At 37.1% G+C, this 144179-nt stretch overlaps 1 protein-coding gene and 1 pseudogene across 5 annotated transcripts; both read left to right on the top strand.

Annotated features, from left to right (window-relative positions):
- The first annotated feature begins 50837 nt into the window (after nucleotides 1-50837).
- On the top strand, nucleotides 50838-116797 carry LOC149208352 (putative LRR receptor-like serine/threonine-protein kinase At3g47570). 5 transcript variants are annotated; one of them, XM_089396026.1, is made up of 4 exons: nucleotides 50841-51608; nucleotides 113653-113729; nucleotides 113991-115786; nucleotides 116056-116189. In XM_089396026.1, the coding sequence occupies exons 1-3, from the start codon at nucleotides 51071-51073 to the stop codon at nucleotides 114009-114011; spliced, it is 636 nt and encodes a 211-aa protein (XP_089252152.1). In that variant the 5' UTR covers nucleotides 50841-51070; the 3' UTR covers nucleotides 114012-115786; nucleotides 116056-116189. The 5 variants fall into 5 exon arrangements, with proteins under 5 accessions (XP_089252148.1, XP_089252152.1, XP_089252151.1 ...); XM_089396025.1 differs by having other exon boundaries at nucleotides 50845-51608; nucleotides 113838-115786; nucleotides 116056-116797; XM_089396021.1 differs by lacking the exons at nucleotides 50841-51608; nucleotides 116056-116189 and adding exons at nucleotides 111767-112729; nucleotides 112829-113290 and having other exon boundaries at nucleotides 113838-114437.
- Nucleotides 116798-118472: 1675 nt separating this feature from the next.
- On the top strand, nucleotides 118473-119784 carry LOC149208351 (heat shock cognate 70 kDa protein pseudogene; annotated as a pseudogene).
- The last annotated feature ends 24395 nt before the right edge of the window (nucleotides 119785-144179 follow it).

The following is a 144179-nucleotide window of genomic DNA, read 5'->3' as shown; positions in this document are numbered from 1 at the left end:
CCATGAGTTTTAATCCGGAAGCCAAGATATTTAAGTCCAGCCTCCAATTGTAAACATTGATAGGGGAATTTATGAGAGGCTGTCTGCATATCCTGAATTGAGAAAGCAGAGAAAGTAATAACGGATTTCATCCTATTGGGCTCCATAACTGTAGCAGCTAAAAAAAGTAACACGATATCATGGAAAGCAGTGAAGTCTTGGATGCTCCCATTTAGAATAATAATCACAACATCCACAAAAATGAGGTGGGTAATAGTATAGTGATTAGTGATCTTTAGACCAAGTATTCGCCCCTCCCTTCTGGCCTGGTGAATGAGTTGGCTGAGCCCTTTCATAACATGGAGAAATAAGAGAGGGGACAGAGGGCATCCCTGCCTCAACCCACACTCTGCATGAAAGAAATAGGAGGCAGAGCCATTTATGAGAACACTGAAAGAAGCAGTTGTAATAAAGCTCATGGTCCAGGTGATAAATGATAATGGAAAGCCTAAGTGAGTGAGGATCATTCTAATGTATAGCCAGCTAACCTTGTCGAAAGCCTTATATAAGTCAATCTTGAGAATGGTCCCTTTGAGCTTCTTCATCTTGAGAGAGTGGAGGACCTCTTGAGCAGTGCCAACTACTTCATGTATTTGTCAATTGTGCAGGAAATCAAATTGCTTAGGAAGAATATGATTAGACATAATGGGATTAAGACGGTTGGCGATAATCTTAGCAATGATTTTGTAGAGGCAGTTGCAAAGAGAGATGGGCCTGAAGTCATCAAATGAGTTGGGACGAATCCACCTTGGGAATAAGGGCAATAAAATTGGAGTTGATAGCCCCACACATACGACCAGTAAGTCTACATTCCTCTACCACATTGAGCAGATCCTGTCCAATGATATCAAAAAAGGAAATATAGAATTCAATTGTCCACCCATCCGGCCCAGGGTTCTTATATTTTTTAAAACATTTAATAGTTCCCTCTAATTCGCCCATGGAAACAGGTTTGACAAGATCCTCAAAGTCTTCTTGATCAACATAACGAGGGAATAACCCTGTTATGCAAACAATTTCAGCTAAGGATGCCCCAGGGGGGGCCTTGAACAACTTCCGGAAGTGAAAAGAGGTGGCAAATTGTCCATCTCCAGTGGGAATTTTCCAGATAGTGTTCTTGGCCCTCTGTCCTTTGGAAAAATTGTGGAAAATTTTAGTATTATCATCTCCAGCCTTTAACCATATGGCCCTACTCCTGAGTCGCCAAGTTTCCTCACGGTATTTTAGAATCTTGGCTATGTGTGACTCTTGTTGGGCCATGGAAAAGGTATGTTTTATCCTCATCTTAGCTTAATTAATCATTCATTTTATCTTCATTTTAGAAAATAATTTAGAAGAAATGATTGTAGAAGTTGGATAAAATCAATCATTAACGAATTGGGTAATTTTGGGCATTAAAGCTAACTTTCGCTATTTTTATATGTAGGAATATGAATTTAATGATTGTTGTTCAAATGAAGGAATGACAGTGACCAAGAAAAGGAAAAGGAAAAATGTCTCGCTCATGAAGGCTAGCAGAAGACCAGGAGAATCGAGTTTATTTTGTAATGAAATCAGATTGTCGGTTGCGAAATCCTCAGGATCTCCTGATCCTGAGGATTCACTCCTATCTGTTTATCTCTCATTAATTATATAAAGCTGATGGGCAACGTAGAATGCAACTAAGTTAAGCTAGTGAGGAATTGAGAGATTGTAACTATTCACTTTTGACACAGAGTATTCTCACTATAGTGATGTTGTATCTTTATTGAGTTTAATGAGAAAGACCGTGTTTGACTTGTAATCCAATTCTGAGTATCTTTCAGCAGTGACTTCTAGAGACTCTAGGCCCGGTGGATAGGAGATTTACTGCTTTAATTATGCCATACTTATTTTTGTTTACTCCCGCAATTTTTTATTCCTGTTATTTCATGAAATTAGAATTATTCTGATTGTTGTAAGTATTGATTGTTACGATTTACCTTTGCCATTCAAACTAGAATCTAGATCTTGCTATGTTTACAATTGTTTGTTAATATTTGATGAATTTATCAGATTAGTTTAAGTATTTGATTGTTGTTCATTCTAAAGTAGTGTTATTAGAGATCCTGAGTTTACAGTTGATTGCTTTCAGTTAAAAGTTTGAATAGTTGCTTGATGTTCATTTGCTATAGATTTCTTTCTTACTGAATGAATTATTGTTGATACTAGTCAATCTGCTAAGAGTGATTCTTTTTACTTGCATTCAGATTCAGTTTTCTGCACAATAGATTAAGATAGATTTGCAAATGCTTTAAGGTTTGCCTTTAGATTTGTTTTGGATTGAACTTCGAGAATTAGATATTAATCATTGCAATGATTCTAAATAATTTCATTATGAATTAGCCTCTAAATTCACTTGCATAGAAAATGTTGAACACTCTTGAAATAAATAGACTTACCCTGGTTTGCTAACTAATGTAGGTATTAAGGTTGCTTTTAATAGTCATCTTAGTGCACCAACATTTTGGCGTCATTGCCAGGGAGAGTGTTTCAAAGTGATTTCTTTTTATTTTTCTTGCTGTAAAAGAATTGGGTTTTAAAAACGGAGGTAAGAACCTGTGTAACCAACAAGTAAAGTGCTTGCTCATCAGCCCTCTTTTCAGCAAATGCATAGAGGTTAAATAGGAGTAGGGGTTTTTTATGAATGACTAGGAATAAAAAGATAGAAAAAGATCAGAACCCCCCACCCAAATCCACAAAACCAAATGGATCGGTGAACCTTGGAAGATCAACTTTTATAGACGAAATCGTAAGAAAAGAAGAATCTCAGGCATAAGTAGGACCCCGAACTATATCTGGAAAAAACCTATTGTGATCCCTCAGGCAGCAGGCTCACCATCTATAGCCTACGTTGAGATTCATAGCCAAACTAGAGGATCTAAATAGAGCTTTCAGGTTACCGAAAATTTACATTCTGATCCTTCATAAGAGGGAAAATCATGCAATTTAAGAGAAGGAGAGGGAGAAACTAGTGGAGCTGCTAAGGCAGAGCCACAGTTGTCTGAGCTAGGATCTCCTCTGATCCCAGATCTGAGCAGTGTTGTAAAACCACCTTGGATTGAGAATACTCCACTTACTCAGATAGCACGCCCTGAAGTCCCTGAAGGATATTGGCACATTTTCGACCAAATGGTGAATCAACAACCTCAAGGTCATACCTCGATGTTGGAATATCCCATAGTCGATCCAGTAGCCAATGCCCCGATGAAAGCTATTCCCTTGCAAAACCTCCCAACCTTTCATGGGATGACCAATGAGGATCCAAATGCCTTCTTATTCGAGTTTGACATCCTATGTAGAGGATACGATTACACCATTGATCCTCAAAAATTGAAGTTGTTCCCTTCTACTCTAAAAGGAGGAGCTTTGCGGTGGTTCATCGGTTTAGGTGGACGAACTATTAACTCTTGGGATGACATGAAAACTTATTTTCTCACAAAATATTAGGACTATTGTAGGACTAAGGAATTAAAAGATGAAATCTTTAAAATGTCTGCGAAGGATAATGAAACTCTAGAGGAATATGTTGAATGGTTTCACTACAATTTGTAGAGGTCCCCTCACTCCACATTTCCAAAAGAAGTCCTGAAAGCCATCTTAATTAAAGGAATGAAAGAAGAATGGATAGTGTTATCACAAAATCAACCCCTGATAGGCTGCTGATCAGGAAGACTTTGAGTAAGTATTTCAAACCAAACTTTTGGCTGAGGCTTAGCCTCCTCAACCTGAGAGGGCTCTCTCACTAGGTTAAAGATTTTACTTTGAAGATTAGATGGCTAACTCTATGGAAAATTCGAACAATAATGTATAAATGGTTGAAATACCAATTAACAAACTTCCATTGGGCTATGGAGTCAAAGTGTGTTTCAGTACAACAGTAAGATCAATTTCACATGGAAGTCAGGGCATAGAGGGTTTTAACATAAAAGCAAAACAAAGATATAATGTAAAGAACACAGCCTACAAACACATGAAGGAAGTTAGAGCACCATCAATGAATTCTAAGTAACATGTGTCTATACCACTGCAAGTAAGTATATGAAGGAAGCCATGAGGAAAATCAAACATTAAAACCCTTTCTGAATCCTGAGTAGTGAAACCAACTCTTTGTATTAATCCTGAAAACATACAGTCACATACAATAACACAATGTGCTTGTTTCTTTGAAAATTTCCAACCCCCTCTAATTTCATCTCTTGCTTCATATATAGCTTTTACAATAAGGATTCCATGATCCTTCATCAACAGAATTTGAATTTTCTTGATCTGACACCTACTCATACCTAAAACAAACTATTAATTACAACTAGTTGTTAACTAACAGTCCTAGAGACCTAATACAACTAGGAGTGTAACTCTTTATTATGACTAAACCACCTTAACTAAACATTGAATGCATTCTTTGACAGCTGCAACCTCATGAGGTCGAATTTGATGAAGCCTCCCACGTTTTCACCTTACTGATGATGATAAACCCTAGAAATTAGGGAACATGTTTCCCTGTTTTTAGGTTTAGGATCTTTGAAAATTAGCACGTGGGACAAAGCCTTTATCTTATCATCCATGACATATTTTACAAAACTGAAGGAGGTTTTTGTAGTACATGCTGTCTAGAACAAAAATGTCTCTTGGTTTTTAAAAACACTTCTCCAGCTGTCCAAAATCTGTCCTTGAAAAACATGTGTAAAACAAGAAAAATTTGTTCTCTGAAATTAGGGTTTCAAAGAAAGCTTAGTATCTCCCAACTGATAACACTTATGCAGAAAGTGATATAGGTTATTGTAGCTAGAGAGTTGATAAAGAGAAACCGCCTTCAGAATTCCAAAATACCTTTTCTTGTGACCAGAAACTGATCTTGAAAAAGACTGCTAAAACCAGAAGACAAAGCTTGACTTTCAGCAGTTTCATAGTGCAAGTTTAACCATAAATTTCTCCCACCTCATAGCGAATTTGAAGAAACTGAAAGAGGTTTTTGTAGTTCAGTATGTTAGGAAGGAAAGACTCTTTTAGTTTTCAAAATTGAGTTCTCAGCTGCTCAGGAACCCTTCTGGAAGTTGACTAGTAAAAGCAGAAAACAGAGTCTTTTATGCTAAAACAGGCTTTTTCAGTGGTTTCGTAGCACGCTACGAAAACTCCTAGTTCAGTGATTTCGTAGCACAAAACAAGATTTTTACACTGTCTACGCTATGAAAACGTGGATTCATAGCTAATTTCAAAATTTATTCAAAATGATGTGAGATATGGCTTCTAAACACATGGTGAGGCTTCTAGGACATGGAATGAGGCTGTCAAACTTTATTTGGAAAAGAGAATGACACTATTGAGATGAGATGACTCAAAACCTATTATAAGACTATGACTAGAAACAAGGAAAACTTTCCAAATTTTAGAAACAAAAATTTTAGGGTGATAACAGTGGCTCCACTAGGGATAGTGTGCCCTTGTGGTACACTAAGAACCTGTAGCTCCAGTGTCGCTATCCATCCTCTAGAATAAAACTCTGAACTTCTGCCCAATCTGCTCCTCAAGCCTTTAATGATTTCTGTAAGAGGAATTCAAATTGCACCTACTGAAATAGATGCTCAGTCAACCTACCCTGAGCTTATTTGCACATTCCTACCTACCCTATCAGCTGCAATCTCCACTTGTAGCTCAAGGAACATGAAACTTCCATTGAAGCCAGTCATCGATCTGATCTGACACTTGAATATTTTGACTGTGCTTGAAGCAAAAATAAACCAGATACTGAAATAACCAAAGCAGCATGAGGTGTAACTGTTCTTCAAGATGAAAATATAACTGGAAGCCTGAACAGTAAATATTTTCCATGTAGTCAGCTATAGGGTCAAAAAACACATGGTGAGTTTGATGTTTCTTGTGATATTCTATAGCTTTGGAAAACTCACCAATACTTTGATCATCTGCATAAGGCTTCAGCTGTGTGCTCTCAAACTGCTCCTCAAATTGATTTTCAAAAATAATGTATTCTTCGTCAATCTCAAAAGAGAAAGGAATCAACACCCTCTCTTTGTATTCTGCCATAGAAAGCTTTTGAAAAGTATGATCATGATCATGAAGACTATACGATTGAATTTGACCTTGTAAACCTTCAATGTCTTTCTCAATGTTCTTAGCAACTTCATCCAAAAATTTCATCTTATCTTCTGTCTTGCACTCAAATGATTTTAGATAAGAAGACAAGGACAAAGAAAAATTTTCATCTATTTCTTCATTAATATGATCATCATTCCATTGTTTGAAACCTTGAATTGAAGGAGAGTTTGCCACCAAATCTGATCTATCTATCCATTCCTCCAAAAACATAAGCCAAAAGTCTGCAAATGACTTAATAGATTTGGCAGGAAAGCTTTCAATCCACTGTTTACATTTTCCTTGAAATGAATCATAGAACAACATAATGCAAACATCCTCATGTTTGACTCTAAGAAGCTCGGTAAAATCACAGAAATTTGATATATGCTTCAAAGTTAAACTCAAATCTTCTCCATTGAATTTTGGACCATTCCTTAGAAAATATGTATCCTTGGGAAAATGATTTGGGAAACCATGAATTCCTGAAAAATTTATGCATGCATACCTTGAAATAAGAATGGTAGCATCTGAGTTCTTCATAACTCCAGTGGAATCACCATGAATCTATGAATTGTGAATTCTTCAACAATGGAGTCACCAAGGTAGTTTTGCAACCTCAAAAAGATTTCTGAGCTCCTGCTACCTTCAGAAGTTCAGCTTCTTGATTTCGAGAATGATTAATCTTCAGACTCCCGGCAGACACACCAAAATGTTATCACAAAATCAACCCCTGATAGGCTGCTGATCAGGAAGACTTTGAGTAACTATTTCAAACCAAACTTTTGGCTGAGGCTTAGCCTCCTCAACTTGAGAGGGCTCTCTCACTAGGTTAAAGATTTTACTTTGAAGATTAGATGGCTAACTCTATGGAAAATTCGAACAACAATGTATAAATGGTTGAAATACCAATTAACAAACTTCCATTGGGCTATGGAGTCAAAGTGTGTTTCAGTACAACAGTAAGATCAATTTCACATGGAAGTCAGGGCATAGAGGGTTTTAACATAAAAGCAAAACAGAGATATAATGTAAAGAACACAGCCTACAAACACATGAAGGAAGTTAGAGCACCATCAATGAATTTTAATTAACATGTGTCTATACCACTGCAAGTAAGTATATGAAGGAAGCCATGAGGAAAATCAAACATTAAAACCCTTTCTGAATCCTGAGTAGTGAAACCAACTTTTTGTATTAATCCTGAAAACATACAGTCATATACAATAACACAATGTGCTTGTTTCTTTGAAAATTGCCAACCCCCTCTAATTTCATCTCTTGCTTCATATATAGCTTTTACAATAAGGATTCCATGATCCTTCATCAAGAGAATTTGAATTTGCTTGATCTGACACCTACTCATACCTAAAACAAACTATTAATTACAACTAGCTGTTAACTAACAGTCCTAGAGACCTAATACAACTAGGAGTGTAACTCCTTATTATGACTAAACCACCTTAACTAAACATTGAATGCATTCTTTGATAGCTGAAACCTCATGAGGTCGAATTTGATGAAGCCTCCCACGTTGTCACCTTACTGCTGATGATAAACCCTAGAAATTAGGGAACATGTTTCCCTGTTTTTAGGTTTAGGATCTTTGAAAATTAGCACGTGGGACAGAGCCTTTATCTTCTCATCCATGACATATTTTATGAAACCAAAGGAGTTTTTTGTAGTACATGTTTTCTAGAACAAAAATCTCTCTTGGTTTTTAAAAACACTTCTCCAGCTGTCCAGAATCTGTCCTTGAAAAACATGTGTAAAACAGGAAAAATATGTTCTCTGAAATTAGGGTTTCAAATAAAGCTTAGTATCTCCCAACTGATAACACTTATGAAGAAAGTGAGATAGGTTATTGTAGCTAGAGAGTTGATGAAGAGAAACCTCCTTCAGAATTCCAAAATACCTTTTCCTATGACCAGAAACTGATCTTGAAAAAGACTACTAAAACCAGAAGACAAAGCTTGACTTTCAGCAGTTTCGTAGCGCAAGTTTAACCATAAATTTCTCCCACCTCATAGCGAATTTGAAGAAACTGAAAGAGATTTTTGTATTTCAGTATGTTAGGAAGGAAAGCCTCTTTTATTTTTCAAAATTGAGTTCTCAGCTGCTCAGGAACCCTTTTGGAAGTTGACTAGTAAAAGAAGAAAACAGAGTCTTTTATGCTGAAACAGGCTTTTTCAGTGGTTTCGTAGCGTGCTACGAAAACTCCTAGTTCTATGATTTCGTAATGAAAAATAGGATTTTTACACTGTCTACGCTACGAAAACGTGGAATCGTAGCCAATTTCAAAATTTCTTCAAAATGATGTGAGATATGGCTTCTAAACACATGGTGAGGCTTCTAGGACATGGAATGAGGCTGTCAAACTTTATTTGGAAAAGAGAATGACACTATTGAGATGAGATGACTCAAAACCTATTATAAGACTATGACTAGAAACAAGGCAAACTTTCCAAAGTTTAGAAACAAAAATTTTAGGGTGATAACAGATAGAAACTTTAAATTTGATGGGGAAGCGAGACATTCCTCAACAGGATTACAATGAAATTGTTCGCTTGTGTATCAGGTGTTCGCGAGGTAGCACATGCACCGGGTCAGGAAGCCAAGATCCTATGATTAGAGGAAGCAAACCACCTAGTGGAGGCATAATAAGAATGGAAATCGGTAACCTCCTAGAGGACTTCAAGACATACATCATAGGCACCCTTACAACACAGTTGGACGTCCTGCAGGCCAAACAGAAACAAGCCTTAGCAGAACAGAATTTGGTCGTTTTTTGCCCACGCTGCCGAAAGAAGCACAATCAATGGGAGTGTCCATTGGACATGGTCCAGACATGCGCTATCTGCACCAAGGACCATGCCACCGAGAAGTGTCCATCACTTCCAGGGATGAAAGAATTTTTAAAGAAGTATAACAAGAGATAGAACCAGTATACTTAATGAACCAACATCGACAATGGCAAGGCCAATCCACAGGTATGTCACAAGACCCATCTCAGTTCTTTCCTTCTTCGTCATTTAATCAGTAGCATAATTCTGGAATAGCGTGGCAAGGTCAATCACCTTTCTCAACTTGGAAGTACCAACCATTTCCTATGTCATCTTTGCCAACTTAGTCCTTTCCAGGTAATGTTTGGCCGAATTCTCCTTTTACTCCTTTTTGGAAAAATAATCCATACCCATCCCAGTGGCTTGCCTCTACTTCACAAAATTCGAACTGGTCTCCGAATTGGCAGCGACCTCTAGGGATAACCAATATGGCTATGGGGATAGTTCCTCAACCTCAACCTACATTATCAGCCCCATATCCATTACAGCAAAATCCTCAGCCCCTTCTACATCCCCAACTACCAGCTCAACCAAATCCAAACCCCAATAACAAACCGGTTCAGCTGGTGCAAATTGTTGAAAACTTAGACCTTGAGACCAAACAAAAAGAATGAAATTAACTTAGGCTAAGGTCAGGACGCATTATCACTCCTGAGGAAGACAGAGAGAAGCCACCAAATGAGTTAGAAACACCACCTGTAAATATACCATCGACTGTGACTGACACATAAATAAAATAGGGAGAAGACACAGCTGAGCAGAAAGATCCTGAAAAACTTGTAATTACTTCTCCCCCGTTCCCTGAAAGATTAACAATACCTAAACCAATTGTTTATCCAGACTTTGATCCCTTAGGGGAACTCAAAAATATTTGCATTAAAATCCCTCTCCTCCAGGCCATTCAAGATATTCCTATTTATGCTAAAACGATTAAAGAACTATGTGTAAAAAATCCTGTGAGGAAAATAAAATCTTCACCAACTATCCATATAATAAGAACCTTGTTTGATTTACTTTTGGGCAGGGAAACACCGATAAAATATGAAGATCCAGGGAATCCCATAGTTACAGTCCAAATATATGGCCACTCCTCTCTGAACACACTGGCTGACTTAGACACATCCATTAACATCTTAACCGCGGAAACTTGTGAGACACTTGGTATCACAGCTCTGGAACCAACCACCACCCTGCTAGAACTCGTTGATCATTCGGTGGTAAAACCAGAGGGAACTTTACAGGACATTACGGTTTCCATTGATTCATGGGAGTACCCAGTGGTTTTTCTAGTTATAACCCCAAAAAGTCAATTAGATGGGCACCCTTTAATTTTGGGTCGACCTTGGTTGGAAACAGTCGATGCTTACATAGGTTTTCATGAGGGCAGCATGACCATTGCTAAGGGAGACGCTGTAAAGAATCTTGTTTTATATCCTCCTGCCAAACCAAGTCCTCCCATTGTGAAAGTACATAAACAACCACCCACATACCTAGAAGAAACTATTCGTTCACCACTTACAGCAGCAGAGGCGCTTGAGTTCAAGAATCAGACTGATGACGATGTAATCAATACTTTTATTAATCATCTAGTCACTATGACTAATGTTAAATGTCAAATGTTAAAAGAAATTCTTGACAATGAAGCCTTGGAAGACCCTTTGAAAGATACCGATGATCAGCATATCCCGACAACTACCGTCCATAACAACAAGCCTGTTGAAATTGAACGAGGCAAGATTTTAAACATCAATGATAGTCTGGAGAGTGACCAACAACTAAAGCTCATTCAAGTTCTGCAAAAATATAAGGGGGATTTTGCTTGGGACTATCCATACATGAAGGGCATAGACCCACAATTATGTACACATCATATCTACACCGAAAAGGATGCTCGTCCTATCTGGCAACCTCAACGGAGATTAAATTTGCATCTCAAAGATATTGTAAAAGAAGAACTACAGAAGTTGTTGGACGTGAATTTTATTTATCCCATTTCGGATAGTAAGTGGGTCTCTCCATTGGTAGTTGTTCCCAAGAAAAATGGGAAGTGGTGCATCTATGTGGATTATCGGGAATTGAACAAAGCCACGCAGAAAGATCACTTCCCTCTTCCATTTATTGATCAAGTCCTTGATACACTAGCAGGAAAACAATTCTTTTCCTTTCTGGATGGCTTCAGTGGCTATAATCAGATCCGAATCACCCTTGAAGACCAAGACAAAACCACCTTTACCTGCCCATGGGGCACGTTTTCTTACAGAGTGTTACTATTTGGTTTATGCAATGCCCCAGCTACATTTCAGAGGGCCATACTCAGTATTTTTGCTGATCTGATAAATGAAGGACTTGAAGTTTACATGGATGAATTTACCCCGTATGGGGATGACTTTGACCAAGCGGTACAGACATTAGAAAAGGTGTTGGAATGATGTATCTCCACCAGCCTGTGTTTAAGTAACGTCAAGTGTCACATGATGATGACATAAAGCATATTTCTAGGACACTACATTTCTGCGGCTGGGATACAGGTAGATCCAGCGAAGATATAGGTAATTCTCCTACTACCTGCACCCTGTACTTAGACGAAGGTACGTAGCTTCCTTGGATATGCAGGTTACTATCGCAGGTTTATATAAAAAAAATCACAAATTGATGCGCCTTTGTATGCTTTAATGGGAAATGTTGAATTTAAATGGTCTAATAAATGTGACACTTCTTTTACAGATTTGAAGAAATTGGTTTCGACGACACCAGTATTGCGTGGACCCAACTGGGAACTACCCTTTCATATCTCTACGAACACATCAGATGCGGCAATAGGCACTGTCCTCGGCCAAGAGGAGGACAAAAAGCCTTATGTTATTTATTATATCAGCAAAAATCTTACTGTTGCTCAACTTAATTATACAGTAACAGAAAAGGATTTTTTAGCTGTCATTTATGCCATAAACAAATTTAGACATTATGTAACTGGCTATCAAGTTTTTATGTATACTGATCATTCCACCATTAGATACTTAGCTAAAAAACCAATTAAAAATGGTCGAGTGACTCGTTGGTTGTTACTTTTGCAGGAGTTTGATATCACCATTAAAGACCGTCCAGGGAAAGAAAACCCAGTCGTGGATTTTCTGTCTCGGGTTCCAAATATAAATGATTCACTGGTAGTGGATGACCAGTTTCCAGACGAACATTTGTTTGCCATAGCAGTTAAAATGCCATGGTATGCAGATGTATCAAACTATCTAGCGGTAGGAAAGTTTCCCAGACACTTGACAACAAGGGAAAGGAAACAAATTGTCCAGCACAATGCCCAATTTTCTTGGATTGGTGGATACCTTTTTCATACAGGATCTGATATGTGCATACACAGATGCATTCGTGAAGATGAAATTTGCGACATCCTGAAGGCCTTCCATGATGAGCCTTGCAGAGGACACTTCGTAGATTGCAGAACTGGGCATAAGATACTATAGATGGGCTATTATTGGCCCACCATTTTAAAGACGCTAAGAAATATGTCTAGGCTTGTGATAGCTACCAAAGGATGGGTCGTCCTAGTCAATCTGACGAAATTCCGCTGCAGCCCCAATTGGTAATAGAAGCTTTCGAACTATGGGCATTGGATTTTGTTGGCCCATTTCATTCACCATCAAACCAAATGGCCTACATACTGGTTGCTAAAGACTATGTAACAAAGTGGGTAGAAACAGTTGTTGAGTGTGGAGCCTGATTATCTTCTTTATTAAGAGGTATCACCGCATTGGACCCCAGTTCGTAATGTGGTGGCAATGCTGCCCATAATATTTGCGCTGCAAGGGGGGTCCAGGGGTGCGGGGGATTGGGGGCAGTGCCCCCGAAGCTAAAAATAGATGTAAAATTGCCTTGTAAATGTTGTAATTTCGTAGTCAATCTGGGTCGTTCATTAGGCGAAGATCTGATGGTAGAAGTTATGTTTAATTTAGGGTTTTTTGTCTAAGAAGGCAACCCCTCGCTATATATGAGGGAATTGTATTGCATCTATGTAGATCTCTATTCTGAGTGAGAAAGAGAGAGGATATTGTGTGAGAGCGAAGAGGGAATTATAGCGGATCTGCTGTAGGTTGTATCTCTTCAGTTTGCTGGATAATATAAAAGGAAGGACTGGTTGTTTCCCATGGACGTAGCCCAAATTGGGGGAATCACGTATATCTGTGTCTCTCTTGTTTTATGTGTTTTCTGTGTTTATATTTCTGCAATATAATTTATGTGTTCCATTTCTCTGTAATATATAATTTTCTAACAATAGTAGATTTGCCAAGAGCTAGAGAAGAAGTCGTAATTAATTTCCTTTTCGGTTTATTTGTGCGGTATGGTTCACCTAGGGAAGTGATAACAGATGGAGGGGGGGATTTTTAGGACATAAGATTACAACCACTCTACGGAACCACCACATCACACATAGATTCACTTCCCCATATCACCCACAGGCGAACGGGTAGGTTGAAAGCAATAATAAGGTCATCGAAACAATTTTGACCAAGACAATTTCGACACATCGGTGGGACTGGGCTGCTAGACTACCAGAGGCCTTGTGGGTCTATCGCACAACTTGGCGAAATACTATTGGATATTCTCCGTACCAACTTTTATTTGGAAAAGAACCCATCTTTCCTATTGAATTTGAAATAAAGACTATCAGAATAGCCCAGGAAGTGGGATTGGATCTGATGGAGGCCCAAACTAAATTACTTCAATAAATAAATGAATTGGATGAAGCTCGACTACTTTCTATACAATGCACCGCAATTATTCAGCAGCAAAGGGCTAAGTGGCACGACAACCTTATTAAAAAGAAGATGTTTCAGAAAGGAGATTGGGTGCTCCTCTATGATTCCATATTTCAAGACTTTCTGGGTAAGTTACACACAAGGTGGCTTGGCCCATATGAAATTCAAGAGGTGCACAACAATGGCACTCTCACTCTGACCACAATTGATGAGTTTGGCCATTCTTTCTAGGTGAATGGACATCGGGTATGTCTTTATCATAAACCACTCACCAAAGAGTCTTTTTTCCAACAAGTACGTGATGATCCCACTATGCAAATTTTAGCTGCAAGGAGTGATGACCCGACAGCTTTACTTTCATGAAAATTTATCTCTCTTCAGCTGTAAATAATGTATATATTTTTCGTACGGTTGGTTGTAATTTATTTTAGGCATCACTGTGTAAATACGGGGATTTCTCTTGTTTTTTTTGTTTGTTTAATAATTGTTGTTCAATCAATTGAACAACCGCGATTTCTTTTTCTTGTGTTTAATAATTGTTGTTCAATCAATTGAACATCTATTGTTCAGTCAATTGAACATTGTTGTTCAATCAATTGAACAGTTGCAATTTCGTTTTAGTGTGTTTGTTGTTCAATCAATTGAATAGTTGTTGTTCAGTCAATTGAACAACTCCGATTTCTTTTTTGCATGTTTTTTGTTCAATCAATTGAACAAATATTGTTCAGTCAATTGAACAACTGTTGTTCAGTAGATTGAACAGCTCCGATTTCTTTTTTGAGTATTTGTTGTTCAATCAATTGAATAGTTGTTGTTCAGACAATTGAACAGCTTGTTGAAAATTGGCAACAAGAAATTGCTAAAAATAGAACTGCTAAAAATAGCAGTTTGGGCATCAGTGCTAGATTGGGCAACAGGGAATGAAAAATGGAAGTGCTAAAAATAGAAGTTCTATTTTTAGCAGTGCAGTGTGGATTCCTAATTTAGTCAGTCCCTAGACTAAAAATAGGAAGTAAAATTCGAATTTGGTCTTACCAGCAGTTTGAATATTAATTAATTAATTCAGTTTGAGTTAATTAGTTAAGGAAAATCAAACTTGAAGTCTATGTGAGCACATGCAACAGTTTATCTATTAATTGATGAATTTATCCATCAGTTAAAGAGATAAGGATGAGTTGTAATATTGAGTTGTAATTAGTTGGCTCAGTTAACTGAGTCAAGTCCAGTTAGATTAATTTAACAGTTTGTTAAATTAATGAGAGTTCAGTTAGTTAATGCTTACATGCATGTAACTACTGTATTTCAGATAACTGAAGATTCACTCATGGATAACTCATGCATGTCAGTTCAGACAGAGACCCAGTTGAGATCAGAGAAGGGACAGTGTACTATCAATTGGATGGATTTTTTCCTATAAAGGAAAATCATCCAAGCAGAAGGATTAAGGTTCCTTGAGGATTGTGCAGTTTTACAGGGTGTGAGATCAGTGTGAGAGATCAATGTTACACTTGGTAACAGGAGGATCACCCAGGAAAAACTGTGCAAGGAAATAGGAGGCTTGGAGGGCAGAGGAGAAGGCTTAGGAGAAGTCTTGATTGCCTATGAGCATCCAGGAGGATTGCACTGAGAGTTGGATAGCTGTGAGAGCTAAGGCTTTGTGTAATCCTGATGTATTTCCACCTTCATCTGTGAGGATTGTACTGAGAGCTGGCTAGCTGTGTGAGAGCTAAGGCTTTGTATAAATCCTATGTATGATAATACAAAGATGGGGTTTTAGGCTGGTGCTTTCCCTGGGTAAATTCTTCTGTGTTATGTGTGATTAATTCCTTCTTATCAGTTATATGTGTTCATGCTTGATGTTGCTCATGGTTGATTAGCTTCCGCAAAGTTTATGGTAGATGTAGATCTAGTATTATGCTTTAGTACATTGCATATATCAGTTTGATCTACAGGTGAAATTTCTACATGATATCAGTGAGCTAGCTGATTTGTAGAGAAAATTCTACACAACTATTGTCTGGCAGATTGAACAACTTTGATTTCTTTTTTGTGTGTTTGTTGTTCAATCAATTGAACAACTCCTATTTCTTTTTGTGTGTTTGTTGTTCAACCAATTGAATAGCTGATGTTCAATCAATTGAACAGCTGTTGTTCAATCAATTGAACAATGACTGTTCAGTCAATTGAACAACTACAATTTATTTTTTTGTGTGTTTTGTTGTTTATTCAATTGAACAAATTCGATTTCTTGTTTTGTGTGTTTTGTTGTTCAATCAATTGAACAACTACTGTTCAGTCAATTGAACAACTCTGATTTCTTTTTTGAGTGTTTGTTGTTCAATCAATTGAACAGTTGTTGTTCAAACAATTGAACAATTTTTGTTCAGTCAATTGAACAACTTTGATTTATTTTTTGTGTGTTTGATGTTCAATCCATTGAACAACTGTTGTTCAGTCAATTGAACAGCTGTTGTTCGGTAGAACGAACAACTACGATTTCTTTTTCTTAAGACCAATAATTGTTGTTCCATCGTTGTTCATTTTTAATCAAACTTCCATTTTTCTATCCCATGTTTTCTTATCAAAACTATCTTTTTGGATTTGGAATATGTACCCAAGATAAAGGAAAAATAGTAATATTAGTACCATTATGACTTGTAAAACCTTTGATGGTTATCTTTATTCTGAAACTGACCTGGTTCATCTATATAATAGCTGGTTGAATATTTTCTCTTTGGACATATCATAAAATGATTCACTATCTAAATACCATGCTGGTTGTTGGGATGGGGTCCCCTGGGTCAGTTTTGGGGCAAAAGCCCAAGTTTTGATATAAAAAGATGTAAAGTCTCCACAAGTTGTGGTCGTGGAGCACGTAGAGAGTTAAGAGTCAAAAAGGGTTTTTACCCTCTTTTATGTAAACTTGAGTCGATTTTTGAGATCTACCCATGGTTCGCGGACAATGGAATTGTATAAATAGGTCTGTCTTAGAGAGTCTAAGGCAAGGAAAAGGAGGAAGTAGTCTATGTGTATGACGAAAGAAGTTTAGCGCAGAAGTATAAGTCTTAGAGGAGGAAGAGGCTCCACAAATGAGTGAGCAGAGGCCTAGAGTAGTGTCCGCAGCTGAGTGCATGGACCCCTGCAGCTAAGTGCACAGGGAAGTATTGAGTCTGTAAACTTACACTGAAGATCAATAAAGGAGATTGTTACGGAAATCCCTGTGTTTTATCTCTTTACTTTTGTTATGTATGATTGCGATATATACTATGATGAATGATGCCTTTATGAAATAACAATGTATTGACACACGATTTTACTTGATATGTAGTTTTATCTAAACACAATTAAGGTTAATTATTTACGCGAAGATATTAACGTTGTCTGTTAAAGTTATCGAACACTCGGGTAGATCTGAGTAAATACCAATCTAAAGGTAATATAAGATGCACGTAAGTAGATAATCTGCCTGTTCAGGGTCCGAAAAAGCCAGTCGTAGACCTTCGCGAAGGTCTAAGGGCCGATTAAGGGAAGCTATAGTGATAAGCCATAAAGGCTTATCGATCTGCACGGAGGCAGATCCAGGCCTCAAGAAGAAATCACACTGATCTCTGGGTGCGGAAACTTGGTTCCAGCATCACCCCATACTGCTTTGGGTGAGACTTCAGTCCGCGCACCATGGATTGATGCCAAAAGGGCCAGTAGTGTAGGGATTTGTTTGGCGCAACTAACTCTGAACCTATGTCAGGACCCCCTAAGCCAACACTGGTTTATCTTTCACACTTTCAATTGATAATTCCCTTTGGTATGATGATATAGGGATAAAAGCATAACTTTCATTGGCATTTTTTTACTTCTCACGCCATCCCTAATTCTTAAGGAGTAAATGAGCCTCCCCCTGTTTATAATAAAAATATGGAAATATGGAAATATGAAAATACAATACAAATCTTCTTGAAGAGGATAGGGGGTCTCATCACAAGCCAAACCTACCATGATCATAAGGATGTAACAAGTGACATTCCATTATGGCCACCACACCAGGGTAATGACCTTCTAGATAGTCAAAACTTTCAGAAGGACAGGGGGTCTCATCACGAGCCAACCTGATCACTTTATTATATCCTGGTGAATGGCACTATGATTATCTGGTTACCATGCCATCATAGTGGTCTCTTTATAGCAATAAAAAAGAAAACCATCAAAATACTAAATGGAGGGCTCTGGCTCATTTTTGGGTTAAAAAGAAACCTGTCGAGGCTATGAATGCATGCTGGCAGCAGTGGCTTTGCTTGTGGTATTGAAGTTCTATGTTACATTGCCAATTATTCTTATCCTATTATTTCCTATTGATCCATTTCTAAAGGTGAATTTACCATTTGAACAACGTTTATAACTAAATTAACCAAGGTGCATGGTAAAATATACTTTTATATGCATTATATCAATATTGTCTAACCAATCGATACCATCAGTCGTTATCATTTACCGTTGGTCATGCTTTCGTCACATTTTTTTCCACCTAAGAAAAATATCTCTTCGCATAATGATCCATTCTCTGTCTTATTCCTTTTGCGGTCATTTCAAATCTTTGCGACCTGTACTGGTCTGACCATTTGCTGCCGTATTTACGCCGCTCTGATTGTTGTCCGGCTGTATTTATGAATCCCCAACGCCCTTTCCATTTTTCCCATGCTTTATGGTCGTGGACGCCCTTTTCTAATTGGAGGGCGGAAGGTTTGCATTATGAATAGCGTGCGTAATAATTATCAAACTATTTTCTGATTGGAGGGGGGAAGGTAGGCATTATGGATAGCATGTGAATTAATTATTAAGTGTGCCAAAAAATGCAGATGTGACAAACAACATCATCGCCTTTTAATAACAACTTTAAATCGACGTCATTGCTCTTTTAATAGCTTTAACATTTTGTATATGGTTTATTGTGTTGTTCCAAACTAAGAATTTGTGAGGAAGCGCATGCAAAAGTGCGAAGTGAACCAGCTACTGAGAAACAACAACCATGGGAGGAAAAGCTATCCGTAGTGAACCTACAGTACTCTGAGTATCAGAATAGGCTCACGAAATTCTTGAGCGCGTCAGATGGCTTCAGTACCTGGCCAAGTTACAGGGATCCCATGATGAAATATCACTTGAATTCTTGCAAAATCTACAAGATGGATGCACGACGGTGAAGGGCAGAAATATAATAGTTTCTAAAGCAGTTATAGCTGAAGTCTCTGGACTTCTAGCAGAAGGCACAAGATGGACTGATAAGCATGTTCTCCTCCAAGGCACAGTTGCGGTATTCCAAGACCCAGATGAACAATTGGTATGCAAAGGAAAAGGGATTCACCCCACATCTTTAAAGAAACCATGTGAGGAATTGATGACCATTGTTCAGAGGTACATCACTTGTGATGGACGTCAAGATGTGGTAAAACCTCGACAACTCAAACTGTTAGCTATTCTAAAGCAGAAAATTACGATTAATTTTCCAATCTATTTAAATTCCTTATTGCATGATATTGCTAGTCGGGTTAGGAAGGCTAAAGACCCACATTCTGTTATCAGTCTAATTAAGTTAATCATTATTCATGGATTGGCCCAACAATAATTAACTTGGGATAACTTTGTAAATCCTTCCTTAACCCCACTAGAAGGAAACCCAGATGCACAGACAGGGATAGATGATAGAAACATGGATGACACGGATACTGAACAACAAAGAGTAAAGGTAATAGGTCCAAAAGGGCAAGAAAAAGAAGGAATACTTCTTTGGCCTCTAGCCCAGTGAAACGTAGGCATTCTACAAGGATAAAATCATAGTAGTGCACCCCAATTCCAACAAAAGAAGAAGGGTCATCTCATATGCCCTCTCCAAGCCCGCAAGATGATTTTCTGTAGGAATATGAGGAAGAAATGACTCAAGTATTGGAGAATATGGGTACATACTGTGAAGAAAAGGATCCATCTGGAAACTCTGAAGGGAAAAATCATTCCCTTAACCAGTCCGCCTCTGTCGGCAGTTCTGTCCATACTGAAACTTTTCCATCTTCTAATAATTTGGAGGATCAGAGGGAATCAGTTCCCTCTATGAATGAGTCCCTTGAGAAAGAGGCCCATGCAGAAGAAATCCTTGGTGATGAAAATCAACCAGGGGATATTGTTGTAATGGAGTCCCCTGAGAAAGAGGCCCATGCAGAAGAAGACCTTGAGGACAGAAACCAATCAGGAGATATTGTTCCTTAGAAAGAAGCCCATACAGAAAAAGACCTTGAAGACGAAAATCACTTATGAGATACTGTTCCATTGGAATCCCCTGAGAAAGAAGCCCATGTAGAAGAAGACCTTGAAGACGAGAATCAATCAGAAGATACTATTCCATTGGAACATAACCCTGATATTGGCATAGATCTTCATGAACCTGAAATAAATACGACTGTGCCAGCTCCAATCAGAAACCCCTCGAAGAAAAAATCGTACAAGGACATATTGAGGAAGCTGATTAAGAAATACAAGAAACAAAAGAAAAAGTCAAACAATTGAGAGAGTGGTTAAAAGAAGCAGTTAAGGCTCGGAAACTGAAAGTGGAATTGGAAACTATAGGGACCCAAACATAACATTGTTCTTTGGAGGATATTGAGACTCAGACTGAAAGTCCTTGTGTTTGTTCAATCGGGACCCAAACAGAACAATGTCCTTTCACGAATATTGGGACTCAGACTGAAAGTCCTTGTGTTTTCTCAATGGAGACCCAAATGGACTTTCCTACAGATGTTGCTTTCCAAACCAATTCTGAGGAGAATGCCCAGGCAGACTACTGTATGCCCTAGGAAACAGTCGAAGTTGTTGTTCAAACTGATTTTGAGGAGAATGCCCAAGAAGATTGTTGTATGTCCCAAGAAATAGTTGAAGCTGCTGTTCAAACTGATTTAGTGATAACATATGATAGTGAAACTCAAATAGAGGAAACCCCTCACTATGTTCCTCTGGTAAGGGAAACTGTTAACATGAAATTGCAGAATGAATTAACAAAGACCCAATAGGAGTTGGCTCAACATAAGGAAGAAGTAGTACTGTTACAGGTACACCAGGAGTTGCAGAAGAAATTCGATGAACTTACTGCAACAGAAGACGAGACTTTTTCTAGCTTCAAAGATGAGCAGAAGAAATTAGAGAAAGCACAAGCCAAGCTTCAGAAGGCCAAGGAAAAAATTGAAACTATTTTTTCTCTTTACTCTGATGCTTTGTCTTGCCGGTCACCTACCACTAATTATGCGCTATTCTTGTTAGAAAGCTACCTATTGCTGAAAGTTAAAGCTGTCAGGGTAGGTAAGTCAGCAGAATTCATGACCACTCCAGACTTTGTCCAATGGTTTAGGGAACAAAATGAGCAATTACAATGCCTTCTATGCGAATTATACCTGCACAATTTCTTCTTGGAGGATGAACTGGATAGTAATCCTAGCCCCTTCATTGGGGACATTCAATTCCAAGCTTTCCTCCCTTTTGCTACCAATCATGTTAAATGGGCTAAAGCCTATAACACTTTTCAGAAAAGGGAACAAGGTATAGATTTGTGGGTCAGAGGAGAACCCACGAAACCCTTACATCTTTCGGTCCAACATAAAAGGTTTATGCAACAAAAGGAGGCTGTGGCTAAATTGGGACCACTCCATACATATATTATACAGGCAGGAAGAGAATACTTTCAGGACATTAAGGAGGAAGCTTTGTTGGTAGCAAGGCAAAGATGGGAAGCCTCCACTAACAATGTCAAGAACCGGGAGCCATTTGGGTACAGAAACTTTAAAGCAGTTGTTGCTCGCCTAAACAGGTACAACAATATGGTCCTAGGCATGGCTCCTGCCTGGATAGGATGCCGTTACAGATGTCCTATTATCTGGTACCCCCCTGAAGGGTATTACTATGATTATGATTTGCGAGATTACCATATAAACTAGGATTTTGCAATACTTAAAACAAAAAAATGGTTTCAGGCTATATAAAGAAGAATTTTATCCTGCCTATTCTTTGATACAACTGCACCTCAATCATCTAATTGCATGAGGACATGCAATAAGGTAAGTAGGGGAGTATGTTGGGCCATGGAAAAGGTATGTTTTATCCTCATCTTAGCTTAATTAATCTTTAATTTTATCTTCATTTTAGAAAATAATTTAGAAGAAACGATTGTAGAAGCTAGATAAAATCAATCATTAACGAATTGGGTAATTTTGGGCATTAAAGGTAACTTTCGCTATTTTTATATGCAGGAATATGAATTGAACAATTGATGTTCAAACGATGGAACAACAACGACCAAGAAAAGGAAAAGGACAAATGTCTCGCTCATGAAGGATAGCGGAAGACTAGGAGAATCGAGTTTATTTTGTAATGAAATCAGATTGTCGGTTGTGAAATCCTCAAGATCTCCTGATCCTCAGGATTCGCTCCTATCCATTTATATCTCATTAATTATATAAAGTCGATGGGTGAAGTAGAATGTAACTAAGTTAAGCTAGTGAGGAATTGAGAGATTGTAACTATTCACTTTTGACATAGAGTATTCTCACTACGGTGATGATGTATCTTTATTGAGTTTAATGAGAAATACCGTGTTTGACTTGTAATCACATTCTGAGTATATTTCGACAGTGACTTCTGGAGACTCTGGGCCTGGTCGATAGGAGATTTACTGCTTTAATTGTGCCATACTTATTTCTATTTACTCTTGTAATTGTTTATTCCTGTTATTTCATGAAACTAGAATTATTCTGATTCTTGTAAGTATTGGTTGTTACGATTTACCTTTGCCATTCAAACTAGAATCTAGATCTTGCTATATTTACAGCTGTGTGTTAATCTTTGATGAATTTATCATATTAGTTTAAGTATTTGATTGTTGTTCATTTTGAAGAAGTGTTATCAGAGATCTTGAGTTTACAGTTGATTGCTTTCAGTTAAAAGTTTGAATAGTTTCTTGTTGTTCATTTGTTGTAGCTTTCTTTCTTGCTGAATCAATTATTGTTGATACTAGTCAATCTACTAAGAGTGATTCTTTTTACTTGCATTCAGATTCAGTTTTCTGCACAATATATTAAGATAGATTTGCAAATTCTTTAAGATTTTCCTTTAGATTTGTTTTGGATTGAACTTCGAGAATTAGATATTAATCATTGCAACGATTCTAAATCATTTCATTATGAATTAGCCTTTGAATTCACTTACATAGACAATGTTGAACACTCTTAAAATAAACAGACTTACCCTGGTTTGATAACTAATGTAGGTATTAAGGTTGCTTTTAATAGTCATCTTAGTGCACCAACAACTCTAAGTTAGTGAGGTGAGTTTTAGCATCATCCAATATAAACCCTCTTCCATGCTCATCTAACAGATTCGCCATCTGTTGTTCAATGGTAGAGAGGGCTAATTCATCCCAGTCCCTTTTTTCCTTGGCCCATTTAATAGTAAGGCTCTTGATCTCGAGTAAATTCTGACAGAAGCCCTCTGCTATAGATATCCCCCTGGATGGAGGGTGGGTATGCCAGAAATCCATGACCAAATTGATGTAGTCAGGGTTCATTAACCAAGAGGAATTGAATTTGAAGGGAGCCCTAGGCTTAGGAATGGGCCCAAAGAGCTCAAGGAGGATAGGAGTGTGGTCATAGATTCCACCCATTCCAACCCACTGACGATAATTAGGAAGAGCCTGAATCAAATGTCCCTTTATGAGAAAGTGATCTAATCACCTGGTTAATGCAGCATCTCCAGTTTTTCGATTACGCCAAGTAGGCATCAATTTGTGCATGGCGATATCAATCAATTGGTGCTTCTCCATGAGGTGAGACATGATGTTCGAAAGTGGATCAATATGGTCATTATTGCCCTAGGATTCCCCATATCCAATAGAGAAATTCAAATCCCCTCCTAGGATAAGATTGTTAGAATTTACAAGGGATAAGTTGAGCAGATGAGTCCAAAAATCAACCCAGTTGAGACAGGGGGCGTAGATATTTAATATTCTGATCTCCATCCCTAATTTGGAGGAGAAAATCTCCATTCCAATAAACCCAGCTCCACCCCAGGTGGAGATAATATTAATGGTGCGCGGATTGATACCTAAGGCAATACCTCCATATATTCTGATGGCATCATGAGCATGGAAAGTCCAGCCCGACTTTAGGGAATGAAGAATGGGGATGATCAAGTCAGCATTGGCCAGGGTTTCTTGAAGATAAATGATATCGATGGTCTCAGATTCCAACAACCTTCTGAGGGCATATTTTTTCACAGGGCTTGTCAGGCCCCTGCAATTAAAAGATAACCATTTCATGATAGAAACTGATTAAGGGTATTCGATGCTCTAAGAACCCTCTCGAGTGTGGATTGCCTTCCCAAAGCCACATCCACCCCAACCTGGATGATCACCTTGGAGATGAAGGAATGTCTACCTTTGGTGGACTTGGAGGATTTAGGAGGGGAAATCAGCCCAATCCTAGATAGATCAGGTGGAAGGGATGCCCTAGACCGGAGATTGTATGAGTGTGAATGCCGAGAGGAAGTAGGAATCTCTAGGGGTGGGTCGGAGAGAATATCAGGTATGGAAGGCAGAGTGGTGGATATAATTGGAGGGTTCAAGTCTAGAGGGCATGAAAGCAGGGACGATGTGATGTTGGGGATGGATGAAAATGCAACATGATGATGCATAATAGAAATAGTAGAATTAATAGGAGATGCAGAGAAGAGGGGAGAAGAAGTACTCGATGATCGAGCAACCGTGACTACAGCCCAGGATCTCATCATAGGTGGTGAAGGAGGCCTGGGAGAAATCGAAATAGGGACCTGAGCATCTTCACAAACAGTGTGACGCGTCCCTTGAGATCGTGAAGTCGGCTCTTCTGCAGTAGATGCTTCTCCTGTGGAAGTTGCTTCCAGAGCTTTGGTAGGGGAGACGACAGGTTTAACGAATGGGCATTCCTTGAATAGATGCCCCACTTTATGACACCTTCGGCAGTGGAAGGGCACGCCTTCATAGTCCAAGAGCTGAATTCATGTGAATCTTTGCCAGTGCAAAGTAATATGTTCCTCCAAACCTTCTTTGATATCCAAATAAACCAATATTCAAGCCATGGTCTTGTTACCGGTTGATTCATATGACTTTTCAAAATCTAGATATGTTCCAAGAACATTCCCGATGCGTGTAAAAACATCCTTAGACCAGAAATGTAGGGGGAGGCCTGGTAACCTGACCCAAATTGGTCCAGCTCCCAATTGTTCACGCTCAGGGTCGAATAAAGGGTTCCAGCGCTTTAGCAGGACGGGAGCCATCTCAATATGCCAATATCACGATAGGACCCATGTTTTTTGTTCCTCTCTTGAAAAACTCAGAGCGAACCACCCTCGAGCCAAAGTGGTTACAATTGGGAGTTCCGTAAGTATATGCCCCAAAATTTCCATGACCCATTGTCGTAATCTGCAAGCAGTGTAGGCACGTCCTCGAACCCTACCAACCAGCACCAAGTTATTTGTGTCCACCACCTCCCCCATGCACACACCCACCCCAAAGCTGATCTCCAATTGCTTTCGAGTGGCCTTGACACACTTCTGTTTCTTATCTTTTCCGGTCCACGGAGAAGTGGGATGTTCCCGAAGAGGGTCCTGTGAGCCCGATGCGTGCCGCCGAGATAGAGGGGTTCTGGAGCGAGCTTTAACAATAGGAGTATCAAAACACCCATATGGGGATGAATAGAGGCCAAGAGTAGCCAAGGAATGAGGCGGGAAGTGTTAAACGACCGCATGCAGAGGGGAGGCGAAAACAGAGTCTTGTCCGGCCGCGTGAGGGTTTATGGAAGGGGGAGTCAGATGGGGGGTGTACAAAGGCACGAAGTCAAAGGTAGGGGACAAAGGTATGCAGGAAATGAGATATTTTAGGGTTTCCAGTGAGAGGGGAGGGCACTCGAGACCCGGTGTTCCAATGGAGAAGTCGGCAGACAGAATGGGGTGCGAGGAGGGTCCCGGGTCGAAATGACAGTGAGAGTAATCCTGCGAAGTTGGAGATACTGTGCCCAGAGGTCTGTTATCTGTCTGCTCCGACGTAGACTTGGGACTTGTCCAGATGGACCCTTCGGGGTTTGGATCCTCCAAATAGTCAAGCACGTCGACATCCATTGCTGACATTCTGTAGACAGCAACAGCGACATCGTGAGAAAGTAGGGTAGCAGGATGACAACATAGGAGATAATGGTTAGGATGTCAACCGTAGCGGTGATAGCGGTGCAGCGAAGGGTGAGAGAATAAAAGGTGACTGCAACGAAAAAGATGAGGGAATCCCTAACCCTTCTCATCCAGGGTTTCAGAGCTGCGAGACCGTGCCATCCAATCTCCCATGCTAGCGACCGTTTATAATTAGATGTTTTCAAAATATTGATTATGTTATTTCTAAAACTATGAATGAAAGGTTTATTATTGAAAATTTATTGAGGGCTTGAATCTTAGCATGTTGGAATCTAATTGGATTGTTGATATTGTTGGCAAAAATTATTATTGAAATGTGACATTTTAGATTTGTGGAAATGGGATTGATAACCAACCAAAGGTGGGCACATCTTAAACATACTTATTTCCTCATCTACTTATGGTGAAATGAGTGAATACTAATATTGTGAATCTACAACCCATTAAACAATCTCCAATGATTCTAACCTTCTCTATTTACACATATTCTCTATGTAACAACCCCTGGTTAAAAGTTCATGTAATGAAAGTTAATAAAGGAAAAATACAACCATGATTAAGCGACACTTATTCCAAGTTGAATGTTGGGCAGATATATCCTAGTGGGCATCACTAGATGTGTTTATGGCTAAGGGAAATTGGCAAAGGAAATGGCTAAGGCATTAAAAAGGAAAAAAAGTATTTTTGGCACATTTATTTATGAAAATAAAGGAAAATAGGAGAAAAGGAAGGTGAAAGGTCACAGGTTGCATGTGATGAGGAAATTGAAGGAAAATAATGGAAAATGAAGAAAATAAAAGCCTAATTGATAAAAAGGCTTCTCGGGATTAGTTGGTACCTTTTGTTAGTTCAGTTTTGGAGCTCTCTCAATATTCTCTCTCTCTCACTCTTGGACAATTAGAGTTTTCTTGGAGCACTCTAGCCTTGGGGTAAGGAAGGAAAAGCAAGAAAAAGGAAAGGAAGGAAAGTGAGGATCAAGCAAGGAAGAGCATGATCAAGCAACTTCAGCAAGAATACTTGCAGGTAATATATTTCATCTATGATTTCCTAGTTGGTTTTGACATGCATGGATTTGCGTGTTGGTGTATGGTTCTCTTGTTGTGGGTGGCAAGGTTTTGTCGGGTTATGACAGTGGTTTTCAGCCTAGACTTTCCTTTTTCTAGATAGGAATGGTGTGATGGGATTGTTTTCTCATTTTTGAGCTTTGGAATTTCCAGATGGTTTCGGAATCTGGGGCAGAGGTGGTCTCAGGAAAATCCCAAAGGCCTAGGAATTCCTTGACTGGTTTTGGCGGGATACATGGTAAAGACTGAGGGTGGAGTATTGGTTTAGGGCCAAGTAATCCTGTGTGGATTTCTATAAATCCTGAGAGACTGGTGTCTCGGTTTAGGGCCTAGTGATCTAGTGTGGATTGTAGTAAAGCTTGAGAGACAAGGAGACAGAAAATTCCTTAAGGATAGTGATGGAGTCTGGAGGCATTCCTAGCTTGGTTTGGTTTTGTGATATCAGTGTCAGTTTTGGTGAGATCACAGTTTAGTGAGAGTAGAGGTGGTTTAACCTCTGGATTCCCTTGCTTTTTTTTTGGATTGGTTTATCCACGATATCCCACATTCATGCTTGGAATATGGCATGAGGGTGACTGGCTGAAATAAATGTTTTGTTTAGCCATGTCTACAGTCGGGTGGTATGTGGAAGTCCCGAACCTGGTCAAATTTTCCTATGTTTAATAAAATCTAAGTTCTCTTGCTTTGGTACTTAGTAATATGTGGATTTAATGGTTGTTATCTCATTGTTATTTTCATGGTTTAATGTTGGCTATAAGCATGGTTATATGACTGGTTATTGTCATGGTTATTTCATGTATTTACTTGTAACTGAAAGGATAATGGATGCAAGAGATAATTGATGTCAAAACAGTTAAGGGAAGAGCATGGTGTAGAAATTTCACTTGTAGAACAACCGATATATGCAATGTCCTAAAGCATAATACTTGTTCTACTTCTACAAAACATTAAGTGGAAGCATAATCGAATTCATGAGCAACATCAAGTAGAAACATGCATAACTGATCAAGAGAAATAATCACACATAACACAAGATATATCCAGGGGAAAGCACCAGCATAAAACCCCAACCATGTATTATCAATCAAGTGGAAATCCTCTTCACAATACAAAAATAATCAGCTCTCAAGCTATCCAGTTCTCAATGAACTATGAAGATGTGAAGATGTGTCTCATGAACCAACCAAGCCTTGTATATAAAGGCTTTACCTATGGTCCAATCCCTATTTCCTTGCGCAGTTTGCTTAGGAAATAATAGCAAAAGCATATGCAATTAATTCCAAACATACCAAGTTAACCAATGGTCCAACTACGCAATCCTTGAGGACACTAGTTCCTCAACCATGCAAAAACTACTTACTAGAAATAGTCAAGCATCTGATAGTACACTGTCCCACATCTGATCTCAACTGGGTCTTTGACAGAACTGACATGCAACAGTTATCCATGAGTGAATTCTCAGTTATCTAAAATAATAGTTGTCACATGCATGCAAGCATTAACAAACTATATTTTATTATTTTAACAACTTGTTAAAATAATCTAACTGGACTTGATTAGTTAGAACTAAGTTAGCTGATTCTCTCATTATAGAACTCATACTTATTCCCTCAATCAGTGGAGGAAATTAAGGATAAATTCCTCAATCAGTGGGACAACTCATGTGCATGCTCACAAAGACTTCAAATTCGAATTTCCTTAACTAATTAACTCAACTGAATTAATTAATTAATTAATATTTCCAACTGCTGTTAAGACCCAAATTAATTTTACTTCGTATAGATAGACTAGAGACTGCTATAAATAGGAAGGGACCCAGAAATGCTATTTTTAGAACTTTCTATTTTTAGCAGTTTCACCTCTCACCCAATGTGGCCAATGACCTCAGTGGCCAAATTGCTATTTTTAGACATGCTATTTTTAGCAAGTCTATTTTTAGCACATTCTAAATTTAACATTTCTTGTTGCACATTTTTCAACACATGGTGATCCTCCTTGTCAAGTCTCATATGAGTTATCAGTCATTTATGCTCTATCTTGTATTCATTTCCTGTAAATTACATTGATGCCAAGTGTTTAACAAAATGCCAGTCCCGGTTGGGGATGGTCAGAGCTAGTCCTGGTGTCAATTTTTGATTTGTAAGACTTGTTATTATGTAAATCATGGATTCTAAAAGTGTCATTGAATTATGAGCAGTGAATTGGGATTTGGGCATGAAAAATTGGCTCAAATCTCGGTGTTGCAGGCACAGTGCTGGGTAGAAAAGTCCCTGGATGCTGGCACACACATGTTGTGCATGCATCCATAGGTCCTCAAATGCACTCTTGCCCATATCAAGGGAGCGTTTAGGGTTTTATAGGTCTAAAATTTCAGTGAGACCCAGGGGCTGGTTAGGGGAATGACTGGGATGCATTCTGGGAGTCTTGTACCAGGTGCAGAAGGTCTCGTATGGTGTGTTTCCATCGATTCTACTTCCTTAAGGTTACTTAGGAGGTCGAATCATATCATAGTAACTTCTCGTCACATGTTTACCCTGGTTGGCTGGTTACTTGGGTAGATGTGGGAGGAGGGCATTACAAAGTGGTATCAGAGCATGGTTCACCCCTCAGACTAGATGGGATGTGTGTTTTTCATGCATTCATATCAGTTGCACATGTGTTAATCATCCTTGTGGTCTATGTGCTTGTTGCATATGCATGGTGTTGGTCATGGTTGTAGTGATGTCTCCATGTGAAAGAGGATGTTGTTGGTGTGAAGTTTGTCATCATGAGTGTATTATTGGTTACACGTTGTTTATGCATGTTAGTATTCACATGTGGTCAAGTGTACAATGATATGGTTGTTGTTGTCATGCATGAGTTCATGGTATGTGTAGTTGATATGGTCATGCATTGATGACTGGACTCTAGTTAGAATGATAGATATATGGTTACATACTATGTGCTATATTTCTATATGATGTCATGATTATGTTATCCATGTATTATGTTGATTTGTTCATCTTGGAGACTAGGTATCCTCCTCGAATTATACTAAGGTAAGTTGGTTTATTATGATTTGGTTTAGCTGACATGATATACCTTGCAGGAAGAATATTAAAGATGACTAGCAATATTGTAGACTACAGTTCCCAAGGCTCTCCCTATGGATTAGATAAGCAATGTGGTGTTGGGCACTCTTCTGATTTAGCAGACACGTTGAGAATCTTGAAGGAAAAAATAAGGAGTTTTACGGCGAACAATGAAAAAATCATGCAGGCACAAGAGAAACTAGTAGAGGATAATGCAATACTCCTTTAGAGTTTTTCAAAATTGCAGCGATAGGGGCCACTTCAGATCATCCATGAGCAGAAGGAAAAAACTAATGGGGCATATGGCAGCAGGTCTCATGGTGAGTACAGGTTGGATGGAGAGGACACGATCAGAGATGGTAGGTCCTTGGATACTCTAGATAGGAGGGGTGATAGGCACAGGTACTACTCTAATTCTAGTTCAGATAGGCATTATGATCGTCATTTTTATCATCCTTACAGAAGCAGTGACAAGGGGTATTTTCTGGATGAGTTTAAGAAAGCAAAGCCACCTACATTCGCTGGAGAGATGAACAAATCACAACATTTTGAGGCATGGTTTCTTGGTATGAGGAAGTTCTTTAGATTGCATGATTATTCAGAAAACATGAAAGAAAAGATAGCCACTTTCAGTCTTAAAGGGAAAGAAAATATTTGGTGGGATGATGTGAAGAATGCTAGAGGTATTCATGAGAATGACTTGAATTGGAATGAGCTTGAGAGGCTCTTCAAGAAGAAGTATTTTTCAGAAAGGTACTATGATGATAGAGCTAAGGAGTTTTATGAGTTGTAGATGGGTTCCATGACAGATGATGAGTATACTAGCAGGTTCTTGGAGCTATTGAGATATGTGCCTTACCTCAAGGAGGAGAAGGCCAAGGTTTAGAGATTCATCAATGGACTTCCAGTAGCATACACAGACCGAATTGAGTTCGATGAGCCTATATCATTGGAGGAGGCCATCTGAAAGCTGAAACATTGTTATGGGTAGTCGAAGTGCAAAGTTGAGCATAAGTGTGACTTGAAAGGAAATGAGAAAGTTAAAGGACAATGGCCACCAAAGTGAGGAAGACCTCAAGATGCAAGTGAGAAATAAAATGTAGTCCCTTACAAGAAGTTCAATACAGTTGAGAAGGGACATGGAGAGCAGCAGACTAGAGGCAATGGTAGAGCATCGTTGTAGTGTTGGATATGTGGAAAGGATCATCGTAAGAGGGAGTGTCCGCAGTATCATGGTGGCAGACCCCAGATCTATAGTTCTAAGGAGGCACATACAATTGGTGATGTTGATCATATCATTCCTCAAATCTATGCAGTTGTGGACAATAGGCAGGTAGATCATCAGTCATCTATCATTGATATGGACGGTAAGATTTGTGATCAATTTGTTTCTATTTTGATTGATCCTAGATCAAATTATAGTTATATTAATCATGACCTGGTGGATAAGTGTGGTTTGAGAAAAAAAGTGCATGCAGAATCTTGGTTCGTACAGTTGGATACAAGTAAAAATAAGAGAGTTCACCATCGGGTAAGAGCTTGTGCATTTGAGTTACATGCTATGCCTACAACAATACATTTGAATGTACTTCCATTGGGATTGTATAGCATGATTTTGGGTATGGATTGGTTGTACCTTCATAGGACCAAAGTGGATTTCTTCGACAAGGCCATTAAGTGCTTGGATGATAATGGGGAAAATAGAATTTTGCAGGGAAAGAATAAGCCTACATCAGTGAGGATGGTTACCGCTATGCAGGATAAGCGTAGTTGCAGAAAAGGTTGTGTGATGTTTGCACCATATATCTAGTGATAAGGGTAAAGATGTTGAGGATGCAGAAATATTCAAGACGTACCCTATATTGCAGCAGTATCAAGATGTGTTTCCAGCACAGATTCCATAGTTACCTCCTCACAAGGAAGTAGATTTCTCTATTGAGTTGGTGTCAGGGGCAACACCAACATCAAAGGCACCTTACAGGATGAGTACTCTAGAGATAGTAGAGTTGAAATTACAATTAAAGGAGATCATTGACAAGGGATACATTAGGCCAAGTGTATCACCATAGGGTGCACCATTGTTGTTCGTAAAGAAGAAAGATGGTACTATAAGATTGTGCTTTGATTACAGACAATTGAACAAGGTAATGATCAATAACATGTACCAATTGCCGAGGATTGTTGATTTGTTTGATCAGTTGAAGGGAGAAGCAATGTTCTCTAAGATCGACTTGAGATCAGGATACCATCGGGTACGCATCAAGGAAAACAATACCTACAATATTGCATTCAAGACCAGGTATGGGCATTATGATTTTGTTGTAGTTCCATTCGGTTTTATTAATTCCCTAGCTACATTTATGTGTTTGCTAAATAATGTGTTGTGTCCTTATTTGGAAAAGTTTGTTATTTTATTCATTGATGACATCTTGATATACTCCAAGAATGAAGAAGAGCATGCTGAGCATTTAGCAGCAATATTGAGATTCCTAAGAGAGCATCAGTTGTATGCCAAGCTTAGCAAGTGCAACTTCTTTCAAATAGAGGTGCATTACTTGGGACATGTTGTTTCCAAGGAAGGCATAATAGTAGATCCAGAAAAAAGAAGGGCCATCATGGAGTGAGAAGCTCCTAAGAATGTGGATTAGGTGAGATCATTCATGGGATTGGTAGGTTACTATAGGAGGTCCATCAAGAACTTCTCATGCATTACATATCCTATGAAACCCTTGCAGAAGAAACATAAGAAGTTCGAATGGATAGAAGAATGTGCAACGAGTTTCAGGCAGTTGAAGCCGTTGTTGACCAATGCTCTATTCCTTAAGATTGCATATCCAGATAAAGAGTTTGTAGTGTGTACAGATTTCTCTATTGAGTTGGTGTCAGGGGCAACACCAACATCAAAGGCACCTTACAGGATGAGTACTCTAGAGATAGTAGAGTTGAAATTACATTTAAAGGAGATCATTGACAAGGGATACATTAGGCCAAGTGTATCACCTTAGGGTGCACCATTGTTGTTCGTAAAGAAGAAAGATGGTACTATAAGATTGTGCTTTGATTACAGATAGTTGAACAAGGTAATGATCAATAACATGTACCGATTGCCAAGGATTGTTGATTTGTTTGATCAGTTGAAGGGAGAAGCAATGTTCTCTAAGATCGACTTGAGATCAGGATACCATCGTGTACGCATCAAGGAAAAGGATACCTACAATATTGCATTCAAGACCAGGTATGGGAATTATGATTTTGTTGTAGTTCCATTCGGTTTTATTAATTCCCTAGCTACATTTATGTGTTTGCTGAATAATGTGTTGTGTCCTTATTTGGAAAAGTTTGTTATTGTATTCATTGATGACATCTTGATATACTCCAAGAATGAAGAAGAGCATGCTAAGCATTTAGCAGCAGTATTGAGATTGCTAAGAGAGCATCAATTGTATGCCAAGCTTAGCAAGTGCAGCTTCTTTCAGATAGAGGTGCATTACTTGGGACATGTTGTTTCCAAGGAAGGCATAATAGTAGATCCGCAAAAAAGAAGGGCCATCATGGAGTGAGAAGCTCCAAAGAATGTGGATTAGGTGAGATCATTCATGGGATTGGTAGGTTACTATAGGAGGTTCATCAGGAACTTCTCATGCATTACATATCCTATGAAATCCTTGTAGAAGAAACATAAGAAGTTCGAATGGATAGAAGAATGTGCAACGAGTTTCAGGCAGTTGAAGCCATTGTTGACCAATGCTCCATTCCTTAAGATTGCAGATCTAGATAAAGAGTTTGTAGTGTGTACAGATGCATGTAAAATAGGACTTGGTGGAGTCCTTATGAAAGAGGGATAGGTGGTGTGCTATGAGTCCAGGAAGTTGAATGAGCACGAATAGAACGATGTGACTCATGATCTTGAGTTGGCCTTCAATACAACTTATAATTTGCAGACAGATAGAGAGGGTCAATAGGATCTTGGAGGATATGTTGAGGATGTACATGATGCACCAACAAATAATATGGGAGGATTATCTTCCATTGGTTGAGTTCAAATACAAAAATCATTATCAGGATTCATTGAGGATGAGTCATTTCGAGGCATTGTATGAGAGGAGTTGTAATACTCCCATCAACTGGAGTGATCCAGTGAACAGGGTACTTATTGGACTGGATATGTTGGCAAACATGGAATAGGAAATGCAGGTTATAAAGAAGAATCTCACGGCAACACAAGATAGACAAAAGATTTATGTGGACCAACATATAGCATTCAAGGAGTTTCAGGTTGGGGAGCATGTGTATTTGTGCATCAAGGCCAAGAAGAGTTATTTGAGGATTGGATCATGTGCCAAGTTGGCACCACGGTATTGTGGGCCTTTTGAGATCCTTGAGAGGATTGGAACAGTGGCCTATCGACTTACACTGCCTTGAATAGGGAAATTCCATGATGTTTTCCATGTTTCATTACTTAAAAGGTATATAAAGGATGTTGATCATGTTATTGAGTGGTCTATATTGCAGGTGGAGCAAGAAGGAGAATTCTAGTTGGAGCCTCAGTGCATATTGCAGTGGAAGCAACTCATGCTCAGGAACAGATCCATAGAGCAAGTTAAAGTGTAGTGGATGCACTTTGGGCCCAAAGAAGCTACATGGGAGATGGTGGATCAAATGTGGGCCATGTATCCTTCTTTGTTTTCCAGTGGAGGCAAAGCAGTTTTGGTTTGATGTTTGACATATGTTTGGCATATGTTTTGTTGATGTTTTGGTATATGTACATATGTATATGGATGTAAATACCACCATGAGCTAAGTTATAAAGCTCCAATAAGAAGTATGGTTGTTATCTTTTCATGTTGTCATGATGTTTTGATTTTGAGCAAGTCATTCATTGTAAATACTGCAACGAGCTAAGTTATAAAGCTCCATGGGCAATATGTTTTCTTTTCAGCAGTTTTGTTGAGGTCTTGATGTGGTTTAACACTAAGGACGGTGTTCCCCAAGGAGGAGGGGTCTATAACATCCCCTGGTTACAGACTTGTCAAAAACAATTCACTCTAAATGCCTCATAATTGATAAAGTGATTTTGATTATTGACCGATATTATCCATTGGTTCAGTTAGGGATATTGTTATAGTTGTGTTTAATACTTTCCGTTCATAAGGTGAAAATGCTACTTCTGGCCTATTCATTCTAACAAACTACCATCCAAGAAACCTTTTCAAATTTCTCTTCGAAGGTATTGATGAAAATACTCCTATGGTGGACCACTCCTATAAAACCCTAACGAGTTATCATGAGAACCCTAGCATGATCAATTCGAGGAATATTTTAGTCATTATCTAAGATGTTTTCTTTAAAATGAGTCTTTAGGGTAGAAGGACCAATCAATAAATATTAGTAATTAAAAACTTTTCATGCCATACCATGCTCTTAAGGAGCGGATTTTCCTCCCCACCTATTAAGTAACCTATCTGAGGTCAATCATAATCATAGTTTTTTTCATAAACATATTAGTTGAGGGATAGGATGTCTCATTATGAGCCAACCTACCATGATCACGGGTCCTAACGAAAATGACATTACCGCTACTAGTCCCCAAACCAGGGTAATGGCTTTCAGTTGAAAAGTTGGAAGACAACCAGTCTCATCACGAGTCGGCTTATTCATTCTTGTTACTTCTTGTGATGACATTGTCATTAGTTGGTTACCAAGCCAGGACAATAGCCTTCAATTAATTTCTAAACAAATGTAAATGCTTTCAATTGACTCTAAATCTATATCTAATAGATGGGACAGATGCATTTCGTGGGGTTAAAAGTCATCCTTGTTGAGGTTATAGACACCAGCTGGCAGCAAGGCCATGCCTATGGTATAAGAGTTGATTTTACACTGTGGTTTACTTGGTTGCTTTTGTCTTTCCCTGAACTCATTATCATATCTCCCTAAGAATGGCTTTAGGATTCTTCCGACATTATGCTTTGGAGTTATCTTTTGGATTTATTTTTTTTTAATTTTTATTTTTTACTATGGAGGCGGGACCCTTAGTGCAGGTGATTCAATTTTCCCGGATAAGAGGAGCTTCAAATATATGTTAGATAATGGTAAGACGGTCACTGTGGGAAGGTATTATTCTGTCTATTCTTAACACCATGAATTTCAAATCATGTCACTTATATTTACAATGAGGATATTAAAGTAAAACTTATGATCAATGTTGTCCCTGAGATACTCGTGGAAATTTTAATAGTTGGATATTTTATTCAGTAATAACACCATCCTCGCAATTTAGTATTCCTATGGTAGCCCTTGTGTTAGACTTTCTTGAAATCAGTCTTAATAAATAAAGAGTCCAACAGACACTCTATTTTTTTAGAACAAGCTCTATCTAGCAAAGGAAATGTTGATTACACAGAGTTGCAGGAACACTATTATGAGTGTAAAGGTCATCCATAGATGTTTTAATAATTTTTTTTTTGCAAGGAGCGATAGTACAACAACTGCTTTTCTTGCATGAGGACATGCAAAATGATCAACATGGGGGAATGTCAGGCCTCTGTTTTCTCTTTCTTTATATCACCTTTTACTCAAAAATCCCTGATGATTTTGTTTAGTTTGAATGGTTATTGTCGTGGTTTTGTGCATTCTTGGAGATAATAAAGTAATTATTTACTATTTTCCATGATTCCCTTGTTTTAATGAGATTTAAAAATTAAAAGCATCATTAATAATAGTTCATGTGTTTGCAGGTTTAAACTTAGTTGATTACCTTTTTATGCATATGCCAACAGACCTTGATCTTGCACTCACCTCCTTATACTATGCATCATATTCCTGCACCAATTGGGATTCATGTACTCATGAGGATTCTTGCACCAGTTTATTATAAGTTATAGACTACCCACACTCTGAAGGGTTCTTGCACCACACATCAAGTTCCTACACTCACATTCCTGCACTAAAGGCAAAGAATATGTAGACTACTTCAATTATTCAAATTTAGAGGACATTACTTACTTGGAAGTTTGAATATCAGTTCGAGGATATTTTGGGAAACGCTTGTTGGTCAACATTGCAATTAGTTTTCACCACCAGTCACAGGCTAAGAAAAGAGGAGCGATTTACCAAAACAGTCCCTCATGTACCAGATTCAACTCCTCTATTTGAAATTTAGTTGCACCAGAACTATATCCGACTTTTATCCATGGAAAATTGTTACGATTTGTAATTTGTTCCTTCTGTACTCGATTGGCTTGTAAATAGGTTGATTTGTAATGTAAAGATATATATAAACTGAAAGAAGGCCTTGAGCTTGGGGAGAGACGGTTTCAATGTAACATTACGCGAGTATAGTCAATATGTGGATCACTCCCTCTGTTTGTTGGAGTCTGATCTTTTCCTGCACCATGTAAAGGCTGAGATTTCAAATATTAATCAAAGCACTTCACACTAGGTTTTGTTTAATTATGTTATACATTTTATGATTATAATCTCTGCGTGAGCTAAATTGTTGATAGAGGGTGCGAGTTGGCTGGGTTGGCCACAAAACCAGCTTGACACTACTCTGATTTGATGAGATTAGGGTATGTTATTATTTGTTGAGTGAGTATATTGAATTTGTCATTTACTGTGTGGCGTGGTGTGCTTAATGTTAGATCTGTAGGGTCTCTTAAAGTGTTTTTCATTCTGATCTCTTTTTACTTTACTTGCGGAAATTGTTACCTGGTATAGAATGAATTTTGTATGAAAAATGATAGGCTAGTGATCTATCATTCTTCCTTTGAATTATGCATATTCATGCTGTGTAATCTTCAAAATATTTTTTGTGATTTGAATTGGTCATTCTGATTTATACTTTGGCTTATGAGACTTTGTTTCTCTAGGCGATGACCATGCATCTTTTGATTCAGCTAGAACTTGAGTTTTGTAATATCGCACTAATTTCGATTTGTCACCTCTACCCTAACGATTGTGATGAAGGATGCACAGTGTATCTGATGTCAAGCTGTAGGGGTTAGTGTGCTTTTTATCCATCAAAATTATTCTAGTTCTAAATGTTTGCATTGGTCTCAAAACGTGTTGAGGGCTTGAGAATTCAATATGCCCGCACTACTTATCATTATTAGAAGACCTCTATGATTTTGAAGCCCGCAGTAATGCATACATTTTTAGATAAATGGTAACACCTAGATTGACAAATTCATCTTTTGAATATTCATTTGATGTGTTTTCTTCCAGGTGTCATTTATTTCAAAGACATGATAATTGCTACAGTAAGAGAGAGAGTGGAAATATTTAAATTAGGTCTATTTTATTTGCACAATAAACTCACTTGAAAATGTGTGATGATGCTTTTAGTAAGCCAAGTTCTAATCTCCTCAAAGCTCTAGTGCATCAAGGTGGGTTGGATAGAATTAGTGCAAAATTGTTAAAAGAGTTTTATGTTTCTTAATCTGCTTTGCATGAAGAATGGTGTGGATTGACCTTGACTTTCTTTCAGCATTTACAATCTTCCTTTTTAAAGTTTAAGAATAAAAAGTCACTACACTCATTTAAAAATCACCAACAAATATAGCAAGAATATCTATAAATAATGACATAAAATATATGAGGCATATCCATATTGAAATATTAATTTTTGCAATGTTAAATATTATAAATTGCATTGGTCAATGCTATAACAACATTTTTTATCAAAATTTATGAAATGATTGAATTTTATAAATAATGCCAATATGTGAGCTTGCAGTGTTGTTGGTACATACAACAACAACCATTAAACTCTCTAAATGTGATAATTATTCATGTGTCTTGTAACCCTTGAGAAAGTCTGAGCATTTTTTACTTGTGGAAAAAGGGAAAAAAAGTTGTTGAGGATCCCACCACTGAAAATATTAAAAGAAAAATATTATTTATATTTTTCAAATTTTAATTTATGGTGTAATGAAACCATAAAACCATACAATAATATAATAGATAGAACTGTTACTCTATAAATCAAATCAAGTTAATTAATTATTTGAAAATAAATCATTAAATAAACTCAAAATTATTAATAATTATTTTAATAGAAGTTTATATTTTTTAATAGGGCTTTTATAATTATTAAGAATTATTAGGTGGATGGGAGGGATTTAAAATCCATAGAATAATGTAGAATATTAGTAGTAGGATGCACAGCTTAAAGGTTAAGATTTACCTCCAAAATAGCTACAATCTTTTTTCTTTTCAAGTAAATTGATTAATTATTTTTTACTTTTTACTAATAAAACTATATATTATTAATAAAATGTTAATATATTTATATAAGACTATTATATATTATCAATAAAATGTCGACATACTTATATAAAAGTGAGGGAGTATAAATAATTAATTATTATTTTTTATCATTTTTATTTATTTGTACAAACTTTTTATTTATTTCAATCCAATAAAAAAATAATATAAATAATCAACTATTTTTCATTATTTTTATTCATTTATACAATTTTTTTTAAAATAATATAAATAATCAATTAGTTTTCATTACTTTTATTCATTTTTACAAAAAATAAATATTTTTTTCACTCATATTTCAATGTGAAAATGAAATAGAAAACAAAAAATAATTAATTCTTAATCTAATAAGTAGTAAATATAAATACCTAATTATTTTAATATATATATTTTTTAAATTTGTACAAAATTTTCATTTTTCCTACTAATATTCTCAGATTAAAATGTCATATAAAAAGTGAGTAATTAATCAGTTATTTTTATCTTTTTTATTAATCTATCTGTTTCTTTTTTTTCCATCAAAGTAAACTTAAATAATCAATTTTATTTTTAATATTTTATTATTTTTTTCTCATATTCTCCAATTGAATATTAAAAAGTAATATAAAGTAAATATAAATTATTTTCTATATCAATTATAATAAAAATAAATAAATAACTAATTATTTTTATGAATAAATGACTTAATAAATAATAATAATAATTATTTCATATTTTAATATTAAATGTTGAAATGCAATAGAAAATAAGTATAAAAAACTACTATTATTTTTCTCCACTTTCACAACACCGCTATGACTCTGAGACTGATTGCTCTCGCGATTCTGTCTTCGCCCCTCAATCACGGAGCTCTTCTTATTACGCCTCCTCGCACACGCCACACTCCCTATTATTTTTATTTCTCTTCACAGATTTTTAAATATAATTTTTTTAATTGACATAGTTCTGTTAGATATGATTTTATAAAATCCTATTGATATTTAATCACAATAAAGAAAGTGAAAATGACCTCCGTTGTATGTGTACCATTCCATTGATATTTGGAAAACCCACTAATTTTCGCAATCATCACGCCCTCGGCCTCAATTAATCCAATCCATCCCTTGCCCCTTCTCAATTTATCCAATTCATCCATCCCTTGTCTTTCCCATCTTCACTTTCTCCGGGCGGACTCGCAGCTTCACCACAACGACAAGTCATGATTATATATCTACTCTCCACTTTGATGTCACACCTCTACTAATTTTTTTTTTAATATATATATACCTAACATATAAACCTGCAGGTACATTTGATTTCCATGAGGTTATATGTATATATGCCGTGCTATTAAGGAGCAATCACAAACTTATACTCTATCACAAACTTATACTTTCGTTCAACATTAAAATATCACATCACTTGTTTGTTAATCGAATTCATTGAAGGTATATGAACTAAACAATACGTTATGGGTTCCGACCGGAGTTGTGTGTACATCCTACACCTATGTTTCACCGACCTGGCTATAAGTCTAACCCACGGCGTGTATTAACTTGGCGCGGCCTTTCATGGTCCTGCCGCAGATTACACAGATGCCAGCTCACCCTGATCTTTAAGACACTCGTCCTTGCGGGGGTATGTGGCATGATCTGGCTCTTATGGCCATGTGACACTTCGGAGACGGGAATCTCGGTTCCGGTGCATTGGGTTCCCGCCTTGCTTCGACGGCTGAGATCTCATCCAGAGATCGGAGGGTTATTATGTTTGAAAGGGTTTGAGAGGGTTTATAATCACCCGCCTACAGATTCGGGGTTCATTTGCGCGTTAAACCTCTCGGCTCTGGTCCATCGTTTCTCCTCAGAGTTAATGTCACCTGCAATTTTTCTTCATCCGGCAGAAGCATCCGAGGCTAAGACTCTTCCTGTTCTCAAATCGCCACAGGTAATGCTTCGGGTTTGACACTTATATTGTTGCTTAGTCGTTTGGTTTTCTGATTACAGCAATTTCGCTCTGAATTGATTTCTCTGTTCCTTTGGTTGCAGCCGTGGCCTGCAACTCTTCGGATGGAACTGGAGTGGCTTCTTCCTACGGTTCCACCTCCTCATTCACAGGTGAGTTATGTCTATTCTATTACTCTTTCGTAACAGAGATTCAAAGCTCGGATTTTAAGCTATGGCATGATTTCATATGGTTGCAGACCGCCATTCTACTGCGGGTTTCCTCCTTCCAACTTCTGAGGTATTTCCCGTAGAGGGTCTTTGCGGTTACATCTCTGTTGCTGTCGGGTTTTAGCAAAGAGTCTTTGTTTATATTCCAAGTTCTATTCAGATTTATAACTGGTTCTTTTCTGTTGTCTTCACTATAGCTGCCACACCGGCATGCCGAGTGAAAGGGTTATCTCTGTTTGTGTTAAGGGGTTACGAGTCTGGCTTCCATGCCCGGACCGGTAACAAACCCTACGAGGTTAATCCTCAACCCATGTGTACATTTGGTCTTACTTTCAGGGTTTTACCGCACAATACTGTAAATTTTAAGTTCATGGCGTCGTAGACTGGTTACGCCTTCAGCGCTCGCACTTATTCCTGGTACTATGAGACTGTGTAAGCCTCTGGTGATTTATGGTTGTTTAATATAAGTTTGTTTTCACATGTATTTTAGTACCAATGCGAATTATGGGGTTTATTCAGCATTCTATTTTGCTTATAAATATATTTGCATCCGAATGGTCAATCTAGGTTATGATATTGACTCAGATCTTGAACTCTATTTCCACTATGAGTTTACCGTTTTGTTTACTAGTTCGGCATGTTTGCGAATGATTGTGACCTGTGTTATAATCTCCCTTTGTTACGGGAATGCCGCATAGATGTAATTGTCTTACAGATATAGTCTCAGCATTTCGATGTTTAAAAAGATACAGGTCTCGCTCTCATTTGTAAACAGAAGTACATATATGTAAATGTAACCTTTGTTCAATATTCCAAGCTTCAGTTTGAGTTTAGATGAATAACCCGTATTTGCTTTTACAGGTATAGAACTTTGCATTTTAGTTGTAAGTCTCATTTGAGACTACATGCGCAGATCTTGATCAAATGTAAGGAACATTATTTCCTGGTTATCGTTCTAAGAACTGGGTTTTGCTACCATAATGTTCGCTCTCTGTCACATAACTAGACAGTGACTCTATTTATTGAGAATATTCGTCTATTCTGTTTCTGTTCTCATTTATTTACTCAGATAACGTTGGTAAATTGTCGCACCCGACTTCCGTCAGTGCTCCTCTATTCTCATCCAGGGTCCTAACCCTCATTTTCATGGACACATTGCAGTATTAAAAATGTTCTTTTAAAACTCAGTATCGTTTTTGTTTTGATATTACCAATACGACTGTTAAATAGCTTTCAATATTGTTTCTGTTTCACTATCAACGTTACAGCTGTTAAATAGCTTCCAATATTGTATTTGTTTCACTATTGCAATACGACTGTTGAATAACTTTCTAACCTTGCTAGTGAAGGTATATCCATCTGATATTACAGAACCAGATTTCTTTTACCCTTCCCGGTACCGGTATTCGGTCTTGGCCGAATAGCTAGATGTAGCTCTGTTTTACAGTAGCGTTATCTCAGACCCCGGTTTGCTATGGACAATCTGTCCCCTAACTCCTGGTCTACATTTGTGCGTTGATATTAACACTGCTACAGTATCTAGGAAAATGCTAAACAAGTTTTCCTGTTTTAAATTAGTGTAATCATCTGTGCATTTATTTCTAGTCAGAGACTTCACAGTTTGAAACGTACCTGGTTCGCCAGAGCTAGGAATGGTTCTCAAACAAAGCAAGTCACCTGAACATAATACTGCTCGTCCACCCAGCCATGAGACCCATCCCACAAATGGAAGTCTCCCCCCGAGCCATCTTGCAGACCTCAAGCCCTCAGCAAGACTCTTGCACTCTCAGTGCTTGGTTATCTGGTCCTAACCAGACTTAACCAGTTCTTTTCCTTTCCTGTTTCTTTTCCTTTTTGCTTCCAAAAAGGTTTTTCCTCCTCTGCCTGTCCACACAGCACCCCATTCTCCATCCCTCTTCTCCCCCCTGTTAGGGTGCTCGCTGATCCATTTAACCAATGCCAAGAATTAGTTGTAACTGATATGTAATTTAAAATTACTTTTACGCAGGTTTGATTAACTGATTGGTAATTTAAAATTACCTTACGTGGGGTTAATCACAATAGGTATATTACATACTCCCCCCCTTAACAGGAACACCGTCCTCGGTGTTCATCTTTCGTCGGAACTTGATATTTTACTCGTGGTATTACCATCTAATCCACACAAAATGTGATCCTTTCTCTTTGAAATCAACGATTTCATTCCAAGAAAAGACGACAAACAAAATAGTAATGATATAGTCTTAAGAAATATCATTAGTTATAAGCATCAATAGTCATAATCATTCGTAATTGCAAAAATATGCAACTTCTAATCGCCACCACCTGGCCCTTATTCATTCATAATAAACAATTTTCTGTGTCAACTTACCATAACTTACCATCTTATGCTTGAAAATCATGAATACTTTCATGTAAGCCTGTTAATAGAGGTTGGACAATTCTTCAACCTTCCATGGTAAGTAGTTCCTGCAATATATGACTAACAAATTCAACCACATTAGTCACTATATTTTGAGTCAAATGAGACACTTTTGACTAGCAATCAATTGTGCAATGTTAGATGCTTTCTAAATCACAGTACTTTTACAAATACTTAAAGAGCACTAACACTAATCATCAAATGATAAATCACTGCTCACGTGCACACTGAACGAATTCTCACTAAAGACATCCGTAAAGTACTTCAAGAAGTACCAAAAGAGCACCTAGCTCTCTAATCATCAAAACAGTCAATCACTGCATCAAGCAAGAATTGTCTTAGCTCCCACTAAGATGTTCACAACATTAATAACACAATAAAGGAATTAACATTTCCATTTATTCTTTATTGAGCACTAAGCTCATTTCTTATTAAATGTGCTTAACATATTTTACACAACTATATGCAAAATTCATTTTTAACATAACATATAGCTGATTAGTTAATTCCTTTAGCCATGAGTCCACAATGGACTAAAGAATTCCCAACCCATGGAAATTGGTTCTCACAACCAAATAGAGTCCTTTTCACATCCAGACAGTTCCTTTGATAGAGACCTTACCAGGTCTAACATGGAATTCCACTGGCCAACCAGCTCAAGAATTCCAGGGAGGAAATATGGGCAGACAAGTACCATCAACCCCTCCGGGCAGGTAGCTGCCATCAACCCAACTCTGGGCAGACAAGTACCATCAACCCCTCTGGGCAGGTAACTGTCATCAACCCAAGGCATTCTAGCGTTTCACAATCCGGGCAGACAAGTACCATCAACATTCCCAATTTTGCCATAGTCTGTTGTTCTAATTCAAATCATCATTAACGGAGTATTATCTTACATTTACTATGGCTAGCTTTAGTCATGCATCGTTAGTGTAATTAAACATAATTTCTCTAACATACAAGAACATAACTCTTATGTCACAATGACTAATCTTTGTGCATACTATTGCTTATCATATAAGCCCTTCTTTAATGTATGCAACACTTATTCCCTTCACTAGAAGACCACCATCATTTCATACGACAAACCACATACCTCTTTCTTAAGGAAGTCATTTTAATCCTCATTTCTCTATCTTCCGATGTGAGGATTTCTCAAGATTCCCTTTCAAGAAATTATTAAAGATGTCTATCTTTCGGCATAAAAACCAAGATACAAAAACAAGGTTTACTTATCCTTTATGCATCAAATCAAGCAATCAACACAGCTCTTCCAACAAGACAATCTCTCTAGGAGATTATTATTTTCAAGGAAGCTATCATGACCACTTCCTCTAAGTACACACAGTCTCATAATTCCAAAGTCAAAATAGCTACCAATATGCAACATGTGTTCTCCTAACACAATTACTTTACTTTAATGCACATAGTTCTTTTCATGAAACAAGTAAGGATTTTGGTTCTTGTATGAACACTATTCTAATGTGTCTTTAAAGGAAAGAACCTCTATTTCCATTTTCAAGAACTCTCATAAAATCCTTTATCTTCATACATGAAGTATGCATACTCTTAGGATGAGACTATATTTATGTATATATGTAATATACTCTTTCCTCAAGAAATTAGGGATAAATATCTATGTGCCTAGAAGCACATCCTCAGTTATCTTTTATCATGCATGTAATGCATAATCATTTCACTAGAACTTAGAGACTAACTAGAATCATAATGCAATTAGCATATATATATAGATATATATATATATATATATATATATATATATATATATATATATATATATATATATATATATATATATATATATATATATATATATATATATATATATATATATATATATATATATATATATATATATATTTCAAGAAGCTTTTATCAAATAAAGATACATATTTTAATTCAAGCAAACTTGGCCACCTTCCATGCTATGTTCTCAGGACATTTATATACCTCATCCTCTTTCTCAAGAAGATACTTGGCTATATTTAACAAGGATTTTATAGACCAGAGACAAGCATTTCACACACACAAGACTCACGTGGAGTCTTTCTAATAGGAACTACCTATTTTCTTTACCAAGAAAACATACAAGATAATCAATCTTTAGCTGCATGCCTTAACACATTTTCTTTACCAAGAAAATCTATAAAAGAACCATTCTTTTATTGCATGCATTCAAATATTTTCTCTACTAAGAAATCATATAAAACATTCATACGTGTTCTTCAAGTAAGTGAACAAGACACTTATCTTATCCTTGGATCAATATGCATAACTAACAAGTTAAACCACCCCTACCAGAAGCAATTGCTCTACTTATGCAATTAGAAGCATAATCTCCTAAGTGTCACACATGCACTAGAGCTACCATTTGGTGCTATATGCAACAACTATCATAACACTACTATGTGACCATTTCAGAATAATGAGTTCAAGGATACATTATGAAAATCATTAACATCAACACTCTATAGTTATCATTTTCCAACTCCTTAAGCATGGTCAAAGGAATACTGACATGCACATCGAGCGCTTATCTAGTCATCCCAAGACTTAGAGTCTTCCGCAAGATTCTAACACTCAAAGCTTGCTTTATCTGGTCATCACCAGACTTAGCGATTTCTTTTTCCCATCTCCGTCTGTCCCTACAGCACGGTCTTCTTCCTTCTCCTTGCTTCCTTTTCCTTTGGAAGCATCTATGGTTGGGGAAGGTAATTAGAGTTTACTGACAACTGTATTAACACAGGTAGTCTATTTATGAATAATTATCACATGTAATTATACCATGAATGGGTCCTAGAAATGTTACCCACTGAACATGCCTCTACCCTTAACTTCACACTGGAATGCAACATGCATAAGAAATCCATCATTCCCATAGTAGAGATAAATTCAACCATCATTTAATCGAGGCTCCAATGGTTTTTGTCTCCCAACAAGTAATGATTAACATCAGCACATACCATGCTAATGGATTTCAATTAATTAGAAGGTAATCATCATTAAAACTATTAGGACATAAGCATATACTATTCATCATGCATTCTCATGGTGAATAAAATTAAGACTCTTCTCATAAACAACTAGAACTATAGCGCAGAGAGAGTAAGAATCTTCACACACACATTCCATGCATGTGACATCAATCAACTTTACTTGTTTACGAATTGTAGCAATCTTAGTCCAATTCAATTAATGCATATAAGTTCTATGGGTTAGTCATACAACACTAACCAATCTCGACTACCAATCATCTTCATGTATCCATGACAAGGCTAAATCAAAAGTTAGTTATGACACTCAAGTCTCGCTGCTTGACCCATTGCATGTTTTTTTAATTTTTTTTTCCAATATCTAAAGGGGTTCTTCTAATGTCTTTTTTTTGGTAAAACAATTTTTTCATCCTATTCAAGGATGTTCCCCCTGATTTATATTCATGCATTGGCCTATTAAGTTCGTTCATTGTAATTCCAATCTAGTTCAATATATGCATTGATGTTATTGCCATATGTGCAAATCAAAGTTGGTAGTTGATCGTCACTTCCTCAATGAGTGTTCAATATTGTTCTTAAGTGCGACAAAAGTTTCATTGTCTTTTATCCTCATCAGGAATCCAACGTTATGAACGTAGTTATGCAACAACTTATCACCTACTTCTCAAAGAAGTTATAAACATGAATCACACCTGTCATGCCAAAAGTAGTGTACGACATAAATGAATATGTGAATGATTAAACTCATACCTGAGTTAATGCCTACTGATGGCGTACTTCAATATCCTTTCCGCTTACCAATTCCCAAAGGCGCCAGTATTGCAACCTTTAGCTCTGATACCATATTGTCACACCTCTACTAATTTTTTTTTTTAATATATATATATACCTAACATATAAACCCGCAGGTACATTTGATTTCCATGAGGTTATATATATATATGCCGTGCTATTAAGGAGCAATCACAAACTTATACTTTCGTTCAACATTAAAATATTACATCATTTGTTTGTTAATCGAATACATTGAAGGTATATGAACTATACAATACGTTATGGGTTCCGACCGGAGTTGTGTGTACATCCTACACCTATGTTTCACCGACCTGGCTATAAGTCTAACCCACAGCGTGTATTAACTTGGCGCGGCCTTTCATGGTCCTGCCGCAGATTACACAGATGCCAGCTCACCCTGATCTTTAAGACACTCGTCCTTGCGGGGGTATGTGGCATGATCTGGCTCTTATGGCCATGTGACACTTCGGAGACGGGAATCTCGGTTCCGGTGCATTGGGTTCCCGCCTTACTTCGACGGCTGAGATCTCATCCAGAGATCGGAGGGTTATTATGTTTGCAAGGGTTTGAGAGGGTTTATAATCACCCGCCTACAGATTCGGGGTTCATTTGCGCGTTAAACCTCTCGGCTCTGGTCCATCGTTTCTCCTCAGAGTTAATGTCACCTGCAATTTTTCTTCATCCGGCAGAAGCATCCGAGGCTAAGACTCTTCCTGTTCTCAAATCGCCACAGGTAATGCTTTGGGTTTGACACTTATATTATTGCTTAGTTGTTGGGTTTTCTGATTACAGCAATTTCGCTCTGAATTGATTTCTCGGTTCCTGTGGTTGCAGCCGTGGCCTGCAACTCTTCGGATGGAACTGGAGTGGCTTCTTCCTACGGTTCCACCTCCTCATTCACAGGTGAGTTATGTCTATTCTATTACTCTTTCGCAACAGAGATTCAAAGCTCAGTTTTTAAGCTATGGCATGATTTCATATAGTTGCAGACCGCCATTCTACTGCGGGTTTCCTCCTTCCAACTTCTGAGGTATTTCCCGTAGAGGGTCTTTGCGGTTACATCTCTGTTGCTGTCTGGTTTTGGCAAAGAGTCTTTGTTTATATTCCGAATTCTATTCAGATTTATAGCTGGTTCTTTTCTGTTGTCTTCACTATAGCTGCCACACCGGCATGCCGAGTGAAAGGGTTATCTCTGTTTGTGTTAAGGGGTTACGAGTCTGGCTTCCATGCCCTGACCGGTAACAAACCCTATGAGGTTAATCCTCAACCCATGTGTGCATTTGGTCTTACTTTCAGGGTTTTGCCGCACAATACTGTAATTTTAAGTTCATGGCGTCGTAGACTGGTTACGCCTTCAGCGTTCGCACTTATTCCTGGTACTGTGAGACTGTGTAAGCCTCTGGTGATTTATGGTTGTTTCATATAAGTTTGTTTTCACATGTATTTTAGTACCAATGCGAATTATGGGGTTTATTCAACATTCTATTTTGCTTGTAAATATATTTGCACCCGAATGGTCAATCTAGGTTATGATATTGACTCAGATCTTGAACTCTATTTCCACTATGAGTTTACCGTTTTGTTTACTGGTTTGGCATGCTTGCGAATGATTGTGACCTGTGTTATAATCTCCCTTTGTTACGGGAATGCCGCATAGATGTAATTGTCTTACAGATATAGTCTCAGCATTTCGATGTTTAAAAAGATACAGGTCTCGCTCTCATTTGTAAACAGAAGTACGTATATGTAAATGTAACATTTGTTCAATATTCTAAGCTTCAGTTTGAGTTTAGATGAATAACCCGTATTTGCTTTTACAGGTATAGAACTTTGCATTTTAGCTGTAAGTCTCATTTGAGACTACATGCGCAGATCTTGATCAAATGTAAGGAACATTATTTCCTGGTTATCGTTCTAAGAACTGGGTTTTGCTACCATAATGGTCGCTCTCTGTCACATAACTAGACAGTGACTCTACTTATTGAGAGTATTCATCTATTCTGTTTCTGTTCTCATTTATTTACTCAGATAACGTTGGTAAATAGTCACACCCGACTTCGGTCAGTGCTCCTCTATTCTCATCCAGGGTCCTAACCCTCATTTTCATGGACACATTGCAGTATTAAAAATGTTCTTTTAAAACTCAGTATCATTTTTGTTTTGATATTACTAATACGACTGTTAAATAGCTTTCAATATTGTTTCTGTTTCACTATCAACGTTACAGCTATTGAATAGCTTCCAATATTGTATTTGTTTCACTATTGCAATACGACTGTTGAATAACTTTCTAACCTTGCTAGTGAAGGTATATCCATCTGATATTACAGAACCAGATTTCTTTTACCCTTCCCGGTACCGGTATTCGGTCTTGGCCGAATAGCTAGATGTAGCTCTGTTTTACAGTAGCGTATCTCAGACCCCGGTCTGCTATGGACAATCTGTCCCCTAATTCCTGGTCTACATTTGTGCGTTGATATTAACACTGCTACAGTATCTAGGAAAATGCTAAACATGTTTTCCTGTTTAAATTACTGTAATCATCTGTGCATTTATTTCTAGTCAGAGACTTCACAGTTTGAAACGTACCTGGTTCGCCAGAGCTAGGAATGGTTCTCAAACAAAGCAAGTCACCTAAACATAATACTGCTCGTCCACCCAGCCATGAGACCCATTCCACAAATGGAAGTCTCCCCCTGAGCCATCTTGCAGACCTCAAGCCCTCAGCAAGACTCTTGCACTCTCAGTGCTTGGTTATCTGGTCCTAACCAGACTTAACCAGTTCTTTTCCTTTCTTGTTTCTTTTCCTTTTTGCTTCCAAAAAGGTTTTTCCTCCTCTGCCTGTCCACACAGCACACCATTCTCCATCCCCTTCTCCCCCCTGTTAGGGTGCTCGCTGATCCATTTAACCCATGCCAAGAATTAGTTGTAACTGATATGTAATTTAAAATTACTTTTACGCAGGTTTGATTAACTGATTGGTAATTTAAAATTACCTTACGTGGGGTTAATCACAATAGGTATATTACATTTGACAACACCGCTATGACTGTGAGACCAATGACCTCATTGCTCTCGCCATTCTGTCTTCGCCCCTCAATCTTATTACGCCTCCTCGCACACGCCACACTCGTCGGACGTTTACACTGTTTCTCCACATAACGCGCACTTTCTCCTATAAATACTCGTTGCCAGAAGCCCCATACCCACTGCAACACTGCTTCTCTCCCTCCTTCCCACGATACCCACTGCCGGAAGCCCGCCCTTATTTCCATTTCCATCGCCATGCCGTCTCCCTCTTTCGCTTTGCCTGCGCTCTTTCTCCTCTTCCTTTTCCCTTTCTCCTCTGTGCATTCATTTCATGATGATGCACAGTCCCTGTTGGCATTTAAGAAGCTAACTACAAGCGATCCCAATAATTCCTTGGCCAATTGGAGCCCCACAGTCCCCCTTTGCAACTGGACAGCTATTACATGCGGCGGCCGTCATCCAGACAGAGTGGTCGCCATCGGTCTCAGTGGCATGGATCTACGCGGCACCATCTCCCCTTCGCTCGGTAATTTGTCGTTCCTACGCTCACTCGATCTTTCAGGAAATAGGCTCCACGGTCATATCCCACCTCAATTGGGACGCCTCTTTCATTTGAGGTGGCTCTTGCTGCACTATAATCAATTGGAAGGAAATATACCACATCAACTCAGCAGCTGCAGAAATTTGGTTTCGCTGGCGCTCTCTTACAACAATCTGAGCGGAAATATCCCCGGGGAGTTGTCTTCCCTGTCACATTTGCAAGAGCTTTACTTGGGAGCAAACAGTCTAACAGGTACCATTCCCTCTTCTTTAGGAAACCTTTCCATGTTGATAATTTTAGGAATGTATGAAAACAGTTTGGTTGGTCCCATTCCGCCACAACTGGGCCTTCTCACCCATCTGCAAACTCTTTACCTTTATACAAATGAATTGTCTGGCAGCATTCCCCCTTCATTGTCCAATATCTCCACTTTGACTGACTTGGACATTTCCACCAACCACCTCACTGGCAGCATTCCACAAGAACTGGGCCTTCTCACCCATCTGCAAACTCTTTCCCTTTATACAAATGAATTGTCTGGAAGCATTTCCCCTTCATTGTCCAATATCTCCACTTTGACTGACTTGGAAATTAACACCAACAACCTCACTGGCAGCATTCCACAAGAACTGGGCCTTCTCACCCATCTACAAACTCTTTACCTTGATTCAAATGAATTATCTGGCAGCATTCCCCCTTCATTGTCCAATATCTCCACTTTGACTGACTTGGCCATTGACGACAACCACCTCACTGGCAGCATTCCAAAAGAATTGGGCCTTCTCACCCATCTTCAAACTCTTTACCTTTCTACAAATGAATTGTTTGGCAGTGTTCCTCCTTCATTGTCCAATATCTCCACTTTGATTCTATTTACAATTTACGAAAACAAATTTACAGGCCACATTCCATTAGAATTTTGTGCCAAGCTCAACAACTTGAATTACCTCTCTTTATGGGGAAATCAACTTAGTGGGAACATACCAAATACCATTGGGAATTGTTCCAAACTTGAAGAACTTTATCTAAATGAAAATAAGTTGAGTGGGAGTGTTCCAATAGAGTTGGGTAACCTTTTCCTCCTTGAAAGTTTATACTTGCATAATAATGAGCTTGACAGTGGTAGCACCACAACCATGCCCTTTCTTGTATCTCTTACGAATTGTTCTCACTTACAAGAACTACACTTGAGTGACAATAAACTAAGTGGTGTCTTGCCCCTTTCCATAGGGAGACTTTCTACCAATTTGTCTTACTTTTCATTAGCAAACAACAAAATACAAGGAAACATTCCTCCACATATTGTTCTAAGTGGTGAATTGTTCTCAGTTAAAAGAACTACACTTGAGTGACAATAAACTAAGTGGTGTCTTGCCCCTTTCCATAGGGAGACTTTCTACCAATTTGTCTTACTTTTCATTAGCAAACAACAAAATACAAGGAAACATTCCTCCACATATTGGCAATCTTAGTAGCCTAATCTTTCTAAATTTAAGTGGTAACTTTTTAAATGGTACCATTCCACCATTTGGAAACCTTACAAAATTAGAAAGATTGTACTTAGGGAACAATGAATTAGAAGGTAACATCTCCAATCAATTTGAACAATTACAAGGACTTGGTCTCTTGGACATTAGTAGAAACAAACTCACTGGAAAGATTCCCAATTCCCTTCCACCGTCTAAACAACTAAGAAGACTCTTACTTCATGACAACAAGTTATCAGGGAGTATCCCTGCCATCTTAGGAAACTATATAAATTTGGAATTACTTGACCTGTCTCACAATATGCTCACTGGAAGCATTCCACGAGAAATTGCTAAACTTTCTAATCTACAATTCTATTTGAACTTGTCATGGAATTTATTAGATGGCTCGTTGCCCATGGAGATTAGTAAAATTACAATGGCTCAAGCTATAGACATTTCCTCCAATCACTTGACTGGGCTCATTCCACCTACACTTGGAAGTTGCAGTGAATTACAAACATTGAATTTATCTAGAAATGCCTTCCAAGGCTCTATTCCAGATTCACTTGGAGCTTTACTAAGTCTTGTGAACCTCGATCTCTCTTTCAACTCGTTATCAGGTCCAATACCAGCGTCTCTCCAAAAATTGAAAATGCTTCAGTGTTTGAATTTGTCTTTCAACAATCTCACAGGGGAAATCCCAAAAGTGGATTTTTTTGCAAATCAAACAATTATCATGTCCTTCATTGGGAATCCAGGCCTTTGTGGACCAAAAGTATTCATGTTACCTGCATGTCCAACATCAAGAAGTCATTTTGCACTTGTGAAGAAAATACTATTTCCAATGAGTGGAGCTATTGTTTTTATACTTTGTTGCTTACTCTTGGGGTTCCTTTGGAGACGGAATATACATGTGCAAAACTTTGATTCTTTAGAATCCATTTGTCAAAAGTTAGAGCACAAAAGGATCTCATTTCAAGAGCTTCACATAGCAACCAATGGATTCAGCAGGAGCAACTTGTTGGGATCAAGTAGTTTTGGATCAGTTTATAAAGGAATTTTGAGTGATGGTACAATTGTTGCTGTGAAAGTTTTCCAATTGCAAAATGACCAGGGTGAGAAGAGTTTCAAAGCAGAGTGTAGTGTCTTGCAAAAGATTCGGCATCGAAATTTGGTGAGAATCATAACCTCCTGCTCCAACCTCCATTTCAAAGGTTTAGTGTTCCAATTTATGTCTAACGGAAGCCTAGAGAAGCATTTGTATCATGACAAAGATGACAACAATGATGAGGATGTGTGTGGCATGGGATTGAAAACACTACTAAACATTGCCATTGATGTGGCCCATGCCATGGAATATCTACATCATTATTCTCATGTGCAAGTTGTGCATTGTGATATAAAACCCAGCAATGTGTTGTTGGATGAAGACATGATAGGCCATGTGACAGATTTCGGTCTTGCAAGACTGATTGGTACAGAATTTGGTGATTCACTTACTTCAACACTTACTTTGAAAGGGTCAATGGGTTACATTGCTCCAGGGATGGATTTTTTTAAAATTAGTTTTAATTGTCATTTTTCATCAACAATTTTGTATACACTAGTGAGATAAATATTTATTGAGGTTTCCTTTAATGCAGAATATGGATTGGGTGAGAGAGTTTCTACCAAAGGAGATGTTTACAGCTACGGCATTATGTTATTGGAAATGCTTACCAGAAAACGACCAACCAACAACATGTTTATTAGAGACCTAAACTTGCACAAGTGGGTCAGCCTAGCATTTCCAAGCAAAGTGAAGGAGGTGATTGACAACAATCTGTTTAGTGCACAAGATGGAGCTGGATTTGAAGAAAATAATATACACAATTGTCTACTTTCTTTGCTACGGGTTGGTTTACTCTGTTCAAAAGATTCACCTGATTAACGACCAACTATGACAGATGTGGTAATAGTGTTGGAAAATCTCAAAGAAGATTTGGTGGCAAAAACAATTGCTACAAGGACTGGTATATCCAATTTACTTGGCCATACAAATGCACCAAATATAAATTCAATAACATCAAATGATCAAAGTTCTTCTACATTTTAGTATGTGAAAATTGTAAGTTCATACCAGGTTAATGAAATCGTTATCCATTTTTCAGAAATTTCAATGCCCTGTTAATGTCAAATTTGGGTTCTCAATGGACGTTTTTCATCTTGACGACAATGGAGAACTAAAGACGACGATGGAGAACTAAAGATGAGTTGCTACTTCCAGGATTGATTGTTTTCCTAATAATTATGCACACTCTTTCATCATCTAATGTAGAGGAGGCTCTGCTTTGGGTACAGGAAAACTATGTAATGACATTTTGTTTTACTATCACTATTATGGTTACTTCTCAATCCCAAATTTAATTATTTGAGAGGTATTTTTATAAAATACTAAACGCTATACTTTTTATTATTTGATTCATATAATTCATTGGTTGATTCTAACTATCCTATAGCTGGAATTCTTGGTCCTCCACATGTAAAGAATTAATGACATTTGTTGAGAATGGAATTCCTCACATTTCAGAAATAGAGTTTATAATATTTGGTAATTTCACATTTTAGAAATAGAGTTTATAATATTTGGTTACTCTGAAAGATTAGATTTTTGGAATAATGGGCATTTTATTTATTAATTTTAATCAATATAGGGTGGTTTTTTTCATATCTTATATAATTATGAATATTTTTTAAATATAAAGTATTATTTGAGTGGATTTCTTTATTAAAAAAGAATCTCTTTCTTGTAAGATATAGATTTTCTTGTAAGATATAGATTTGAATTTGAAACGGTAGAATATATACTCATTGGTAATATAAATAATGAAATTGTTATGTAGAAGCAATCTTTTGTTTACAAACAAGAGGGTCTCATACAATAACTTGATGTTTGGCTATACTAGAATATCAAAATTAGATTATTGTTATTATTATTATTATTAATTTAAACCATTGTGAATGAGTAACTTGTTGGAGTAATTTGGGCTATAAACCACAATGAAATTAATTTAAATATATTTTTTTCAAAACTTTTAAAATAAACTAAGTTTATTTTATAATGATTTTATAGAGAAAATGAAATACAATATCAAGGACATGCAATGCTTCATATGTTTTTACGGTTATACCATTATTTAAATGCAATTTATGTGAGGAAAGTATGAAAGAAGGGGCCTCATGAAGATGCCCTTACTCTTATACAAAGTTGGAACTATGTCAAGCAAAAGTTTAGCAATAAATATTTAAGGAATGAAAAGCGCAAGGAAGAAGGATAATGCTTTTCACCACATAGTCTCATGCATAATATTCTACTTTCATTTGGTGTCTAGTTGTCTTTAGTTTTCCACTTTTCTAATTTGTATGTCTACTTGTCCCTCAAATCTGTACATATTTTATTCTCTAACACATTTCTAAAAGATGTGGACTAAGAATTGATCTTTGGAGGAGTTATCATCAACTTCATTAATTAAAGCATCTGAGCGATTTTGCTCGACATCTTTTCTCGTTATATAACTCGAGTCATTTTGATATGCAATGTGCATGTTTTCACTAATTGGGGTTAGATTTCAAAAAGGAATTGGGTATAATAGTAGAGCTTGGATAGCTTAATGATGTCTTAATTTACATCCCTTGACCTAATGGGGGGTCAACACTAAATAAATTGTGCACTATGAATGTTGGCTGAACAAGCCATTTAGTATCCAACTAAAACCTATTTTCCTTTGAAGTTCTACAACACGAACTACCCTAACAGAGTGATGCCTACAACATGGAAAACACATGTACTTGCTAGATGAAGTACAGGTCCACTTACAAGTAGTTGGAATTTTCATCTAGTTAGCATCATTGTTGAAGTTTCATTGACTTATGACTAATGTGCCTCCAAGTACAATGTAAACGTGGAATCATTGTATTGGTGTACAAGGTAGGTTGATCATGTTAGTTTACTTAAAATATAGATCTTAGGGTATTAGGATACATGTAGCTAAATGTATATCCTTTACATAGATCAACATTGGTTGACAAAGTGATTGGGCCAACACTTTATGAAATCGCATTATGAAACGCCATCAAATTATCTTCGCAATTAAAGTAACATAGTCAATATATTACTCACACTCACCCATCAATATAATCCAATGTTTTTTATTGATCCAAAATAGACTTATATTTGATGCAGCTTCAACCAATTTAAGTTCTAATATATATTTAGATCCAAGCTAAGAAGCATTGTAAAAACTATATTGTAGATTAAACTATTGTGAACCACCTTTATGAGGGTCAATAAACATTCATAAGAAGTGACTTGCAACCAACCACTTCCGTAACTATATGCAAGTTTCCAAAAAAAAATTTAGTGGGGTACCCCAAATGGGTTATCAAATGGCACCAACTATTAGGGGATACACTCACGTGGGTTAGATATCACCCTAGAGTTAGCTATTTTAGGGCATGCAATGGTTACGATTCTAATTAAACATAATTTTGAAATCCATAAAACTCATCTCTAAGAAACCAAACTCTAATACCATGAAAATGAAACAAGGAATGACCTATCTATTGAATACCCTAGGTACCTACCTTAAGTGTACGAAAGTTGCATCTAAATATATTTTTAGTGCAACCATTCATGTAACAGTTGAGTGGGTAGAACCTTGATCATAGTGCTTTTCAATATGATGTCATAATTCAACTAGTCTCTTAAAACATGACAATTGTAACAGTCCAATAAATAAATATCTAACTTAACATTAATTTAAATGAGAGTGGCACTTACCTAGCCCAATAAACATGTAATTAATTAACTAACTTCAAATTGAATGAATAGTGCTTACCTGTTTACCTGTGGTCGAAGTAGGCTTACCGCAGCAAGGTTTAGGGGACGACTCTCCACCCAACCGTAGGCTCAATTGTGCAACGTCTTGCTACAACTGGCCACCCCCGAGCCCTCAATCAACGTACTACTGCCAGTGACTCCTAGGTCTTAGTATACCATTCTCCCAAGAGAATGAAAGACAGAATCTCGGAAAGATGGAATGCAGGAATGCCTCTCATCCTCCTCACCATCTATTAAATAGAACAATATTGGAAGAGGAACCACATGCACACGCTCCATGTGTCTCATGCAACTTTCTTTTGATTTCTTTCTTTTTGATAGTTTCCTTTTCTTGTTTTATTTCCTTCTTTTTGATAGTTTCCTTTTCTTGTTTTATTTCCTTCTTTTTGATAGTTTCCTTATTCTTATCTAGAGCTTTAGTATGGTTATTACTATTTTATTTATTTTCTTTGTATATATTTTTAATCTTATTTATTATTTAATCATTTATGATTTATTATTTTTATTATTATTAAGTGATTTATTTATTATTATTTATAATTTTATTTATTATTTATTATTTTTATTATTTTCATTTATTATTAAGGGGAGGGATATTACATACTCTCCCACTTTAAGGAACTTCGTTCCGAAGTTAGGTTGAATTATTTATTATTTATTATTTATTATTTAATTTACTTCATGTTGCCAACACCCTCTGCTGAACTAGTATAACCAGCAGGCATCGAAAGTCCTCAACACCCCAGGAAATCTCAAGGAATCTTTGTCCTTTTTCCCACTTTCGGCACCAAGCTAAGCCTGACCCGGTCTGTATCGTAGTCCAAGGCTGGCCCCAAGGCTCGCGCCTGACTCAGACCTCATCTGCCCCAAGGCAGGCATCCGGTCCGGTACTCAATGACCCCGGGCATCTCGCAAGGCTGGCCCACTCCCTCCACAACTACTAAGGCACACAGCCCCAGGTATCGAAGTCCTTTACATCCCTTCCAGACTTCGGCATCCCAATCCAATAACAGGCAACACCAGGCACTTGGCCTCCTCAAGATGATCCCATAGCTCTTCAAGATCTATCCATCAAGAGCTATACACAAGACAAAGGAACCACTGGCATATGTAGTGTTGATTGAGTTTGTCCCCAGCCCATATGATGTTACTTATTCTGCCTCGTGCGTATGGGCTCGCACGAGATAATCAATTAAGCTGGCCCTCTTGGCCCATTTGTGGAGTCCTATCAATCATCACACCTCAACATGCAACCAATGCATTAGCTATAACATCATTGTATCATAGAAAATAATCCACATGCCAAGTCTTGCATGTCATCATGAGAACATTCATCATTATGAATAATAACGAACTGCATGCTTATGCATGTCATAAATTTGTATGAAACTATCACATGCTTCACCTCATGAAATACCATCATAAGTTATGACATCAACATATTTACATCAAAGACATATCATGACTTCACATAATAAATGAACCACATGTCACTAAACCTCATATTATAGCATCATAATTCCTATGCCACGTTATGCATATCATATCCATCATGAGTATTCAACATTAAATACCTATCATCACGTAGTAAATGAATATGTCAATATACCTAGACATAACATCATAATGCCTATGCATATCATCATCATCATAAGTATACATCATCACTATTGTAACAACTATATAAATATGAACCACATGAGCATGATCACCCTCATACCATCATATCATGAAACATCGTTAATCTGAGATACATTTCAATACAAATATAGAATAATATTCTATAAGTATTCTTATCATGATTCATCAATTTCATTTACTTGTACAAACATTCAACATCCATCTAGGATTTATGTTATCTCGTTAGTGTTATTAGTGTCATGTTTCCATCAAGATACCAATTACTTTTAGATAATCTTTTCATGTTATTTATATTAGGTATACTCATCTAAGTACATCGTTAAATTTCAAATTAGCCTCACCATCTTCAGTCTTAATCTCTCATCACTTATTCTTCCTTCCCCAATGAAATTCATTGCTAATATGTTACCATTTGTATAATCATTTAAATCATCAATATCAAGTTAAAATTCCATGATCACTATACATATTTTTCTTATCCAAATAGCACACATACAAGAGGTCATCTTATTTAAGTCTTATTTTATGCTTAATCTACCTGCATGAGGGCTTGTTGCCCCCTCATGATTTATTCATTAGTTGCATAATTTTCATTGTTCATCCTAAAAAGATTTGCTTTTCTCATCAAGTTTCCACTTGATCTCTATTATCGTAGATTCACCCATGTTCAAGTTGGAATAGGGATTCTTCCACTTTAATTTTCACTCATTAAATATTTAGTTTAGACTTTGAACGATTGGAACCACTACCATCATTATCATCTATGAATGATTTGGTATGCCCATTGTATTTTGGCAATAACTTCTTTCAATACTAATGACGCGCACTAGGAAGTTGTTTTGTATGAGGTAACAATATATGATCAATCCACTCGTGAGTGAAATTTATTCAATTGCACCCTTTATTAGTTGAATCTCACTTCTTTTGCCAATTTATATGTAATCCTTATCAAATTCTCATTATAGAATTTCCAACAATATTTCTTCCTACACTTCATGCTCAATGTTTTCTCATTAGTCTACATCATGTATTTCTTTTTCAAAAAAATTAAACAATTATTATCCTTGGAACATTTTCCTAGTTTATCATTTGTCATTTCTCACCGATTACAAGTGCTTAGAACTTCCTATAATGACAGTTCTATAGGCCATCACTTTGACCCTTACCAATCATGTTGACCAATCCACTCCGTGTCTACTAGCTTCAAAGATAGAAATATTATTAAATTGGCCTTGTTTTCTCACCTTTAGTCATACTAGTTTATTTTCCTCCTCTCTCTGAAATGTATAAAATTGTTACACTAGGAAATATTGTTACTATCACATAACTTATCTTCTCAAATTGATGAATTTTATTATGGATTCACTTCTTTAATTCAATGTTATCATACCCTTCAGGCCCTTGACAATGACCCTTTTTATTATTTAACTGCGTTAGTTGATCATTAATGTTGCTTCCACTTCTTAAGGTTGTTGTCTATATATTTTTCCATCACCTTATTCTAATAATAGGTTTGTTGTTCTCCCAAGGCTAGTATCTTGTTATCTTAGGTTTATATTTATTAGTTCCCTGAAATTACACCACTATTTTCTCACACCTTTGCCAAATAGCTAGTGTCTCTTTAATTTACATATTAACTAAACTAGTTTTGCATGTATGCCACTTCATATTTAATGGTCTCTTTTACAAGTTCATTCCAAGCTTTTTACATTATCAAGTAGATAAGATGCATATTGATTTCTTTGTGGACTCATCAATACCACCATAATTTTATTATCATCTTTGTGAAAATAGGTGTGTTGCAAGGAGCATATAAAGAGGTGTCATCCTCATATGAAATTTCTTAATTTTATGAATTGCTTGTTATATCTTCTTTACCTAACCACAAAATTTCCTTCAGGCTATAGTTTATGAAATATAAAAAGATATCAAAAGAATTGATTCCACTTTTGATTAATGCATGGAAAAGGAGATGCAACCATAACTATAAACATGCAGAAAATTGGACAAGAAAAATAATCTTCACTAAGTGAAGATTCACATTAATTTCAAAGGCCACCTAATAGCCAACATAATTCTATGTTAAAACATGACTACAAGGAAAAAGGGAAAAAACATTCTAATAGAAATAAAATTAAAACAGGGTCAATATTTCAAAATAATTATACCATGAATATTTTCTTACAATTAATCACCAAAATAAAAGAGGAAAAGAGTAGACAGGTTATTACCCATTACTATTTCATGTTCTATAATTTTCCATTTTCATATCTAAATTCCCTTTTAATATAATGAAATGTCGCTTATATAAATTCATTAATAACTTCTATTACTTTAGTAGATTATACAATTTACATACAACTGTAACATTTCACCAATTTCATTGATCCTTGTAAAGTCTATCTCCATATAAAATTTTATTTTGACTTCTATGATATTGACTATTTGTATATTGTATATTTTAATTTCAACACTGAAATATGTAGAATTTAAGAAAAAACCAATGTCACTGTCATTGTAAATCATTATAAAAATGGATATTTTCAAAAATGATATTTTGAATTTTAGTTATACTTCAAACTTTTTAATACAAACCTTTATACTATACATATACATATAAACGTATAAGGATAATTCTTAATATTTCTCCATTTTCACTTCAGAATGCTAAATGCAAATTTCATTTTCCAATTTATTTATTTCTCTTAAATTGTATTAAGTTTCATAATCGTTAGCTATTATAATTTAGTTGAGATTACGGATTTTCATTATATTTTATAAAGATAGAAAAGTTTTGCAATCCTGATGAGGAAAATATTTTTCCATATTTTGAAGAACAGGCCAACTATGATCACGTTGCTGAAAATTCTTGCTAAAAATTCTACTTTAGTCTAGAAGAACTTTTTGGTACCCTACTTTTGAAGACAAAAGACTATGGTTTGATGTTTCTTTTAGGATGGATGGGAATAGAAAAGATGACATAGTTTTGAGCTCCTGTAATTAAGAAAAATAAAATCATTTCCAGCTTAGTTTTAAACGATTAGTTGCCAGTTTTAGATTCAAGCTTTGAAGAGTATCCTTGTAGGTCTGGGTTTCAAGAGGAAACCAGAGGAGAGAATTTCTAGCCTTAGTCATGGAAATAACAACACATAATTAAAGAATTACACTTTTGGGTAATTCAGTCCAAACAAAACCGAATGGGAGGATAGCAGAAAACGGAGGCTGGCAGGTTGATTTGACAAAGAAACTCAGTCAGCTAGTTGATTTGACAAAGAAACTCAGTCATCTAGCGAGTCTGCCAACATAATCTTGACTTTTTTGAGAAATGTTTTCCTAATCCATTCTGTTTTGCTATTGATGAACTAGTTAAAAGTGTTTGCATTCCAAGAAATGACGTTAAAAATGTGTTCAGAGTCTCATTCAAAATCAATGGATTGTTGTTTTAGAGGCACATTTTAGTACCTTCTATGATTGGAATCAACTCAGCCTGGCTATTTACTTTCATGCCACTATTCTGTAGAAACACTACCTTCATTAGGCCATTCTAACTGCTGATATGAAACAAAAGCTCTGCTATAAGGAACAATATTTGCATCTATTGAAAGTAATTTTGTATCTGTTCTTGTACCCTTCTACTTAAAAAATTAGGTCATCAATATCTATGTTTGTTGTCCTGCTTAATCCACCAAAATGTTCCAAATGGTTAGAGTGCTTGGAAATAGCTTCTTTCAACAACAATATCATAAACTTGATGTGCTACTCCATATCAAGTCTCTAAGCCACAACTTCATAAAATTCATCTTCTTTGTTAATGATATACAATTGTTATCCTTTAATATTTTCCTATAGACATTTTCTTAGTCTATCACTTGTCAACTTACACCAATATGAGTGTTCTAGTTCATACTTTCTATCTTGGCCATTTGAAATTGTATAGGTCATCACTATGACCCTCACTAATCATCATCAATCATCATTCACTTGTGAGAGTGCCAAGCTATTTAATTATGATAATTCCTAAATCCAAAATCTTCCATCTAGTTCTAGAAATGACTTCTTGTGGATCCTAAATCCAAATTTTGATTTTTTTTTTTTTTTTAATATTTCCATTTTATTTCCTTAAAATACAATTTAAAACTCAAAATGTAAAAATAAAATAAAATAAACTAAAATCCTATTTTCTTTATATTTTTGCCAACCACTTAAATTACCGTTAAAATAATAGTTTAAAAGTAAATTAAAATTAAAACAAAATAAAAAATCATAATAACTTGCTCATAAAACAATTTTAATGTGAAACTAATTTTAACTAATTATTATATTATTAATTATTTAAACTCAATTCACATTCACTATTATAAAACCATCCTAAATTTAACTTTTATCTTTTTAATTGTAAAGCAGGTTAATGATATAATTTTTTCGCACTCCTCTTTATGTTTAACTAGGAAAATCGCAAGAAGTGTGCCCCTTACTAATCCTTAAGTAATATAATAATTAACTAGTTGAAAGACTTATGCCTCCAAACTCACTATTCGGAGACAATAACAAAAATTTACGAAATAATATAAGCAAAGAAAATCGAGAGACATTTAGACCTTTCATCTTTGAAGGCGGCGGTCTTGATAGATAGTTTGTTCACTTATTTATCTGAGATCCTTCTTTAGATTAGATTAAAGGATGAGAATCAACCACTTATCGAATTTTACAAAATTTCACATCTACTAACTGTATCAACAGATGCACATTTGAATAAAATTTTTGTATTTATTTTTCCAAAAAATTCAAAATTTTAGAAATAGGAAAGTGATGTTTCTATTATTTTATGATTAACAATATTCATAAATAGTATTTAGAAATAGGAAAGTGATGTTTCTATTATTTTTATGCTTAACAATATTCATAAATAGTATTTTAAAAAAATATAGAAGAAAAAAAAAATATCCCTAATTTCATTTGGAACACGTACCAACTCCGGTGATGCTTTCCAACTTCTACCTTCATTCCATTTTTGTAAAGTCGTCTCAGCCGTAAAAATTCACATAAATGCCCATTCATGAAAGTATATAAAGCTAAGTGATTCTCAAATAAAGAGGCGAAAGCATCGGTAGGTAAAAAAAGTTTAAGATAATAGAGGGTGGTTGCATTATATTAAAAGGGAGGCATTGATGCTACGACACCATAAATAGCGTGTAGGAATATTCTATGCATTTTTTTTTTACGGATTAATTGTAATTTAGTCAAATTATGCGAGAAATTATTGCCAACCAAAAAAAGGTAATTTTATCTTTCAGATAACTAAAGACAGTCCATAGTATATAGAGTATATAAAAACATTTTTGAAGGATGCCAATGCATATATTTAATCTTTGAAATATTGGCCAACACAAAGTGTAAGAAGCTATGAAAAGGCAAGTAGTACGGCGTTTTCTAGAAGGGATTCCTCCCTATCCTTTCTACTTTTACGAAGTCAGCTTGGAGATCAGTGTTTTTTTTGTTTTTGGTTTTTTTTTAATGGCATGCAGGTTGCCTTATTTAGCTATAATACATCGGCATCGGGATAATTTTTAAAAAATAAAATAAAAAAATTATGAAGAATTTCCTTAAAATTTCCATGTTCAAATCCGGATAGAAAAGAACTACCTCTGTAATACGTCAAAAGGGAATTTTCAGTCAAATAAATATGACGGCCTCTTAATGCTTGCCACTCCTCGAGAATTTTGGCAATGGCAGTGGATTGTTGCAGATATAATAACTCAATTTAGAGGCAGCAAGTATGGCCGGCTTAAATAATGAAAAAAATTATGGCAGCTTCCAACATAATATTCCAATTTATCCATGAGTATCGTGCCCGGTTGATTTTTTTTTTTTTTTTTTTTCTTAAAGAAATCGACAATAAGCTTGGCTAATTTGAGCGTAGTGCTTGAATTTATAGTCGAATAGGTTTCTCTTCGTTAATTTATATAATCCATCCGCAGAAATTGAGGCTTCTTTGGCTATCAGGGAGACAGAGATTTTGTGCATTAAACAGCAACTACACTGATCAGCATAAGTCAGAAGATATCTTCACAGTCTACATTATGCAAATTGTACAGGAAATGTATCCAGTACTGTAATTTTGGGCAAAGCAGCAACAGGTACCTGAAGATCTTTTCTTCTAACGCCAAAGAAAATGCTAAAACGTTTTTGCTAAGAGAAAGGCATGCAAATTAGAAAGCGATAGCAGAACAAGATACTACATGTTTTAAGGGAGGTTATTGCAGTTATGGCGAGTGGTGAAGGTAGCATATGGGAGCTGGATCAGAAACTGGATGAGAATATTGACGCCGAAATATGTAGAGATTTTCGCTCAGAAATGTTGACGGCTTCAAACAGACTCTTTTCGTATTCTTTCAATTTTGAGATCATCATTCGGACACTGTGGATGGAAATTCATGCAGAGAAAAATAAAAAACATTCGGACAAATAAATGATAAATTCCGGCCCCGCTGCTAGAAATGAAACCCTTAATCAGGCATTTACAGTGACTTAAGCCGAATAACAGAAAATACCGGGGATCTTCACAGGTTTAGCATAAATGCTAGAAATTATCCAGTATTCCAAGAGCCTTCCTTGCGGCTAAAAGGCTGTAGGCGGAACAAAGATACCGCAGCTAAATAATTAATTTGTGATCCGAATTAGACGATCTGATGTTGTCCAATAATTAATTCGTGATCCGAATTAAGAGGTCAGGGGATGCCCAATTACAGAAATTTATGCATCAAGTACATCACAGGTAATTTGAGGAAGGAGCGGCTTAATTTATGTTTAAGATCTTAGCCATAAAACCCATGATGCAGAGATTTCTTATAAGAATACCAAAAAATTATTTTGGAGATTTGATTTGATCATAGCCAGAATTAATTAAAATAACGATTGATCTGATTTGGCGGTATATGAAGGCTAGAGAGATTTGGTCCCTAGATCCGATATAGGTTTTGGAGGGTAGCCCTTAATAAGTCTGGATCCGATATAGATTTTGGAGGGTAGCCCTTAATAAGTGTTTTCAGAACAAATTTAGAAAAGCAACATTAAAGCCAAAAATTTAACAACGATTTTCAAACAGATCTAGAACAATAACAATAAATCTTATTAGTTATTGCATTAATGTTTAATTCCCAAAGGTACCAAGAGTCTGAACCTTGCTCTCATACCATATGTAACAGTCCAATAAATAAATATCTAACTTAACATTAATTTAAATGAGAGTGGCACTTACCTAGCTCAATAAACATGTAATTAATTAACTAACTTCAAATTGAATGAATAGTGCTTACCTGTTTACCTGTGGTCGAAGTAGGCTTACTGCAGCAAGGTTTAGGGGACGACTCTCCACCCAACCGTAGGCTCAATTGTGCAACGTCTTGCTACAACTGGCCATCCCCGAGCCCTAAATCAACGTACTACTGCCAGTGACTCCTAGGTCTTAGTATACCATTCTCCCAAGAGAATGAAAGACAGAATCTCGGAAAGATGGAATGCCTCTCATCCTCCTCACCATCTATTAAATAGAACAAAATTGGAAGAGAACCACATGCACACGCTCCATGTGTCTCATGCAACTTTCTTTTGATTTCTTTCTTTTTGATAGTTTCCTTTTCTTGTTTTATTTCCTTCTTTTTGATAGTTTTCTTTTCTTGTTTTATTTCCTTCTTTTTGATAGTTTCCTTATTCTTTTCTAGAGCTTTAGTATGGTTATTACTATTTTATTTATTTTCTTTGTATATATTTTTAATATTATTTATTATTTAATCATTTATGATTTATTATTTTTATTATTATTAAGTGATTTATTTATTATTATTTATAATTTTATTTATAATTTATTATTTTTATTATTTTCATTTATTATTAAGGGGAGGGATATTACAACAATAGCTCATGTGATGATTCTTGGGAACCACACAAAGTCCAAACTCCTTTCAAATATCAAATTAGTTCATGTGATAGCTATGAAATGTTGATGCATAACTTTTTTCTTATCCACTCATTGGTTCACCCCCTTTACATATTTCTTGACATATAGTTTCTTAAAATCAAACCCATAACAATAAATCCCACATAATACATTGAGCTCCCTACATAAGATCCAATATATATGTTCATTTCCTTCATCTTCATGTTTTGCATATTGTGTGAAAATTAGAAGAAGAATGTGCTTCTTCCCCATTAAATATTAAACCCTCATACTTCATGTAGTCTAAGGATGCAAGTCCTAATTCTCTCTCCATTTCTTCATTGAGATCTCTTCCTCATCAAATCCATACCAAAAAAACTTCATGAGAGGACTAGGTTCATCATGTGGAATTATTTATCATCTTCAAATGTGGAGAAATGCTTAATAAATAGTAATCTCATATCATCGCAATAGGAAATGCAATTAATGGGTAAAGAATTGTACCCAACAATTACAGCCCCTTGCAAAGTCAGTATGAATAAAGGAATTAAAGAATTCGCATTAGACATAGTATACACCTAGAGAAATTAACAAGTTGAACATGATATCCAATTGATTCAAACTCAATTCTTGTGAACATGGGAAATTGTGGCCATGGTGTAGAAGGAACATAGCTTCAATTATTTAGGTTGACAAAAGGATCCAAACAAGGTATACTAGCATTTGCACCAAAAGGGTGCAAATACATGCCAATAGAAGTGTAGATGAATGTAGAGTGATGCAAAGGTAGCGTTTTAGGAAACAAGGATGTGGAAGGCATGAGGAATTAGGAGGCTAGGGGTGGGGTGGAATGGGAAGGAATTGGTAAAGTAGAGGGTTGCAAGTAGGACATCGGTGGGTTATCTAAATCTAGTGAGTTTGTCCCGATAATCAAATGCCTTCATAGAAGCACCGAGGATATAGAGATAACCACAAGCTAATAGGGAAGACAATGAATCAAGCAAGTAAAAACTTAGAAATTAAATTTGTTGAATCAATGAGACTAAAGCGGAAGAAGACATATATGGAAATGTTGACATGCACCATATTGCATTGGTTTTCTATAATTATGCTTTGCTCAATCCATGAGCTCATCACTAAGAGGTGTTTTAGGGTTTCTTTTACCATCTAAATATATATATACAATAAAATTTGAAATAGAATGGTTTCTAATGTCTAATTGGAGGTCAAGGATTGACTGGTCAAAGGCATTCATAGGTTGGGTATCTCTTCAAAGTCTAGTGTGCCGAGGGGCATGGCTATGTGCGATGTCATTTCATAAAAAACGTTCATATATATATATATATATATATATATATATATATATATATATATATATATATAGATATATATATATATATATATAATTAAAATATTTTAAATTTAAATTTTTTAATAATATTGAAAAAATATTTTGTTTTGAAAAATAAACATTATAAATTTCATTGGTCAATGTTAAACTAATAGTGGTCGATGGGAAATGTTAAAGAGCCCTTTTATAACTTTAATTTCCTATTCTTATGGTTAGTTGGCTACCAGATCATGCTACATGTGCTACCATTGGGAATGTCCTCAAACTATCTTGTCACCCTATTTGAAGTAGAACAAATTTAATATTAACACATAAGAGTCTAAATTATTAAAAAATACAAAGAGAAATTACAACTACCCCAAATATAAGTAAGGAAAAACCATTCTCAAATATAATAGTAATGATTAGAGATTACATTTGAGAATCCTTAAAAAAAAACATATAATAATATTCAAAATATATTTTAATTTTTAATACACATATACATTTTTCTTTTTATCTTATAAAACAAACTATATCCTTTATTTATGGCAATACACTTTTTATTTATTAAAAATACTTGCTCCATACAATACTCTAAATTAGAAATGAGTTAAATTGACATCACAAAAATTTGGAAAAGCTAAATTATATTTTGTTTTGATAGAACAACTAAATTAGCTCAAAAAGTTCAATCTTAACTTAAATACAAAACCAACCAAACAAAAGGATCAGAGACCCACTAAATCCAACATTAAATGTAAAACCAACTATACAAGAGGATCAATGAAGCACCAACACAATGTAATCAATAATTTTCCTTTGACCCAAAAAATGCTCCCTAATTTTCTAAGATGAGTTTTGGGAGAATAGGCTTCAATCATTGCGCTAAAATTTTGGAGATTATTTTGTATAAGAGGTTGCACAAAGAAATTGGCCAAAATCTAGCAAAAGAGGACAAATTGACCTCCTTGGGTGCTAAGGCTAAGAAGGAGCCTTATGCAATTTTTTTGAACACATAATCTACTATCCTTATGAAATTGAACTTGATCACCTCCCAAAACAATGGATAGAAATGAGTCGGGAAATCATCTAGGCCAAGTGCTTTGTTCCGACATAGGGAAACCATGTTTTGACTTCGTCTTCTATTACTTCCTTTGGCAAGCCTGTGTTTCCCTCTGTGGAGTATTTTCCTCTATTATATATGCAATAACAATCGAATTCGAAACCTGTGGGTCATAATAGAGTGTTTTGTAATGGATATCTGTGGCATAATTCCCTCTATCATATACACAACGACAACCGCATTCAGAACCTGTGGCTCAAAATAGAGCATTTTGTAATGGGAGACCACTTCTTTCTTGATTTTTCCAAATTCATTGAGCTAGGTTCCATCTACCAAAATGGTTTCAATGTTATTCTTCCATGGGAAATATTTTACTTGATTATGAAAAATTTGTGTGTTAATATCCCCAGCTTGAAGCCGAAGGCTTTAGGATTCAAGATGCTACACCTCTTCCTCTTCTTTAAGGGCTTTATGATATTATTCAAACTCCATCCATTCTTGGAGAAGAAGTTCTTTTGACACAATGTCTTTCTCTATTATCTTTTAAGTTCCTTTTAAGGAGGTTTTATGTTGGATAATTTTGGATGCATTATCCTCTTTCCTCTCCTTGACCAATTTCTTGATGGTTGTCTTTAAATATTTAATTTTATACTCCCAAATTGTTATTGGGGACCTATTGTAGCGGCTTTAACCACCCTCCAAGTTTTTTTCCTTAGCTTTGTTTTGGAGCCTCCCTACCAACCATCCTTAGCAGCATGTCTTGCACTGCCCAGGTACATATGCTTCAAGTTGAGTTTCTTGGCTTATCATCTTGTGTTTGCTAACTTTTTTACCTTTCACCCGCAAGCTGACATCCTATGACTTGGTCTTCAACCGGCTCTTGTGCTCACTTGGAGAATTGCGCAGAATTGGAGGGCAACCAGCCTTGGTCTCCAGAATTGCGAAGAGCATCAAGGCAATCTACTGCTCTCCAGAAATGCACAGAGCAAGCAAACTCCATTCCCTTTGAAAATTACGCAGAGCATCCCATCACTGGGCTTGCTCTCAAATTTGTGCAGTTCTGGCTGGCAGCCTTAGCTTTAGTCCAGAAATTGCGCAGAGCTTGAGGGGAAGCGAGAGCCACTCAGCCCAGAAACTGTGCAGAAGTCATCTAGAGGCTTGCAGTTTGTTGCATGTGCTCCCAAGTTGACCGGTTCCTTCGAGGACTGAGAAATATTGCTTTGCATGCATGGGCAGTTTTTTCCTGAAATTTTTCGGAGCTAGGGGTTACATGCAAAAGCTATTTTAGAAACCTCCCGCTAAGTGTCACTTTTTCCTATATTTGTGGCATGTACGTCATAAGCGTTGATCTTTTCAAAACTATTTATTTGATGCTTCATATCTCATTCTTCATGTCGATCTTGGAGCTCTGATATTCCCCATTGCATCTAAGAACCTTCGGCACACTGAACACACCTTTTTCTGGGTAAGTATGCTTTTCATGTCTTTTGCTGCTTTTTTGTTGCTTTTTGTGTTTGGGTTTTGTGAATGTTGTTTGCTTGGTTTTATTGAATGCTTGTTGTTGTTTTAATGCATGTTATCTTGTAGAAGTAGTGTTTCAAGTTATTAATTGCATCTCCTTGTTGTCGCATGCATGACACTGTTTATGCACTAATAGTCGTCGTTGCAACATCTCGCTTCACACACTTCATTGTTTTCTCGTTTTACTGAATCCTGCACTCAATAATTGCATGCATGTTCATTCACTCATGTTTGCACCCAGTTTCACACATGCATTCAGTCCTTACTATTTTCAGTCGCCCGTCGGCGGGTCTGAGCTGCCTTGGCCCGGACCTTGCCTTGCCCGGCTTGCACTGCGCATTTCTGGGATGGAAGGCATTGCCTTTCTCCTAGAAATTGCGTAGAGCTTGCCTCACATTGGCCACCCAGAGTGTGCTCAGCGTAATTCTGAGAGGCAGTGCCTCAGTTGGCCCCCAAAATTGCGCAATGAAGTTTTCCCTGGTTGTAGTCACGCTGATTGAAACTGTGCATTGCATAGTTTCAATCCTCAGGAGGCCAAGTTGGACTATGCTCTATGTAGTTTCAGCAGTCAGTTAGCTCACTGACAGTCTGGACTATTTTCTGCGCAGTTTTGGCAATCAGTCTCCGAGCCTCCCAGTGAAAATTGCACAAATCTTCCAGTCAGTCACCCACGTGTGTTGCATATCAGTCCTCAAGTTTATTTTGGTTTTCAATTGACATTGTGCTTTCCATGAGTTTTTCTTTGTCTCCATGTATCATAGGTGTTCAACAGTCTCTCAGCAGTAGAGGTACAATGGCTTCCAAGAGAGCAGGGTCAAAGGACACCATTGAGAGCGCAACTGGAGATATGGTTGAGAAAGTGTCTATGAGCTAGCCCATCTATGAAGAAACTAAGTTGTTCATAGACAAGGAGATCAAGATCAAATGGCAGGACATCAATGACATATTTTTAGCTACCTTTGAGGAGAATCTGGAGGAATGCAGAGTCTCTATCAACATACACAAGTATGGCTTGTACCGGGTTGTGTGCAGGTATCTTGTGTTTCCATGCGTGGACATGATCCACTGGATTGTCTCGCATATTGATCTAGAGACAATGGTGTTGAGCAGTGGCAGTGGAACAAAACTTGCTACGTTAAGGGAAAAGAACTTTCAGGTGATGTATCACTTGCCACAACCAGTGATCACAATGGATGCACCCTTCACTAGGCCCAACAATAGTGAAAACTCAAGGGACATCCTGAAGAGGTGGGTGAAAGAGCCTTCTATGTTCAGGACAACACTCAGCCAAGTTTAGAAGACAAGGTTACTGTGGAAGGCTTATCATCTCTTGGTCATCTTTGCATGTCACTTATAAGGTCAAGAGAACACAAAGACCTTCCCGTAGAGTTGGGTGACTGTGTTGGATCAACTGGTGAACGAAGGAAGACCTTTCAATTGGTCTGATATGTTGGCTTTCCAACAAAAGGGGCAAGTAATAGATTCCCGACATCCGCCCAAAGGTCAACAAGAAAATATATTCATGTCCTCTTACATACTTGATGTAATATGTGCCCGTCCCTGACTTGGGTTGGGCATGGACACCTTCAAAAATCTCTGTGAACACCTATTGTAGGTTGTTCCCCGATTGCAGCTTCCGTATTGTTATAATAAAACTATCAGACCACTTCGTCACCCCGGTGTATAGGATTATCTTTGAATAGGATCCACCTTGCATGTCATAGGAAGCGATGGAGGCATTGGTAAACATAACATATTGGTATGCCTCACCCCTTGGCACCTTCATCCGGATGTACAGTGCGGAGAAGGCTCTGCATGTTTTACCGAAGTTTTCCATGGATAAGTTGGTCATGAAAGAGGTTGCATACCACATCTCGACAGGGTTGTCAGCAAGACTGCACAGGAAGAAGAAGGAACCTTGGCCCGCTCTTCCTTTGTGGATCGGGTTCAATGAGATCCAGAATCTCAAGCATGATGAGGCTGAGATAGAGGAATTCAAGAGATTCACCTTCGGCACCAGAAGTTTCAATCCATATGATGCAGATGGCTTAGTGGAAGACCACTTTACGAGAGTGTATCATCCTTGGATCCATGGGGCGTGTCATTGGCCTGAGGAAGACCCATGGAGATACTACTATAACTTCTCAAGGCTCAATGAACCGGTTGGAATGGTTGTAGAATGATTAGCAGTGCAGAAGGCAGCAACATCCCAGAGAGTAGCAACATCAGTAGTAGAAAGAGGGCAACATACCTGTGCTTGACAAATGCAAGAGGAAGTTTTTTGACATCGCAAAGGCGGAGAAAAGCTGCAAGTTCAAAGAAAATCCTCTTGTATTGAGAGTAGCTTTGGAGATTGAAGCGAAGAGGCAACAACACAACAAAATGATTATGCAAATATTTAGGGAGAAGAAAAAGTTGGAGGAGGCATAAAAAGAGTTGAAGCAACAACTAAGGGAAGAACAAGAGATGTGTATAAGAGAGAAGGAAGCATAGCAGGAATAAGAACAATAGGAGATGCAACATGCACACATTGATGAAACTATGCCCATACAAGTTATTAATTCATCCGAACAACTAGCAAATAGAAAACAGGGTGAGTAGTCACAGGAGTAGGACTTTGCTCAAGAGATCAAACAGATGTTGGAATATATGGACACAAATGTGATTCAGCCCGAGCTAGATCAGGACATTGACCTCATGCCTAAGGAATAAGGGGTCACCCCATCACCTTCATCAGATCCGGGAGTAGAGAAATTCCCAAGCGATCAAGGAGACACTAAAATCCTTGAGGACAATTAGGAAGCAGATGTGCACAACATATCCTTCGGTGAGTGTTATGAAACCAGCTCAAGAAAAGATAGAAAAGATAGATCAACGCCTTAGAATTCAGCCTCTTCGAGGGGGCAACCTCCTTTACATTACATAAATGAACAATTCTTGGATGATTCAAATGACAAAACCTCCTTTCTATATATAGGAGTCTAAGGAGTCACAATATAATCCAGCCGACCTAACAATAATAATATAAAGCCACAAAAATAACAATAGAGGGATTCTATGGGGCACAGAAATAACAATAAGGGGGTAATAGGGGCACAACAATATAAATAAGGGGTATAACTACAATAGTAATGGGGTAATCACTAGTATTATAGGGACCCAACATGCCCCTCTCCTTCAAAAAAGTGTTGTCCTCAACGCTTGAGTAATTCTGGATACTTCTGCATAAAATTCTCATCCTCCCATGTGGAATCTTCAGCGGATAAGTTCTTCCACTTGATAAGATACTCTGAAATTGATCGATTTCGTAGCTGTCGAGTTCTTGTTTCTGTGACTGCTTCCGGTTCCAATATAATTTTTCCTTCCTCGTCAAGTTCTGGCAATATTGTTTGAATTGGGAGCTTGTCGCCTATAACCTTCTTTAAACATGAAACATGGAAAACTGGGTGCAATCGAGAAGCTGCAGGAAGCTCCAATTTGTATGCCATAGTACCAATCTTTTGCAACACCTTGTACGGACCATAATACTTTGGTGATAATTTATTATCCTTCTTAGCTTGCTTTAGGGACATTTGCTTATATGGTTGTAGCCGTAGGAATACCCAATCACCTACATCAAAACTTCTTTCACTGCGATGTTGATCTGCCTGTTGTTTCATTCTATTTTGTGCCAACACGAGGTTATCCTTTAAGAGTTGGAGGACTTGTTGTTGATGTTCGATGTGATGTTCCACTGCCTGAACCTTAGAATTTTCTCTTAAATATGATGTGATGGATGGTGGTTGATACCCATAAAGTGCCATAAATGGGGTCATTTTTGTTGCTGTATGGAAGGAAGTGTTATACCACCATTCAGCCAGAGGCAACCATTTGACCCATTGTGTCTGTTTATCAGATACAAAGCAACGAAGATATCCTTCCAAACATTTGTTTACTATCTCAGTTTGCCCATCAGATTGAGGATGATAAGATGAGCTATGAGCTAACTGAGTACCAAGACAAGAAAATAATTCTGTCCAAAAATTTCCAGTGAAAATGGGATCTCTGTCACTTACAATAATCTTTGGGTTTCCATGTAGCTTTTGAACTGTTTCCATAAATGCAGTAGAAACTGTACTGGCTTTAAATGGATGTGATAATGCACAAAAGTGTGCATACTTGGTAAGTCTGTCAACTACCACCATGATGACACTCTTTCCCTCAGACTTGGGTAAACCTGTGATAAAATCCATTGAAACCTCCTCCCAACGTTGGCTTGGAATGGATAAAGGTTGTAATAGACCCGGTGTCTTAATTGTTTCAACTTTATTTTGTTGGCAAACCAAACATTCTGCCACAAACTTTTGAATATCTGATTTAAGGCCATCCCAAAAAAATTCCTTCTTAACCCTGTGGTAAGTTTTTAAAAATCCTGAGTGCCCTCCTAAGGGAGAAGTGTGCAATTCCATAAGAATCTTTTGTTTTAGCTGGGAATTCTTACAGAGGTATAAGCGATCTTTGTACCATAACGAATCATTTTGCCAGCTAAATGTATCAGAGGTACTGGAATCTTGTTGTAGCTTTCGAATAAGTGCCCACACTTCTTCGTCATTCTTCCATTCCTCCCTTGCTTCGTTTATCCAATCTGGTTGGATAATAGAAATGGCACACAACAATGCTTCCACATCCTCATCCTTTCTTGAGAGTGCATCTGCCACCACATTTTGCTTCCCTTTTTTGTAGATGATTTCAAAGTCATAACCCAACATCTTTGTGACCCACTTTTGTTGCTCTTCAGAGGATAATCTTTGTTCTAAAAAGTATTTAAGGCTATCATGATCCGTTTTTACCTTGAAGTGTCTTCCCATTAGGTAGGGTCGCCATTTCTTAAGTGCATGGAGTATTGCCAACATTTCCTTCTCATAAATAGCTTTGCTTAAAAACTTTCCCTTGATTGGACGACTTTCAAAAGCAATGGGTCTTTCATCTTGCATTAGAACAGCACCAATTCCATTTCCTGAAGCATCACATTCCACAATAAAGGTTTTTGTGAAGTCCGGTGTAGCTAAGACCGGTGCTTGGCACATTGCCTCTTTAAGATGTTCAAAGGCCTTTGTTGCTTCCGGAGTCCATGAAAATGAATCTTTCTTCAATAATGTTGTTAGAGGTGCTGCTATTCTCCCATAATTCTTAACAAACTTGCGATAATACCCTGTCAACCCAAGAAATCCTCGCAGATGCTTTATGGATGTGGGGATTTTCCATTCCTTAATGGCTTTAATTTTGCTAGGGTCTACCTTAACTCCTTCATGAGATACAATATGACCCAAATATTCCACCTCCTGGACTCCAAAGAAACATTTGGATCTTTTTGCATATAATTGTTTCTCCTCCAATAGTTGTAGCACCTTGTCAACATGTTCAACATGATCCTTCCAAGACTTGCTGTAGATTAGTATATCATCAAAAAATACTAACACAAATTTTCTAAGGAATGGTTTGAAAATTGAATTCATCAAACCTTGAAATGTTGAAGGTGCATTGGTAAGGCCAAAAGGCATGACCAAAAATTCATAATGACCCTCATGAGTTCTAAATGCCGTTTTCGGAATGTCTTCAATCTTCATTCTGATTTGATGATATCCCGAACGAAGATCCAACTTGGTGAAGTAAATTGATCCATGCAATTCATCCAGTAATTCATCAATGACAGGAATGGGGAACTTATCTTTAATAGTGAGCTTGTTGAGCTCCCTATAATCCGGACACATGCGCCATGATCCATCCTTCTTGTGCACCAATACTACTGGAGCTGAGAAAGAACTTTGACTTGGTTGAATTATACCAGCCTCTAGCATTTCTGCAACCATACGTTCAATTTCACTTTTTTGGACATAGGGATATCTGTACGGCCTGATGTTTGGAGGAACACTTCCTGGAATCAGATGAATAGCATGATCATGATCACGCATAGGTGGGAGACCTTTGGGAGTCTCAAATACCTTGGAATGATTGTCCAGGACTTTTTGGAGATCTGGAGAAATAGATGATTCCAATGTGGAAACATCTAGCGAACATAATTGTGCAATTACACCTCTTTGCTCCTTTTTTAGAAGCTTTGTCATGCCATTAGAGCTGATTATCTTTCCTGGTTTCCCTGCAATACCCCTTAATTCAACTTCCTTTCCTTCCACAGAAAATTTCATGAAAAGTTCTTGAAAATTAAAAGCTATTGTACCCAAGGATTGTAGCCATTGGACTCCTAGTACAACATCAGCACCTCCCATTGGAATGGAAAGCATTGGGCTAGTCAATACATATTCTCCCATGGATAGCTTGATATTATGGCACTTTCCAGAGCAATTTATTGTTCCTCCATTTGCAATCATCACTTGACACTCTGGTGCTGGATATAGGAAGCAATTCAATTCTTTTGCTACCCTACAATGAATAAAATTGTGGGTGCTTCCTGAATCAATCAACACTATTACCTTTTTCTTCTTGATTTGTCCTTCTATCTTGATGGTTTGAGGAGTGGTAATTCCCGCCAATGCATTACAAGATATGGTCGGATTTATTTGTTCTTCATCTAGGCTTTGTTCCTGGAATATATCCTCTTCTTTTGACCTTTCTTGCTCCTTTTCTTCTTCCTCTTCACAATCTATGTAGAATAATTTCTTCTCAGCACACTTATGACCTTTTGTGTATTTGCTATCACAATTGTAACAAAGCCCTTTTGCTCTTTTTTCTTCCAATTGTTGTGGTGTCAACCTTGTAGGTTGTGGAAGACTAGGGGCAACAACACTTCCGTCTTTATAGTTGTGAGTGGTATGCTTCCTAGTTGCCATAATTTTGCTTTCCATTTTTCTTGCTAACCTGAATGCCTTCTCTAATGAATCAGGTTCCCAAAGGCGAACATCATGTTGGATATTATCCTTTAAAGACCCTATGAACACATCAATCCTATGCTCCTCTGGAATATCTTTTACCCTTATGTTCAATTTTTGGAACTCCTCAATGTGCTCCATTATTGAACCCTTTTGTTTGAGACTTATCAATTGGCTAAAAAAAGTGTTGCTTTTTGTATCCTCATAATGTGCTATCAATTCTTCCGTAAAAATTGCCCAAGTGATAAATTGTTTACGAGAACAAAGCCATTGATACCATACAAACTGATTTGGTTCCAAATATACAGTTGCCATACGTACCTTTTGTGCGTTTTGCACATTATTGAGATCGAAGAATTGCTCCATCTGTAATATCCATGTGGCGGGATCCTTGCCATCAAACTTCCTCATATCGATTTTTGGAATATGGTGATTCTTCGATCCAACATTAGCGTCTATGGAATCATGATTAACATTTCTTTTGTTCTCATCATGAGTTTCCTTTACTACCTTTTCACCATTAGTAAGTATTTCTTGTAGAAAATTTGTCAAATCTGTCTTCAAATCTGCCATGCCTGTCTTCAAATTAGTGTTCAAATCTATCTTCAAATTGTCCATCTTAGCTTCCACGCCATTTATCTTAGCTTCCACGCCATTTATCTTAGCATCTGTTAACTTTTGTGAGCGTGACATTTGTTGCACTTGTTCTTGTAATTTTGATATATCATGTAGCATTTCTTCCTCTTCTTCATGAGTCATGCTAGAGCTTTCAGGTTCCTTACTAGGTGTTTGCATTTTCTTTCCTCGGGGCATCAGTTACCGATAATAATGCTCTACTATGCCCTTTGAATTCCTTCAAAATAAATTTTCAAACCAAGATTAAGCAAAAATTTAAAAAAAATCTACACACCTTTTTTCACTTTGTAGGAGCTCGATATTGCCTCTGATGTATCTCTGTACTTTCCAATCATATAGTTCTGAATTTGTGATCTGTAGTATCTCTCTGTGTCCTCTTTCCAATGCCACCAGTCTGATCCAAATTGGATTCTCCAAGAAAGAGTTATGCACAATCTCCCAAGATGACCTGATTATAGACCTTTCCAGAAGAGCGAAGTTGTATGAAGTTCCACGTGTCACTGTTTCAACCTTTGACTCTGAAAAATATACAAAAGAAAACTACAGTCCGTCCTCTTTCTGTACCTTCTTACGAAATTTCAATCCGATGCTCAGAAAGAAAGTTATGACGATTTTCCCCAGGTCACCTGTTTTGAATGTAATTCAGGAGTCTGCAAAAATACCAACTTCCTCAGATCATATCTCCTAAAATATCACGCAAAAAAGCTCTGAAATTTAGACCCAAGGTTCAGCGCGATTTCTTCTCAAATGGGTTTTTTTTGCGACTTCTGAAACGTCACAGAAAAAAAGTTATAGCGAAAATGCCACGATGACCTGTTTGGAGCAGCGAAACCCTAGAATCCAAAGCTCTGATACCAAATGTTATGAAACCAGCTCAAGAAAAGATAGAAAAGATAGATCAACGCCTTAGAATTCAGCCTCTTCGAGGGGGCAACCTCCTTTACATTACATAAATGAACAATTCTTGGATGATTCAAATGACAAAACCTCCTTTCTATATATAGGAGTCTAAGGAGTCACAATATAATCCAGCCAACCTAACAATAATAATATAAAGCCACAAAAATAACAATAGAGGGATTCTATGGGGCACAAAAATAACAATAAGGGGGTAATAGGGGCACAACAATATAAATAAGGGGTATAACTATAATAGTAATGGGGTAATCACTAGTATTATAGGGACCCAACAGTGAGTCACAACACATAGTTGTGCAATCATGTAGAGTTCCCACTCCGAATTTCCATGTATCTCCTACATAGTTTGACGAACGAGTGAGTGTGTCCGATGTGCGCAAACATCCAATTGCATTGGCCAATGCCACAAAGGCATATGTCAAAGCCACCAGCTCAAGTGTAAGATTCTTGATAGATGAGAATGAGTGCATGGCTAAGGAGCTACAAGCGGCCAAGTAGGGAGAAGAGTAGGCTACAACATCTGCTAGGGCAGAGTTGAAGAAAGCGATACTTGATGAAGTATCATCTCTCGAGACAGTCATGTGGAAGCTGTACTTCAGGTTCATCACCGTGCATAAGTCAGTTGTCCATCTTAACGGTTCATAGTAGCGCTGTACTAGGAGAGCATGCATCTTGTCAGACATACACACAGTTGTCCATCACATGCAGATATGGACAATGAGGTACAAGGGAGCCCCATTTCACTTGCCAAAGGTGATGAAGCCAAAGGTAGTGGAGTTGAAGGCATGCATCCAAAGTCAAATCTAGAATTATGAGGAACTCCCACAACTCATCACCAGCTTACAGGCTTCACATGCCCGAGTGTTCAGAAGCGTGGATTTCATTGTGCACATGCATGCGATCCCATCCATTGGCACACTCACCGAGTTGAAAGTAAAGAACCAATTCCGACTGGAGTTTGACATGTACTTCGATCAGTTGATGCACATAGCCACTAGCATGGACTTACAGATTAACGTATACACTATGCACTAGTATGGCTGCACTTAATACCATGATGCCCATGCTATCTGACGAGTTGGACAGAGGTGCCAAATCATTGTACCCGGATGCAATGGAGGAAAGAGTTCACTTTTAGAAGGATGTCAACACAGAGTACACAGACACCATAATAGATTACCAAGCTTGGCATCAGTTCACCACCATCGATCATCAAGAGGATGTCGATGAGTTAGCCATCCCACAGTGGTCCGAGTCTTAGTGATGTCATGTGTGGCTTACTCAAGCTTATTCTTGTCTCACATGGGTACATGTGCAGATTGTATTGTAAACATGTTGTAAAGTGAAAGACCAAGTCTTAATAGTAGAATGTAAACAATCATGTGTAAGTTGAAGAGTCATGAGGGTAGTTGAAGAGTCACAAAGGGGAATTTCAAGGGTCACCCCACCCTTTGCTATATATAGAACCTCATAACTCATTATACAGGTTTTTGGGAGCCAAGCTTCTGATAGGTATAACTTAGAGAAATATTGGAGTGTATTGTAATGAGCCTTGGCTTCTCCACAATGTAGAGCTAGTACATCTCTTTGGAGGAGCAGGCGGTAGTGACTGTAATGTTCCACTATCGAGGCTAGTGGTTGTCATGGTTGTATGTATGATTGGATCTTTCACTCTTTTAATATAACAAAGGCAACATGTTTCATGCATATATTGTCATTGTAGTTTGGCTATCCTGGTTACTCAAATGATGTATGTAGCTATAATTTGCGCATGTATGTATGGAATATTCCGTATGTATTTGTATGAATCTTATCGAAGTGTGTGGTTGGTTTAATGCATAAATTTTGATCGTTGGTTATCCTACTTTCCATCTCGTGATGTATTTCATCTCATGTGTTCCCTTTCAAGCTATGTGTTATCACATGCTTCTAAGTGGCACACTCTTCTCCCCTTCCTTGTGTTAGAGCCTTTCATACACCTTCCTTGACTTGCTACAAGGTCACACCCTTGCTTCCAACAAGGAAATCTTACTTACCTCTGCGTGTAACAACAGTCAAGGTGATACCATAATACCCATTGCTGGGACCCCTAATACAAATGGTTTGAGGTCTAGTTGGGACTTCATACCAAGGAGATTCCTTAACATGTTTGTGGGGCATTCATGTGAATTTATCTTTTGTTGGGATTTTCTCGTGTATTATTTTTGAAGTAATTGGTAAAACAAAACAAGTCCTTTTTCACTTTAATTATTCTTTTACTTAAAAAAAATTACAATAGAGAAGAGTTCTTACAAAATAACGACCACACTATTAAAAAATAGACAACACCATTTCCAACTATTGTGTTGATGAGAGCTGCTAAATTCTCACTTAAAATTAAAATGTGAAACATTGAAAGAGACCTTACTTTTATACGTTTCTCCTGAGGACGATGAATTTTAGGCTATGAAATACTATGGCCTGATACTGAAATTAGTAGTGGTTAGGATGTCTTACCTACTGAAAAATAGCATATAATTTATAGTATGACCATCAGCAATTTAACACTACTGTGAGCTAAAATAATAAAATTTATTAAAAAAAGAAAAACCATAATTTATTAAAATTTACATATTTCAATTTTTTCAATAAAGCATTAAAATTTTTGAACTACTTAGCACATCCAAAGGTGCAGTAAGTGTCATTGGCAGTTTCAGAAGAGAACTCTCCATTGTTGAAAATATAGAAGTGTTCATATTCCATTTACTAGCAATTTTAATTAATAAATATCTTTTTGATTGGAATTTAACAATATATTTTTTGTGAAATTGTAATTTTTAATTATTTAAAATGTGTTTCCAAATGTATAAATAAATTTACCAGCTTAAAATTTCTTTAAAACACTTAAATTTTGAAATTTCCATAACTTAAATTAGAGAACTCTCCATTGTTGAAGATATAGAAGTGTTCATATTCCATTTACTAGCAATTTTAATTAATAAATATCTTTTTGATTGGAATTTAACAATATAATTTTTGTGAAATTGTAATTTTTGATTATTTAAAATGTGTTTTCAAATGTATAAATAAATTTACCAGCTTAAAATTTCTTTAAAACACTTAAATTTTGAAATTTCCACAACCTAAATTTACAATTTTAAAAAATATCTGAACAAACTTTAACCAAATCCAAAAAAACCAAATTTCTTTAAAACACTTAAATTTTGAAATTTCCACAACTTAAATTTACAATTTAAAAAAATATCTGAACAAACTTTAACCAAATCCAACAAAACCAAACACTACTTAGAATACGACATTTTACTCAGATTTTCATTGTAAATCTCCTGATCCAATAATGTTTTAAACATAAAAGTTGTGGCCATAAGGTGTCTTTACGCATTATTACTATTATTTGTGAAAAAATTATTACTATTATTTGTGAAAAAATTGTCGCTTTGTTTTAGTGAGTCTTTGCATTTAATTCACATAGAGCACATATTTGAGTAACACATTTGTCGCACATATTTGAGTGACACATTTGTATTTTATGATTGTTCATACAAATTTTCCTCTATTTCCCTGACACATTTGTCTTTTATGATTATTGATGCAAATTTTCCTCTATTTCCCTTGCTTTCTTGAGTGTTTTAAACATAAAAGTTGTGGCCATAAGGTGTCTTTACACATTATTACAATTATTTGTGAAAAAATTGTCATTTTGTTTTAGTGAGTCTTTGCATTTAATTCACATAGAGCACATATTTGAGTAACACATTTGTCTCACATATTTGAGTGACACATTTGTCTTTTATGATTATTGATGCAAATTTTCCTCTATTTCCCTCACTTTAGTGACACATTTGTCTTTTATGATTATTGATGCAAATTTTCCTCTATTTCCCTCACTTTCATGAGTGGGGTCATGCATTTGGGTGATATGAAGTACATATTTTAATGAAAAAATTGTCCATATTCTTCAAGACCTTTCATGAATGGTGATATGAAGCACATATTTTAATGAAAAATTTGTCCATATTCTTCAAGATTACCTATGCTTCATGGTCACTTTCTTTCATGAATGGGGCCTCGCATTTTAAGTGATATAACATTTGGTTGACATAGAGCAAATACTTTAATGAAATTTTGTTTTTTTTTAAGTTTGAGGAGTATCTTTTAATAATTTGAGATTTGTATTTTTAAATTTAAAAAAAAATATAATTAAAAGTATATGTATGCTAAGATATCTTTACTATTTGTAAGATTACATTTGGATTCTGTGAGATATTTGTTGGAAATAATACTGGGGGGGGGGGTGAATCAGTATTAGCAAGTCAATAATTTTTCATTTCCATACTCAGATTCATATACGCTACTTCAGATAATGGAACTCGCGTGTATACGCAACTGTGTTTAAGGCAACTAGCGTATATCTTGCAGACTTATGATTTAGTTAATTTATCATATGTTAATCTTTAATCAGTGCATCAGAACCATATAAACAGTAACCAGCAGCAGTAAAAACAGAATAGACAATCACACACAAGAACACAAGATATAAGGTGGAAACCCAATGTGGGTGAAAACCACCTGCTGCAATCGTCTCTATCTTCTTTTATATTAGAAACTTCTTTTTACAATTTTTGTACTGGAGCAGACTTATACCAGTACGCAGGCTTCTACCTGTAGAAGGCTACAACCTTCTCTCATTCTCCAGCTTCTTCTAGAACGAAGCTACAACCCCCTAGCTCTTGTACTAGCTGATATGTGTACTAGTACGTAGGTGCTAGCCTACAGAAGGCTACAACCTTCTCTTTTCTTCCAGGGACCACATTTCATAAATTTTCAGACTGGATCCATCAATAACATCAATTAAACATCAAATATATCTGCATCAACCAATCTCCTTTGCACCACCCAAAACTGAATCAATCAATCACTACTCAGAATGTTGTAACCAGAATACAGTAACAGTAACCAGAACCCAAGCCAGAACCCAGAACACTGCAACAGCAACTAGAAGTAGCTAAAACATATTTCAAAAGATATACGCTACTTCACAGTGTCGAACCTGCGTGTATACGCTGTTATCCCAAGGCGAACCTGCATATACGTTGTTTTGATATGCAGAACTAGTGTGTATACGCACCTTTGCTAAAGTGAACCTGCGTACAGATCTATAAATGATGATTTAAACAATTGCAGACATCAGTTATACCCAGATCATCATATTTATAGATTACAACATGCGCCAGTTATTCAGATAAAAGATCACACAAAGATACTTCTCTTCAAGCCTTAAGATCTTGACCCATCAATAGTATGTATCCTTCATCAAGCACTCAAGTTCATCCTTGATTCAGATCCAGTTGTGCATCATACGCCAATGACTTGTATTCTAGATCTCATTCTTCATTAGATAATTAATACTTAAGTGCCTTTGCCTAATGATCTTCTTCTTCTTTTATAGACTTAGGCCCTACTCAATACCATGGTCCAAAACCACTTAGAATCAATACTTTGGACCAAATACCTGGGGTCAACACTTCGGACCAAATACCATGGACCAAAACATAGTTCTCCAACATGTATGCGCTTTCTCTTCTGTGAAAGTGCGTGTGTACATATACACGACTTTGTATATAGAGTGCTTGCCTGTATACGCGACTTGGTATACCATGAACCTGCATATATCTCTCTTTCTTCATTCTATGAAGCCTGAATTGTGATCTATCATCTGTGTGAGTTGCCATCAAGGACAAAACCTGTGTCATAGTGCTAAATCTATATCATAATGGCAACAATCTCCCCCTTTGGACTTGATGGCAACCCCAAGTCACTCTCCCCCTTTGTCATCAAGGGCAAAGGGTTATGCTCCCTCTGAATGCATACTGAATTCTCTGATATGCTGAAGTGTGTTGTCCATGCTCCCCCTGAATATAAGCAAGGTCTGCAAAAATATGATTCTATACATACATCATAAATGACCTTCCTACCACTAATGACTCATACATACATCCATCTCCCAACCAAGTGGGGATATACCAAGTTTGACTCACCCACCCAACCAAGTGGGTATATACCAAATGATTATACAAGTCAGAACTAGAACATTACATCATCCATCCCATGCATAGTGGGGAAAAATAGGTCATTACATGACCTTGTCAATAAAAGATATACATGACATAGAGACCAAAAATCTAAGACAAGATAATGATAGATATCAGCAACTATCGTCAGCAGCATCTACCATCCAGACCAGCAACCATGATCTCCCCCTGAACCTATTCCTCCTGAATCAGAAACAACTGTGAATTTGTATCAAGACCTTCTTAAGATAATGCCAACAATGCATTACTATAAGTATATGCTCCCCCTGAATCTGTGCCAGGTGATCACTGTTAGACCCATATCAGACTTCTGTACCACTGCTTTTCTTCAAATCAACATATACGCAACTGTATCCATAGAAACCAGCGTATGTACGCGACTTCGCCATATGAAACTCGCGTATACCAACCTTTCTCTGAAACATATAGGATTTAACAGCAGGATGATGCATCAACTACTCCCAGCTTCTGTCTGAGATATTCAAATGTCTCTCTAGGTAGTGGTTTGGTGAATATATCAGCAACCTATTCTCTGGAAGGAACATACTCTGATTTAACCTTTTGTTCAAGCACTTGTTCACGTAGAAAATGATATTTGATGGGTATGTGCTTGGTCTTGGAATGCATGACTGGATTCTTTTGAAATATTGATGGCACTTGTATTATCACATAGAATGGAGATAGGTGGAGTACATGTGATCTGAATGTCTTGCAATGTTTGCATCAACCAAAGGAGTTGTGTGTAGCAAGATGCAGCAGCCACATATTCTGCTTCAGCTGTAGATAATGCAATAGAGCTTTGTTTCTTGCTGAACCCAGACACCAATTTGGAACCCATATAGAATGCACCACCACTAGTGCTTTTTCTATCATCAACGCTTCCTGCCCAATCTGCATCTGTATATGCATGAAGTGTAAGATCTGTATCCCTAGGATACCATAAACCAAAATTATGAGTTCCTTGAAGATATTTGAAGATCCTTTTGACTACCTGAAGGTGTGATTCCTTTGGATTTTCTTGGAATCTTCCAACTATTCCTATTGCATGCATGATGTCTGGTCAGGTATCTGTTAGATAAAGCAAACTTCCAATCATGGATCTGTAGATTGGTTGATGTACTGTTCTTGATTCATCATTGGAGTTGAGAATGCAACCTGTTACTATGGGGGTACATACTGGTTTGGACTTTTCCATGCCGTATTTTTTCAAGATCTGCTTGATATACTTGGTTTGTGATAGAAAAATACCATCTTTATTTTGTTGAACTTGTAGGCCGAGAAAATATGTGAGCTCACCAAGCAGGGACATTTCAAATTCTTGTTGCATTACCAAAGCAAAGTTTTGACTCATGGCTTCTTCATTGCTACCAAAAATGATATCATCAACATACACAACAAGTATTAGCAATTTATCATTATCAATTGTTGTATATAGATTGCTATCAACTAATCCCTTTTAGAAAACTTGTTGATGAAGGTATTTGTCAAGATGATAATACCAGGCCCTTAGAGCTTGTTTTAGACCATAGAGAGCCTTTCTGAGTTGGCATACAAGTTTTGGATCATTTCCAAGGATGAATCCATCTGGTTGCTCAATATATACGTCTTCTTCTAAGTCTCCATTAAGAAAGGCAGATTTTACATCCATTTGGTATACTCTTAATTTCTGAAAGCTAGAAAGAGCAAGGAACATTCTTATGGCTTCAAGTATAGCAACAGGTGCAAAATATTCTTCGAAATCTATACCTTTTTGTTGAGCATATCCTTTACAAACAAGTCTAGCCTTGTTTCTAATGACTTCTCCTTTTTCATTCACCTTGTTTTTGAATATCCATTTAGTTCCTATGATATTCTTATCATGAGGTCTAGGAACTAATTCCCAAGTATTATTCTTTTCAATTTGCTCAAGTTCTTCATTCATGGCCTTGACCCAACATTCATCTTTGCATGCTTCATTTACATTTTGAGGTTCAGTGGAGGATAACAATGCTAGATAGCTTGAAGCTTCTGCAATAGTTCTTCTTGTCTGAACACCTGCCTCCTTTTGTCCCAAAATTTGAGTCTCTGGATGGTTTTTCTGAACATACCTGGATGGAGTCTTTTCCTCTTCTGGTGCTTCATTTGTTTCTTCTTCAGAATCAGTGTGATTTGATGTGGAAGGATAATCCTCATCTTCTTCATAATCTTCGGTTTTTACTTGTTTTGGATTTTTGCATGTTTCATCAACCACAACATCAATACTTTCAACAATTTTCCCAAGTATTTTATTATAACATTTATATCCTTTACTTTGGGAAGAGTAACCAAGAAGAATACCTTCATCTGCTATGGGTTCAAACTTGCCAAGATTTTCATCAGTCCTTTTGATGTAGCATTTTCTTCCAAAAACTTTGAAGTATTTTACAGTAAGAGTCTTACCATACCAAAGTTGATGTGGAGTTTGAGTGTTGTTTACCCAAACATTTGTTTTGTTGAGAACACTGACGGCAGTGAATGCAGCTTCACCCCAGAAGGTTGCAGGAGTTCCAGACTCATCTAGCATAGCATGAGCCATTTGTTGAATGCTTCTGTTCATCCTTTCTACCATTCCATTTTTCTGAGGAGTCCTTGCCTTGGAGAATCCCTTTTTATTCCATGCTCTTCACAAAAGTCAAAGAATTCATCCGGGGTAAATTCCCCTCCTCGATCAGATCTAAGGCATTTGATTTTACGATTTGATTCATTTTCAACCAAGGTTTTGAAGGCTTTGAACTTTTCAAATGCTTCATCTTTGTGCTTTAGAAGTCCTATCCAACACATTCTAGAAAAATCATCAATGAACAATATAAAATATTCTTCTCCACGAGGAGACTTTTTCCTTGATGCTCCACATAAATCAGTATGAACAAGTTCAAGAGGCTTACTAGCTGATCCTTCCTTCTTCGGGAAATGTTTTCTGGTTTTCTTACCAAATTGACATGATTTGCATATTGTATTTTCTCGAATGCTGATATTAGGAAGATCATGAACAGCCTAGAATTGTCATGCTTTCCTTATTTGAGGGAAGCTCAGATGCCCCAATCTTTTGTGCCATATCTAGTGTTCATCATTTTTGCTCAAATAGTATTGTTGTTGTCCTCCCTTGAGTATGTATAAATTATTTGGAGTTCTTATGCCTTTGATCACGGTTTCTCCTGTATCAAGCTCACGAACAACACATCCATTTGATCGAAATACTACTTTGGTTCCTTGATCTCACATTTGACTAACACTCAATAGGTTATGCTTTAGACCATCAACATACATAACATTCCCAACTTTAACCTTTTCTTTTAAGAAAACAGAACCTTTTCCTTTTATAACAGCAGGAGTGTCATTTCCAAATGAGACCTTCTTTTCCTTTTCTAAGGCATTGTATGATTGAAGTTTGTCTTTATCCCCTGTCATGTGTTTCGAGCATCCACTATCGATGTACCACTGATTTTCTTGTCCTTCTGCATATAAGGCTATACCACATCTTTCTGTTTGCGGTTCTTTCTTTTTCCAAATTTTGGGACTCAATGAAGTTTGCTCCTTCTGAGATGTTTGTCAAAATTTACTCCTGCATTCAGAATCTTCATGACCGAAGTTGTTACAGATAGAGCATTCTTTTTCATTTTCAAGAGGAGAAAAGTTATTGTAATATCTTTTCATGATCCCTGTCTCATTCCTTTGATTTCGAGCTTCTTTAGTCATAATGGTCTTGTAAGTGACACATTGAGCAGCTTTGTGTCCAAAGTTATGACATGAAAAACATTGACCATTAAAGAAGTTCCTGCGATTATCGAATCTACTGACCTGGTGATTGTAGTTTCTATTGATATTCATTCTTGGAGCAGATTGAGTATGATTTACCTGAGGTTGGTTGTAGCTTCTGTTCATCCTTGAATTAAATTGAGCCTGTTTTACCTGGTGATCTGCTTTATGCCTTTGCTGACGATTGTCGAACTGTTCACTGCTCTTTGCTACATCAAGATAGCTTTTAGTGGAGGTTGACGGCTTCTGTGCTTGAGATGCTTCTTCAGTATATCCAAGACCTATCTTTATCAGAGGAGAATGCTGCACTTTGATAATTTCATTTAATGTTTCTGATCCTTTAGCAAATCTAAGATTGAGAGCTTTTGTTTTCTCAATATCCTTTCTTAGACCCACAATTTCACATTCTAGATTTTCATTATGTTTTTCTCTTTCAGCAAGTTGGAATGTCAAAGTATCTATAATCATATTCTTTTCTTCTAAATAGACTTTGAGTTTAGATATTTCTTCATAAATATCATCTTCATCTAAAGCATCCAAGAAATCATCATCTTCAAAAGCCATCAGAAGTCTATAGTCATTGTTATTTTCATCTTCATCACTAATTGATAAACCATCGCTATCTTCATGAGTATAGTAGCTTTTCTTACTTACACTTTGTTTTCTATTCCATTTCGCAGATTCCTTACCTTTATCAACTTTATCTTTATGAGGACATTTGGCAGCATAATGACCGACTCTTCCACAAGCAAAACATTTGAATGGTAGTTTACCTCTGAATCTTCCGGAACCCCATTGAAGGTTCTTGACAAAGTTTGCTTCTTCCTCTCCTTCTGAAATATGTCCTGATTCAATGAGTTCTTCTTTACTTTTTGTTGAAGCTGTAAATGCGGCTTCTCTCATATCTGAAGGACCTCCTTTTCTCATCTCGAAGGCAGTTAAGATTTCGTGCAGCTGTGTCATAGTAATAGTTTGTAGATCCTACTTTTCCTCTATGGTGGATACTTTTGATTCAAACTTAGTAGACAATGATCTTAAAACTTTTTCAACTAAAACAACTTCCTTTATCTCTTCACCCAAGTTCTTCATGAAATTTACAATCTCATCTATATGTAAGAAGTAACTAGCTATACTTTCATCATTGTGCATTTTGAGATTTTCATATTGAATTCTGAGAGTTTGCAGTTTTGCACGTTTTACCTGATTGTCTCCTTCATAGCTTAGAATGATCTTGTCCCATATTTCTTTGGTGGTTTTGAGCTGCATAACTTTGACAAATTCTGATTGTGATAGACTCCCCAATAATACATTGACAGCCTTGGCATTGGTTTCATATTTCTTTTTACCTGCCATATCTGTAGGAATTACTGATGGAAATGCATATCCTCCTTCCATGATTTCCCAGATATCTATTCCAAGAGATTGAAGATAGGCTATGGTTCTTACCTTCCAATAAACGAAGTTTCTCCCATCAAAGATTGGTGGTCTAATTGATCCCTCTCTTTCGTAGTTACTCATAATGATAGACCTTCCTTCAAGCAATCAAGCTTCTTCTAATGGACCTACTTTGATACCAATTGTTGGAAATAATACTGAGAGGGGGGGTGAATCGGTATTAGAAAGTCAATAATTTTTCATTTCCATACTTAGATTCATATACGCTACTTCAGATAATGGAACTCGCGTGTATACGCAACTGTGTTTAAGGAAACTAGCATATATCTTGCAGACTTATGATTCAGTTAATTTATCATATGTTAATCTTTAATCAGTGCATCATAACCATATAAATAGTAACTAGCAACAGTAAAAATAGAATGGACAATCACACACAAGAACACAAGATATAAGGTGGAAACCCAATGTGGGTGACAACCACCTACTGAAATCGTCTCTATCGTCTTTTATATTAAAAACTTCTTTTTACAATTTTTGTACTGGAGCAGACTTATACCAGTACACAGGCTTCTACCTGTAGAAGGCTACAACCTTCTCTCATTCTCCATCTTCTTCTGGAAGGGAGCTACAACCCCCTAGCTCTTGTACTAGCTGATATGTGTACTAGTATGTAGGAGCTAGCCTACAGAAGGCTACAACCTTCTCTTTTCTTCCAGGGACCACGTTTCATAAATTTTCAAACTGGATCCATCAATAACATCAATTAAACATCAAATATATTTGCATCAACCAATCTCCTTTGCACCACCCAAAACTGAATCAATCAATCACTACTCAGAACGACGTAACCAGAATACAGTAACTATAACCAGAACCCAAGCCAAAACCCAGAACACTGCAACAGTAACTAGAAGTAGCTAAAACATATTTCAAAAGATATACGCTACTTCATAGTGTCGAACCTGCGTGTATACGTTGTTATCCCAAGGCGAACCTGCGTATGCATTGTTTTGATATGCAGAACCAACGTGTATACGCACCTTTGCTAAAGTGAACCTGCGTACAGATCTATAAATGATGATTTAAACAATTGCAGACATCAGTTATACCCAGATCATCATATTTATAGATTACAACATGCACCAGTTATTCAGATAAAAGATCACACAAAGATACTTCTCTTCAAGCCTTAAGATCTTGACCCATCAATAGTACTTATCCTTCATCAAGCGCTCAGGTTCATCCTTGATTTAGATCCAGTTGTGCATCATACCCCAATGACCTGTATTCTAGATCTTATTCTTCATTAGATAATCAATACTTAAGTGCCTTTGCCTAATGATCTTCTCCTTCTTTTATAGACTTAGGCCTTACTCAATACCATGGTCCAAAACCACTTAGAATCAATACCTTGGACCAAATACCTAGGGTCAACACTTCGGACCAAATACCATGGACCAATACTGCAGACCAAAACTTAGAATCAATACCTTGGACCAAATACCTGGGGTCAACACTTCGGACCAAATACCATGGGCCAAAATACCATGGACCAATACCACGGACCAAAACTTAGTTCTCCAACATGTACGCGCTTTCTCTTCTGTGAAAGTGTGTGTGTACGTATACGCGACTTTGTATATAGAGTACCTGCGTGTATACGCGACTTGGTCTATCATGAACCTACGTATATCTCTCTTTCTTCATTCTATGAAGCCTGAACTGTGATCTGTCATCTGTGTGAGTTGCCATCAAGGACAACACCTGTGTCATAGTGCCAAATCTGTATCATAATGCCAACAATATTTATAGGTAGAAAAATTTTAGGGGCTAATACTTGTAAATAGACTCATTTCCCATGTTTTTTCCAAAAAAAAAATGTAAATTCCATTTTCTAAAAAGAAACACTCAAATTTCTTAAGATAAAATCATTTTTACCTTAAAAATTATCAAAATCTTATACAACTATATAACATTATTATAAACATTTATAGAAATATAGTTAAATATTTTTATTTTCAACATTTATAAAAATATAGTTAAATATTTTACAGCTTGGATATTAGGAATTAGTAAGATTTACTAAAGTTTCTAAACTTCAAAATAAATTATCATCCTTAAAATTTTATCTAATTAACAATTGTGTAAGTCTCAAATCCTAATATTTACTAAAGTTTCTAAACTTCAAAATAAATTATCATCCTTAAAATTTTAGCTAATTAACAATTGTGTAAGTGTCTCAAATCCAACATGATAGAAAACAAATTGTTTCAATATTTAACTATTCCAAAACTTCAAACCTTTTGTTTTTGCAACCAAATTTAATTGTTTTTGTAAATAAATTCTTTATTAACTTACAAAGTTCTAATTAAAAAATTAATGTGTTTTCAAGTATATTGTACAAGAACAAAGTGTCATTGGCTAAGATTGGATCTAAAATTTATTTTAATTTGATTTTATATGTGCAATCAAACTAAAAGAAATTTGAAATTTTATGTATAATCAAGGTAAATTTAATGTGTAGTTAAAGTAAAATAATTTTTGAGAAACTAATTTTCATATTTTGTGAAAATAATTATGACAAATATTGTCTCAATATGTAAATCAATCATAATCAATCATGATCAATGATGGTGTCATGATCAACCTTGGCGAATAATGGAAATTTGAAATTTTATGTATAATAAAGGTAAATTTAATGTGTAGTTAAAGTAAAATAAATTTTGTGAAACTAACTTTCATATTTTGTGAAAATAATTGTGATAAATATTGTCTCAATATGCAAATCAATCATGATCAACCATGGTGAATAATGGTCAAACGTCGAGAAATATTGTCTCAATATGTAAATCAACCATGGTCAACCATCTCTATTTTAGTGTTTATAATATTTATCATAGGGTTTATATAACATTATCTCAATATGTAAATCAACCATGGTCAACCATCTCTATTTTAGTGTTTATAATATTTATCATAGGGTTTATATAACTTACAATATTTATTTCACGATTTATCATAGGGTTTTCTCAATATGGATGTAAATCAACCATGGTAAACCATCTCAATTTTAGTGTTTATAGTATTTATCATAGGGTTTATATAACTTGGTTTACAATATTTATTTCAGGATTTATCATAGGATTTTCTCAATATGGAAATAAATCATGTCCAACCATGGTCCAACATCGCATTGTGACAAATATTATCTCAATATGACAAACAACCATGGTCAAACATGGTCCAGCGTTGCATTTTCACAAAGATTGTCTTGATATGAAAATCAATCATTGTCAACCATGGTCCAGACAAAGATTGTCTGTTAGGGTTCCACCCTAACCCCCTTATTTATGTCATGGGATCACGTCATAGTCAAGAGTCAATAAAGCCCATATTAATATTTGTAAGTGGTTAACCCGCAATTAATGACGGGACCACAGTTAGTTGCAAATGGGCAGTAGTATTAGATAGATGGTATTAATAAAACCCACGGTATTGGCTCGTGGTATTGCATGTATGAGTCATATATAAAGGATAGAGACTCCCTGTGAGGAGTGTCGTGTCTTATTTTGTAATCGAGCTCTGCTCTATTGGAGGTTGCCCCCTCGAAGAGGCATGTGAACATTGCTCTTTGAATAATAAAATCATTGCTATTCTGTGTTCTGGGTATCTATTCTTCGCATATTCTGTGTTTGGGTATTACTTTGCAGGTTAAGAGCATAACAAGTGGTATCAGAGCACTTTCCAGGGCTCGGTGGGATCTCCAATTTTTAGCAAAATTTTTTTTGGCTAGAGACGTGTTCCGACGTCTTTAAACCACGGGATTTGTCGTTAAGCGCATAAACCTCCGGATTTGGGGAGGCATGCACGCAGGAAATACAAGAGGTGGTCACGTCTGTTGGACTCCCTTGTAACCCCTATGGGTACCCCTTCGAGTAGTATCGCATTAGACAGAACCGCGCACGGACTGTCTTCCACGTACCCTCTGGGTATATAGGAAGCCCCTTAGGCTCCCTTGAAACCTCGCCATAGATAAACCTTCGGCCGTCTTGTGGCTACAGTACACCGAGAACAGCACTCGGAGAGATTACTCGCCCGTACGATAGGGTAGTCGGGTTGTACGGCTAAGGGTACGGTCGATCCTCCTTAGTTAGAACCCTGAAACATTGGGCCAAGTACTACTGTCAGACCCTTATGTATATTGCGATCTGTAGCACCTGACACTCCTCAAGACCATAGTTCCCTTTCTATCGGGGGATCACACATCATCTATTCCAGATCAACGGGTGCAAAGAAGTGCAGCAGTAGCAGACATCAGTCCGGTAGCTCCATCAGATCAGCAGCAGCAGTTGTGCCACCATTCAGATCTCTCAGATCCACCAGATCGGAGTAGTTGTGAAGGGTTCCTGTACCTGGATATACTTTTCGCAGGACTTTTGGCGGCATTGACATTTTGAGGATTTGGCGACTGCAGTATTGATCAGGAAGGAGTAAAACTCCGTTAGGAGTTTTCCAAAAAAAAAAAGTCTGAGATCTTCCAGGGCGCTTATTGGTGATCTAGCCCATTAGAATCAGGACGACGAGCTGAGCAAGGTGGTACCATTCAATTTCTTAGTAAAAATTTTTTAGGCGGTCCCAATTTTTCATCAGGTTGGTGTATGGTAGAAACTCGCGCTCAAGCGATGGCCAATGAAAGGATGGACAAAATTGAAGACCAGGTGAAATCCATCCAAACTGCGGTGAACGAAATCCAACATGAGATTAAAGGAATAAGTCTCCAGATACAGAATGCAGTCTCGAAGGGCAAGGAGCCAGCCCACGAGGAGGTGTATAATGGCCATGAATACCATGAGGGTGAGTCTAGCCACTCTCCTCACGTCTGGCACACCCATCCACCACCCAGTCAGCGACCTCCCAAGTTGGATATGCATAAATTTGACGGTTCTCACACGTCCGCATGGCTAGCACAAATGGAGCAGTATTTCAAATTGAATCATATCCTAGATGAGGGGACTAAGCTTATGGTGGGCACCATGTACTTGGACAATGAACGATGGCAATGGGGGGAATGGCATCAGCGTTGCAATGGACATTTTCAGAATTGGGCCCAATTTGCCAAAGCTCTTCGAAATCGCTTTGAACAGGAAGACTCTTTTTTGGGGCGTCTCACTAAGCTCCGACAGACGGGTACAGTGGATGAATATATTACCGCTTTTGAAGCCTTAGCCTTCCGCACTAAGGGTCTCACAGATGAGTTCTACATGGAATGCTTTATCAGCGGTCTTAAAGAAGCCATCAAAGCTCAGGTTCTACTCCACCACCCTCCCACGTGGACAGAGGCTTGCCAGGTAGCTCGTAAGGTGGAACGTGCATTAACAACCCAATCCAGCCGCCCCAACTTCCCCGCTAAAGGTCATCCCCCACAGGCTCACAACACGACCCAGACACTTAAGATTCAAAAGGTGTCACCTGCGGAAATGGCCGAAAGAAGGAAGCAAAGACTATGTTACTACTGTGATGAAAAATATTCCCCGGGTCATAAATGCAAGGAGCCCAAGTTTTTTCAAATAGATGCCACTGACTACAGCTCCACCGAGGAAGATCCACCACTTGAGGAATCGGAGGCGATCGAAGAAGATAACCAAAAGGAGATGGTATCTGACGAACCAATTATTTCGCTAAATGCATTGGCAGGAATTTCTTCCCCTCAAACTCTCAAAATCAGGGGTTTTCTTAAACATCGCCCAGTAGTAGTCTTGATTGATAGTGGAAGTACCCATAATTTCATCCATCAAAAGATCGCTGAAGCAGCGCATTGTTTTGTCCGGGCAGTTTCTAACTTCCAAGTCCAAATTGCAGATGGGGGCACAATGAAATGTGAAGGCCGCTGTGAAAATGTCAAACTTCAAATGGGGGACTATCAGTTGAAAACCCACATGTTTGCAATACACATGGGGGGTTGCGACATTGTCCTAGGCACGGAATGGCTCCGCACTCTTGGGCCAATCACAATGGATTTCCAGGAGTTATATATGAGTTTTAAGTAGAACAACTCCACACACACCCTCCGTGGACTACAGGCGGGAGCCCCCTCTATCATCAGCTCGCATAGGATGGAAAAATTGTTTAAAAGGGGCCATCATGGAGTGGTAGCTCAATTTAATGCCATCCAGGTAGTCGAAACCATGTCTCTGCCAATTCATCCTGAGATGCAACATATTTTAAATAAACATCAGACGGTCTTTGACAAGCCTCATGAGCTTCCACCCTCGTGAGGGGAACATGATCATAGCATCACATTGGTTCCAGGGGCCCTACCCCCAAATGTGCGGCCATACAGATATCCGTTCACCCAAAAGAATGAAATAGAAAAAATCATCAAGGAATTGTTGGAAGCAGGTGTCATTCGTCCCAGCATTAGTCCTTATTCATCCCCAGTGGTCATGGTCCTTAAGAAAGATGGGAAGTGGCAGATGTGTCCCGACTTCAGGGCCCTCAATAAGTTGACAGTCAAAGATAAATTTCCCATCCCGGTGATTGACGATTTGCTGGACGAACTCAATGGGGCTAAATTCTTCACTAAGTTGGATCTTCGCTCAGGCTACCACCAAATTCGCATGAAGGAAGTCGACATTCCCAAGACAGCTTTCAGAACTCATGAAGGCCATTATGAGTTCCTGGTCATGCCATTTGGTCTCTGTAATGCCCCCTCTACTTTTCAGAGCCTTATGAATCACCTCCTCAAACCATATCTCAGAAAATTTGTCCTTGTCTTCTTCGATGACATCCTCATCTATAGTGGCACTTGGGCGACACATCTTCAGCATGTAGATCTACTCTTGCAACTGCTCCACAAACATAAATTATTTGTCAAGATGTCTAAGTGTTCGTTTGGCATGGAAGAAGTCGAGTATTTGGGCCACATTGTGGGGCGTGAAGGTGTCAAGGTGGACCCCAAAAAGATCCAGGCAATGCAAGAATGGCCTCAACCTAAGACCTTGAAGAGCTTGAGAGGATTTTTGGGTCTCACAGGCTATTATCGTAAATTTGTCCGCAACTATGGCCGCATAGCGAAGCCCCTCACTCAACTCCTAAAGAAAAATTCCTTCTTCTGGAACGAGGAAGCACAACAGGCATTTACCGCTCTCAAAAACACCATGTGTTCCACTCCCGTCTTAGCACTACCTGACTTCACCAAATCCTTTGTCATTGAATGTGATGCTTCGGGTACAGGCATTGGAGTAGTCTTAATGCAGGAAGGGCGACCGTTGGCCTTCACCAGCCAACAACTCAGTGGGAGGAATCTGGGCCAATCTACCTACGAGAAGGAAATGATGGCCATCTTACATGCAGTCGAGACCTGGCGACCTTACTTATTGGGGCGACATTTCCAAATCCACACAGATCATCACAGTCTTAAATATTTTTTGGAGCAACGCCTATCCTCCCCACAACAAAATAAATGGTTAGCCAAAATGTTGGGATATGATTATGAGATCATTTACAAGAAAGGGAAAGACAACAGTGTAGCAGATGCATTGTCACGCCAATTTGAGGAGGAAAGTACTCTGCTCGCAATTTCCCTCCCCATTCCAGACTGGATTGAAGAGGCTCGTAGGGAATGGTTTTCACACCCCAGGCTCTCCCAAATCATTTCTCAATTGCAGGTAGATCCTAATTCCAGCAACGGCTACTCGTGGCAGAATGATATTCTTCGCTACAAGGACAGAGTCGTAATATCACCAACATCCACCCTCAAAAGTCGCATTTTGGCAGAATTGCACTCATCTCCCATTGCAGGACATTCGGGCTTTCAGAAGACGTATGCTCGCACCAGAAGATCATTTTTTTGGACCGGCATGAAAAAGGACATCCTTACTTTCGTAGCAGAATGTGATGTCTGTCAACGCCACAAAGGGGAAACCGTCAACACACCAGGCACATTACAACCATTGCCCATTCCGGCATCAATTTGGATGGAGGTTTCCATGGATTTCATTACAGGTCTTCCAAAGTCTGGGAACAAGTCAGTCATCATGGTGGTTGTGGACCGACTGTCGAAGTATGCTCATTTCTGCGCCCTACCCCAACCGTTTACACCAACTTTGGTTGCTCAATCTTTCATGGATCAGATCTTCAAATTGCATGGCATGCCCACTTCTATTGTGTCCGACCGCGACCTGATCTTCACCAGTAATTTTTGGCAGGAACTCTTCAGAATACAAGGCACTCAACTCAAACTCAGTACTTCATATCATCTGCAAACAGATGGTCAAACGGAAGCCGTCAACAAATGTCTAGAAACCTACCTTAGGTGTTTCACTTCAGAAAAGCAACACCTTTGGGTACAGTGGTTACCTCTGGCTGAATGGTGGTATAACACCAACTATCATGCCACCACCAAAATGACTCCCTATGAAGCAGTCTATGGTCAATTTCCGCCTTCCCCTACTTCTTATCTCACGGGGTGCTCCAAAGTACAAGCCATGGATCAACTCCTACAACACCGCGCAACCATGCTCGCCCATCTTCGCGAGAATCTTCATCAAGCTCAGAACCGCATGAAGCAACAGGCCGACCAACATCGCTCATAGCGCCAATTTCAAGAAGGGGATCAGGTCTTTTTGAGGCTGCAACCATATAAGCAAACATCACTCAAAGACAAGGGTTGTCAAAAGCTCTCTCCCAAATTCTACGGACCATACCAAGTACTTCAGCGCATTGGAGAAGTGGCTTACAAGTTGGCTTTCCCACCTACAACAAAAATCCACCCAGTTTTCCATGTATCGTGCCTCAAGAAAGTGATTGGGAACAATTGCCGAGTTCAAACCAGTCTACCTGAATTGGACGAAGAAGGGTCAATCTGGCTTCAACCCGAACAGGTTCTAGACACAAGGGACAAGCACCTGCGCAGTCACATGATTAAGGAAGTCCTAGTCAAATGGAAAGACACCTCTCCGAAAGATGCAACTTGGGAACCAGCCACTATTCTTCAGCAGTTTCCGCAGCTTCAGCCTTGAGGACAAGGCTAGTCTTAAGGGGGAGGGCATGTTAGGGTCCCACCCTAACCCCGTTATTTATGTCATGGGATCACGTCATAGTCAAGAGTCAATAAAGCCCATATTAATATTTGTAAGTGGTTAACCCGCAATTAATGACGGGACCATAGTTAGTTCCAAATGGGCAGTAGTATTAGATAGATGGTATTAATAAAACCCACGGTATTGGCCCGTGGTATTGCATGTATGAGTCATATATAAAGGATAGAGACTCCCTGCGAGGAGTGTCGTGTCTTATTTTGTAATCGAGCTCTGCTCTATTGGAGGTTACCCCCTCGAAGAGGCATGTGAACATTGCTCTTTGAATAATAAAATCATTGCTATTCTGTGTTCTGGGTATCTATTCTTCGCATATTCTGTGTTTGGGTATTACTTTGCAGGTTAAGAGCATAACATTGTCTCAATAAGAAAATCAACCATGGTCAACCATGTTTATTTTAGTGTTTGTAATATTCATCATATGGTTTATATAGCTTCAATTTATAATATTAATCCATTGGGTTTAATATTGATCCCTTGGATTTGTAATCCCTTGGGTTTATTAATATAAGGATTCATTTTCCTGACAAAGATTGTCTCAGTAAGAAAATCAACCATGGTCAACCAAGTTTATTTTAGCGTTTATAATATTCATCTTAGGGTTTATATACCTTCGGTTTATAATATTAATCCATTGGGTTTAATATTGATCCCTTGGATTTATAATCCCTTGGGTTTATAATCATGGTCAACCATGATCCAACGTCACATTATGACAAAGATTGTCTCAATATGAAAATCAACCATGGTCAGCCATTCCCAACCATCGTCAAACATGGTCAATCATGGTCAGCTATGGTCCAATGTGACAATGTGACTAAGATTGTCTCAATATGAAATCAACCATGGTCAACCATGGTGCAATGTCCATCATCAAACATGGTCAATCATGGTCAACTATGGTCTAATGTGACAATGTGACAAAGATTGTCTCAATATGAAATCAACCATGGTCAACCATGGTCCAATGTCCATCGTAAAACATGGTCAATCATGGTCAACTATGGTCCAATGTGACAATGTGACAAATATTGTCTCAATATGAAATCAACCATGGTCCAATGTTGCATTGTGACAAATATTGTCTCAATATGAAAAATAACCATGGTAAACCATGCTCAACCATGTTTATTTTATGGTTTATAATATTAATCTCTTTCGTTCAATATTAAACAATGTTTATTTTAGGGTTTATACGTTGGGTTTATAATATTAATCACTTTGGTTTAATATTATTCCCTTGGGTTTTTAGTATCAATCCCTTGGGTTTTTAGTATTAATCTGTTGGGTTTTTAGTAATAATCCCTTGGGTTTAAAATATCAATCCCTTGGGTTTATTAATCCAAGGGTTCATATTCCTAGGGTATAATATTATTCATAGGGTTTATAATATAAATCCTTAGGGTTATAATCATGGTTCAACATCACATTATAACAAATATTTTCTCAATATGAAAATCAACCATGGTCCAACGTTACATTGTGACAAAGATTGTCTCGATATGAAAATCAATCATGTTCAATCATGGTCAACCATGGTCCAACGTCACATTGTGAGAAGAATTGTCTCAATATGGAAATCAACCATGGTCAACCATGTTTATTTTAGGGTTTATAATATTTATCTTATCGTTTATATACCTTGGGTTTATAATTTTTTTCCCTTGGGTTTATAATATCAATCCCTTGAGTTTATTAATCTAAGGGTTCATATTCCTAGGGTCTAGTATTATTCCCTTAGGCTTATAGTCCCTCGGTTTTTTAGCATTAATCCCTACGGTTTATTATTCCATTGGGTTTATAATATCAAGCATGATTAAGCATGGTCAAGCATTATCGACCATGGTCCAACGTTGCATTATGAAAAAGATTTTCTCAATTTGAAAATCAATCATTGTCTGAACTATGGTCCAATGTCACATTATGACAAAGATTGTCTCAATATGATAATTCTGGTCAACCATGGTCAATCATGATCAACCTTGGTCAACTATGGTCCAATGTCGCATTGTGATAAAGATTGTCTCAATATGATAATACTGGTCAACCATGGTCAATCATGGTCAACCTTGGTCGACCATGGTCCAATGTCGCATTGTGACAAAGATTGTCTCAATATGAAAGTCAATCATTGTATCAACTATGGTCCAACATCCCATTATGACAAATATTGTCTCGATATGATAATCATGGTCAACCATGGTCAATCATGGTCAACCTTGGTCAATCATGGTCAACCTTGGTAAACCATGGTCTAACATCACATTGTGACAAATAGTGTCTCAATATGAAAATCAATCATTGTCTCAACCATGGCCTAACGTTGTATTATGACAAATATTGTCTCAATATGATAATCATGGTCAACCTTGGTCAACCATGACCATCCATGGTCAAGCATGGTCGAGCATGATCGAACATCGCATTGTGAAAAATATTGTCTTGATATGAAAATCAACCATGGTTAAGCATGGTCAAACATGGCCCAATGTCATTTTGTAACAAGGATTGTCTCAGTATGAAAATCAACCATAGTCAACCATGTTTATATTAGTGTTCATAATATTTATCTTAGGGTTTATATACCTTGGGTTTATAATATTAGTTTGTTGGGTTTTATATTATTGAACCTTGGTCAACCATGTTTTATAAAATAAATCATGATATACCATGGTTAATCATGGTCAACCATGGTCTAATGTTGCATTGTGACAAAGATTGTCCTAATATGAAAATCAACCATTATCTCAACTATGGTCCAATGTTGCATTGTGACAAATATTATCTCAATATCATAATCATGGTCAACCATGATCAACCATGTTCAATCATGGTCAACCTTGGTCAATCTTGGTCCAATGTCGCATTATGACAAAGATTATCTCAATATGAAAATCAATCATTGTCTCAACCATGGTCCAACGTTGTATTATGACAAATATTGTCTCAATAACACAATCATGGTCAACCATGGTCAATCCACAGGGGTTTCACTAGGGGAGAAATATAATACCATGTGGGTTCATATTGGGGGATATATATTGAGGAAAAAATGACACAATATATTGAGCATATAACAAGGGGTAAATGGTTTTATTATTGGCAGGTATTAGAAATGTAGCTCAAAGTTAATGAAAAAATATAAAGGGGTATAAAAAATTCTAATGAAAAAATGGAAACCTACACTATCTAGTGAAAGTAGGGGTTTTTAAAATTGTGAAGGTGTATTGGATTTGTATTGGTAGGGGGTTAAATAATGTGACTTTTTGAGGTATTTTCTATTATGTAGTCAAATTAAAGGCATTGTTTAATATGCCATGAACGCACATGCTATGTTAGAGGTTCATTGAGTGAAGCTCCTGTGGGTCAATCATGGTCACCTTGGTCAACCATGGCCACCTATCTTCAATCATGGTCAACCATGGTTGAACGTCACATTGTGACATAGATTGTCTTGATATGAATATCAAACATGGTTAAGTATGGTCAACGATGTTCCAACGTCAGATTGTAACAAGTATTGTCTCAATATTATAATATTGTGTTTTATATTATGGTTTATAATATTAAGTTTAAAATATAACATATATTAACTTAACGCCTACGACATATATCAACCACATTTATTAATGTGGTTGTGCTAGTTATGCTTATTGGAGTTGGGAATGATATATTAGTTACATACACATTAATTTATATATACAAAAATATATTATAAAAAAAAAAATTGTAGAAAATTTTTAAAATCACAAGTTTGAGTTGAAAGTTATTCATATTCTCATTGCCCTCGGGAATTTTTGGGGTGTTGTTAGGGTGTTGAATCCACATATCCAGTCAAAAATTCATTTTAAACAAAAAAAATTCCAAAAGTAATATGTTTAGACAACGTTGTTTCCGTAGAATTATAAGAGTCCTGAATTTATTTAAAAAACAAAAAATCAAAATCTTATTATACCTACCGAAGGTAGAGTATATTGTAATGAGTTTGTCAAATTTATCTTTGACTTTCAATTATTTTTTACAATAGTTGTGAAATATTTAAATATTAAACTAAATATTTGTTAATTATAAAAATAATTTTCATTTTTTATAAAAATTATATTCCTATTTTATGATTGGTTAAGGACATTGATATGACTAATTATGCCGAAGGCGTTCTCTCTATGGCATTTGATGTGCAGACAATGTTCATTTCAGCGAATCGATGAGCTTACATTTCGTCCTCCTTCGTCCTATTACAATATGACATGTGGACCAATGTCTTTCCCTCATGTGACTGACATCGCTCGACTTGTACGCGCTGTTAATCCAACGTGGACAACAACCTCTTCGTTGGCCGATTCACCAACAATTATCTTTCTCATTACGCCTTGTGAGAATATGCCTTTCTTTATGTGAGTGGACATGCTCCATCTAGCCGAGAGAATAGAACAGAAAAATGTAAATGATAACAACCACTTAGTTTTCCCTATGAAGTTACAAAATGTGTGAATTGAGTTACTAACTCGAAGGCTCCGATATTTCTCCCTGCGTTTCGAAGTTGCGACACGATTTGGTTCACTGCTTGACGTGAAAACCCCCTTCAAAAGGATATTTTAGTTTGAGTCCGTGATTCAGTTCTCTACTCTCTGCTAAACACCCCTGCTATTTCAAAGAATCCAGATGTCTTCCCCACCACAATGATTAGGAGCCATGCTAGAATTTTTCTCTCATATTTTATGCAATGGGGGACTTCACCATGGAAGGATGGTTGTACATGATACATCCCAAGTGCTTGAGATTGCATTCTTCTAGCAAGAAGTATTTTAATTTAATTTAATTTGAGTTGAAATAGTGAAATTAAGTTGAAATAAATATATAAACGGTTACAAAAACATCGAAATCAATCATTAGGGAGAAAAGAAGAGAAGTGAACACAAGGAAGCAACTCGACTCCATCCATCCTCAGCATTCAGTAAGCCACTGGATAGGGCAAACCAAATTTTACTATCAGAGTTCGGCCTAATGGAAGTAATGGGCAAATATTTTGGACCCATTCGCCAGAATTTGGAAACTATCGTTCTGCAACGTCAAAGGTCCAGATTTATTTTATTCAAAATAATTTTTAAAAGCAGTGTTTAGCAGTGGATGAGGACGATGACAGAGAGTTTAATCATCCAAAATATTACAGGTTATTATTTGCTTGGTATCCAAGATTCCTCTGTGGTTCGCATATTGATACCTCTACGGTAAACATACCTCTGTGGTTTGCATATAAAATTATTGGTTCGCAGATTGATCGGTTCAGAGATTGCTCAGTTCGCAGATTACTCAGTTCGCATATATATTATACATGTGGTTCACATCTATAAACCAATACTCTGCGGTAAACATATTTATACCTCTACAGTTCGCATATTGATACCTTTGTGGTTTGCATATATAAATTATTGGTTCGCAGATTGATTGGTTCAGAGATTGCTCGGTTCGCAGATTACTCAGTTCAAAGACCGAAACCATAGTCATTGATCTCACTCTCTAAAAATGATCGCGCTATACCCATCTATAAACAATTGGTTCACATATATATTATACATGTGGTTCACATCTATAAACCAATACTCTGCGGTCCGGGGATATAAACATGTTTCTGCGGTAGCACCCTCTGAAGCTATCACATATTAACACTCTCGGTTCACATTCTACAATATCTATGTGGCATTGCAGATCTCAAACACATTGACGCAGTGCAAGTGGGGGTTTGTTCGTGGAACAGGGGTGTTAGGGCAGGTGCTATTTGCAACTATTTGCAACATTACCCAGAGCTCAGTGGTGGAGCCATTGCATTAGATACATCCAGCATAACATTGCAACCGATCTTTGATGGTTGGAGCTGCTTCGATCTGGATATAAAAATGTAAGTTTGGCTGGAGTTGCTTCGATCTAGATCTGCAAATCCATTCATCTTTCCAGATCCAATCTGGTCTGTGGGCTGCGGTTTGATCCAATTCGGGGCACGTGCGGTCTGTGATCTAGTTTGTTGATATCAGGTGCACACATTCCTTATCTTTTTCTAATACATATCTGCTCATATATTCTCAAGTATGAATAATTTACCACATCTACCAAAGATTACTAAATGTAGACTTAGCATAGTTACTCTATAGAGCCTTTATGAGTATATATAGTCTTTAGAGAAGAAAGAGAAGTCAAGTTACAAATAGAGTTAGAAGCCATATTGGAAAATAAATTCACATCTCTTGAAGACAAGATCCAAAAACAAATAGAAAATAAAATAGAACTATTGGAGACTAAAATGGAGGCAATGGAGACTAGGTTGCAGGTTATAGAAAAACAAAACCAAGATATGAACCAAACATCACAGCAAGGAGACGCTGATACTTTAGAGAGTCTTAAAATGAAGGACATTATTAAAGAACTAGAAGAAAAAGTTAATAGCCACCTCACCCTAAATAGTGTGGCAGGTAAATTAGATATCAAACCAATTAAAGATGAAATGAAAAAATTGATAGAATTAGACCATGAGTGTAACAAAAGGGCCTTGAACCTTATAATCTTCGGTTTGAAAGAGGAGGTAGACAGAATTACATAATAGATTACAAATTGAAACAACGTGTCTCATAGAAGCAACAAGGTTGGGGAAATTAAATGAGAATAAAGGAAGGCTGATCTGAATAAAGGTGAGCTCTACTGACCATAAGTATGACATACTTAGTAAAACCTCAAGTCTAAAAGGAACGAGAATATTTATAAATGAAGATCTCATTCTAGAAGATCAAGCATAATTAAGAAAGGAGGTTCAAAATGTAAAAGAAGCTAGGAAGGAAGGAAAATGGGCAATAATCAGAAATAGAAAAGCTGTTATTCAAGATAGAAACCAAAAAGATAGTAATAAATAACAATTCAACATGCTCCAGATTCTTTCTTGGAACTGTCGGGGCTTTCCATGGAACAAAGGCCCCAAGCTAAGTTGGATCTCGAATGATGTTGATATTATATTTCTTATTGAAACTTGGGAGCACGAAGAATCTAAGGTCCCTAACATAGATGGCTTTGCACTATGGTCTACCTGGAACAAGTGATCCTCCCGTAGAGGTATTGGGGGTATAGCTTGTTACATTAAGAAGAACATCTTCCCCCATGCTAAGATTTATAAAAACGACCCTTACAACCAATATAGTTGGATAGATATTACTGACAGCAATGATAAAAAGACCTACATAAAAATCTGTTATTTTTCCCCCATTAATTCTAAATTCTATAAGAAACAGAATCTAGATAAAAATAGTAATTATAATGTTTTATAGAATGATATTTCTAGCCTAAGGAATGAAGGTAATATCCTTTTAATGGGTGACTTTAATGCTCGAACTTCAAGCAACCAAGCTATTCTTCTAAGCAATCATTCCAACTGTAATCCTCTTTGGTTAGAAAAAGACCTTACTCTGGCTAGCCAGTACAAAAGGAGCTCTAAAGACCTTGGGGAGAATTTGTTTAGGTCAGAGCTAGTCAAGATTTGTAGTGCTCAGGATCTCATAATTTGCAACGGTCTAAAGAAGTGGCCCAAGTCTAGCCAAATGACCTGCATCCATGGGCTTGGTAACAACGCGGTAGACTATGTTATTTCCGATCTCCCTTTATACAATGAAATAATAAATTTTGACATCTTAAATGAACACGATCCTAACTCTGATCATAGGCCTTTACTTATAACTCTCAATTTTTTCATGCATAGTGATCCCATAGAAGATAATCCTTATAGCCAAAAGAACTTAATATCTGATAGAAATAAAAACGTTCTCTTTCTAAATGAATTAAAAACTAATTTGCTTCATTTATCTAGTATAGACAACATAGAATACCTCTATCATAATTTTATTACAACCCTCTCATATTCTATTAACAAGTTCTCAATTGAAGTTTCAAGTAATAAAGGAAATAACAAAACCAACCCATGGTATGACAAAGATTATAAAAGTGCAAGGAGAGAAATTAAGGAAGCTGTTGATGAATCTCTTAAAAATGGCAAGATAAAAATATATAAAGCCCTAACTAAAAGGAAAAAAGGCAGTATATTCGTAAAAGACAAGAGAATCTCTTACACCTCTCTAAGGTAGCTGTTAAGAAATTCTGGAGGCAGATTCTAACTAGGAAAACTAAAGATAATAATAAAATTTCTTTATACAATTGGAATTCCTATCTTGAAAAGCTTTATGAATCTCCAAATGACATGGATAACTTTGAAACCCTGCTCACAACAAAATAATTTTTCTCATTAGAAGACATTGATTTTGGGCTTAAACGCCTGGAAAATGGGAAAGCTAAGGACATTGAAGGTTACCAGGTGAAAATCTTAAAAATTGGAAGTCTAGGACTCATCCCCCACATCCACAAGCTTTTCAATTAAGCAATCAAGCAAGGGTTCCCTAAACCATGGACTCAGAGCCTCATTATCCCTATTTTTAAAAGTGGGGATACAAATAACCCCTCTAATTATCAGACAATTATGATTAGCCCTCTCTTAGCCAAGTTATATGGTATTATTTTGGAAAAGAAGTTGAGTGTATGGCTTGAAAGTGAAGGTAAGTGGGCTAAAGGCCAAGTGGGTTTTAGAAGGCAACACTCAACAACGGACCACCTTGTTACACTTAGGGTCATTGTGGAGGAATGCCACAATGATAAATCCAATCTCTTTTGTTGCTTTGTGGACTTTAGAAAGGCTTTCAATACGGTTCCTAGAAACAACCTATGGAATAGATTAGAAGAGCTAAAGGTTCCTTTTGAGTTGAGAGCTGCTGCTATAAGTTTATATGATAATGTAATTGCCAAGTTAAAGAGCAATGAGGGGTGGTCGAAAGATATTAAGTGTAATATCGGTGTTAAACAAGGTTGCTCCCTCTCCCCTACCCTATTTGACATTTACATCAACAAGCTAGAAGGTTGTTTAGAGGAAGTAGATTGTGCTCACACGATCTTAGCTGAGATAGTCATCATCCTTCTTCTTTATGTTGACAATATTGTTCTTCTCACAAGGTGCCCATCTGATCTCGATAAGCAACTTAGACTCCTTAAGGATTTCTTCTCTACCATGGGTATGACTGTTAACACTGACAAAACAAAAGTTATGATTATCAAATCCAAGAGGGACACTTACGCTAATTTTATGTATGACAATAGTAACTTGGAGGAAGTGTCTTCTTACAAGTACCTAGGAATTAATATTCATCAGAAGCTCAACTAGAACTATAGCATTGAGAAAAGGATTAATGAGGGGTGGAAAGCTTATTTTGGTCTTGAAAATAACTGTAAAACGACAAACCTCGTAATGTGGGATAGAAAGAAGTTCCTCTATGAAACTTTAGTCACTCCTGTTATCTTATATGGACGTGAGGTTTGGGGTTGCAGCATCTCTAGAGAATCCCAGAGAAAGACTAAGCAAATCCAGAAGCGTTTTATAACATATAACCTCAAGATTAAAAGCAATACACCCTATCCTATTCTCCTTATAGAAGTGGGTCTTTCCCCTATCGAGAGCCTAGCTATGACTAGGCTTCTGGTGTACAAACACAAACTCAATAACATAGGAGACCATAGACTACCTAAGCTAGCTTTAAATTCCAGCCAAAACCACCTAAGGCTCAAACGAGGTTGGTATAAAGACACCAGGGCCTGGTTAAACCATTGGGAGATCGACGAGAATGTTGCATTGCAGAACATTAATAACATTAAAAATATTGTTACTTCTAAGTTCAAAGAAAAAATGTGGTGTGAGAAAGATTTAGCAGCTAAAAGAAAATTAAGATGTTATAAGGAGGTCATCAACCCCACCCTAGAAGATCAAAAGTATCCCTCTGTTTTAACTAGCTCGAAGAAGAAAATTAATATAGCCAAGATTAGATCGAACTCTCATGAGCTCCATAGTGAAACGGGTCGTTGGGCAGTTCCTAAAACACCATAGATGGAAAGGATCTGCCATCTTTGTGAAAATATGAACATCGAGGATGAAAATCACTTCCTCTTAGAGTGCCCCGCGTACAACCACATTAGATCTCAATTTCATAATCTTTGTTGCAATACTGACCTTCCTAGCCTTTTACGGTGTGAAAATTATAGTGAGCTTGAGAGGCTTCTCTCCAAGCTTTTTGAGCATAGGAATAAAATCTTAAATCAAACTAAATAATTTGTTTCTTTAGGTCCAATAGACCAAAGTTGGGTCTCAGTGGATGTTAACCACCACCATCATCATCATCATAAAAGTGGAGTATAAATAATTAATTAATTTTTTTATCATTTTTATTTATTTGTACAAACGTTTTATTTATTTCAATCCAATAAAAAAATAATATAAATAATCAATTGTTTTTCATTACTTTTATTTGTTTATACAATTCTTTTTAAAATGCGTATAAATAATAAATTATTTTTGGTTACGTTTATTTATTTAAAAAAAATAAATAAATTTTTTCACTCATATTTCAATGTGAAAATGAAATAATATATATATATATATATATATATATATATATATATATATATATATATATTCAGTTATATAGTGTTTTCTTTTTCCATTCATACCTTATTAAAATAATCTAATAAGTAATAAATATAAATAACTAATTTTTTTAATTTTTTTTTTAACTTATATCGGTTTTTCATTTTTCTTACTAATATTCTCATATTCAAAAATGAGAAATTAATCAATTATTTTTATCATTTTTATTAATCTATATATTTCCTTTTTCCCTCTCATATTTCCATCTTGAAATATAATTAAAGTAAATGTAAATAATCAATTTTATTTTTAATATTATATTTTATTTTTTCTATTTCTCCAAGTTGAATATTGAAATGTAATGAAAAATAAATATAAATTATTTTCTATATTAAATATAATAAAAAGCAATTAAATAAGTAATTATAAGTAATTAAATAACTAATTATTTTTATGAATGAATCACTATTAATAAATTATTATTATTATTATTTCATATTTTAATATTAAATGTTGAAATGCAATAAAAAAAAAATAAGTATAAAAAATTACTTTATTTTTATTTCTCTTCACAGATTTTTAAATATAATTTTTTTAATTGACATAGTTCTGTGAGATATGATTTTATAAAATCCTATTGATATTTAATCACAATAAAGAAAGTGAAAATGACCTCCGTTGTATGTGTACCATTCCATTGATATTTTCCCTCCTCAATTAATCCAATTCATCCATCCCTTGTCTTTCCCATCTTCACTTTCTCCGGGCGGACTCGCACCTTCACCACAACGACAAGTCATGATTATATCCCTACTGTGATGATTTAACAGTAAATAAATAAGGCGACTGCGAAATATCGCAAAGTTCTTTCGAGTTCTCTCACCAAGTCTTATTGTCACAGTTAAATGTGTTCAACACAACACAGAGTTACATGTCTCAAATGATGGATAACCACTTAATAAATGTTTTCAAAGTATCAAATCATGAGATTTCGAACCATAACCACTTAATGAATATTTTCAAAGTTTCAAGATAGCGAAGCATAACTACTTATTAAATATTCAAGATTGCGAAGGATAACCACTAAATAAATATTTTCAAATTACGAGACTGCGAAGACTAACCACTGAACAAATATTTAATAAATATTTTCAAAGATTGTGAAGGATAACCACTAAATAAATATTTTCAAATTACGAGACTGCGAAAAATAACCACCGAACAAATATCTAATAAATATTTTCAAAGTTTCAAGATAGCGAAGATAACCACTAAATAAATAAGATACTAAGTCTTGTGAACCTTGATCTCTCTTTCAACTCCTTATCAGGTCCAATACCAGTGACTCTCCAAAAATTGAAAATGCTTCAGTGTTTGAATTTGTCTTTCAACAATCTCACAGGAGAAATCCCAAAAGCGGGATTTTTTGCAAATCAAACAATTATCATGTCCTTCATTGGGAATCCAGGCCTTTGTGGACCAAAAGTATTCATGTTACCTGCATGTCCAACATCAAGAAGTCATTTTGCAGTTGCGAAGAAAATACTATTTCCAGTGAGTGGAGCTATTGTTTTTATACTATGTTGCTTACTTTTGGGGTTCCTTTGGAGACGGAATATACATGTGCAAATCTTTGATCCCTCAGAATCCATTTTTCAAAGGTTAGAGCACAAAAGGATCTCATTTCAAGAGCTTCACATAGCAACCAATGGATTCAACAGGAGCAACTTGTTGGGATCAAGTAGTTTTGGATCAGTTTATAAAGGAATTTTGAGTGATGGCACAATTGTTGCTGTGAAAGTTTTCCAATTGCAAAATGACCAGGGTGAGAAGAGTTTCAAAGCAGAGTGTAGTGTCTTGCAAAAGATTCGACATCGAAATTTGGTGAGAATCATAACCTCCTGCTCCAACCTCCATTTCAAAGGTTTAGTGTTCCAATTTATGCCTAATGGAAGCCTAGAGAAGCATTTGTATCATGACAGAGATGACAACAATGATGACGATGTGTGTCGCCTGGGATTGAAAACACTACTAAACATTGCCATTGATGTGGCCCATGCCATTGAATATCTACATCATTATTCTCATGTGCAAGTAGTGCATTGTGATATAAAACCCAGCAATGTGTTGTTGGATGAAGACATGATAGGCCATGTGAGAGATTTTGGTCTTGCAAGATTGATTGGTGCAGACTTTGGTGATTCACTTACTTCAACACTTACTTTGAAAGGGTCTATGGGTTACATTGCTCCAGGTATGGATTTTTTAAAAATTAGTTTTAATTGTCATTTTTCATCAACAATTTTGTATACACTAGTGAGATAAATATTTATTGAGGTTTCCTTTAATGCAGAGTATGGATTGGGTGAGAGAGTTTCTACCAAAGGAGATGTTTACAGCTATGGCATTATGTTATTGGAAATGCTTGCCAGAAAACGACCAACCAACAACATGTTTATTGGAGACCTAAACATGCACAAGTGGGTGAGCCTAGCATTTCCAAACAAAGTGAAGGAGGTGATTGACAACAATCTGTTTAGTGCACAGGATGGAGCTGGATTTGAAGAAGATAATATACACAATTGTCTACTTTCTTTGCTACGAGTTGGTTTACTTTGTTCAAAAGATTCACCTGATGAACGGCCAACTATGAGAGATGTGGTAATAGTGTTGGAAAATCTCAAAGAAGATTTGGTGGCAAAAACAATTGCTATAAGAAGAAGTATATCCAATTTACTTGGCCATACAAATGCACCAAATATAAATTCCAGAACACCAAATGACCAAAATTCTTCAACATTCTAGTGTGACAATTGTAAGTACAAAATATTTCAATCATATCATTATTTTTTCAATCTCATATTTATTTTTTATTTTAAAAATTTCAAACAAATTTCTGTTACCATGTATTATCTATTTATAATTACCCCGAATATGAAATTTAGATGCTTTTTCAACAGTCGATTAAAATTTGGTTAGATTTATTCTTCTTTCATAGCATTTATAAATTAAACTAGCTTCACAGAAATGGAAAAGAAATTAATTGCATTCTGTTAGTTTACAGTGGGAAGTGTGAAGATTTATATCATGAAGTTGCTACTTATTATACAATTTTTTTGACCTCTTAAGATTAAATATATTCCCAGTATGTACTAATCAATTTTCGATACTCTACAGATTTTTGCAGGTTTAAAAATAGAGCTTTAATCCCAAGACAGTCCGAGGAGCTTCGAACAATTAGTCTTTTCTCAAAAGTATGTTAAAAGTTCTTATTGTTTCAAAATTTGAAGTCAGCATGATTCGTTATCCATTTTTCAGTATTCTCAATGCTCGGTTCAATGAAATCGTTATCCATTTTTCAGAAATTTCAATGCCCTGTTAATGTCAAATTTGGGGTTCTTCAATGGACGTTTTTAAATTGCTCTCTGAAAAGACGTACTCACTGATCAGTGACTTTTATATATTGAGCTGCTACTTCCATCGTGGCAGACGTACTCTTCATAATAATTATGCAGACATTTTCATCGATGATGTAGAGGAAAACTATGCAGACTCTTTCAGCTCTTCTAAATCTCCCAGGTTAATGAAATCGTTATCCATTTCTCAGAAATTTCAATGCCCTGTTAATGTCAAATTTGGGGTTCTCAATGGACTTTCCATGATCAGTGACTTCTATATATTGAGCTGCTACTTTTTGATCGATTATGTAGAGGAAAACTATGCAGACTCTTTCAGCTCTTCTCAATGGACGTTTTTCAATGCTCTGAAATGGAAAGTTGTGGGTTCATCATCTAAAGTTGCTCCCAATAATGTAGAGGAGGCTCTGCTTTGGGTACAGGAAATGACATTTTGTTTTACGTTCTGAATGGGTACCTCTCAATTCCAAATTTAAGTATTTGAGAGGCTTTTTTATAAAATATTAAATGCTATGCTTTTCATTATTTGATTAATATAATTCATCAGTTGATTCTAACAATCCTATAGCTGGAATTCTTGGTCCTCCCTATCTAAAGAATTAATGACATTTGTTGAGTATGGAATTCCTTACATTTCAGAAATAGCCTTTATAATATTTGGTTATTCTGAAAAATTAGACCTTTGGAATAATGGATATTTTATTTATTAATTTTAATTAATATAGGGTGGTTTTTTTTTCATATTTTGTATATTAATGAATATTTTTTAAATATGAAGTATAATTTGAGTGGACTTATTTATTAAAAAAAAATCCTTTTCTGGTAAGATATAGATTTGAATTTGAAATGGTAGAATATATACTTATTGGTAATATAAATAATGAAATTGTTATGTAGAAGCAATTTTTTGTTTACAAAGAAGAGGGCCTCATACAATAACTTGATGTTTGGCTATACTAGAATATCAAAATTAGATTATTGTTATTATTATTATTATTTTAAACCATTGTGAATGGGTAACTTGTTGGAGTAATTTGGGCTATAAACCACAATGAAATTAATTTAAATATATTTTTTTCAAAACTTTTAAAATAAACTAAGTTTATTTTGTAATGATTTTATAGAGAAAATGAAATACAATATCAAAGACATGCAATGCTTCATATGTTTTTATGGTTATACCATTATTTAAATGCAATTTATGTGAGGAAAGTATGGAAGAAGGGGGCCTCATGAAGATGCCATTACTCCTATATAATGTTGGAATTGTGTCAAGCAAAAGTCTAGCAATAAATATTTAAGGAATGAAAAACACAAGGAAGAAGGATAATGCTTTTCACCACATAGTCTCATGCATAATATTTACGCCGTAAGGCATTCCCCTCTGAAACCAAAGCGTTCCCCTCTGAAACCAACTCTCCTCTGAGGTTACGTGTCCATTTGTGAGCGCTTGATTTAATGGTTAGACGATTAAAATTGTTTTAGCCGTCGGATTGATTCCACCGAAACGTTATCAACTGCTTCCTTTACTCGCCTGCTTCGTTATAAATTCTAACTTTACTCGCCTGCCATTCCATATTAATTCCTTTGTAAAATCCATTGATGAAACCTGTTGCATGCAGGCATTGAAACGAAAGTGAAATTGGGTTCGGATTGATTCCACCGAAACGTTATCAACTGCTTCCTTTACTCGCCTGCTTCGTTATAAATTCTAACTTTATTCGCCTGCCATTCCATATTAATTCCTTTGTAAAATCCATTGATGAAACCTGTTGCATGCAGGCATTGAAACGAAAGTGGAATTGGGTGGGGAAAACTAGCTGCCATAGCAAATCTTGAGATCACTGCTTTGGGATTTCGACTTCTTCGGCTACATCTGTACAAAGTAACTCCAGGTATGTTTATATTTAAAGCCATTTTGTTAAATACTAAAACATCATTGAGTATTGAACAAGAGATAAGATAAGAAAGGCTTCCCATCCCCTTCATGCCTACCCTTAATTCCCCTTTCATTCTCGAATATGAACCAGGATGGGCATAATTCAGCTTATAGTTTTTTGAAGTTGATTGATATGAAGGCTTGAATTTGCATCTATAAGATTCTTCTGTTTATGTAGAATTTGCATTTGTGTTCAATCTAAATCAGTTCTCTATGTTATGGCAGATGCAAAGCGGTTGGTTGGTAGGAGGTTCTCTGATCCCTCCGTTGTGAGCGATGCGAAATTATGGCCTTTCAAGGTCATTTCAGGGGATGGCGATAAGCCCAGCATCGTTGTAACATACAAAGGGAGGAGAAGCATTTTGCAGCCGAAGAGATCTCTTCCATGGTTTTAACTAAGATGAAGGAGATTGCAGAAGCTTACCTCGGGACCACTGTTAAGAATGCTGTGGTCACTGTTCCTGCACACTTCAATGATTCTCAAAGGCAGGCAACCAATGACGCAGGGGCAATCTCCGATTTGAATGTTATGAGAATCATCAATGAGCCCACTGCTGCTGCTGCTATTGCCTCAATGTCAATTCATCAAGAGAGTTGGACTCATTTGTTACATGGAAAACTTCCCTGAATGGGACTGTGCGTAAACCAGGGTTTGGCTCACATTTGAGATCCGTTGGGAACCTCAAGAACTCTAGGCTAACGGCCGCCCAAATCAACACATATGCTTTGATCTCTGCAGCTGTAGAGAAGGTAAAGAAACTTTAATCTGAGCAGAATTCATGTTTTCAATCTGTACTTTAATTTGAGCATAATTCATGTTGTCAATCTGTTTTTTCTTTTGGCGAAATTGTGTATCCTGATTGAAACTACAAATCAAGAAAATCAAGAAGACGTCGAATCAAGAAGATTTAAATTGAGTATTTGTTAACAAGAAACTAATTAAATAATCACCTAAATTGGGGAAAACTGATTTAGCTAACCCTTCACTTCTTTTCAGAAGTTTTTTTTCGTTTTTTCAAATCTGATTTAGGTTCTGATATATTATTTTTTCCTAGGCTTTGCGGAAGGCTTTGAGAGGGGCTACGAAATGCTTGATGGGGAGGCACGTAGTGCAACCAGCTCGCCTGCGCAAGGAGCTTCTGTGAGGAGAAGAGAGGATCTTTATTTTTCATAGCTCAATAAGGGGTTTTGTTTGAAAAGCTTTGAGAGGGGCTACGAAATGCTTGATGGGGAGGCACGTAGTGCAACCAGCTCGCCTGCGCAAGGAGCTTCTGTGAGGAGAAGAGAGGATCTTTATTTTTCATAGCTCAATAAGGGGTTTTGTTTGAATGTGTTCGGTTTGGCTGACTCTGCTACCGACCGCAAGCAACACACAAAGCCTGCATTGCCTTTTAGTTAGCGTTTCTGGTTCTCTCCTCTGTATATATAAATATACTTTCTTCACAGGAGTTCAGAGTTCGAATCCAATAAGGCTCTGCAAGGAAAGCCGCTTTCCATGTTTTGCTATGAAACTTTTTTTGTAAGGTTTTATAACGTTCATCACTGCGTCTTTGTTGCTCCTTCATTATGGTGATACTTTGTAACTTGCCAAGTGAAACGTGTCAATGAAGAGATCTAACACTCATTATGTCAAGAATGCATATTTATTTCCTGGGCATACTCTTCTGACTGCTCACTGCCAAGTTTCTTTATCTATTTTTTAAAACATTTTCAGTGGCAAACTGATATGGAAATAATGTGCTTATATTGAAGTTTACTGGTTAGACAGGGCATAGCTAAGATAATGACTTGATGTTTTGTTTGAGACAGGGCATAGTTAATGCAATGACTTAACTTCAAACTTGAATATTGCTGCAATGTCAACAAACCATAAACGTTTTACCACTGTTAATCATTGTCAGTGTCAATTATACTGGGTTTAGATTTCTAAATCTAGAAGTTGAATGTGTTCAATTTCTTAATAAAACCTTTAATGATTTCCTAATGTCAATATAAATTAATAGATCTGTGATTAAAATACTTTCCAATCTCAATATTGGTTGATAAATCTATACCAAGTTTTGGTAAACCCTCAAAAGTGGTCTTCAATTGATTTTTTTTAAATTTCCTTCACCTCTGGCTCTTATATTAAGAATACAGAGTCCTCCTCCTTTAATTTATGGCAGTTTTAGTCACTTTTTAAAAAGCAAACCCTTTTCGAAGAAAGAGGTTATTAGTAAAAGATTTCACTCAGGCATAAATATATATTGATATTGTTATTTTTTGTTTGGCACATCTTATGTATTAATAGATCTCTCCACAATTTTAGCATACTGTATTTTGAACTTTATCAATTTTACATCGTTCACTTTCCAAAATGTATCAATTACTTATTTTTATCAGGTTGTTCCATATGGTTGATTGGTTTATCAGGTTGTTCCATATGGTTGATTGGTTTGTAATTTTGTTTATTTATTTGAAAAATATTCCTGTTTTATATAATTAATATATTTTATTTAATTTATCTAAAATATTATAAAAATTAAATTTTCATATTATTATTATTTGAATTTGTATGATGAATTTTAGATTAAGATGTTTGGTGTTGGTTAAATAATTTAATTGTATATTTTGAGAGTCAAAAAGTTGAAGCTAAAAGAAGTTAAAGGCCAATTTTTTTTATGTATGTAATAATTCCGAATTAGTGAGATATTTTCATTTGTCTCATGGTTTTCTTATCATTACGCCGTAAGGCGTTCCCTCTGAGAAAGACATCCCTAAAATGTGACGTGTGCGATCCTGAGCCATTGATTTTGTGTGTTAGATGATTGGAGTGTTTTCTGCCGTTCGTTTAATCTGTTTTTTCATAGAAAAATAATTTTTTTCCCATGGTAATGGGCCATGAAAGGCCAGGCCTGCCGTGCTGGCGATGAGACTCTTCTGCTGGCCATGAAACTCATCGCAGAGACTGCCTGCTGGCGATGAGACTCTTCGGCTAGCGATGAGACTCTTCGCAGAGACTCTTCATGTCTTTCTTCCCTGCATGCGTAGCCTTGTGCAGATAATGATAAGGTGTATGTACTCTGTTTTTATGACATTTTCGATAGCTCCCGGCCCAATTTCGTAAGTTAACTCCCTCTCTGTGTTCTGTGTGTGAGAGTGTCAATATGGGCGAGGGAGCAGCGATTGGAATCGATCTGGGGACGACGTACTCGTGTGTGGGAGTGTGGCAGCACGTCAGGGTGGAAATCATCACCAATGATCAGTGGAATCGAACCACTCCCTCCTATGTCGCTTTTACTGATACAGAGCGTCTCATCGGAGATGCTGCGAAGAACCAGGTCGCCATGAACCCTATCAACACTGTTTTCGGTTAGTAATCTCTGTCACTCTTTTGAGGGAGTTTATTCCACTGCTTATTTCTGTATATGTGATTCAGTTGTTGTATATTAATTCCCCTTTCATTCTCGAATATGAACCAGGATGGACATAATTCAGCTTATAGTTTTTTGAAGGTGATTGATATGAAGGCTTGAATTTGCATCTGTAAGATTCTTCTATTTATGTAGAATTTGCATTTGTGTTCAATCTAAATCAGTTCTCTATGTTATGGCAGATGCAAAGCGGTTGGTTGGTAGGAGGTTCTCTGATCTCTCCATTGTGAGCGATGCGAAATTATGGCCTTTCAATGTCATTTCAGGGGATGGCGATAAGCCCAGCATCGTTCTAACATACAAAGGGGAGGAGAAGCATTTTGCAGCCGAAGAGATCTCTTCCATGGTTTTAACTAAGATGAAGGAGATTGCAGAAGCTTACCTCGGGACCACTGTTAAGAATGTTGTGGTCACTGTTCCTGCACACTTCAATGATTCTCAAAGGCAGGAAACCAATGACGCAGCGGCAATCTCAGATTTGAATGTTATGAGAATCATCAATGAGCCCACTGCTACTGCTGCTATTGCCTATGAGACATGATCGCAAGGTTGAACTCGATGATCATGACGAGGTGGAGGAGACCTGCTAATACTTCGTCCCCATATAGGTTTGAAACATCAACGTCTTAGACAACGACGACCATAACTTGAACTACACCTGTATCGAGGATTGAGACCCCGATGGCGACCACTTCCTAACCCTCCATTCTCGTACAAAATGACCAGGCTCACCATATTCATAAATTTTCAAATCATTATCTATTCTTTCCCTATCAGCATGGTAAGAACTTGAGCTTACACTGGCTTTGATTTATTTGTGATGATAGCAAATGATAAGAAGGATTGTGTATGTATTAGAACAGAGCGATTATCATTAATTACTGCATTATTATGCTTTAAAGGTTCAAGATTACTTTGATTAGTTATGTGATTTTCCTTCTTTTGGGGTTGATGCTCAATTGAGCATATATCTGATGCTCTCTGTTACTAATTCAGCCTGTCCTTGACTGGTATTTGTAGGTTTGATAAATGGGTGTTTAATGCAGGGTTGTAGGATTTTCTAGGATTCTAGTTGTCGTATTTTAAGGGTTTTGTTTTTGCAGTGCTAATTTCTTAAGGTTTTTTTAGAGACCTACTTTCTTAATACGATACAATTTGGATGGGTTTTGTTTTTGCAGTGCTAATTTCTTAAGGTTTTTTTAGAGACCTACTTTCTTAATACGATACAGTTTGGATCCCCTGCAAAGTTAAGAGGGATGGCTAATGTGAACTTTTATCAATCAGCAGTATCAATGATTAATAGTGAGGGTGGGTAGTTATTCTTCTTGAAATCAGTATCAATGATTAATAGTGAGGGTGGTAGTTATTCTTCTTGAAATCAATATAGTTTCATCTTGTGAATATTAAATAAACTAGTAATTTCCCCCAAAAACTGCAAAGAGATTAATAATGAGGGTAATAGTTATTTTTCTTGAAATCAGTATAGTTTCATCTTGTGAATATTAAATAAATTAGTAATTTCCCCCAAAAAAATGCAAAGAGACTCCGATATAATTGTTAAATTGTGGTAATTTCAATCACACATGTACATTTGATCCAACAGTTTTAAATTTCAAACATCCTAATATTATCAGCCTTTGAAGTGGAGAATACAACACCAATTAATTTTAATTTTAATAGAATAGTTTTTATACAGGAAAAAAAAACAAGATCATACGGAATAGGTGTGTTGGTCTCCAAAACAACATTATCTATTATATTTGAATTTAAGTCAGACCACATATGGCATCATCTTGCACGCCATTGCTGTGAATTATTTCCCATTCTCTCCAGTTCTCAATTCAAATTGAAGTTTAAATGTGTTGTTCACGCAATTTGTTTTGAAGTTTAGGCTCCAATTTCAAACAAATGTTAAACAATTATGCCTTTTACTCAACATGGGTTATATTAGTTGCAATCTCATGGATAGAGAAATATTCAACGTTGGTCTGATAAAAAGAGAAATCCATAAAGTCCTTGGATACGATGGTATAATCCAGAAAATGTATTGGATATTTGTAACTCTGCCAGCCATGGATTAAATCTGTTCGTCCAATTGCCAAGCTTGCTGCTGAGTTATCAGTGATTGATGCTAAATTTCCTACCTTATGTCTAAATGCAGGAAGAGGGAATCCGACATGGCTAGTGGGAAGCTTCAAGATTTGTAATCGTAGGACAAGTTTGAGAAACATACCGTTACCCCTCCTGAACTTGATTAACAATTCAGGAGGGAGACTAGATTTGGGCCTTGGCGATAATCTTGTATTGAAGTATTATACAAAGAGATTGGTCTAAAATAGTCCAGTTTAAAGCTCCCTCATTATTTGCGATGGGCATTTAGGAAGGTAGAAATTCCATTATTCTGCCAGAGTTCGTAGATTCTTCTTTTGCTCCAAGAAGATTAACATTATTTAAAAGCCACATATTATGAGGAAGATAGAGTTGGGAACCCATTCAGTCCAAGGAGGCTTATTCTTTTCTTGGGGAAACAACATCCTGTATTTCTTCTTCAGTAACCGGCATCGCCAGTAGAGGTTGAAGTAGATTTCCTTGTAGATTTGAGTTACTACTGTGTTGTCTGGTATTCTATTACAGAAATTTTATTATAAACCCTTCTATTCTGAGTGGTTTTAAGGAAACGGGCACAGCTTCTTCCACCATCTTTAAGCCATTGAATTATTGACTTCTGTCTACAGAATACCTCCTTTTTCTTATCTTTTTGAATTTGAACCCTATCAAACTCATGAACTTTTTAATAACGCAAGGCTTTATACCTTCCAGTATTTGAACGAGGGTGATTAATGTGGTTAAGCACCGTATCAACCACTAAGTCAGGCATGTCTAACTTCTTTTCTTTTATAGATTCTCATGAGTCTCATTCAAGGTTTTTGATAATATGCCCTCATTTAAAAGTTCATGACTCGGTAATCTTTCCTCTATTCATTTGAAGACTAGCCATGAGAGACAAGATGGGTAGGTGAAAGTGGCTTGCTGCTACAGTTTCCACCAAGTTTTAATTTTCTTACATAGTGGTTTGCCCAAAGGTGGGCTGGTGATGCTGTCATGGCTGTTAAGTTGGGCTGGTGTGGCCCCACAAGGGGCCACTGATCTGCTGATGCTGTCATGGCTGTTAAGTTGGGTTGGTTGGTCACATGATCAGATAGAGTCTATGGAAGCACCTACCTTATGAATGTTGGTTAATGCTTGACAATTGAAGTATAAAGGAAGCATTTTTCGTTTTCAAGCCACAATATCAATTCCTTTTCTTTTACAACACTAACCATCTCTATCTCCAGTTCATGTTTCTTTTGAATATGTTTACAAAAGCCTAGTTGTTCCGCTTTTTTCTTTACGTTTTGAAGCTTCTTAGAAAGGATTCACATTTTTGTTCATGTAATGTGAGTGTCTTCATTTCACTAATACTGGATTTTATTTTCTATGTCTGGGTTTCCAAACTGCAGCTGTTCAAATGAAAATGGTATGTTTTTAGGCCTCTTCGTTTGAGAGGTCTAGATTCCAGATAGATAGGCAAGTGATCTGAAAGAATTACTTTGAAACTTCACATTTTTGTTCATGTAATGTGAGTGTCTTCATTTCACTAATATTGGATTTTATTTTCTATGGCTAGGTTTCCAAACTGCAGCTGTTCAAATGAAAATGGTATGTTTTTAGGCCTCTTCGTTTGAGAGGTCTAGACTCGAGATAGATAGGCAAGTGATCTGAAAGAATTACTTTGAAACTAAAGGATTCACAAGGCTTTTCTAATCTTACAGAAAATGGTCCGTCCATATTAAGCCATAAGGATGAAAACCAAGTGAGATAATAATCAGCTGATGCAAGTGGCTATTGTTGAAAAATATTTCTAATTCTCGTTTTACTTTGACATTATTTTATAATCAAGAAAATGTGGGAAAGAAGGCTATATTACAAGCCCATTAGATGAAGTTGGGGTAGATTTTATGGTTTGAAACTAACTTAACTGAAATTTTCTACATTGTTTTTATCAATATGAAAGCCTGAGAAGATAGGTGCAGGTGAAGCAATGGAGTTTTGAAATCGGTAGATTTTATAGTCTAACACTAACAACCAAAATTTTCTACATTGCTTTTATCAATATGAGATTCTAAGAAGATAGGTGCAGGTGAAGCAATGGAGTTTTGAAATGGGTAGATTTTATAATCTAAAACTAACTCAAGAAAAATTTTGTACATTGTTTTTATGAATATGAGAGCTTGAGACTATAGGTGCAGGTGAAGTAATGGAGTTTTGAAATGGAAATCACAACAATAAAATCCTAAAATGAAACAACAAATGGATTTGGTACAAATTTGTTTTTGCTTGTTCCATTATTGTTGTATCTATGAATGGGTTTTTCTGCTTCTTGGCTTCGATCATGACCATTTGGGGTGGCCTTCTGCACTGATTTCCATCTGCTTTCATCATCATGAGCTAGAGAGTCTATGATGTGTTTTGTCTTATAAGTCAGTTCTATACAATGTTCAAATTTCAAAAGATTTCATTCATGGTGTTTCTTCTCCTGTAATTTCAATCAGGGTGGTCTCTGAATATTGCGTTTCCTTGTGCAGTAAATTCACTCTACATCATGGGGGAAGCTTACACACAGCTGGAGCTTAACATCATCTCAGCTCAACATCTGAAGGAGATGCATCTTGTTGGCATGATGTAGACCTACTGTGTTGTATGGATCAATTTCGAGAAAAAACTGACGACGCAATTGACAGAACAAGGGGCACAAACCCTACTTGGAACGACAAGGCCATATTCTGAGTGGAAGAGAGTTTGCTCCGCTGTGAAACCTCTGCTGTGATGATGGAGATATACTGCATGGGTTGCCTCATGGATACCCTGCTAGGCACTGTGAGGGTCTTGCCTTCCACTCTCCTCAAGGGCTATGGGAGCACAGATTTCAGTGGGATGAGTTTCTTGGCACTGCAGGTTCGTCGTCCTTCTGGTCACCCACAGGGCATTCTCAACCTTGGCACCATGATTCTTGATGGAGTAGATCTTCACAGAATGAACAGATTCATCCCTGCAACTGGGGGGCTGTGGGTTTCAGAGATTTGATGGGGAATCCTGTCAAACCCAGGCCTTCATTTGTGAGAAAATTACTGTCCATTAAACTTAATAATGTTGTTGATGCCCAAGAACAGCAATCCCGGTGTCAAGACTTCAACAGTAGTGCATGCAAGGAACAGGGCAAAGATCAAGAAAAGCAGAAAGATGGTGGTGAGATGGTTGAGAAGGAGAAGAAGAAACTTGTTGGCTGCTATCAGATTCTCATGGCCCCAAAATTGAAAAGGAATAAAGTTGGATTGAAGAATGGGGCTGCAAAAATTCATCTCAGTCCATCTGACAGTAACATCTGTGCCAAGGAAGATCAAGATCCTGCTGTGGCTTACAACAAAGCAGTAGTAATTTATGCATAGTGTTATCATCAATAATATTATTGTGCAAGAATACGTTGGTTTTATGTTATTATATTCTTTGTGCAAGTGCCTTCAATTCCTAGTTGATTCGTGAAGTGCTTATTATGGCATACATAAAAATTTTGAAATTCACGAGCCACTATGGATGAAAGATTGGTTTATGTAAAAGTTTGAATAGATATATGAATCTGAAAAGGGCAAGTTCAGTGCCTTCAATCTGCTACTTCGATATATATTCTTAGCCTATGTGGATGAACATTGGTTTGTGTAAAAGTTTGAATAGATATGAGTCTGAATTTTGCAATGGGCATGTTCAGTGCCTTCAGTCTGCTACTTTGATAGATACTCTTAGCCACTGTGGATCACACATTGGTTTGTTTAAAAATTTGAATAGATATATAAGTCTCAAATGGGCAAGTTCAGTGCCTTCAGTCTGCTACTTTGATATATACTCTTAGCCACTGTGAATGAAATATTGGTTTGTGTAGAAATTTGAGTAGATATATGAGTGAATTGGGCAATTTCAGTGCCTTCAGTCTTTTTGATATATACTACTCTTAGCCACTGTGGATGAAATATTGGTTTATGTAAACATTTGAATAGATATATCATATATGAGTCTGAAATGGGCAAATTCAGTGCCTTCAGTCTGCTGCTTTGATATATATAGAGTATATATATTTGTTTACAGGATGATCACTGCATTTTTAACTTATGTCCATTAATCAAATCGATCTTTCAAAGACACAGTAGGCTTTCCTAATCTTGCAGAAAATGGTTTGTCCATATTAAGCCATAAGGATGAAAACCAAGCGAGATAATAATCATCTGATGCAAGTGACTATTGTTGAAAAATATTTCTAACTCTCGTTTTACTTTGACATTATTTTATAATCAAGAAAATGCGGGAAAGAAGGCTATATTACAAGCCCATTAGATGAAGTTGGGGTAGATTTTATGGTTTGAAACTAACTCAACCAAAATTTTCTACATTGTTTTTATCAATATGAAAGCCTGAGAAGATAGGTGCAAGTGAAGCAATGGAGTTTTGAAATCAATGAAGGAGATATTGCATTTTCTAGGAAAAATGCCATCATCCACAACCGATTAAACAATTCTTTCTTCCTATGTAGCATCCTTGCTTTGACATAAGTTGGACAGAAATGAGGACTTACACTGACATTCCATATTCAACAACTCTACTTAGACATTGACATAACTCATATAGACATCTCTATGATTGGGACTCAACAACAGACAAACTCTGCTGTCAAGTCAGCTTCTTATGAAATGGCGAGAGTCTTCTTAAAAATTTCAATATTTCTACAATTGAGGATTGTAGCAAAGCTCAGGGATCAAACTTAAGTTCATGCTTATGAGGCATCCGCGTTCTCACAGTTACTTGCAGCTCATTCTCAGTTTTAATGGGAAGGTGATATATGGTGTATTATTGTTGCAGTGGCAGGGGATGGATTTTAATTGTTGGTTGGACCAAAATAAATTGATGCAAATCAATATTAACTAGTTATTGATAATTTTGCCCACTGAGTTCCCTCAGGTCGAGTATAATGCTTTCCCTGCTTATCAAAGAATATTGCTTATCAAAGAGTATTGATTCCTTTTCAATAGGAGTAGCATGTGAGTGTTAGTTTTATAAAGAAGATTCTTTTTATTAATAATAAAAATATAGATAGTTAGTTTCATTTTAAAGGGTTATAAATATGAGTTATAAATACAAGACTTAAAAGGTTGTAAATATTTCAAGGGTTGTAAATATGAGTTATTAATTGTTTTTACTCAAAACATGATAAATAGCAATTTAGCAATTTCTTTTTAGTTGAGTGACTCAAATTCATGTTTCTTTAGGTTGACGGTAAACCCACTAAAGTGGAAAAAATTGTGATTCCAATAATTAGAGGGATTGTCATCATGGGGTGATAAGAAATTTAATATTCCAAGAAGAGGAGGTAGTAGTAGATTCTAAATAAATTAGCAATGCAATAACATAAATGTTTGAAACAAATTTAAAGAGATCCACCTTGTTGAATAATGCACACACTACATGGATAATGGATTTCCGCACTTTATGCCTTACGACGTTTTCTTTGCAACATCTGGTGCAAATGCTAGCCTACTTTCATTTGGTGTCTAGTTGCCTTTAGTTCTCCACTTTTCTAATTTGTGTCTACTTGTCCCTCAAATCTGTACATATTTTATTCTCTAACCCATTTCTAAAAGATGTGGAATAAGAATTGATCTTTGGAAGAGTCATCATCAACTTCATTAATTAAAGCATCTGAGCCATCTTGCTCAACATCTTTTCTCGTTATATAACTGGAGTCATTCTGATATGCAATGTGCATGTTTTCACTAATTAGGGTTAGATCTCAAAAAGGTATTGGGTATAATAGTAGAGTTTGGATAACTTAATGATGTCTTAATTTACATCCCTTGACCTAATGAGGGGTCAACACTAAAAAAATTGTGCACTATGAATGTTGGTTGATCATGTCATTTGGTATCCAAGTAAAACCCATTTTCCTTTGAAGTTCTACAACACAAACTACCCTAACAAAGTGATGCCTACAACAAGGAAAACACATGTACTTGCTAGATGAAGTACATCTCCACTTGCAAGTAGTAGACATTTTCATCTAGTTAGCATCATTGTTGAAGTTTCATTGACTTATGACTAATGTGCCTCCAAGTACAATGTAAACGTGGAATCATTGTATTGGTGTACAAGGTAGGTTGATCATGTTAGTTTACTTAAAATATAGATCTTAGGGTATTAGAATAGATGTAGCTAAATGTATATCCTTTACATATATCAACATTGGTTGACATAATGATTGGGCCAACACTTTATGAAATCGCATTATGAAGCGCCATCAAATTATCTTGGCAATTAAAGTAACATAGTCAATATATTACTCACACTCACCCATCCATATAACCCAAGGTTTTTTATTGATCCCAAATAGACTTATATTTGATGCAACTTCAACCTATTTAAGTTCTAATATATATTTAGATCCAAGCTAAGAGGCATTGTAAAAAATATATTGTAGATTAAACTATTGTTAACCACCTTTATGAGGGTCAATAAACATTCATAAGAAGTGACTTGCAACCAACCACTTCCTTAACTATATGCAAGTTTCCAAAAAATGTTTTAGAGGGGTACCCCAAATGGGTTATCAAATGACACGAACTATTAGGGGATACACTCGTGTGGGTTAGATATCACTCTATAGCTAGCTATTTTAGGGCATACAATGGTTAGGATTCTATTAAACATAATTTTGAAATGAATGAAACTCATCTCTAAGAAACCAAACTCTAATACCATGAAAATGAAACAAGGAATGACCTATCTATTGAATACCCTAGGTACCTACCTTAAGTATACAAAAGTTGCATCTAAATATAGTTTCAGTGCAACCATTCATGTAACAGTTGAGTGAGTATAACCTTCATAATAGTGCTTTTCAATATGATGTCATAATTCAACTAGTCCCTTAAAACATGACAATAGCTCATGTGATGATTCTTGGGAAACCACACAAAGTCCAAACTCCTTTCAAATATCAAATTAGTTCATGTGATAGCTATGGAATGTTGATCCATAACTTTTGTCTTATCCACTCATTGGTTCACCCCCTTTACATATTTCTTGACATATAGTTTCTTAAAATCAAACCCATAACAATAAATCCCACCTAATACATTGAGCTCCCTACATAAGATCCAATATATTTGTTCATTTCCTTCATCATCTTCATGTTTTTGCATATTGTGTGAATATTAGAAGAAGAATGTGCTTCTTCCCCATTAAAGATTAAATCCTCACACTCGATGTAGTCTAAGGATGCAATTCCTAATTCTCTCTCAATTTCTTCATTGAGATCTCTTCCTCATCAAATCCATACCAAGAAAACTTCACCATAGGACGAGGTTCATCATGTGGAATTATTTATCATCTTCAAATCTAGAGAAAGGTTTAAGAAATAGTAATCTCATATCATTGCAATAGGAAATGCAATTAATGGGTAAATAATTGTACCTAACAATTACAACCCCTTGCAAAGACAATATGAATAAATGAATTAAATAACTCTCATTAGACATAGTATACACCTAGAGAAATTAACAAGTCGAACATGCTATCTAATTGATTCAAACTCAGTTCTTGTGAACATGGGAAATTGTATCCATGGACTATAAGGAACATAGCTTCAATTATTTAGGTTTACAAAAGGATCCAAACAAAGTATATAAGCATTTGCACCAAAAGGGTGCAAATACATGCCAATAGAAGTGTAGATGAATGTAGAGTGATGCAAAGGTAGCGTTTTAGGAAACAAGGATGTGAAAAGCATGAGGAATTAGGAGGCTAGGATTGGGGTGGAATGGGAAGGAATTGGTAAAGTAGAGGGTTGCAAGTAGGACATGGGTGGGTTATTTAAATCTAGTGAGTTTGTCCCGACAATTAGATGCCTTCATAGAAGCACCGAGGATAAATAGATAACCACAAGCTAAAAGGGAAGACAATGAATCAAGCAAGTAAACACTTAGAAATTAAGTTTGTTGAAACAATGAAACTAAAGCTGAAGAAGATATATATGGAAATGTTGACATGCACCATATTGCATTGGTTTTCTGTAATTATTCTTTGCTCAATCCATGAGCTCATCACTAAGAGGTGTTTTAGGGTTTCTTTTACCATCTAAATATATATACAATAACATTTGAAATATAATGGTTTCTAATGTCTAATTGGAGATCAGGGATTGACCGGTCAAAGGCGTTCACAGGTTGGGTATCTCTTCAAAGTCTAGTGTGCCAAGGGGCCTGGCTATGTGGGATGTCATTTTATATAAAAAGTTCATATATATATAATTAAAATATTTTAAATTTAGTTTTTTAATAATATTGAAAAAATATTTTGTTTTGAAAAATAAACATTATAAATTTCATTGGTCAATGTTAAACTAATAGTGGTCAATGGACAATGTTAAAGAGCCCTTTTATAACCTTAATTTCATATTCTTACGGTTAGTTGGCTTCCATATCATGCTACCATCGGGAATGTCCTCAAACTATCTTGTCACCCTATTTGAAGTAGAACAAATTTAATACTAACACACAAGAGTCTAAATTATTAAAAATTACAAAGATAAATTACAAAATCACCAAATATAAGGAAAAACCATTCTCAAATATAATAGTAATGATTAGAGATTACATTTGAGAATCCTTAACATATAATAATATAAAAATTGTATTTTAATTTTTAATACGCATATACATTTTTCTTTTTATCTTATAAAACAAAATACATCCTTTATTTGTTGCAGTACATTTTTTATTTTTAAGAAATATTTTCTCCATACAATACTCTAAATTAGAAATGAGTTAAATTGACATCACAAAATTTTGGAAAAGCTAAATTATATTTTGTTTTGATAGAACAATAAAATTAGCTCAAAAAGTTCAATCTTAACCTAAATACAAAACCAACCAAACAAAAGGATCAGAGACCCACTAAATCCAACATTAAATGTAAAACCAACTAAACAAGAGGATTAGTGAAGCACTAGCACAATGTGATCAATAATTTTCCTTTAACCCAACAAATGCTCCCTGATTTTCTAAGATGAGTTTTGGGAGAATAGGCTTCAATCTTTGCGCTAAAATTTTGGAGATTATTTTGTATAAGAAGTTGCACAAAGAAATTGGCCAAAATCTAGCAAAAGAGGACAGACTGACCTCCTTGAGCGTTAAGGCTAAGTAGGAGCCATATGCAATTTTTTTGAACACACAATCTACTTTCCTTATTAAATTGAACTTGATCACCTCCTAAAACAATGGATAGAAATGAGTTGGGAAATCATCTAGGCCAAGTGCTTTGTTCCGACATAGGGAAAACATGTTTTGACTTCCTCTTTTGTTACTTCCTTCTGAAAGTCTGTGTTTTCCTCTGTGGAGTATTTTCCTCTATTATATACGCAACAACAATCGAATTCAGAACCTGTGGGTCATAATAGAGTGTTTTGTAATGGATATCTATGGCATAATTCCCTCTATTATATACACAATGACAATTGCATTCGAAACCTGTGGCTCAAAATAGAGCGTTTTGTAATGGGAGACCACTTCTTTCTTGGTTTTTCCAAATTCATTAACTAGGTGACATCTACCAAAATGGTTTCAATGTTATTCTTCCATGGGAAATATTTTACTTGATTATGAAAAATTTGTGTGTTAATATCCCAAGCTTGAAGCTAAAGGTTGTAGGATTCAAGATTCTACACCTCTTCCTCTTCTTTAAGGGCTTTATGATATTATTAAAAATCCTTCCATTCTTGGAGAAGAAGTTCTTTACAATGTCTTGCTCTATTCTCTTTTAAGTTCCTTTCAAGGAGGTTTTATGTTGGATAATTTTGGATGCATTATCCTCTTTCCTCTCCTTGACCAATTTCTTGATGGTTGTCTTTAAATATTTAATTTTATACTCCCAAATTGTTATTGGGGACCTATTGTAGCAGCTACAACCACCCTCCAAAATTTTTCCTTAGCTTTGTTTTGGGCCTCCCTACCAACCATCCTTAGCAGCATGTCTTGCACTACCCAAGTACATATGCTTCCAGTTTAGTTTCTTGGCTTATCAGCTTGTGTTTGCTAACTTTTTGCCTTTCACCCGCAAGCTAACATCCTATGACTTTGTCTTCAACCAGCTCTTGTGCTCACTTAGAGAATTGAGCAGAACTATAGGGAAACCAGGCTTGGTCTCCAGAATTGTGCAAAGCATCAAGATAGTCTACTGCTCTCCAGAAATGCACAGAGCAAGCAAACTCCCTTCCCTTTGAAAACTGCGCAGAGCGTCCCATCGTTGGGCTTGCTCTCAAATTTGTACAGTTTTGGCTGGAAGCCTTTGCTTCAGTCCAGAAATTGTGCAAAGCTTGAGGGGAAGCAAGGGCTACTCAACACAGAAACTGTGCAGAAGTCATCCAGAGGCTTGCAGTCTATTGCATGTGCTCCCAAGTTGACCGATTCCCTCCAGAATTGAGAAATCTTGCTTTGCATGCATGGGCAGATTTTTCTAGAAAAAGAAAAAAACATCCCTATATTTTAGGGATCTATTTTTCGGAGTTGGGGGTTACATGCAAAAATCATTTTAGAAACTTCCCACTAAGTGTCACTTTTTTCTAGATTTGTGGCATGTGCATCAGAAGCCTCCTTCTTGTCAAAATTATTTATTCGACGTTTCATATCTCATTCTTAAAATCGATCTTGGAGCTCTGGCATTCCCCATAACATCTAGGAACCTTTGGCACACTCAGCACACCTTTTTCCGAGTAAGTCTGCTTTTCGTGTCTTTTACTGCTTTTCTGTTGCTTTTTGTGTTTGGGTTTGTTTGAATGTTGTTTTCTTGGTTTTATTGAAAGCTTGTTGACGTTTTAATGCATGTTATCTTGTAGAAGCATTGTTTCAAGTTTTTAATTGCATCTCCTTGTTGTTGCATGCATGACATTGTTTATGCACTAACGGTCGTCGTGGTGGTGACTCACTTCACACACTTCATTGTTTTCCCATTTTATTGAATCATGTACTCAATGATTGCATGCATGTTCATTCACTCAAATTTGCACCCAATTTCACACATGCATTCAGTCCTTACTGTTTTCAGTCACCCGTCGGCGGGTCTGAATTGCGTTGGCCCAGCTTGCACTACGCATTTATGGGATGGAAGGCCCTACCTTGTTCCCAGAAATTGCATAGATATTTCCTCACAATGGCCTCCCAGAGTGTGCTCTACATAATTCTGAGAGGAAGTGCCTCATTTGGCCCCTAGAATTGCGCAATGAAGTTTTCCTAGGTTGTAGTCATGTTGACTAAAACTATGCACTGCACAGTTTCAGTCCTTAGCAAGCCATGTTGGACTATGCTCTACATAGCTTTAGTAGTCAATTAGCTCACTGGTAGTCCAAACTATTTTCTGCATAATTTTGGCAGTCAGTCTATGAGCCTCCTAGTGAAAATTGTGTAAATCTTCCAGTCAGTCACCCACGTGTGTTGCATATTAGTCCTCAAGTTTCTTTTGGTTTTCAACTGACATTATGCTTGCCATGAGTTTTTCTCTGTCTCCAAGTATCATAGGTGTTCAACAATCTCTCAAAAGTAGAGGTACAATGGCTTCCAAGAGAGCAGGGTCAAAGGATACCATTGAGAGCGCAACTGGAGATATGGTTGAGCAAGTGTCTATGAGCTTGCCCATCTATGAAGATACCATCAAGATCAAATGGCAGGACATCAATGACATATTTTCAGCTACCTTTGAGGAGAATCTGGAGGAATGTAGAGTTTATGTCAACATACACAAGTATGTCTTGTACCAGGTTGCATGTAGGTATCCCGCATTTCCATGCGCGGACATGATCCATTGGATTGTCTTTCATATTGATCTCAAGACAATGGTGTTGAGCAGTGCCAGTGGAATAGAACTTGCTAAGTTCATGGAAAAGGAATTTCAGGTGGTGTATCACTTGCCACAACGGATGATCACAATGGATGCACACTTCACTAGGCCCAGTAATAGTGAAAAATCAAGAGACATCTTCAAGAGGTGGGTGAAAGAGCCTTCTAAGTTCAGGACAACACCCAGCCAAGTTTACAAGACAAGGATACTGCGGAAGGCTTATCATCTCTTGGTCATCTTCGCATGACGCTTATACAACCAAGAGAACAAAGAGACCTTCTCATAGAGTTGGGTGATTGTGTTGGATCATCTAGCGAACGAAAGAAGACCTTTCAATTGGTCTGACATGTTGGCTCTCCAGCAGAAGGGATAAGTAACAAATGCTCGACATCCCCCCAAAGTTCAACAAGCAAAGCTATTCATGTCCTCTTACATACTTGATGCAATTTGTGCCCGTCAGCAGTTCCCTCACTTGGGTTGGGCATGGATACCTTCAAAAACATCTGTGAACACCTATTGCAGGTTGTTCTCCGAATGCAGCTTCCATGTTGTTATAATACAACTATCAAACCACTTCGTCACCCTGGTGTACAGGATGATATTTGAATAAGATCCACCTCGCATGTCACAGGCAGTGATGGAGACATTGGTAAACATAGCAGATTGGTATGCCTCACCACTTGGCACCTTCATCAGGATTTATAGTGTGGAGAAGGCTTTGCATGTTTTACAAAATTTTTCCATGGATAAGTTGGTCATGCAAGAGGTTCCATACCACATCTCGACAGGTTTGTTAGTAAGACTGCACAGGAAGAAGAAAGCACCTTGGCCCGCTCTTCCTTTGCGGATCGGGTTGTATGAGATCCAGAATCTAAAGCAGGATGAGGCTGAGATGGAGGAATTCAAGAGATCCACTTTGACACCAGAAGTTTCAATCCGTATGACATGGATGGCTTAGTGGAAGACCACTGTATAAGAGTGTATCATCCTTGGATCCATGAGTCGTGTCATTGGCCTGAGGAAGACCCTTGGAGATACTACTATAACTTCTCAAGGCTCAATGAATCGGTCAGAATGGTTGTAGAATGATTAGCAACGTAGAAGGCAGTAGCATCCTAGAGAGTAGAAATATCAGTAGTAGGAGAGAGCAACAAACATGTGCTTGAAAAACGCGAGAGGAAGGTTTCCGACATTGCAAAGGCAGATAAAAGCTGCAAGTTCAAAGGAAATCCTAGTGTATTGATAACAACTTTAGAGATTGAAGTGAAGAGGCGACAACATGACAGAAGGATTTTGAAAAGACAAAGGGAGAAGAAAAATATGGAGGAGACATAAAAGGAATTGAAGCAACAACTAAGGGAAGAACAAGAGTTGCGTAGAAGAGAGAAGGAAGCATAACAGGAACAGGAACAACAAGAGGTGCAGCATGCACACATTGATGAAACTAGACCCATAGAAGTTATTGATTCATCCGAATAACTAGAAAACAAAAAACAGGGTGAGCAGTCGCAGGAGTAGGACTTTTCTCAAGAGATCGAACATGTGTTGGAATAGATGGACACAGATGTGGTTCAGCCTGAGCTAGCTCAGGACATTGACCTCATGCCTAAGGACCAAGGGTTTACCCCATTAGCTTCATCAGATCCGGGAGTAGAGAAAGTCCCAAGAGATCAAGGAGACACTAAAATCCTTTAGGACAATTCGGAAGGAGATGTGCACAACATATCATTCGATGAGTCACAACACAGAGTTGTGCAATTACATAGAGTGCCCACTCCAGATTTCCATGTATTTCCTGCATAGTTTGGTTAACGAGTGATCGTGTCTGATGTGCGCAGACATCCAACTGCATTGGCCAATGCTACAAAGGCATATGTCGAAGCCACGAGCTCAAGTGTAATATTCTTGATAGATGAGAACAAGCGCATGGCTAAGGAGCTACAAGCGGCCAAGCAGGGAGAAGAGTAGGATACAACATCCGCTAGGGCAGAGTTGAAGAAAGTGATAATTGATGAAGGGTCATCTCTCAAGACAATCATGTGGAATTTGTACTTCAGGTTCGTCATTGTGCATAAGTTAGTTGTCCATCTTAATGGTTCGCAACAGTGTTGTTCTAGGAGAGCACACATCTTGTCAGACATACACGCTTTTGTCGATCAAATGAAGATATGGACAATGAGGTACAAGGGAGCCCCGTTGCACTTGCCAGAGGTGATGAAGCCAAAGGTAATGGAGTTGAAGGCACACATCCGAAGTCAAATCCATATCTATGAGGAACTCTGACAACTCATCACCATCCTACAGGCTTCACATGCACAAGTGTTCAGAAACATGGATGTCATTGTGCACACGCATGAAATCCCATCCATTGGCACACTTGCTGAGATGAAAGTAAAGAACCAAGTCTGATTCAAGTTCGACATGTACTTCGATTAGTTGATGTGCATAGCCACCAGCGTAGACTTGCAGATGAGCACATACATTATGCACCAATATGTCATTGGTATAGTTGTACTCAAGACCATGATGCGCATGTTATCTAACGAGTTGGACAGAGGTGCCAAATCAATGTACCCAGGTGCAATGGAGGCAAGACTTCACTTTTAGAAGGATGTTATCACAGAGTACGCGGACACCATAACAAACTACCAAGCTTGGAATCAGTTCACCACCATCGATCATCAAGAGGATGTCGATGAGTTGGCCTTCCCACAGTTGTCCGAGTCTTAGAGATGTCTTGTGTGGCTTACTCAAGCTTATTCTTGACATGGGTACATGTGTAGATTGTATTGTAAACATGTTTCAAATTGAAAGACCAAGTGTCAATAGTAGAATGTAAACAGTCATGTGTAAGTTAAAGAGTCATGAGCGTAGTTGAAGAGTCTCAAAGGGGAATTTGAAGGGTCACCTCACCCTTTTCTATATATAGGACGTCATAACTCATTGTATAGGCTTTTGGGAGCCAAGCTTCTCATAGGTATAACTTAGAGAAAGCTTAGAGTGTATTGTTACGAGCCTTGGCTTCTCCATAGTGCAGAGCTAGTACATCTCTTTGGAGGAGCAGGCAGCAACGACTGTAATGTTCCACTATCAGGGCTAGTGGTTGTCATGGTTGTATGTATGATTGGATCTTTCACTCTTTTAATATAACAAAGGAAAAATGTTTCATGCATATATTGTTATTGTAGTTCGGCTATCCTGGTTAATCAAATGATGTATGTAGCTGTAATTTACGCATGTATGTATGGACTATTCCATATGTGTTTGTAAGAATCTTATAGAAGTGTGTGGTTGGTATAATCCATCACTTTTGATCGTCGGTTATCCTACTTTCCATCTTGGGATGTCTTTCATCTCATGTGTTCCCTTTCAAGTTGCATGGTATCAGAGCCTTCTAAGGGGCACACTCTTCTCCCCTTCCGTGTGTTATAGCCTTTCATACATCTTCCTTGACTTACTGCAAGGTCAAACCCTTGCTTCCAACAAGGACATCTTACTTACCTCTGTGTGTAACCGCAGTCAAGGCGATACCGTACTACCCACTGTTGGGACCCCTACAACAAACAGTGTGAGGTCTAGTTGGGACTTCATACCAGGGATATCCCCTGACATGTTGGCGGGTCCAGCACCGTCAACATTTCGAACACCATCAACATTTCGAGCGCTAGAAGGAGGGCCATATGACAAGATGATTCCTCACATCCTGTTTTGAATCTTCGCACATCTATCATGGATATTGTTATAGTTAACCCTCCACAATGTTTGTCCAATGGACATCCCTTTGAAGTCAAGAAGGGGTTCTTTAATGACTTATCTGAACTCACATATGATGGTGAAGGTGAAGTGGCCTGGCCTAAGCACTTACATGACTTCCTTTCATTCATGGAGAATGTGTAAGGTTTTGATGAAGTATAGGTCAGTGTGTTCCCTACACACACACTTCATGAATTCCTATCACTATGGTGTTGTGAACTGCCTCCCAATTGCATGCACTCATTCAAGCAGTTCAATGATCTAATAGAATCTATTTTTCATCATTTTGATCCTGAAGCACTTGATAAGAATATGTTAAAACAACGAAAGTCCCCGCATGAATCGCTAACGGAATTTTTGGCGTGCTTTCGTATACTCTCTTTTTAAGCTCCGAAAATTCAGATGAAATTCCAATATCTTATGGACATATATGAGTACATCTGTCACAAATCACTCTTTCTTAAAGTGAATAAAAAGTTGAAACCCCCCTCAACATACTTCGGTTGGAGCTACATAATCACAAGAGGACACAGTTGCTATCACAACTGACTGCTCGCCTTGCCCTCATCAAGTATCTCCACCCCTGTAGAGTGGTATGGGAGAGTGTGCACGTAATACTATTCAACTGTTACATTCTCCCACCCTCACTACTCTTAATTTCTGCAGAGATTTTGTTGGTAATCCCATGGGTTGTCACATGCACTTGTTACCCCAACCTTTGTCCCCGCATTCTATTGATCCTCCAGATTATGTTGTCTTGTGTTCTTCCATTCTGGACTCTACACCTGTTGTGAACAAGGATCAAGTCATCAATGGAGTTGGTGTTGCACAACCAACCCGTGCTCTCATTCACAATGAGTCTGACTGGGAATATGATCTTGAACCCGCGGTGAAGGATGATCTCCTTCTGTCTGCGCCTCCTGCGGTTTTTCCTGACATATTTGGTGATTCTGCTATCTTTGATTTTCCTTGTGTAAATCCATTCACGGATGCATCTACTTCTGGTCATTCGCAAAACACACCCAATGTCAGTGCATCATTTTATAACAGAGAGGACAAATTTTTCATTGAAAATCCACTCGATTTTTCATCTAATTTTTCCAGAAACGCAAAGGGTGAACATTCTTGCTTCTCATCTACCCATCTATATGATTCATCAGATCATGAGAATGTCAATGAACTCATTGATTCTTTTGATCGTAATTGTCATGATCTCTTTACTCCTATATTCGATTACGCTGATTCAATTGTTATTGATATTTCAAGGGCACCTGTTTATGATGATATATCTCTCGTTGAAGTTGAAACCCCACAGGCTGTCGAGGCACTTCAACCCGATTTAATGGTTATGTCAGGCCCTCGTTGTGTTGAGATTAGTTTCACTTCTGATCAGGAAAATTTTGAAGTACCCAAGGCTCCTCATCACTCATCTGTATGCATTGAATATCAATCCAACACACATATTGCACTTCCTCCACCCAAATCACATGATCCCATTGCTCATGCTTTAGAGGAGTCATACACAACAAGCACACTTGAAAGACGTAAGTTGTCTCTCTTTCTCATGTTTTCTTGTCTGTCACAGTCAAGAGAGTGCAATGATTATCATCTACATGCAGTGTATCACAGCACCATGGTAAGTCCATATAGTGCTTGTCATGCACTTTCACTCTTTTCTTTTCTGTGGACGAGTTTAAGCTCAGAGTGTGTTGGAATTCATTGTTATATCTTTCATGTTTGTTGGTTCACTTAACTTTTCTTTTCGTGAACCATGCCTTCACCAACATGGGTCAACCAATTCACCAGTGCCTGCATTGGAAATATCACTTCACGTGAGCAGACCCATGCATCATTAGCTTAGGAGTAGGAGTAGTATTTGCTTGCATGAATGTTTTATTTCTTTATTTTTTTGTTGTTTTCTTGCTTTCCTACTTTGATTACTTTCTTTTCTTTCGCATTTTATTATTCTCTTTGCTTTATTGTCGTGTTGCTTGTTTACGTACGTAGGATAGTTTTGCATGAAACTATGTGCGACTCTTAAGACAAGCAGGGTAAAGTACAAGAGGACTTGTAAAATATCAACACTTGGTCATCGGGCATCCTCTCTCTTTATGCAGACTTGTTATCTTAAATCAATGATACACCAATGGAAAATGCATTCTATTCGAAGTGAATCTTGGTGAAAACACAACACTTGTGCTCTAACTAGTACCACCTACTCTAGTCAGTTGTTTTCGATTAATCCTTTTCAACTCAGTCAAGTAGAGTAAGGTGAGGGGGGAAACCTTAACAACTATGTCAGAGGTATAAATAACATACTTCTTTGAAGGAACAACCTCTTTTGCTCTCAATAAGTCGTGATCCTTCTTCCTCCTCTGAAATAAATAAGTGCCTATGCACAGTTCTTTGAAAAATGAATTTGAAAATTATGAAAAAATGAATAAGGCAAAAGAAGAGAAAAGCTTCCTGCACGGAGAGGAGATGCAAGTAACTCCGTCGAGGTACTGACCAGGCTCACTGGCAGAAAAGCGACGCTTGTGTTCCTGCATGACTCTGCCAGCGTACTGTCCAAGCCTGCTGGCAGTGGAGAAACACCAGAGATGAAACTTAAACTCTGCTAGTCATATTAATTGCGCATCAATATACCCCTCATCCCCAATTGAAACAACTAAGTTGACCTGGCTTGGAATGTGTGTTGACCAATCAAGAGCATGGTAAGTGCTACATCTTTCACTCAATCTAGTGTGGAAACCACAATGATCAGAGAATTGAACAATACTTCCAGAGGAGTTAAACTTGATTTTCACGAAACAAGGTCCATTCAAAGAGCTAGAGTTCTACCAGTGTGTTATCAATGTTGTATCGGCTACAACCATCCTCCAAAATATTTCCTTAGCTTCATTTTGGAGCCTCCCTACCAACCTTCCTTAGCAACATGTCTTGCACTTCCTAGGTACATATGCTTCCAGTTGAGTTTCTTGGCTTATCAACTTGTGTTTGCTAACTTGTTTTCCTTTCACTCACAAGCTGACATCCCATGACTTGGTCTTCAACTGGCTCTTGTGCTTATTTGGATAATTGCACATAACTGGAGGGAAACTAACCTTGCTATCCAGAATAGCGCAGAGCATCAAGGCATTGTGCTACTCTCCAGAAATGCGCAGAGCAATCAGAGTGTCTTCCATTTGAAAATTGTGCAAAGCAACCGATGACTGGGCTTGGTCTCAAAATTTGCGCAATTTTGGCTGGTAGCCTTGGCTTTAATCCATAAATTGCGCAGAGTTTGAGGGGTAGCCAGAGCCACTCAACCCAGAAACTACACAAAAGTCATCCAGAGGCTTGCAGTCCATTGCATGTGCACCCAAGTTGACCGATTCCCTCTAGGACTTAGCAATCTTGCTTTGCATGCATGGGAAACTTTTTCTCGAAAAAGAAAAAAGCAAAAAAGTAGAGAGCATCCCTAGATTTTAGGGATATATTTTTAGCAGTTGTGGGTTACATGAAAAAAACCACTTTAGAAACCTCCTACCAAGTGTCATTGTTTCCTAGATTTGTGGCATGCACATCACAAGCCTCAATCATGTCAAAACTATTTATTCTATGCTTCAGAGCTCATTCCTCACTTAATTCTTGGATTTCTAGCATTCCCCATCAAATCTAGAAACTTCGGCACACTCAGCTCAACATTTTCTGGGTAAGTCTGCCTTTCATGTCTTTTCCTGCATTTTTGTCACTTTTTGTGTTTTGGTTTGTGTGAATGTTTTTTGCTTGGTTTTATTGAACGCTTGTTGTCATTTTAATGCATGTTAGCTTGTAGAAGCATTGTTTCAAGTTTTTCATTGCATCTCCTTGCTGTCACATGCATGACATTGTTTCTGCACTAACAGTCGTCGTTGCGGTGACTCGCTTCACACACTTCATTGTTTTCCTATTTTACTAAATCCTGCACTCACTGATTGCATGCATGTTCATTCACTCATGTTTGCACCCAATTTCACACATGCATTCAGTCCTTATTTTTTTCAGTCACCCGTTGGCAAGTCTGAGTTGCCTTGGCTCGGACTTTCCCTTACCAGGCTTGCACTTTGAATTTCTGGGATGGAAAGCCTTTCCTTGATCCCCAAAATTGCATAGAGCTTGCCTCACACTGGCCTCCTAGAGTGTGCTCTACGCAATTCTGAGAGGCAGTGCCTCAGTTGACCCCCAGAATTGTGCAACGCAATTTTCTCGGATTGCAGTCATGCTGACTGAAACTACGCAGTTTCAGTCCTTAGCAGGCCAAGATAGACTATGCTCTGTGTAGTTTCAACAGTTAGTTAACTCACTGATAGTCTGGATTATTTTTTGCGTAGTTTTCACAGTCAGTCTCCCAGCCTCCCAGTGAAAATTGCACAAATCTTCTAGTTAGTCACCCAGATGTGTTGCATGTCAGTCCTCAAGTTTCTTTTGGTTTTCAACTAAAATTATGCTTTCCATGAGTGTTGCTCTGTCTCCAGGTATCACAAGTGCTTAGTAGTCTCTCAACAGTACAGGTACAATGGCTTCTAAGAGAGCAGGGTCAAAGGACACCATTGAGAGCGCATCTGGAGATATGGTCGAGCAAGTGTCTATGAGCTTTCCCATCTATGAAGATACTAAGTTGTTCATATACAAGGAGATCAATATCAAATGGAAGGACATCAACGACATATTTTTCAGGTACGTTTGAGGAGAATATGGAGGACTGTAGAGTCTATGTAAACATACACAAGTCTGGCTTGTATCGGGTTGCATGCAGGTATCCCACATTTCCACAGACATGATCTTCTAGATTGTCTTGCATACTGATCTAGAGACAATGGTGTTGAGTAGTGTTAGTGGAACATAACTTGCTACCTTCAGGGCAAAGGACTTTCAGGTGATGTATCACTTTCCGCAGTCGATGATCATAATGGATGCACCCTTCACCAGGGCCAGCAGCAGTGCAAACTCAAGAGACATATTGAAGAGCTGGGTGAAAGAGCCATCTAAGTTCAGGACAACACCCAACCAGGTTTACAAGACAAGGATACTGCAGAAGGCTTATGATCTCTTGGTCATCTTCGCATGTTGCTTATACGACCAAGAGAGCAAAGAGACCTTCCCACAGAGTTGGGTGATTGTGTTGGATCAGCTGGTGAACGAAGGAAGACCTTTCAATTGGTCTGACATGTTGGCTCTCCAGATGAAGGGACAACTAGCAGATACCCAACATCCGCCCAAAGGTCAACAAGCAAAGTTATTCATGTCTAGTTACATACTTGATGCAATATGTGCCCATCAGTAGTTCCATGTCTTGGGTTGGGCATGAACACCTTCAAAAATCTATGTGCACACCTATTGCAGGTTGTTCTCTGAATGTAGCTTCTGTGGAGTTGTAATATAGCTATCAAACCACTTCATCACCCCGGTTTATAGGATGATATTTGAACAGGATCCACCTTGCATGTCACAAGAAGCGACAGACGCATTGGTAAACATAGCAGATTGGTATGTCTCACCCCATGGCACCTTCATCCGGATGTACAACGCAAAGAAGGCTCCGCATGTTTTACTGATGTTTTCCATGGATAATTTGGTCATGCAAGAGGTTGCATACCACATCTTCAAAGGGTTTTAAGACTACACCAGAAGAAGAAGGTACCTTGGTCCACTCTTCCTTTGCAGATCGGGTTGTATGAGATACAAAATCTCAAGCATGCCGAGGCTGAGATAGAGGGATTCAATAGACTCACCTTCGGCACCAGAAGTTTCAATCCATATGACCCACATCGCTCAGTGGAATACCATTGTACGAGTGTATCATCCTTGGATCCACTGGGCATGTCATTGTCCTCAGGAAGATCCATGGAGATACTACTATAACTTCTCAAGGCTCAATGAACCAGTTGGAATGGTTGTAGAATGGTTAGCAGCGCAGAAGAAAACAACATCCCAGATAGAAGCAACATCAGCAACAGCAGAGGATAGAAGACATGCACTTTACAAAGGCAAGAGGAAGGTTTCCGATAGTGCAGAGGTGAAGCAAAGCTACAAGTTCAAAGAAGATGCTCTTGTATTAAGAGAAACTTTGGATATTGAAGCGAAGAGGCGCTAGTGCAACAGAAGGATTACACAAAGACAGAGGGAGAAGTAAAAAGCTGGAGGAGGAAGAAAAAGGAGTTGCAGGAATTGAAGCAAAAATTAAGGGAATAACAAGAGATATGCAGAAGAGAGAAGGAAGTGTAGGACGAACAAAAACAGTAGGAGGCGCAACATGCACACATTGATGAAACTGCACCCATACAGGTTATTGATTCATTCGAACAGCTGGCAGATAACAAACAGGGTGAGAAGTCGCAGGAGCAGGACTTTTCTCAAGAGATCGAACATGTGTTGTAACATATGGACATGGATGTGGTTTAGCCCGAGCTAGATCAATACATTGACCTCATGCCTAAACACAAAGGGGTCACCCCACCAGCTTCACCACATCTGGGAGCAGAGTAAGTCCCAAGCAATCAGGGAGACACTGAAATCCTTGAGGACAATATGGAAGCAGATGTGCACAACATATCCTTGGATGAGTCACAACACATAGTTGTGCACTCACACAGAGTGCTTACTCCGGATGTCCATGTATCTCCTGTGTAGTTTGAATAACAAGTGATTGTGTCTGATGTGCACAGACATCAAGCTGCATTGGCCGATGCTACAAAGGCATATGCCGAAGCCACCAACTCAAGTGTAAGATTCTTGATAGCTGAGAATGAGCGCATGGCTAAGGAGCTACAAGCGGCCAAGAAGGGTGAAGAGTATTCTACAGAATCCACCAGGGCAGAGTTGAAGAAAGCAATACTTGATGAAGTACTGCGTCTCGAGACAGTCATGTGGAAGTTATTCTCCAGGTTCATCACCATGCATAAGTCAATTGTCGATCTTAATGGTTGGCAACAACATTGTGCTAGGAGAGCACACATCTTGTCAGACATACACACTGATGTCGATCACATGCAGATATTTGTTTGAATTTTTTCTAGGGTTTTCTATATGTTGAAGCAAGGTAGGACATACCTTTGGAAGGAACATTGAAACCTTAGAGAATGAAATTTGTTGTGAAGTAGTCTAGGTTTTATGACAAAGTCCCTAGCAAGATGTTGAAGAGTATATATCTCTTGTTTGGAATAAAGTCTAGGTATCTGATATATATAATATTGT

This window comes from Pinus tabuliformis, chromosome 1_2 (assembly GCF_031772625.1).
Source record: "Pinus tabuliformis cultivar Carrire ecotype Pingquan chromosome 1_2, CPIR1, whole genome shotgun sequence".
NCBI classification, from domain to species: Eukaryota; Viridiplantae; Streptophyta; class Pinopsida; order Pinales; family Pinaceae; genus Pinus; species Pinus tabuliformis.
Note: the sequence above shows the minus strand (reverse complement) of the source record. Positions and strands in the feature narration are given on the sequence as shown.

What these genes read in the sequence shown, in the direction of transcription:
- LOC149208352 (XM_089396021.1), top strand. Translation starts at nt 111,838, where the DNA reads ATGCTTCAGTGTTTGAATTTGTCTTTCAACAATCTCACAGGAGAAATC. An exon ending in TATGGGTTACATTGCTCCAG is followed by an intron (nt 112,730 to 112,828) that starts GTATGGATTTTT and finishes CCTTTAATGCAG; the next exon opens with AGTATGGATTGGGTGAGAGA.